This window comes from Rhamphochromis longiceps, linkage group LG15 (genome assembly GCF_057381845.1).
Source record: "Rhamphochromis longiceps isolate RC_006_pf linkage group LG15, R_longiceps_female_GT1.1, whole genome shotgun sequence".
Classification (NCBI taxonomy): Eukaryota; Metazoa; Chordata; class Actinopteri; order Cichliformes; family Cichlidae; genus Rhamphochromis; species Rhamphochromis longiceps.
In genome coordinates, this window is record NC_140571.1 from 15,466,243 (window position 1) to 15,610,421 (window position 144,179).

Genomic DNA, 144,179 nt, shown 5'->3' on the forward strand with positions numbered 1-144,179 from the left:
TCACCTGTTATCTCCTGCAGCCTCAGCCAGACGCTAATGGTCATCACAGCAGGCTATACCCCGCAGGCAGCAGCAGGGGGAGGCGGGGCGGGGACCGTGAGATTTGGGCTCTTCTCTCCACTGCTGCTGCAGGATGCTTCATGTGGACACACAATGTGATAGTGGCTTTTTTTTTTCTTTTTTATCCCCCTATGGAACATTATTCTTTCTGCTGTACAGCAGACGTCCCACTGACACACTGCCCATTAGTTTACTGTCAGATGTAACATCACTATCCAAGAAGAAATATAGCATAAAAGATTACTTTTTAAAATTGAATACGGTGCAGATTTAGCATCACTTCGATTGGTTTTGATAACACCGTAGCCCCTTGCACTGTAGTCAGCGATACTTCAAGTCCAAAAATGGCAAGAATTCAAGCTGAACTTACAAGCTGTGAACAAGCCAAGAGATTGACCAGTCTAATCCAGGCACAGCGGCCATGGCAGTTAATTACAGAGTGTGTTATTACTGAAAGATAAAGGATCTTTCATTAGGCTGTTTTTTGTGTTCACATGCATCGCTTTAGTAAGTTTTAGTTCAGGGCCGATCTCTCTCTATTTATCCTCCTCTCAGATAAGAAAGCAAGCGCTGACACGGAGTTCAAATGCTAAAGAATGAGAGAAAAGGAAGAGCAAAAGATCGGAATAAAAATTAAAGAAAACCTAAAGCAGAGCCTTGTTTTTCCTATTCCACATCTGTTAGTTAGTAAAAAACAAACAAACAAACATTTTAATGAAAAATGAAAAAGGTGGTGCTGCTAGATTACCTTGATGGCCCTGTGATTAAACATGTACAAGTTGCTGTTGGATGTGTAACAGGGAGCAATGAGGAAAAGTGCAGCACAGACGTTCTACTAATTTAAGTTGCTGCAAACAATTTGATTCCGAAGCAACAGGTCAATTAAAATTCTCATCATAGTGTTTTCTTGTATCACATTCTCTGTGGTTTTATGTAGGCCTAAGTTTTTTTGGGGTTTTTTTTTTTTTAATCTAAACATTAACGAAAGCATTACATTTTTTCTAACACTGCTGAACTGTCCTGTGATGACCTGTCTGGGAGTACCCTGCCTCTTGCCCTATGACAGCTGGGATGGGCTTCACACTGCAAAGTGGATCATGTCCTTCTTTTGGCTGCTCCCTTTAGGTGTTGTCTCAAAGGATAGTGTGCCTGCACCTCACTCTATCCTCTGCATCCTTCTCTTTCACACCACTTCCCTGCACGTCCTCCTTAAATGCATCCTTCTTTGGCTTCTGCATATGCAACATGATCCTTTGCCCAAGATATTCAATCTCCCTCCTCTGAATAGGATAAGCAGATGATTGATGGATGGATGGTTAACATTTCATGTTAACAGCTGTTTGTAGGCAGTTAAGCACATTTGGAGCAGAGAATTTAGTTTCACTCTTTGCTTTAAAGTAGACTTGCTATGCTCAACACCAGCCCCGTATTTTTCTTGTTGACCTGCTAGGGTAGCAATGCATGATTCCTCTCATATGAAATCACCCTCTACATGAAATCCGTTATGTTAGCTACAGCTACCCCTCTCTTCCCTAACCCTACTTTTTTCAGATTGATTGCCCTTCATAAAGTCAAAGGGCCAGATTTACAAAATGGGGCACAATAGCATCCGTGGGCAATCTCAAAACAGCACTAACAGGCATGATTAGTTTTACGGGTAATTTACAAAAGTGGGAGTGTTTTTGAAACGCAGGTGCAGTCAGTTCATTTCAATGGCAAGCACAAAAAATAAGACTTTTTTTTAGATTTTTTAAAAATCATGTTTTAATCCAGCACCACAAATAAATTGACACAAGTGGAGAAACATTTCACTCTTCTAGCATGTGCTCTTAAATCTCTGCAGCTACCACTGTATCAAACGCACTGGACTTCTTTTGTTTCGTGAAGACGTGTCACCTCTCATCTTCTGTTCTAAAAATCAAATGATGGAGAGTCTCAGGTATTTAAACCCTAGTGAGGGTTGCCCCCTAAGAGGGTCGTTGACCCACTATTAATCATGTGCCTCATCATATGAGCCAAGGTGTTTCTGGTGAAACCATTGTGACACATTACCTCAGCATATTATGTAACCTATTTTAAGTAATCGAAGAACTGAAGAAGCCTCTCGGATGAAACAAAAGAAGTCCATCTGCTTTCTTTGACTGATTTAAATACCTATATTTTACACCTTGAGAAAGGAACTCCCAGAAATGCATATGCAACAGGGTCAGTTACAGTTACAGTTTTCCCTCCACGCAATCTTGTCACTGCGCTCTATTTGAAAATACAGGCAGTACTTTTTGTACCCCCAAACCAGTTTTGGTCAAGTTACTTGAAAAAAGTAATCAGTACCAAATTACTGATTACTTCCACCAGAGAGTAATCCCGTTACTTTACTGATTGCTTATTTTCAAAAGTAATTAGTTACTTAGTTACTTTTTAAAAACACCATTTACAATCTGAATAGGTGATAAAGTGATAGATCTTTCAGCCCAATTCTACTTTTTCTGCATCATACAAAATGTAATCAAATGGAAAAGTCTCTTTTTAAAACTTGTTTTATTAGTTTTAATCTTTTAACTTTATGCATCAAGCAAAAATTAAATTATATGCAACATTCTCTGACTGGAAGAAATTAGTTTAACATTTAAACTTATTTTCTGCACATTCCAGCACATAAAATAAAATATTCTTTGTGTTTACACTCACTCTTTCAAATAGATGCAAGTAAAACACAGCAGAAAATAAATAAAATCAAAGACTAGCAGTCCTGTTGAAGAATCCGCGAGTTTCTCTGTGAGTTTCCCATTACGTCGTTGCGCACTCGGTGCTTGCTTGGAAGTTTAGGGTTTTTTTCCCCTGTAAAAAGTTTTCTTCCCACGCACAACGGACGCTAATGTTTTTGTCACTTCTTATGGTCAGTACTTCCACGCTTTAAACGCTGCACGCTCATACTCTCTCCCGCACTCCATATATGATCCATTGTTGATCTGCACACAGCTGTTGTCACGAACGTCGCACTCGCTTACGTCACTGTCATGAGACATTCTCGCAAAAAAAAAAAAAAAAAAAAAAAAAAATCACGGTTTTAGTAACGCAGTAACGCAGCGTTCCTACGGGAAAGTAACGGTAATCTAATTACCGTTTTTGCAATAGTAATCCCTTACTTTACTCGTTACTTGAAAAAAGTAATCTGATTACAGCAACGCATTACAAGTAACGCGTTACTGCCCATCTCTGCCCAAAACCCAGTTTGCCCTGGAGGGGTGTGTTAGTAAATCTGGCCCAAAGTTTGAGCACAAGGGAGGTGTGGCTGATGGAGAGAGCTATGGCTGAAAAGACCACATTAAGGATAACTATTCTCACTAATACCAGAGCCAAGAGTGGTAAAAAAAAAAAACAGCCTTAAACAAAGCATTTTGAAGGCTGAGCTCTGTAATGATAGGGTTTACTTGTGTTTTACTATCAGAGGGAGTTTCACACATTCCCAGCTAAACCTACAACAATCCGCCGATGAAGTTAACGATCAAAACTAATAAACTATCGTAAGACCGAAGCTGAAGCAAACCACAATTATCCTTTAAAACACCATTGTACACAATAATAACAATATTAGATCCACAGCCATCATTATTCTGCATTATTATGACATCATTGCTAATAACACACTCTGTCTTCATGTGGCTGGTATAACAAAGAGCTTTGATTGGTTTACAACAAAGGAAGAAACAGAGAGTCGAGCGACTGCAGCTCAATTACCTGTGGCATAACCCAGCTCTCAGACCAGCTGTGCTCTTTGTGAAACAACTTGCTGTGAACAGTGTTCTGCTTTTATTTTCAACTAAAAATCAGCACACCGCTCTCAATACGAAATGGAGGTTTACAGGTATAGTACTTTAAATCTAGTATCACCAAATTTAGTGCACCATATGTAAAGTTGAAGATTGTCAGCAACAGGAAAATGTCATATATATCAATATATATATATATATATTTGTCCTTGCACAATGCATCACAATCAGGAATCCTGATGCTCACATTATGGATTTACACCTGCTTCCAAGTCATCTCCTGAAAAGCCCGAACACATTGTTTCTTTCAGTTAAACCAAATGGATTTTGCCACTGCCTTTGTCTCTGAGCCATTTATTTTAATAATAGTAACAATAACGTTTATTCATATAGTACCTTTGAATTCAGGGTTATGCAGCGCTTTATACCCCTCAGAGCAAACAAGCACAGCGATACAGGGAGGAAAAATAAAAAATAAAAAATATTAAAATGTCACTCATAAGAAAAGGGATAAAAATGAGTTTTAAAAGATAACTTAAAAGAACAGCGCTTTGATGAGCCCGAGCTCCTCTGTCAGATCAGTCAAAGACCTGGCTCACTTTAGTCTTAAAGCCAGACAGGGAAACAGCCAGCAGGTTCCTGTGGGAGGACTTCAGGCTGTGCACAGTTTGGTGGTGGTGGTAATGGTGGGGAAGCCCGGCCAAGAAGAGACTTAAGAGTAATCAATCAAATCTTTAAAAGACTATTCCTTTCTCTGCTGCTGTCAGCTATCATTTCAGTGTCAGATTGATGAAACTCTTCTCTGCCTCATTCATCTTTAGTTTTCCTCAGAACCGGCATCCGGTGAGCTCATCAGCTCACATCGCATCCATCCAACTCAACGACAACAACTGCTGTTAATTTCTTTCTCCACCAACGCTAGAGTGGATTCAGGCAATATTCCTGATCAGTTAATGTCAAAACAGCCTCACTTAACAACACGTAAAACAAATAAATATGTCTAACTTTTGAGACTGTCCTGGTCTAAGGATAGTGTTTCTCACAACTAAAGCAGTGAAGCAAAGTAATAAATCCTTTCAAATTTCTTTCTTACTATCCTAACATCAGCCTCAGAAGGAGAGCGAACCTGCTAAACTGATCTTATAAGAACAATTTCAAAAATAACAAAACCTATAATTTGTGCTGTATATAAATATAAATAAGATGCCAGGGTTTGCGGTGGTTTTTATTTTCCAAATAATATAGTCTCCGGTGAGTCAGCACTCCATTAAAACTACTGATTTAGTGCATTCACAGCAGGGATCATAGCGAAGTGCAGCACATGTGCCAAATAAAATGCCTTTGTGCCTCTGAGCCATGATGTGTTTCTTAACCACTTTAGCTGAGCCCGCTCCGTGCCAAAAAACAGCTTTATAGGATGAGCTTCATAGTGACGTGAGATAACAGCTGGGTTAAAAAACAAATAAAAAAACAGAGCTAATAAAATCCAAACCCATGCTAATTGCTGAGTTGATTTAAAGTGATGATGGGAAAGATTGTCACCTACAGTCTTCGCCCTGTAAAAACCTGACCATTTCTAGTTGGAGTTCCTTCCCTCAGCTTTGATGTGGGCCAGCTACCGTGGGGCAGACTTCACTTGTTACTGCTGTGCCAACAGAGTACTGATTGGAGCCAGCCTGGACTACAATAATCATTTCCATTCCCTCTCCCTTTTTTCATGAGTCAGTCAGAATTAATTCAGCTGCCCTTTACAAGATTAGAATTCCACAAGGCGACGGGGAAACCACTTATCTATAATATGAATTCCATCAGTTACACGGCCACATTGAAATCCCAGTCTGTTCCCACAAACTTAAAAGGTAGGCTCACATTTTTGAAACAACAATCACAAGAGTTATCAGTCACCAGATTGGCTCTGAAGTAATCGTCACCTTCAGGTCATTTAACTGTAAGAAAGAGGGCAATGCGAAGTCCTTGAGATCAGATCAGCAAGAGCCAAAATGAAGCTTTCCCAGTCCGAGCTTGTCTGATTTAAATGCTCGACACACTAGCCTCTTGATTTTATGCATGGCAAGGATCATGCTTGTCTATTCTCTGAAGTCTATTCTCTTTATAGTCTTTTCTTCTTCTTCTGTCATCTTGTTCCTCTCGCCAGCCCAACAAGTTGCGGCAGATGGTTTCCCCTTCCTGAGCCTCGTTCTGTTGATGGTCTCTTCCTCTTGTGCTAAAGTCACACAAGAGAAAATGATGACTGGAGACCGAGGCAAGGATGAAATTCTTGAAACCGTGTGCAATGAACTTGCAATGGTTGCTTCAAAGACAGAATGATTTTGGTGCGTCAAGAAGACATAAAAATGGAAAAAAGCACCAAGGCCGACTGCTATCAGTCTGCGGTTGAATCAGGTCAAGTTGGCAATTATAAAACCTGCTGTTGTAACACAATAATTTCCTCGTGGGGTTGATAAACCATCCAATTAATAAACCTGTAGCTGCTGCAGACCAGCAATTTAACTGTAAAATGACATCGGTGCTTGGCAATAATAATGGCAATATAATACATACATGAATTAGATGGTAATTATTTGCAAACCTTTGTCAGTTTGTCTAAGAGAGATTGGAGTCAGTTTTAAGGTTTAAAGACGGGTCGCCTCACACCAGGTGAACTGTGCAATTGCCTTGCAACCAGTAGCGGAGCGTGTAACAACCTCAACCTCTGGGCAACCAACTTGAATGAGCAGGCAATTACCAGTTATTCCTAAAGAAGCCTGACAACCTATTTTTACACTAGTGTAACTGAACAGTTTAGAGGCTTCGGTTTTATCGCTCTATAAATATAATTAAATAATGTTGGACTGATTTATCAATTATCAATCAGACAGAAATATACAGAAAGAAAATGTTATTCCATTTGCAGGTATTGACCTCCACCAACTTAGGTGCTCACTTTTTCATGCTGAAAGTGAAATATCCAGGTATGGTTGAATTGTTATGAACTTTAGATATTTAAGTTGTTCTTTTAAACAACTGCCATTACCATGAGCTGTACCTTAACATCATGAACTCTTTCTATGGTGAACTGTACATGCAGTCACCTACAAACTTACATATTAGGACGCTCTGGTTAGCGTTTTGTTCATAACTCAGAATTGCTGTCAGTGAGGACAGTTTTCTATGCTTCTGGTTTTTATCTGTTGCAGTGTAATCACATTGATAGGGGGTCTCTTTACGACTGGCAGGAAGTTTGTCTTTTAACTCTATGTTTGTGTGAATATTGCTCTATTAGTCTAAGGGAGAGAAAAAAAAGCTGGAACTGTGGAGAAAACGCATGCATTTGGAACTGAGTGAGGTAATCAGTTGCGAAAATTTCCCTTTTAACACACAACTGCATGTGGGGGGTACACAAATGGCCTTGCAGTGTTTTCAAAGAGCCGTGCAACAATTACACCAGAAGTGCAGAGAAAGAAAGCTGCCTGCTGCAAAATCTGAACGCTTTCTATCAGGAGCGGTGGCCAATTAACAAAATAATTAACTGAACTAACGTCTCTCTTAAACAACTGTTACAGGCCACTGTGACAGCAACGAGTGTATTTTAATTAAAGTGCCCTCCAGTTAGCTGCGTTTATATAAAGCCCACGAGGGACTCTTTTTCCAGGGAAAAGATGCTCAATGAACTGCTGCACACTGCATGTGCATTGTGACTTTGTCAACGTGGGCTAAATTGGTTGTGGATTGTTGTCAAGTGTTGGAGGGGGAGGGGGGGGGAAAAAAAAAAGCAATAAAACTATTATTCTCCCTCAATCGTACCAAAAAGCTCATCATCTCTACCAGCACCACGGCTTTCCTTATGGGTGTCCAATGAAGCATGCAGATCAGCGTCGAAATTAAAGAGGGATCTGTAATGAAACTCCCAGAGCCCCCTGAGTAAGAAAGTAACAAGACAGCCCATAAATAAGACACAGAGAACAAGATCATAAACGATTTAGACACGCAGGAAGTAGGAAATAGGACAGCAGACAAGAGCAGGAAGTTTATGAATGCCTCGCTGACGTACCTACATTGTGAGCCCACAGGGAAACCTGTTTGGCATTTGGGGCAGAAATGTCATGTAGCTGTCACAAGCTATATTTAAATGAAGGATGGCAATGTCTCAGTTGTGAAGGTAGTGATCTTGGTGTTCAGTTTGAAATGTAAATCAAAAGACAAATTTAAAGAGTTCTTGCTTTGAAATGACTCAAATAAATTCACTCTCTTGCTGAATGATTTATAAAACAAACTACTGCTGCTTTTGAAGTTAGGAGTTGGCTCTAATCTGAGGGTTCCAAAACGATATCACTTTGGGCAACGGCCCCAACCTTTTTTGCACCACGGACCGGTTTATGCACGACAATATTTTCACGGACCGGCCTTTAAGGTGTCGCGGATAAATACAACAAAATAAAACTAGTACCAGTATCGAAAAAAAAAAAGATTTATTCATAAGACACGTGAAAAGACCCAAGATAACCGAGTGAACGATAAAAACGATAACAAAATAGCGCTGAAAACCGATAAAAACCCTGAAAACCATACATTTCACACCTGAGCCTCAACTCTCACGGACCGGTACCGGTCCGAGGCCCGGGGGTTGGAGACCGCTGACTTTGAGAGTTGGCAGGGGCGTAACTTCCAGGGGGGTTAGGGGGGTTATGACCCCCCCAATAATCAGACCCAACCAATATAACCCCCTCAATAAAATTATGAATCATCTTGCATAAATAGGCTGTTGATTTTCTTCACTAATTTGAGGTATTACCAGCAAAATAGTTGCATGTTTAATCATCTGGGAATTTACCCAGATTTTATTTATTTACTTAGACAGCGATCTTGACCCCCCCCCAATGTTCAGCACAAGTTGCGCCGATAAGAGTCAAGGTTCTCCTGTTTTTTAAAAAAACATTTTAACGGAGATACTGAAAGATCAACTTCGGGCGATGAGTTATGCTCTCGATGGATGGATGCCCTTCAGAATATGAAGCCTCGATTCTCAGCTTGTAATGAGTGCAGTGTAGCTGAAGCATGTTTAGCCTGATTGAGTGAAGCGCTTGTTGAGAGTTAAGAGACGGAGGAGCAGATGGTGAACAGAACCAGACCAGAGGGGGAAAAAATGCAGTGTTGGTTTCTCAAGTTTATTCGATCTGTGGTTATCAAAGACAATGCCCAAGAACATAAGTTATGAAAAACAAAAAAGCCTTCATGATGGGGAATTTTGATATGACATATCATTATTATTTTCAACATAGGCATATTTTCCTCATTTATTTTAAAATAGCAATGTTAAAATTTTAAAAAACAAACGACAAACAAAAAGAAAAACAGATGGACAGAAGAAACAGCAAAGATGCCGAGAAGGACATTATCTCAGTGGAGTGCTTCGTTTGGTGAGCCCCGGGACGGCTCTTGTGTCTGCGTGGGTGTCTGTGCGCGTGCACTGTGAGTTCACCACACTCCACATAATCTTACCATTGTTCGTTACCGGCGGAGTGACTGGCGTTCCCAGTTGTTCTGAGGGGATGAGGACAGTCCCCACTGTCGCTGCCAGTCTCAACTGCACAAACATTCATTCGGGGAAGGAAGAAATAAAAAACAACAACAAAAAAAACCAAAAACTGCTCACCAGTAACCAGGCACCTGGTCATGACATGGCCCCTTAGATTTAAACAGCACACACAGGCACACTTTGATCGCACCCATTCATCCTCTCTTTCAACACACACACGGACACAGTACAGTATACAATGCACAAGCCCCATACATACAAAATTAAGATCTTAAAAAGACACTTGATAAAAGCACAACATGGTATTGTAAAATTAATTGCACGTGAAGAGACGAGATGGAGGAAGCACAGTAAGAGGGGTAAAGGAGGAAGGGGATCGAGAGGGGTGTAGGTGCGGTGAGCGTGGCGAGAAGAGGGTCCAGTACATTCAGTAAACAAAAACAAGAGAAAACGAACAACAAAAAAAGGCAAGATTAGAATCAAAACCACTGAAAATAATTAAATTAAAAAAAAAATAAAAAATCAAAACACTTCTTTTCCAGTTTGTCATTTTTTTCCTCCTCAGTCATTGATTCGAAGCTCACTCTACAGTAGTCCCGGCGCCGTCTCGGGAGAGAGACAGCTCGGTCGGTTGTGTAGATTTTTAATTGTTTTCTTGCTTTATTTAAAATCAATGTTCACGTCTAAATGTCTACGGACCCGATATCAGAACGTCAGGCGGGGGAGTAGTGGTAGGGTGCAAGTCTTCCATGACCTGACATATGCACAGGCATTTACACAAGTGCGCACACGCGTTCTCTCCCACATACACACACATTCACGCTCACGCATTAACACACAGAGTGCATTCGCATTCCTATCACCCCTGGGTACAGGCTTCCTCTTTTCTTCTCAGATAGCGCACTAAGTACGCCTCTCTCTTCTGTACAAAAGCAGCCTCCTTCTCTGGAATCGGAGACTACATGTTTTTTTTCCTCACTCCTTCTCTTAATTTTTTTTTCGATCATTTCTTCTTTTACTTATTTTGAGAGTTGAGCAGTTTGTCTGCCTCGGGGTACGTCGGGTACTTCACGGTCTCGATTTTCTCTCTGACCTTGTAGGAAGGGTAGAGGCCGGTGCGGCCCAGTTTGCGGTTGATGCCTTTGGAGTAGCCGTCCCAGTGGTTCCCGGCCACGCCGATCACGTCGCCGGGCTCCAGGGGAATGTCCTCGCTATTGCGGGGCTGGTGGGGGTAGACGGCAATCTGATTGTGGGCGTTTTGACCTCCGAAGTAGTAGATGTCATCCAGAGAGTAGAAGAAGGAGGAGGCGTCTGGATGCAGTGTCTGCATAATCTCATAAGCCACACGGCAGACCTGAAACAGAAGCACAGCCAGGTGTTATTTTTATAGAAACATCCATACATGCTCAAGATCTCAAGCCGTCTTGGTGATAATCGTGTTGAAAGACAAAGAGGGACTTCGACATATACATTTTCAGTCCTAGCCAAAGAGACATAGAACATGGTAAGTGACTTATGGATGGGAACTGTGTGTTTGTTGGTGACCACATGACTGATTATCAAAGCGTTTCACACTGATAAATTCGACAGCTTCCTCACATTTTTGACTTTTGACTTTTTATTCCTACAGCACATTTATGAACGTGTACCGACTCTCTCAGGTGCCTCTCACAGACTTTGGACTGATCTCAGTGTAAGGAGCATTAATTTGTGGATAAGCAAAGAACAGGAATTTAATGCTTGCTCCAGAGTGCCGTGGCGCTTCAGCTCTGCAATAGTGTCAATAGTGAGCAATGCTAGCTAACGACAGCTTGTTGATGTGGAGTCCATTAATCACTATAGACTCCCGGACCACGAACATCCTTCTATTACTGTCACTACATGACAGAAAATGTGAATTCCCAGTCTGGTTTGCAAGTATTATGCTAGGAAATCACCTGGTAAAGCCTCTATTACACAGACCTAGAGACCAGTCAGCAACTCCCTAGAAACCACTGGTTGCTATGGAAAAATGTGTATTCCCTGACATGTTGGCACAAACCTCCTCGTGATTGCTTTGCTTGCTAGCAGATTTGCACGCTCGCCTGTAGTTTGAATGAAAAAAAGCAGACTTCTCTACAAACACACCAGTGAAATTGTGATAAGCATGATCCAAACCAGAGATGGAGAAAAATTCCCCTTCAAAATAAAAGTTTTGCCTTTTAAAATGTGCTGGCTACATTTCTGGTTTGTGTTACATTGTTTAAAGTCAAAAGGCTGGTAGTTAGCAAGTGTTTGCAAATAAGTCAGTGGCTTCCACGAAAACTAAACAACCATAATATGACCGGCTTCACCGAGTGACAGCCAAGAACCTCGAGGATACATTTGTCAGTTAGTCTGGAAATACATGATCTTCCCTAGTGACTGGTGGGTTCATATTGAGGTGCTCAATCCCCAATATGGTAGAAAACGTCATGCAATCCAAGCATGAAGTCATGTGTATTTGTTAATGTTTTTGATTAAAAAAAAAAAAAAAAAATCCAGTCAGAGGGTAAATGCTACATGGGGAAAGCTAACGCTATCATCATAATATGGTATGTAGTATGCTAAATGCTAAATCCCACATGCTAAATGCAAGGCCTGTGGTCCTTTAAGTTATATAAAGTGCCAGCTATAATGCGTCTCTCATGCACAAGCACACCAGTTGGACTACACCCAGGCTGTATTGCGATAGCTGGTATGTTGGCATGTTAATTATGGCCTCCTGACTCTTGATTGACATACGCAGAGTCCTGTGATTGTCCAGTCGTTTTGAGTTAAAGAAATGAACGAACAAAAGCCGGACTTTAAATACAGGTGGGAGGAAGAGCATCTGCTCAATAACATAAGACAAACAGGTTTATCCTTTATGTGTGGAGCTCATGTGGAAAAATGAAAGAAAATACCATCAGACGACATGAGCAAACGAAGCACCAAAACAAGCACTGGGATGTGCACATACAGCAGAAACTCCAGAAGGTAGAAGAGTTAAAAACAAAAAAAAGAAAAAGAAATAAATAGTCTGGTGTCACAGCAGACAAAAACCTAATCTCAAAGTAAAGCTGCTGTAACAGATTTACTGTGGTGGAAGAAATAACTACATCGCAGCATTTACTGAAGTTGAGTTTTTGAACCAAAATATGGTTAAAGTGCGCAATGTCATGTGTCAAAGTCAAAAAGCAAGCAGTTTTTGAGGTGAAGCTTAAGCAGACAGGAGTGCCCGCTATGTGCAGAGAGAAGAGCAGCCGTGTGAGCATGCTGAAAGAAAAACTGCACGCTGCGTCACACACCAGGAAGGTTTGTGTGGTAAAACTCTTAAAAACTAAACATGTAATGAGCACAGCAACACCCACAGTTTACTTTACATGAGCCAAAGGTTTGAATCGTCGCTAATTTCCATCACCTCTGGAGGAGGTGAGCTCCCAACGTGAAGCCCCGTCACACTGAGGTGCGATGGCTAAGCCGATGGAAAGTGCTGAACAGATGTTTCGAGTTGTCTGAGGAAATTTGTCAGTACATGGAAAGCAAGGGGAGAGACGCCACAGAGCTCTGACATGAAAAGTGGCATTGTGAGTTGGGGTTTCTGTGCAACATAATGAAACATCTCAAAGCGCTAAACCTCCGGCTTCAGGAGCGGGATGGTGTGAGTATAGACATGTACGCTGCAGTCGGAGCTCTTAAAATGTGGGAAAAGCGGGAAACGCTGGTCTCTTCCTGCGTGCTGCCAATCAATGACAAAACAGGTCTCTATTGCAACATTTGCTACAAGTGGACGTTTTGCTGAAAAAAACTGAGCATGCATAGTACATGAAGATTTGCACGTGGAGATTTGCCCAGAAAAGTAAGTTTCACTTTCTCAGCAAGTCATTCTGGAAAGAGCACCTACAAACATTTAAATCAAACTGATCAAACTCCAGTTTAGTGAAACACTCAAGACAAAGTATGGCTACGTGGGCGCGGCGCAGTTCCCACGTTTTATCGCCAAAACGATGCCCCAGCTCCGCCTACAAGCTGTGAGAAAATGATTTCGTTAGAAATGACTCAGACTTTAAAGAAAGTAAGACACAAAAACTAATGTCACTTATGTATCTTTTATTTTTAATGTGATCTCATCTGTTTGTTTGCTCTCTCAGAGCCGTTTAGATCTTAAATCTGAATTCTAAGAAGTCTTGGTAGAAGAACAGCTGAAAAAACACAATAAATTCAAGTATGTTTTTCAATAAATATCAACACAGTGTGGCTGTTTGAGTTGGATCCAGGTATTAATTTTCTGTGACTGAGTTTGACACCCCTGTGCTAAGTGGTGCTGATTTTATATATTTCACTATTCCAGCACTAGCCAAGAACAAAGTAAGGCGCTGGCTATAAGCCAGCCAAATCAAATTCACTATCAATATACTTCTACTTGGGTATATAGTATAAACACTTTTTTAGTTAGTGTACAAAACAAATCGCAGGCAACATAATAGTGCGGGGAAAGTGTCGTCCATGCCTCGTTATTGTTTTGGCCAAAGCTAAACTACACCTCAGAGTGTGCGAGCATACTACAAAGGCGAAATATAAGATGCTGACAACAGAAAGGCTGCAGGTCTTATCAATAAAGCAGCTTTTACGCAGGTTATGAAAAGAACCTTTATGCGTGAGCTTGAGAATACTTGAAATATAGTTAACAGCACATCCTGACAGATTACAAGGTTTATTTTTACTCCACATCAACCGTATTTGCTTTCTCGCCTCCGTGTCTGAAAGCATCAACATTCCAGTCAGCTCTCCGAGTTACTCCGAGCTGCTTTCATCCCAACATCAAATCCATCCTGACCTTCAGTTTCATGTGAAAACATATCAAAGACACCGTTTCGTGCTCTCTCCAAAAATGAACTGGAAAGCGTGAACTGACCTGCGAAGAGAAAGTGCAGACCAAGAAGTCGGTTTGGGAGAGGAAGTGGATGTCAAGAATGACTCCTCTAAGAGAGTTCTCGGTGTAGCGGTTGTGGAGGCCGGCCGACCACGAGATGGAGTTATCGCTAATGAACTCATAGTCTGGGTACCTGAAAGTGATATGCACACGGAAACACAAATAAATACTTCAAATACACACTAAGGAAACAAAATGAACACGGGCAGATACAAAAACACGCTGTCACGTACGCATCAGTCAGACATAAACACTCTTACAGATTACACACACACACACTCCTAGACACTGACTTGGTCTTAGCTTCTTGCAGCAAAGATGGGTCATCGGTAGCTAGGTAAACCCGTTTCTTGTCGACATGAACACGCCTGGCCAGATGTTGGAACTGCTCCTCCACATGCAGCATGTACTCCTCTATGGGGTGGAAGGCTGCCTCAGTCCCCACTTTATCTGTCCTCCTCACATGGACTCTGGAGACAGAGAGACAAAGATAGGGCAACAAATTAGTCATCTATGTTAAACTTACACCATTAAGTTACGACTAATCAAAAGGTTTTTCATTGCATTAAACTGGTTATTTGCTTGGCTTTCTGATATCTTGAATGAAGTCTGTGTTGAAACGTTCGACATTTTCTCTCCAGGCCATAAAACAGTCGTAACACAGTTATGATGGTGCAACTCATAATTGCGTTACACGGTGCCTAGTTCTTGTGCTTACATTGCCGGAGGAACATATTTTGTTTCAATACTGGTTACTGGTTGACTAAGCTAAAAATGTAATCTACAATAACTGGAACATGTGCAACTGCTGAAGTATTTTGAAGATCCCGGCGATTGATCACAATATTTTTACTGCGCCTTACAAAAACCCCCCAAAACTAAATAAATAAATAAAGAAAAAACACGTCTATATTCAAACACATTCAGGGAACCTAAACTCTTATGACTCCGAAAGGAATTACAAGTGCAAGTAGCAACCAAGTGTGATAATCAGATGAACCTGGTTTATTGATCATCACCACATGCGGCTGCCTCTATAAAGAGCACAGGTTGTGGCATTTTGCTAGTGTGGAGCTGTCACCACAATATGAGAAAAAGACAAGTATGGCTCATCTTGAAGGGTTTCTAGGAAAACGCCTTATCTCTCTAAAAAAAGAGCATGACGCACAGATTAGATTTGCAAAGTTTCATCTGAACAAACCACAAGACTGGAAAAATGTCCTTTAGACAAATAAAAGTGGAGATGTTGGGCCATAAAACACGGCGCCATGTCAAGTGAAAGACATATAGCACATTAGCACAAACGATGCATGGTGGTGGAAGGATGAGGATTTGGGTTTGTTCTGGAGCCACAGGAGCGGAGCACCTTGAACTGACCATGAACTCCTACCAAAGTATTTAAGAGTGAAAGAGGCCACATGTATGACACCAAAAGCTTGGCCGATCCCGAGTCATGCAACAGGACAATGATCACAAGCACAGGAGTAAATCTACAACAGAGTGGCTGAAAAAGACTGCATAGAGTCCAGTGAAAACTTTCACAGGACTGCAATGCTGATGGATGTTCAATAGATATGACCAAAGTTCCTAAAAATGAGGAATGGAAAACATTCAGATTAACTGAGGTGACAAAGTTAAGGGATTTATTTTCAAAACGGTTAGAAGCCAATAACAGTCGGGGGAAAAGAAGCACACGGTCGTGACGAGAAAAGAAAATACACTTTTTTTTGTGTTACCGTCATTGACGAAACCTAGTTTTAAATCCACACCGATCTCAAAATAACAGTAAATTCATGTTTTGTTCACAACTGCATTTATTCTGCTGCAAACGTAAAAAGGAAACAGCACTTTTACTTTAACGGCATGTTTGGGGAATCTTTCCATTGTTAGTGTAAATGCACACCCACAAAAAAAATGCTAGGATAGAGACAAAGTAAACAAGAAAGGCCAACAGTGACAAGAGAGGAGTTTAAAGGATGTAGCGAGACAGAAAAATGGACAGAAAGAGCAATGACCAACCCAGCTGTTTTTATTCCTTTCTTTCTTTTTTTTTAAGTATCCTTGTCCTCGCTTCCAGTAAGAAAGGACAAAGAGAGAGTGCTGTCACTGCTGTACATCTGACAAAAAGAGCACAGCTTGAAAACGGAACAAACGATGAGAACTCCTCCTCGGACACAAAACCATCTGTCAACCTGATGGGTGCAGAAACACAATTTTATTCCAACCATAACTATTCACTTACGCAGCTACCCAGCTATATCTACATTGTGACTTCTGCCCTCAGGGAGAAAATGAAATTTATAAATATGAGACTGGAGAAAAAGACATTTTAAGTGTTCACTTCTTTTTTTGGGGGGTGGGGCAAACATGTGTGCCTTTTCCACATTAATATAATTCCACTATGGGAGCTGGCCAGTACAACCAGCTGTCTGCTGCTGGACAAGAAGCAGTTCCACTGGAAAATCTACAGTCAGAGGCACCTAGGTGAAACCTATTAGTCTTTTACTTCCACTTATTCGGGATCTCTCAGCTGCTTTGGGAGTTGAAAAAGTTCTGTGACCTCACGGTTGCCTTGATCTCTTTTGTGAGAATGAAGCAGAAGTAGAAAAAGTTAGACGTTGAGAGAATAAACACTTTGTCTCTAATTTCTACCGCTGGCCACAGATCAATCAGTAACTATTGAGTTTGCTCGCCTTTATTTACGTGGCAATGAAACCCACAGAATGGAGGTGAGAACAGCAGGTGAATGGGCGCCGTGAGTCTTTCATTCAGCGTCGATGTCTCTGATCGGACAGAGGTCTCGACATCAGGCTTTCCCATCCTTTGTTACGGTGCCTCTCTCCTGCTCCTGCTCTTCTTTCATGTCTCCCGTTTTTTTGTTCCCACAAACCCTCGTTTTATCTCGTTCTTTTCTCTCTCTGTCAGAGTGGCAGAGGCCGCTGTGAGGTACTGCTTTGCTCTTAGCCCCCCCAATCCCACCAGCGCTCTCCCACACAACTGCCACAATAATTCAATTCACTCCTCCCTATTCATACAATATTGCCAAGGCAGACTAATTCTCACGGTGGGTGTAAAAACATACATTATAGACATCAAACACCCGCACCCTAGACGCAGCAAGCGCTGATCCTGGCAGACTACGACAATAGCATACAGACAAAATGAATTACCGTATTTCCCGGACTACAAAGCGCACCTGAATATTAGCCGCACAAGCTAAAATCAGGGGAAAATCCTGTTTTGTACATACATTAGCCGCACCTGACCAAAAGCCGCAGGTGTTTCAATATTGACTTATCATATGTAAGAGAATATGCACAAAGCGAATTGTCAGGAAAGAGATGGCTGTTTGGAGACACACCCCTTTTATTAATATTTTGAAAATCAAGTTATGGGTACATATTTGCACATGTAGTACATAACAGTAACCTACAGCACACCAGAAAAATAGATTCGGACTACCTTTTAGGCTCAGGTGCAGTGACACGGCTTTAACAAGAAGAAAAGTCAGTCATTCACCACCATCTTCCTGCGCACTAAAACCACCAAAGTCCTCTTCTCCAGTGTCGGAAACGAACAGGCTCAGGATGGCTTCGTCATCCACTCTCAGCTTCTTTCCTTCGTTGTCACTTTCAAAACCAAAGATAATCCTCATTGTCATTGTCAGTGTCAGAGTCAGAGTCGAACACCCTCTGAAGGGCCGTGGCGGTGTCCTCCTCTTCATCATGCAGCAGTCCAGCCCTTCGAAATCCGTTGGTGATCGTGGATGTTTGCACACTTTTCCACGCTGTCAGAATCCACCGGTAGAGTTGAGCACAACTTGCTTTTCGCAAGTTTATCGCCGCTCGTCATCCACGACTCCCGCTGAACGCGTAGCGCTACTTTGAAGTTTGTTTTTCGCGCTACTTGTACGGCACTATGTTGCCTGGCGGACGGACATGTGACCAACATACCACTCTTGAACCCCGATCCTTCCGCCAGGCAACGTAGTGCCGTACAACAGCGGAACAAACAAAACAAATCGTCTTACGATATCACAAGAATCATGGAAAATCCATAGAAAAGCCGCACCTGACTAAAAGCCGCAGGGTTCAAAGCTTGTGCAAAAAGTAGCGGCTTATAGCCCGACAATTACGGTATTTGTTTGAGTATGACCTCAGTACTCTGCCCACCGGAGCTCTGGGCTGCTGGGCTTTGGAACTGTAGCTGCTATTAACATTTGAATCTTTAGAAAACAGCTCATATGATAATTACATACACAAAAGCTGTAGAATCACCGCTGATGCAACTTGTACTTTGACACCAAAACATGTCAAAGTTGTTATTAAGATTTATCTCCAGTGCTCATAATTATAGATTATGACAAATTAAATATAATGCCATCATCAAGTATCCTAATGAGCTGTCAGGGCTACAGTAAGCCTCTATGAAAGACTAAATTATATTCTCTGTTGGCAATTTGGTGATGGGTAGTGTGGGTAGTGCTATTATATCACCCCTAAATGACTTTAATGGATGAATATTTGGTGACTGTGATGGTCATATCATGATCCAGATCACGCTCGGTGAGCACTCATGAAACAAAAAAGGTTATACCTTTCCTTTAGTGTACACCAGACCTTATATAGAAAATAGATCAACTCAGATATGTATAATATATATGAAAGGCCCGGGAAACTACAGTTTTGCTTTTCATATCAGCACATTTTAAAACTTGTTAGCATGTCATCTATTATGAGATTACCGCCAACACAAAAAAGGGAAAAAAGATGCTACTTCACGAGTAATAGATGATAGATTAAAAACAATCCAGGTAATTTTCAAAGGAACCAAAAAGCTTTAAAAAAGTTGAATAAAAAGAAAATATGCTGCTGTTTATACACTAGAGTCTCTTTAAGGACAGAAAAAATGTCAGTGAAAAATATCTGAAGCAGCTTTTTTTCATGTAGATTTTTGTATTATTGATTTTTTTTTTTATGTTTGTTCCAAAAGATATATTTTAGCCTGAGTTTACAATGAGCTGAGAGGTTTTAAATGTGCGCAGTCTAATAGAAGCTGTTACAAAAAAAAGAAAAGGAAAAACAGAATACACATGACACAAGGCTTCATGGTAAATTCACCACTTGGGAACCCCTCTGTATCTGCAGTAGTGGCAGTGTTCCCACTTGCTTTTTTCCCCTCTCTGTACCTCTAATATTAAATCGCAGCAGGCCGGACCTGCTGCTTTTAGTCCGTGGCTTCCAGCTTTTCTGCAGCTCGCATCCAAAGGGAGCAGCGGGGCATGAGTGGTGGTGTGGTGGCTGAGGCACGTGAGGTCGGCTGGCAGTTGCTGGTTGCTCTGGGGACAAGCTGCCTTTCTATCCCCTCTTGGTACTCTCTCCATCAACCCTAGCCTTTCCCACCAGTGCCGCCCTCTTGCCTTTTCCTTTCAGTCCAACTTTCACATCTTACATCCACCAACCCCCCACTCTACAGACACACTTATAATGCCTTCCCCCACAGTGCTGATAGAAGCACACAGGCACTTTGTTGTAACATCACTACACAGTGGAGTGGCTATATCAAGAGCTGAGAAGGGAAGAGGGGGGAAAAGGAATAAAAACTTTGTTCTACCCAGCGCCTCATTTCAATAACCCTTTTCCCCAGCGATATGTAGGGAGAAAAGGGTGGGATATACGTGTGTAGGGAGGGGGGAACACAAAGAACTGTGATAGAGATGTGTGGAAAATGATGAGAGAATTGTGGGTATAGATCTATGCCTTGGGAACATGAGGAAGAAGTGAGGGAGAAGCATAAAAACGGGAAAACTCCTGGAGCAGAATGAACAAATGAAGACAGAAGAACAATCATAAATGAGCGGATGTGAGAAGATGGTAGAGATTTATGGGCTCAAAATGTGGTCATAAATATTTTGTACTTGTTAATCAGTTTTGTATGTGTAAACAGAATTTGTGTGTGCGTAAAAAAAGGTTTGTATGTGTAAAAAGATTTGTGTGTGCGTAAAAAAGATTTGTGTGTGGACTTTTGAAACTATTTTTCTTCCTTTCATCTGATTGGTCAATGTCATGTCAATCACAAATGTAACAATCCAATCAGAGAACAGATGGGTTTGGCTGTCGGAGGGGCACTTTTTTGAACTGCAGGTCCTTGAAGGGTAATACAGTTACATTTGTGATTGACATGACATTGACCAATCAGATGAAAGGAAGAAAAATAGGGTCAGAATTCGTACTTGTAACTTGCAGGTGATTTTTTTGGCTAAGTCCACGCACAAATCTTTTTTACGCACACACAAATCTTTTTTACACATACAAATCCTGAATTACAAGTACAAAATATTTATGACCACATTTTGAGCCCATAGAGATTGACTACGCTGGGATGAGTCACTGAATTTGAAAAAGAAAAGTGAAAAAGGAAGGGGCGGGGGGCTAAAAGAGGACGGGGAGAATGAGACACAGTGGCAGGGGTGATGAAAGGCAGAGAAGTTAAAAAAAAGCCCACAAAGAATAAGGACAGAGAGTCGGAGGAAGAAAGAGAGTGAGTGGAACAAGCCGGAGTGAGAACTAAAGCAGGACAGGAAAAGTGAGGAGACCTGGGAAGCTCGCTTGCAGCAAAATGTAAAGAAGAAAAAAAGAGAAGTTATGAAGGCCGAGAAGCTGGCACAAAAGACTAGGAACATATGGATGTGAGAGTTATGAAGAGGATGACAGAACTAATGCAGGCTGACTTAAAAAAATATTAGAAGATATCTCTTAGCTTTTTTTTTTTAAATTTAATTTTATTTTGAACTACTTCCTTCACCAGGCGGAGTCAGTCAGTCTCGTGGGATGGAGCAGAATTTCAAGATGATCTCAGCAAAGTGCCTGGCACTCATTTCACATACTTTCAGATGACTGACAGCTTACTAGTGATTATGTGTCTTGTCCTAATATATAAAAATCCTCCTCCCTACTTCTAGACCAAGAGGGTTAAAACAACTGCCGAGATATATTCGCAAAGTCTCATTTGATCCAGGTTTGAAGTGGTGCAGGAAGGAATTATTTATGAGCCAAGAGGGGCTGGCAGACAGCACATGGATGTTGGTTGACTGAGTGCCTGACAGGGATACAGAGAAAAGTAAACAAGTAAATAAACAGCTACATGTCTAACCCATTTCTTAGAAGGCTGCTATCAAAAGTGGCTTACAGTACTGTGAGCGTTCCCACAAAGGAGTGGCCCTCGTGGGAACGGATCTCGTCATACTTGTGAATGCTTTTCAACAATGCTGCGCTGGACAATAAGGAGTATCAAATCACTTTCAAGCATTGCGAGCCAAATCTCTGGAGGTGGCACAACACTAAGCATTAAGAATAAAAGCGAACACATTATCGATGACTGAAATCAGACCTGCTGATGACATATTTGGCAAAGATGCTCTCATCTCATCTGCACAGCTGATGCCAAGTTTCCTAAAAAGTAATATTTAAATATTTGTAACCTCGTAAATGTCAAATTTTAAGAGGACCGATAATTTTTCTGTTGTATATGTACTGTGACAGTGGCGGATGTTCATATTAAACAGGTTTTAACTAATGAGGTCATTGGATGTAAAAGTAATCCCTGTGAGATAAAAGTCAGGCTTCCGACTGCCCCAAATACTCAGTACTTTTATTCTTCTCCCGGGTTCGAATGATGCCAGTGATAGAGGATATCCTCAATAAGGTCACATGACTGTTTCCATGGGGCGACCGTGGCTCAGGGGGTTGGGAAGCGTATCTGTAACCGGAAGGTCGCCGGTTAGATCCCCGGGCTCTCTGTCCTGGTCGTTGTGTCCTTGGGCAAGACACTTTACCCTACCGTCTACTGGTGTTGGCCAGAGGGGCCGATGGCGCGATATGGCAGCCTCGCTTCTGTCAGTCTGCCCCAGGGCAGCTGTGGCTACAACCGTAGCTTGCCTCCACCAGTGAGTGAATGAATAGTGGCATTGTAAAGCGCTTTGGGTGCCTTGAAAAGCGCTATATAAATCCAATCCATTATTATTATTATTATTAAGCCCCACTCACTTGACGTTCAAACCTTCTGTTTGCAGTGGACAGCCAATCAAAAGAAAGGAGTCTTAACGGTAGGGAGAGGAGCTGAAATGGCTGCACCAAAGTCTAGTAAAAGATAACTAATGACCATTTTGAAATATGAACCATACAATGCTCTCCAATGCTCCGGGAGATGCCAAGAAGAAACTGTGGAATATCATAATGCTTCTGAAAAACATTTTCCCAAATTTTGTTTGTAAGCTCCCCTGAATGTTACATATGCTACTATAGTTTATAGTAAACAGGTAGTTGTAATGTATTCAGTATTATGAATTAGGGTTGGGCGATATGTACAAATTTTTCAACCGACAATCATCAGTCCAATAATCGACGATGGGCGATATGTTCGCGCACGCGCAGACTTTTTGATGGGCGGTGCAATGTAATCACGCACGGACTGATTTGCGCGTTTACAACACAAATGTCCAAACATGGACGAACTAATTTACCCCAAAAAACATTAGGGCTGTCAGACAACAGCTGTTAGAAGTTCTCTTTTTGGTTTGCTAACATTTCATGACAAGCAGGTAGCCACAGAAGGCCTTCGTCTACATGTGCCAAATCCAAAACGCAAAGATTTTTCACTCAAATGATCATACAGTAAACTTTGAAATGCAGCATCTTAAATAGCTAAAAGAATAATAACAATAATAAAAAAGGATGCTTGAGCATAATTTCTCAACTTCATTGTGGAAAGCTACATACAACACATGCTAGTGGAATAGATTCATTTTTCTTTATGACTTCCTTCAGCATAACAACAAATAAAAATAGCCAGGCTTAACCTTTAGGTAACAAGGACTGATGAAGGTAAAAGAAAAGCTGCCAGGCCACTCGTTTTTAATACCGTTGTAAAGGTACCGCTTTCTTGTCAGGTTTGACTGATTCTGAAATCACACACACCTTTAGCATTTATTTATATTTATAAGTCAAAATATCAAATCAGTATTCTCCATGGATTTAGTAATAGGGCCATTACAATAAAAATGAGACACTCCGGTATAGCATGCGACTGCTATTAGAAAAACACTCAGTGATGGGTACTGAGTGATGACATTTCTTTAAATAGGCTGATTTGCATGAATATAAGATGTCTGAGTATTGACGGTGTGGTAATGGAAAAAGCGAAAGCATTCTAAGGGTGAAGGTAAGAGAAAATAAATAAATAAAAATAAGCAAACAAAACACGATTATCAAATTAAGTTAATTTTAATACTATTCTATTAACCTCATATTAACCTCACCCAAAGCAGTGTTTGTATTCCACCACAGCTCTCACAGCTATGTCTTTGTTTTCTCTCATTTCGTTTACTGTAGAGCAATGCTATAGAGAAAAAAAGCCATTATTACTTAGCGGCAAAGTAACGTGCACATACAGACAAGAAAGCTGGACATATTTACCCAATTATGGGGTGTTTGAAGCCCAGCTTGGCAGTGGTCTGCTGGATCTCCTTCTCAAGCCACGCCTGAGGACGCACCAGGTACTTGACAAACTGGGACACCCACCATACGGACGGGTCGCCGTGCAGACGCTGCAAGCGTGGGGCCAGGTCCTCGGGGATCGCAAGGGGCAGGTATGGAGGGCGAGGGTGGAGACTGTCCACTATGGGCAGCTCCACAACTTGGACGTCCTTATCATGGGCCTCACCTACATGGATCAGAGCAGAGGAGGTAGCTTTAAAACTTCAAGGGCTTTGTCACAGTTTCTCAAAGGCAAAAAACCCCCCAGCATGTTGCCTGAATACCAACTGAAAACCAAAAGATATTCCCTTTACACTGGAAGAAAGAAGAAGAGCATTAAATGAATACTTGAGTTTTTCCCTCACTATTCAAACTCTTACAGGCGAGTTCTTCCCCCAATTATTCTAATCAGGGGTTAAAGCATAGAAGAAATGCGGAATAATTTGCAAAGCCCTCTGTGGAAAATTTGTGACATTGGGCTATGCAAATACAAATTAATTAATTTCCCTTGAAAGGCTTTGGATCAAACAGAGGTTAGATTGAGAAACTGACCAATTAAGGTAAGAAAACAGTATATGAAATCTGGAGGAAAACCATATGGCCTAAAATAAAAACAGGCAGTCAATTAAAAACTAGGTCTCACATGACACTTATTTCATTCCAACAAGTCACGTCAGAATGTGCACTCTGTTCACTTTCTTGTTAAAAGTTTGGACAGGCTTTTACTAGCCAGGGTTTACGTGTAGGACTAGGTCAGAGTGCAGACTACCACAATAACCAAAGCTAATGCTCAAGGTCACAACTGCAAATGTCTCTGCTGCATCTTAGGAGATTCACATCATGGATGTGCAGCAGTGTGATGCTATCATGTCAGTATGGATCAATCTCCTCTAAATGTTTCCACAAAGAATTAAGCTAGTTCTAAAGGTAAACTGTGGTCAACCTGTTACTACCCACTACCATCACTTTTAACAGACTGATCAAGCAGCAATGCTAAGATTTCAATACCTGAAACAAAAAACAGGTGAGAGGGGTACAGATGCATATGATATGCCTGGAAAAAATATTTCACAATAAAAATGTTTCTACTGACACACAATAGTATTCCATCTGAAATCGTTACAGGAACTGTTGAGTTTGCAGTGTAGCGCCTGGCGTGGACGTGTCAGGTAAGCTCTAAGAGTGCAGTTGTAATGCTTACAGATGTCAGCATGTTCTGCTATAATTAGTTGTCCTGCAATGGTTCCATCGCTCATTATATATTCCATGTTAAATTAGTGAGGCTGACAGTGAAAGCACTGGGTAGTTGGTTTAAAGACCATTCCTACCCATATGTTAACACAGAAAAGTGTGTGCAGGTGATCCTCTGGCTGTTACTTAAACAAAGAGTTATGGCAGAGAAACTCAATCTTGCTGATCTGTCTAAAGCGCCAAACGCTGCTCACTGCAGAATAACGAGTGAAACAAAGCAACTTGAAATAGCAAACAGCAGTAGAGACTGAAGGAAGTCTCTGTGCACATGAGATGACTATAACCAGCTTTTCTAAAAACTCTTGGAAATAAAAGCTTTTCAAGCCAAATGAAAGATGTAAATGATGCAGATACAAAACAATCAGCATTCCTTTCAGACTTTTTTTTGTCAACTTAAATGCTCACTCTATATACAGTATGATAGAGTGTCATAGTTTCTATATTAATTCCTATCCTGGTTCCACTATCAGTCCAAATCCTCAACCGTAGTGTGTCCAGCTTTGATGACTGACAGCTATTGTTCACCTCTCCTTGCTGAAAGGCCAAGTCAAGCTCCTTTCTGTCAAGGTTGTAGAGGGCCAGAGGGCTGAGGCAAAGATTTGGATTTGAGGGTTTGGGGAGAGAGGTTGAAGGGGTGGCTGGTGGTGTGGCACCCTTAGGCTAAGTCCTTCTTGGAAGAAGCCCTGAGCAGAAGGGTTGAGCACGGCTGATTATGAAGGTCACCTCTTTGGGAAATAAAGAGCCCCTGAGCACTGCCAGACCTCCCCTAGCCTTCAAGGCCAACTGCCTCTACACAAAGACACTTGCAGGTGCATGACACACACCTGCATGTGTGAACAAAAGTTGGAAATGCACACAAGCATGCAAACATGGATGCACCCAGTCACAAAAATGCCAGTGGGAACATGGACACATGAGCGTGCACGTGTACAGAAGCTTCTGAACAGTGGAACAAGGTTTGGTTTGACAATGATAACTAATGGAGACCCAAATAAAAAGGGGAATATGTATTCACACCCAAAAACACAGACAAAGAGCTCCAGCTAATCTCATCTCACCAGAAGGGATATGGCTGGCAGACACAACCTCCACTCTCTTTCAGTCTTAAAGCCTGAGCAGAGTTTGCGCGTAAACCCCGGATTTAGGTAAAAACAAGTTTGAGGCCTGTGTTCTGTCAAACTTAAGTGGCTTTTGTAACTGCCACAGACAGCCCCTAGTACAGCTGCAAACGCTGCTTCCATAGCACACTTCAAGATAAATGGCATAATGAGTCATTAAAAATGGCCTTTCACAGAAAGGGTACATAAAAAACATGTTAAAAACAAGGGCAGCAACAGAGGCTTCAATTTGTGTGTGTGTGCGCATGCAGGAGCATGAACTGAATATAAATTGGTTGCAAGCATTAAATATTGAAAAGAAAAAATATTCCCAAGTCTGTCTTTGCTTATATAACAGAATTGGCACGATTCACATAAGGGGGAATGAGCATATTTCGAGGCCTTCACTTCTTGGCACAAATGTACAGATATGCAGTATGTCTTCCTCCCACAGCTACTTAATTAGACCACAAAGCTACTCTAAATTGTATCTCAACTCCAAAACCCCTACATTCATTTCCTGTATACATCATCACTTAGAGCACATGGGCCTGCACTGACACAGAATTCCTAAACTTAAGTCGCTGATGTATACAGAGCCTAATGAATATTTTATGAGATTAACATGGCTAAGAAACTGTTGAGCTGTGAGTGACACCATCCAGACTCAAAATATGGAGCCTCTCCATTCATAATACATTTGAGACTTAGTTTATGAACTTGGAGATCTCTTGTTCCAGTCTATCCATGGCAGGGAACATTATGTTTCTCCTGCTGCTCTCAGACTTGCACATAAGGCAGTGATATCTCTACAAAGAACCTCAAAGGAATATTCTCTCTTTGGCAAATTAGCTCTTTGATCAACGAAGCATTGTTCCAAAAGAAGCCTGGTTTCCTCTCTATGCGTCGAGACTTTAGTCTGTTATACCAGATGAGTGACGGTGTTAAGCTCTCCAGCTGTCCACTGAAAACAAAAGTTGTGGCAGAAGAGCAACACGAACGAGTGGAATAAACAGTCAGCAGGGGTAGATATGGAAATGCATTATTTTTTGCCATTTCTTGCAAAGTTTAAGTGTTTAAGAACGGCAGCAACTCAGTCACAAAGTAGCACACCACGTAAAGCTACAGAGCGGTGGTTGCCTGGTGTATCATAGTTGTTAACACTCTGTTGACTCAAAAAGCGCAGTGTTTTCCAAACCTCCTCTGGCATTAACATCAGCACAACAACTGTGTGCCAGAAGCTTCACTGAATGGGTTTATGGTTCTATCCATATAGTCTTTTTCTGTAGTTAAAGGTCCTATCTGGTGTAAATTATGTTTATATTAACTGTCCAAAAGTTGATTCTGTTCATCGGGATGTAGCATTTTCAGTGGGAGAAACGTTTCGTCACTTGGATGAGTCCAAAACCAACAGAGAAAAGAGACTAGAAAATACTAATACTGTATATTGATCACTACCCCAATCCTTAAAAATTGTTATATTTTATATTAGGGCTGTTCGATATAATGAGATATATAGTTAGCACACACACACACACACACACACACACACACTTTTTCATCGTTTTGATGGTCACTGTAGTGGCTATATTAATTTCTTAAAGTTCTCTCTTTCTCAAATATTTAATATAACCACACTACGGACAGACAAGAGCCTGTTTTTTATACGTTGTCGTTAGCAACAACGACGGTAAAACCATCGCGTGTCCGCTTGTTTAATTTCTACATAAACCTTTCAGAATAAAGCTCAAGATCCTGTTGAGACCTTTCAAAATAAACTGAATCACGTGAAAGAGTATGCAGAGTGTTTACGGATGAGAAGCAAAAAAAGAGCCTATCCTTCTTTTTTTTCAACTGTAGAACAAACCATAGAAGGCAACCCTGTATGTCCTGATTATTTCAGGGTGGATCGTCTTGTAATGTTTTGTTTTTTGTTTCCCATTTGCGGAAAGAAAATCAGCGGGTCCCATAATGACTTCGTTGCTATCTTTGATGTTTCCCGCAAGCATTATGTTTTCCTGATAGAAACACCCTGTCACATACGCATAAACCATAGATCCTCTCTAGGTCTATAAATGTCTCACGTCCTGGGGGAAAACACTTAACAGAAAGTGGGAGAACCATGTATAGATATATAAGGAAATTGGAATCGTGAAGGGCTGCTACACAATATACCAGAAAAGTCAATTTTACCACATAAACAGAAACAATACAAAGGCATAACTCAGTACAGGACAACCCAAAGCATGTTTCTACATGAATGTAAACACAAACAAGTGGTGACATTCACAACCAAATGATAAAGAACATTTTGAAGAGGAGAATTTGAGAGAAACAAAAGTAGAAAATAAAGTGTCCTCAAAAGGGAGCGCTCACTACCATCTGGGAATTCAGCTTGTATTGGCACTACTACAAGTTCTGAAGAGATCAGTATTCACTACATTAAACACTGTAATTGCACTGGCATGGGCAAACACTCCACTTAATTAGCGAGATATTCAATGTATATCTACTTATTAATCCAAGGCTTTAGCATCCCTTTGTGGTCTAGTGCCCCAAGGAAAGTACTTGCTTGCACTGTTAACAAAACAGGCATGACCACAGGCGTAGCCAAGTACCCAACAGGATTACATTAGCTATGCCCAGCTAGTTAGCTGGCTTGATTATCAGAAACTACTGCCTCTGCAAATTGCAGGCTTTTATAAGGACAACAATTCAGAATGCTAAAAGGCCTAAGGAGGGTAGTGACATTTGGAGGGAGCTGCCTGCTGATGTGCGCTGCCAGATGGCATATATGGATCTATAGGAGACTGTTTGCAAGACAAACTCCTACGAAATACATTAAAAAGTGGAAAAGGACACATGAAAGGCAGGAGAATAAGAGAGGGAAGGCAGAGGGAGAGCAGGAGATAAGAAGGGAGAGCCCAGGAGAGCACAAGTAAAATAATGCGATAGGAGAAAAATGAAGAGCTGAAAGGACATGGCGACGAGAACGAGGAGGCAGTGGAAGATAACGTGATAAAGAGGGAGGCAGGTACAGTCTCATAGTAACACTTCTAAGTCATAACTGAGCTCCTTTTACATATGCTCCGGTAATGTCAGCTTAGAAGTGGAAAAACAAACATATACTGTGGGACTCAGTCATATTAAAATTGCACTTTATAAAACGGTTGAATTCATTTATAAATGATTCTGCTGCCTGTGCATTAGTAGGGAGATCTTTTTCCTCCCAACAGCCCCATCAATCTTTGGCCTAAGGTATTCTGGTATCAGCTGTACATACGAACTAACTTTTGCTTCAACTGTGTTCACAATGAACTGGAAGTGTGCAGAATTCTAATGTCACGCAAAAATAACAACACCATGAATCAACAGCCATACTAGCATTGTCTGTATGTAAATCTGAAGGTGATGAGTACGACACTGGTTTTGCTGCCAGACTATTCCTTTGGCAAATGCCTAAAGCTGTGCTGGTATGGGCATTTCTACTGTTGCGAAAAATACAAATGTGAAATATGAAATAAGAGACTCGGGTTTAAAGCTATGCCCCAAACCTGCATGAATATTTATATTCCCTTTAAGTGTCCCCTGGCATATACGTAAAATGTCTTCAAAATATAAAAAAAAAATCAAGCATAGAATTAGTTCAGGCAAGATGAGCCAACTATGGCAGTCAGCCAATATCCTTCCACATGTACTATGGACAGAGCTCACCTGGAATATGTGCTATTTCAGGTCCCCCAGGCACACAGCCCTAGCACCAGTCAGCACATATCCGCCACTGGTCGCTAAGGGAATATATATATTTCCTAAATGGTCGGCAAGTGGTTTCTGGAGGTTGAAGAGGGCGCTGCACCAAAAACCCTCTTGAGACCGCTTTGGTTGCTTAGCATATTGTCATGGTTTCTTGTTGTTTGCATGGAAGATGCCAACTTCTCTGGAAATGGCTGCTAAGGCTTAATGTGAAAGCAAATTTTCTATTGAATTTATTTATTTATTTAAAAGGGACAGTGCAGTTTAACATAGTTCAAGTGCAAGACATGAAACTGATGTACCGCACACAGGTTTATAGCTACTGCTAATTTTCGACAATTTTCTGGTTTGTTTGCACATTTCAGCTTTACTATTAATAAAAAAACAAAAACAAAAACAGGCGGTAAGGGTTTGCAGACAAGTCAATTTGCATCTTCCATGCAAACTACGGTCAACTAATTCATTTTGCAAAAATAATCACAAAGGGGATTTTTGTGCAGCACCCCTTACTGACTATCAGCCATCTGCACCCACTTGCCAGTCAGCTGGATAATACAGTTTTTTCCATAGCAACTTGTGGTTATGGGTGAGTCATTGACTGATTAACTTCCAGCAACCACCTGCAAGCCAAACAAGGAATACACATTTTTCTTGTGTGACCGGAGGTCGCCAGTTTCTAGGTTGATGTATCTGGAAGATGCTTTGCAACTGACCTCTACCCTTGTTCCTCCATTTCACGCTGTTTCTAACTTAATCATTAATCATGTCATTGTCTTTCCATGTTTGTGCACTGAAGGGCAGGGTGTACCAGAACAGAGCAATGGTGCTAAATGTAAAGTACTGCAGATGGAATAACAATCCTACTTTGATGAAAAATGGTCCATGGACTGTTTATAAATGAAAGAGATCCTGTTTATTTTCACTAACATACGTGTAAAAAAGCATTTTTACATTCAGCTGAAAATTTACTTGGTGTCAAAATAGATTTTTGACAGGAAAATGATGCAATAGTGAAGCTGTATGGGAATATAAGACCCTTCAGTCAGTCTCTGCCACAGCCTGGGGCTACAACAGAAAAATGACAAGTCCTCTTAACCTAGGATTCCATAAATTAGCTCTAATTGATGCAGTTTATTTATGCTCGGTCTGTGATGAAACCTACAGGATGTGCAGGAAATTGTGAATCAGAATTTTCCCTTCAATATCAGCCTCTAGGCTCTATCAGAGACTTTTGCACATATAAAATTACTGTAGGTCAGAGGAGTAAGGTGCATACAGAAAATGATTTTTTTCCTTTTTGGCTATAAAATCTATGAACATTAACGTGCTGCTACACCGGCTGCCAAAACGTTTTAACAAGAATTGCATAGTAATGCTTAGCCAGGCAATTCACACTTTGCTTTCGCTGTAACAGCATGAAAGAAAAGGTCTGGCAAAGCCTGTTTTAGGTGGGATCGTCCAGAAATCAGCGCGTAACTAGTCACAACTGGCATCTCTGAGGCTTTCACTGTCTGTAATTCATTGTTGTGCTGTTAATTTTGTGTGTACTCACCTGACCAGTGTCCAGTGGTGGCCCCAGAGCGGTCAGTGCAGGTGTTACTGACGGGCAGAAAGACTGTTTCCCAGCCGCCGGGAGCATAGCGCCAGTTGTGAGACTCCAGAATGAGCGTGCGCTGGGTGCCATAAGCGATCATGAAGCAGTAGACGACATGGTGGAGCTGGCAGCCGTAACCACAGCCCTTATTGATGTTACACACCAGCTTTCTCGCCTTACTGCAGTCTGGGGGGTTCTGGGAGAAGGAAAGAGTGGTTCAACATTTTTTATTGCTTGACCTCCACCTTGTATCTCTCAAAGACCTACTCTGTGACTTTTAATATCAAATAGCTGATATTGTTTTGTGTCCTTTTCTTATCTAATACACCACTCTAATTTCACGATGCCTGCTTACTCCCAGGTTGCCTTTCCTGCTGTACATGCTATTTTTCTCTACTCTTTAAATTAATTTTGCCTCCTCCCCCTCTCCTTTTTAGTCTCATACCTTCTATTGTTAAAGGATATACATTCTATACTTCTACAGTGTTACAGTGCTTAAGAATTATAGTGATTTTTCAAATTTAAATTCAAATTCAAATTTTGTTTGTCACATACACAGTACGACATGCAGTGAAATGCTTAGACAACTGTTTGTGTTCGTCTTGTAATCAGAAGGTTGCCGGTTCGGACAGCCTCGGTCGTTGTGTCCTTGGGCAAGACACTTCACCTACCGCCTACTGGTGTTGGCCAGAGGGGCCGATGGCGCGATATGGCAGCCTCGCCTCTGTCAGTCTGCCCCAGGGCAGCTGTGACTAACTGTGGCTTGCCTTCACCAGTGTATGAATGTGAGAGTGAATGAATAATGGTATTGTAAAGCACTTTGAGGGTCCCGAAAAGCGCTATATAAATGCAATCCATTATTATTATTATTAAATTAATAGGATTATTTCCCGAAGAACAGTTTCTTTACTACTGTATCTGTCAGACATGAGGGAGGCAGTGTTATGGAATAGGCATGTGTGGTTGGCAGTGGATCTGGGTCACTGCCGTTTTATTTATGATATGAATGCTGGTAGAAACACTGGGATGAATTGTGAAATGTACAGATCTATACTCTCTGCTCAGTTTTAACTAAAATTTAAATATTCTTTAATGGCCAAGTCTCATGCATGATCTCAACCCAGCATAGCATCCTTTCAGTCATTAGTTACAAAAACGAATGTAGAGAGGCCTACAGAAATAGCAACTAAAGGTGGCTTTGATAAAGGCCCGGAAGAGCATTTCAAGGGAGAAAAAAAAGAGCATTTGAAGAGGTCTATGAATTCTAGACTACAAGCAGCCACTGATGGGAAAGACTTTCATCTTAGTAATTAAAAACAATCCTTATATTTTAGATGATAATAGTCTGTTCAACTAATTTTGAGCATCTGACAATAGAGGACTGTGCACAAAAATGGCTGTAATTCCCCCCAAAGTGCATCCAAATCCTTTTCGTTAAATCTCTTTAAGTATATCTACTTCAATCACATATTGATTACTACCAAAACCTTAATCCAACAAATTATGGCCCTAAAAATGTGTGAAACTGTTGTCTTCATTATTGTAAAAATAGAGACTGTAGAACATTTTCAGTTTCATACATATTTACTAGTGCATATCAACATTAAGCAAAGTATAGCTCCCAGTATTATATACCATGTATAAATATATAACACTTGATGACAATTAAACTGCAGTTTACCACCTGTTTCAAGAAATTATTGAGCCTATAAAGATGACAATCTGTCAGATGAGCTCTTTTCCTGTGATTTGTTGACAGTAAGTAAAAATGTAGACTGTTGAAAGCCTCATCATTTACTTTCGCTCATGCCTTCACGGTTCACAGCCCCTTTCTTTTGCTGCATTCTCAATGTTTCACCTTTACAATCACTCCTTTTACCACTCTATAGCGCTTTATTTCTTGCAACTTCCCTCCTGCTTGTTCCCCTTTCCACTCCCTCTAATCCCCCATCTTCCCCACTACTTCAGTCTCATTCCTCTTCTTGAACATTAGCTTCAATATCATACAAAGTCTGAGGGGGAGAATACCAAATGAGAGGCGCTGGGGAAAGAAACAAGGATTTCTCTCTTTTTTTTTAACATAAAAATAAATAAATAAAAAAATTGGAAACCAGAAGAGAGTGACACATGCTGTGCTGTCGATGAGTTGCCGGGCGGGTAGCGATTCGCTCAGCAGCCGGTCTGAGCGACTCCACAACGCTCATGCCAACCAGCTTCCTAAACAGCAATTACCGGCTGATGGGAGTGTTTTCCTCATTAGGCTGCTGCAGCTGTGGATGGTTCACAGTAATCAGGCCGCCCGGCACCCACCGGCTAACGCTGCCTATCATACACTAGCAGGAGAGGAAAAGGAAGAGAGGGTGGAGGAGGAGGGAAGGAGAGGGAAGCGGCGAGGAAAAGGGATGAAAGCATTGAAAAAAAATGTGGTGATGAATGTAAAAAGAGGACAAGAGGCAATAAAAAAAGGAAAAGGAAAAAAAGGAAAGAAGAGAGGATCCTTTATGTGAAGAAAACTGATTACCACCGCTGCTGCTCAATAACATGAACAGGCTACAGCAGCCATAGAGGTGACAGAACAAGCCACACAGGTATTTCCCTTCGAGTTACAGGCTGCCGCTACTACCCCCATAGGTGTAGGCTAACTTACTGAACTAATAATCTACAGTGGCATCCTGAGCTTGTTTTCAGTGTCAAACCTGGCCCCCGAGTCACAGTACGTGCATGAGATCATTCTGTAGAATGAATCTCGCGGCGTGGAGGCCACCGTTGGATGCCAGGGCGGTAATGGTGTAGCAGGAATGACTGCAGCGCTTAAGAGACGTGGTTCAAAGATAATGACGGCCGATGCATGCACAAAGGCAGCCTTCGAGTAGCGCTTTGTACTGTAGGTTAAGTGGCTCTTTAAATTGTTCTTTTTTTGAGTGTGAAACACAGCATCAGCTGCAGAGCGATTTGCACTAGAGAGACCACGGAGATATTGTTTATTTAGGGACTATGGCTGAGGACCACTGAATTTGAGACAGAAGTATGCCGAGCTTAGGTAATTATCCACTGTGATGCTGAAATCGTGACAAGTTGTTCAAAGGGCTCCTTTTGTGTTTTCCTATTTTTGTCATACGCATTTATCTTACCACACTGGATGATTATATTAGATGTAAAAAAAAAACATGAGATCAGTGCACGTATGAATAAAAACCAAGACTTAAGACTGTTCTAAATGTTTGATTTCAAGCAATTTTTCTCCTCTTGGATCTGAGTGATGTCATAGAGAGGGGGCATGCTTAATACTGTCATCTCAGGCTCTGGCTGTGAATGTTCTGTTTACAACAGGCAACCAATGAGAGGCCTACACTACAAAGCAGGATTTTGGCTTATCCAGGCAAGATCTCTAAATCACCATGGTAACTTATGCTGTGAACCTAACCTGTGCTGGAGCAGGTTAAGATCCAGTTTAGAGATCAACAGGTATAAAATCACTACCTACTGATAAATCAGTTCTCCAGAAAATAGCGTCACAACTCCTGGAAGATCCCTCAGACGTCTGTGCCTGAACAGTAGGAGCAGGTTATGTTCTGAGATTCAGTTTCACACCGGCTGGGACAAAATTAATTTCTCTTGGATCCGAATCAAATTGAAGCGATTTCAACTTCTTGTTTATTAGTTAGTAAACTTTAATGTTTAAATGGATCCTGTTTAAAGTTTCAGAGTTTTAAGGTGCAGCTGTCACCTTAGAAAATAAATAGCAGCACTTAGAACACAATCTGTGATAAAACAATCAACTGGAATTAAAATGTTTATTTTACCTGTTTAATGCGCTAAAATTAATCATTAACGATCAATATGTGTCCTTTTTTCAACAGTGTTTCATTTTAAAGTTGCATTTTCTAAGTTCTCTATACATTTGATAATGTTTCTGTTGTAGGGGCTCATAGTGATCATTTTCGTGGAAGAAGAGTCATGTGATCTGTGAAACGCCACTTTAGGATTCGTCAGATGCTGCCAACACCAGCCCTTTTGTGTGAATGCAGGTTAACTTAGTAGATAACAACCTTTGTGTGATCATTTAAACAGATCGACAATGTTAGAGTAAACGAATGCAGATAATGGAAAGATATCCTTGAACAAGCATCGTAGAGTAAGGACCAGAACTTAAAGGGAAAGACAAAAGAGTGAAAACAGCTCATTTCAAACAGAGCACTGTAAGATGAGCAGTTATATATCAGTATTAGTTTGAACTGTGAATCGTGTGAAGTTACTGTAGTATAGTCCAAAAGTAGAATATACGACGCTGTAAATGAGCATAATAGACCCCCTCTAAAGTAAGACTCCGGCACGTTTGAAGTAAAATCGCTGTTGCTGCGCTTTGCTGGCAGGAGACTTACAATAATATGTTGATGTTTCAGCAATAAACTGCATAATATATTCAGCTCATTAAAGCTTCTGCATTTTCCTCACGGATGCCTTTTTAGGAAAAACACCTCTTGCTGACAGGCTGTGACATATTTTACACATGAAGGTGCAATCGCGTGTCATTTAGAGGGACTGGTTAATTAGCATGAACATCTACAATGGCTGCACGAGCTTCACCTTCAGAAAAAAACTAAATCTAATATCATTATTAGAAAATCCGATGCAGGAAGAACTTTTTAAAAGGTTTTAGCATGTGTCGTTTCCTTTATTCATTCATGGATCATTTTATGAAATTATTTCACATTTTGTTTTTCCTGATAAGAGTTTCTTTGTTGGAAGCAACGGCAAAACGTTTTGCATTCTGCAATTGGTTTTCTATTGAATTGTTTTTCCAGTTACACGAGAAGTCTCCTTTTTGTTAATGGGATTTAAACTCTATACCTACGCACAAGGGTACATGTAAGCACAACAGACAAAAGCTAACACCATAGAAAACACCATTCAATCATAGATCAAGACTGTCTTTTGATTCTTCAGCGTTAACAGTTTGCTGGGATGAATGCTCGCACTCTTCATGTCTCTAGATGTGTTACTAACAGGTACACGATCTGCTTTCCTTCTTTGGCATTGACATGAGCACTTGATTTATGCCTTACTCCAAGTGATTAGTAAACATTACTCTGATTGGATCTCTGGCACTGAGGGGCATAGGTGATCAAATCTATCTGGACAACTATCTTAAAGCTGTAACAGGTGAACACAACCACAGAGCTGCCAAAGCTCCAGTTTTTACTCAGCTTGTACAGAGCTCTTTGAATCAAAACAGCTGCCTGCTGGGGCCAAAATTGCACAAATAAAAGCAAAACAAATCAGCTGAAAGATGCAATAAAGCTTTGTAGAGCTGGCTAGGGTGATTGTGATTATAAGCACACAAGCACGCCATGCCAAGCACTGGACAGATTTATAGTGATAAGTGCTCTCTGGGAAATGGTGTGCAAAAGCACCAAAGATCAAAAACATGATTTTGTTCATTAGCTTTTAACACCACTACGCAAAGGCTCATAGTGCAAAAATAGATGAAAGGCTTGTCCAACAGAGCGCCATCTGAAGAAGTGAGCCTCGATGTTGCGAGTGGACAGATGGAGCAGACGGAGAAATGGAGTTAGTTAAACCGGGAATGAAAGGAGAGGCTGGTGCGAGTGGCAGAGACAGGAGGACAGGAGGGAGGAGTCCGTCTGTGTGAGTATGTATATATGTGTGAGTATGCATAAGGGATGTTGAAAGAGACACACGCACAAACTCACGTGCACACACTCTTCGGGTATGAGCGTGTGCATATGTAAAGCTGAGGTTGTGTGAATGTGCGCCAGTTGCCCGCATAGGTGCGGATGAATCCATCTGTACACGAATGTGTGTATGCGTGTGTGATGAATTAGTGATGGCAGCTGGTAGAGCGGTGTGATCCCTCAGCGGTGGTGACAGCAGCTGTTAGTGGTGCTGTCTCCACCCAGCCAGACTGACTGGGTCCTCTTCGTCAAACACACCGGCTCATTAATGCTGCAGGGCATGGTGCCGCACCACAACGCCCCGCCCGGGAACCCTGCAGCACCAGAGCTGGAGAAGGGGAGCAGGGCAGCTGAAGCGAGTGAATGCATCCCGGGTCTTGAGTTGTGCATGCACTGGCCTGTAAGTGTATGTGCATCTCTGTGACTCTTGGTGAGTGTGTGCATTTGTGTCTGTTACTGTAGTGCATTGAGATTTCTTTACATTTTCGCATATCCACATGTGCTGATCTGTCACTTTGCGTTTCTGTGCTTTGCCGCATGTGCGTAGGTGACACTAAACTGCTGACAAACAACAAGCTTGTCAAATGTAACTGCTGAAACCGTCTGCTATGGTACCACTCACCTTCTAGTTGTGCAAACTGATGTTGACAGATATGGACGGTGCAAATCAGACGAGCAAGTGTGAAAGATATTTCTGGTTTATGCATATGTGCATTTATTTGTGTGAAGAAAATATTTGCATCGATGCTCACAGCATAGTTATGTCTCCGACACCTTTGTGTATGTTTGTGTGTGAAATGGTACAGTCCAGTTGGCTCAGCAGCTGCTGTGTCTGTGGATACCTGTAGATAGGTGATTCTGTTTTGGACCAGATCCGACAGGTCTTTAGCCTCCTTCATTCTCCATTCACCAATTCCATCTGCCTGGCTGAGGTAGTACAAGTCTGTCATGATGGACCTGCAGACACACAAATTTCAAAAATTTATCGCTCGAGAAGTCTGCCAGGCATGTGTAATTTGTTAGGTCTGTACACACACCCCCCCAGAAAAAAAACACCTTTTCTAGATGCGAGCATTGCCAGTAACATCAGATTAAAAGCAGTGCATCTGCAAATCACTGCACTTCACATCTATGAGCATTGCTTTTAGTGCCAAACGCCCACAGTTCCTACCCAAAAAGCAAAAGTACATCTCTGAGAGGCTTGTACTTAATAATCTGACTGCAGTTGAACCCCCCCCCGTATTTAGAACAGACACTCTTTTGCTCTCATTAACAGTGTCAACATCTGGCACAGAGCTTTTAAATGCAATTAGCGCACTTATATTAGGTACTCCTTGGTAATATGTGTACATTCTCAAAGATAATAAAACACACAACCTTATGTCCTTAACAGGTCAACAAGTTAATCATCTTTCGCTGTGCAAAGCATGAGCCTTTCAGGGTGTGTGAAACGTATCCAGTCACAGGCTAATATTAATTAAGGACATAAAAAGTCAATTTGTTGGTAATATGAACATTGCTTAATATGAATTGTACTGGAAATAGAGATTACAATGTAAAATAATTAGAACCTTAATGACTAGTGGCTCATCTGGCCCACGATCAATCAGGATTCACAGGTTATAGTTCTGTGTGAAATACAGAAACAAAGCTATAGGCTTTGTTACCGCTGGTTGGCTGTAATTCACAAATTAATAGAATTTATTGCCACTGATATCAAGATATAAGAATATCAAAAAAATTACATATTTAGTCCATAACCATATTGCCCACTTCTATTTTTGATATGTGGGCAGTATTAAATGTGCAACATCCATCTGCACTCATATGGAGAAGGGCTGTGGGGGTAGCAGTGTAAACAGAAAAGCTCAGACCTCCCTCACCCCAGCCACCTCCTCCAGCTCATCCAAGGGAACGCCGAGGCCAGCTGAGAGATATAAACTCTCCAGCATTTCCTGGGTCTGCCCCAGGGCCTCCTCTTAGTAGGACATCCCAGCAACACCATGCCCAGGAGGCGCCTAGAAGGTATCCCCATCAGATCCTCGAACCACCTCGGCCGGCTCCTTTTATCTTTCATCTACATGATGAAATGATTCGAAAGGAGTTCTTACATAATATGTAATCAATTTTTATTCTAATCTCTATCTGCACTTTCCTGGACATAAACTGTCCTCAATAAAAGGAAATGTTTCCTCTCCCTGTAGCATAACAGTTTCCCCAATGTTATAATGGTATACACCTTACCTGTGAAACACTTGGATAAGAAAATCAACCAGACAAGAGTATATTGTGCGAGTAAAGCATTACAAAGTCTGAATAGTCTTTTATATTAACAGGAAATAAATTCTAATGCTGACTGACAACAGTGTCTTTCTGGTTGTTTAGCTGCTTTTTGGATTAAGCTGGCTATCTGCATGCTGCTGGCAGCAAATTTGTGTATGTGTCACATGCCGCTTAATATCGTGACCATCCACTTCCAAAGTTACACGAGAACTGAGATATATGCAGCTAAGGGCAAATGCAAAAGCATCTCTCTCACACACACAAACACACAAACGCACACGCGCAGACACACATAATTTATTAGTCATTTGTTTGACCCAAATCAGTCGCATCCTGTGTGACTGAGAGTTCTTTAACGTATAATCAGCAGTGCATACAAGGACACGCAGGGAAGATGAAAGTAACGCAGTGTTTCTTCAACATAAACTTCAGTTAGGTGTAGGTAGACCACCCGGGTATTTTAACTCACCATTTTCTTATCTTTTTTTTTTTTCTTTTTTAAACAAAAGCATCTCCATTTACTAGTAAATAATCTGCTCACTCCAGTTTACCCCACCCGTTCCCATCTTGTATTTTTCCTATTGGGTGGCTTCCTGTCCAGGTTGCTATAGAGTTTTTTTTTTCCAGGAAACTTTTTAAAGTGTTACAGCAGGGGACGTACATGTCAAATTATCAACAGATCAGTTCCGTTAAGAGACCCAAATGAGCTGCAACAGTGAATCAGCATGCAGAATTTCATCCTGCCACTGGGTGTGTGCCACATCCACTGTATAGACATGGGCCTTGCGACAGTAGCACTTCTTCTGTTTTGGGGGTCTGTTGCGAGCAGGAGCGCCTCTTTAAGAATTCTGCTGCAGAAAAGAGGTTCACATGCAGCTAAGGAAGTTGAGTTGGTGTTAAGCCAAAGGACGAGAAACTGACTAGAGAGGCAGCTGAATATGCTGAAAAGTTAATAATACGTCTACTTGACAATCCAAAACCCTGCAGAGGAGAAACCTGAAAAGTATTATTTCATAATTAATCTGAGAAAGCTTACGTGTCTCCTTTCCACAACATATGTGTCTGAAAATGCATTCTAAATGTGTGCGACACAAAACCGTACCATGGCCCCTTTTTAACAGTGCGGCACAGCGAATGGCGTCTTACTTAAAGCTAACGAAGACAGCATCATTAGTCACTGTCCCATTTTGAAGCTGGAACCACAGCGTGTAAATGGATGTCTCCTCCTGTAGTGCACAGGGGAGCCATAACCAACCCTCTGTGCAAAGGAAACGCAAACTGGCCCGTTGCAAAAACCTAACAAGAAGGAATCCACAGACAAGCCCTGAGGGATTTGGCAGCAAGGCAGGAGAACACCGCGCTGATATGAAACCTAGCATATGCACTGCATTGTGTGTGGCTAAGCGTGTGGGGTCTTATGGATATCTGAAGCTCGTGAGCTTTGCCACAGCCTTTGATTGGCCGAAAGTGAAGCGCCAAAGGCTGCAGCTGCACAACTTTTCTCAGCACCGACTGCAGAGCAATTACAGGTTTCAGATTAAAGCATAAATATCACCGAGTCAGTTGAGACAGATTATGTGCAAAAGGGAGGAAAGACAAGAGGTTCTTTTTTATCATCTAAATATTTTTTTAATTGCTGTGCTCTACTCTGTGAATTTATTCTGGTTTCAGTTACAGGCTTTCAGTGAGGCTTTCATTCTCTAGAAGCGCAGTTATATGAGTTTAGGCTACCCAGCGGATATGTTTGTAGCACTGTTGAATATAACTTACAAATCCCTCCATCTTTCAGACATGTAGTAATTATCTCAACAGAAGTCATAAAAATTGCCAGATGTTCTGTAGCCCAAATTACACATTTCCTTCTCTGGGTGCTTTCTACAGTATGCAAATCAGTCTGATCAACTAGATTATTGGTGTTAGAAAAATAGAGTCTTTTTTCTGGAGATTTGGTCAATATCACATGATCGCCTTTAACTTCCTAGGACCTACCGTCCACATATGTGGACATCACATTTTGGGTTATTTAGACCAAAATACTCAATTTTGCTCAACAATAGCCTGATATCCACTTACGAGGACATTATACTGCTAAGGTTCTATTGAAATTTTAAATGAATATCCTCATATGTGACTCTCATTTTTCTTAGAAACAAAAATCAGGTAACAAAAAATAAAATAAAATAAAATTTGGTAATTCTTTGTTTTTACATTCATCAGGTCCCACCCAATATGCCCAGATGTCAAAGAGAAATTAAAAATGCATGCCGTGGAAGAGTTTGGGTCTTAGGAGGTTAACATGGCGTGCTTTTTAACTGTGATTTTAAACCGTTATCTCAGCTAGATTATTTTAGGCTTAAGGTTAAGTTTACACTGAGCTTACAGTGCTATTATAGCATATTACCGAGAAACCATAACACACACAAACACACACACAGAGGCACCACTACTGTGACACATTTTTGATTGCTTAATTTCCTGCTGCAGACATTCAAACTTTGACCTGTTGTTTTATGACAGTTCTTTATGAGCTACCTGTAAAACTTAGTCAAATTAAAAGCCCTCTATAATGCAGTGATCATTTTCAGCACTTTCAGCGCTTTTTTTTAAGCGTGCTGCATTTTTTGCCTTGGAAATTTTTAAGGCAATGACCTTTCAACCTTGCTGAGCAGAATTTAAACAAGGATTTATTTAAGTCAAACATTTCCCTGCTCTTTCCACCTCTGCTCCATCTTTGCAGCGAGAAGGGGAGGAGGGAGGGACGTTAGATAGAAAGCGAATGCGTGTGAAAGTCTGTGACCGTGTGCTCATGTCTGCCTGTGTATTAGGCGGTGGAATCAGTCTGTGGAAAGCTTCTTAGGCAGCAATGACTAAGACAATGGGTTTTATAAGCCACTTCATTGGGATTACAATGGAGCCACTTGGCAAAGTGACACCCGGCTTTTCTCTGCAAAGCTGCAATCCAAATGACAGAAAGTGTGTCCATGACCTTTGCCCTTTATTACTCAGCAGCTATCGTAGCACTGCTTTCAAGACTATCAGGATTTTATCCCATTTATTACAGATGGCATTAGCACTAGTCACATCTATAATCCAAGTTCCTACAGTGTCTCTTTAAAAACCTGTTTGCCTAAATAACTAACTGGTACCTTAATAATTATTTAGTCCTAAAGGTGACAAAAAAGTTAGAATTGATCAAAAGTAGCCATGACTGACAGTTGTGCAAGCCCTTTTCTTTACACTTGGACACACGTATGATAAGCTGTGCGTGGGTGTTACTTACTGTTACTTTAAAATCCTAACCAAAAGAACGGAGAGGCTCTGAAAAACACCTTACATATTAATAGGGCTCAGAGCCGTTTTTAATTTTTCAATACTGCTTTCGATGCGATACCCTAGTTTTTAAACTTATAAACTACTTTGTGAAATATGAAACACTTCTGATTAATTTAGCAACAAACAGATAAACTTATTTAACCAAGCATTGGATGTCGAGTTGGGATTTTTAACAGCTCCATTCTCTGTGGCATAATGAACTTATAGATTTCATCACTTGTCCTTACTGGCCTGGAGCACTAACCACAGGGACCATGAAACTAATTCCCCCGCAGATTGTCATTAACGTCCCAAACGGCAGCATTATTGACCCTTCTGCTGCAAAAATACATATAATTGTCAGCACATTTATATGCTTTTATCCCGGGGGCGGTGTAAGGGTGGAATTACATGCGCTTTCGCAGGGACTTTTTTTTTTTCGAGTGGGATACTGCGCCAACTCCTGTATGTTAACTGCAAATGTTGAACATTTACAGGTGGTTTATGTATTTTTGTTTCCTGATTTGAAAGGCGTTTTAAATGGAAAATTACCAGGCTTGTGCTGTAGTTCTGTGGACTGTCCAGTGTTGGGGCCTCTTACATGACTAAAAAGTCTGAGTAGCTAATAGTTTGATAGGTGAGGGATTTTTAAATGCTTTTAGACCCTACAAAACAAAGTATATTATTTTCAGGATGTAGAATGCTTTTCCTCGACCGAACCTGCTGCAATTTTGCTCCGAAAAACAGAGAAAGCAAACCAACAGATAGCATTTATGTGCATATATTAATATTTCCAAACCACATAAGCAACCACAATCACCCAGATTTTAACACAAGATGAAATCTTTGCAGACTTCATAAAGCCTTCCACACAGAAAGGAGCCATTAGCCAGGCCTGCACCTTATTAAGATGGTGACACTAAATCAAAGACATAAAAACAAAACATGATTTTTTTTTTTAATTTATCACTGGTTTCACTGCGAGTGTTTCCCATTTTTTCCAAGCAGCCCACCTCTCCTGGTGTCCCAGGTCCTGCAGGAGTGTGTCAGCGTACTTCTGCCTCTCGCTGGGCTCAACATTGGCCAGTTTCTTCACCTCGCTGCGGACAAAGTACCAGAACTCCTTAACCCCATTCTCCACCCTCCGCCGCAGCTCCTCCTGAGTGGGCCCGGGACCTACAAGGACCAACAAAGACACTCAGCTTCTGTGACATTTTAGGCACAGGCGTAGAACTATTGAGTTACTCAGCTAGAAGAAACAAGGTGCCAGGAGGACTTTCAGAATATCTGAGCATTATATTATGAGAGCGTAAATAACCTACAAGCTAGGGCTGGGCGATATATCGAGTTTTTAAAAAATATCGATATATTTTCATACGAGATATAAGATGTGACAATATCGTTTATATCGATATAGTCTATGTTACGTTATAATTATACTTGTGGAGCCGCAGGTTTGCCTCTCTTTCGTCCACTTTTGTCTCTACGCAACGTTACTCGGCCTCGCCTCTCCTGCACTGAACACAACTCCCCCATAGCTTCACCTGCAGGCAATGACAAGATGAAAGCGGAAAATCTCCGTTAGCGAGTTACCGTGCGTGGGGCTGGATGGCGTCAACGTGTTAGCGAGCTAACCGCGCTAACGACATGCAGCCCAGAGGGGCTGCACGGCCTAAAATCCTTTCCTTTTCTCAAAAATCGACAGTGCGCCTTATGTATGAATTCTGGTTGTGCTTACTGACCGCGAACCGATTTTATGTGGTACACAGCGCTCAGCAATCTGTCAAAAAATGTTTTAATATGACTTTGCTAAGCTACGGAGCTGCACCGCTTGATGGATTGTCGGAGAATTACGGCTACAGAGGAGGAGCCTCGCGGAGTGATACGTACTGTGTGTGTGTATAAGGACCACAAATGGCACCTGTTCAGAGACGTGGTGCAGCTGTGAAATCTGTCTCTTTGTTATTATGCTCAGCGTCTATAAGGCTACGTTCACACTGCAGGCGAAAGCGCATCAAATCCGATTTTTTTGACCCTATGCGACCCATATCCGATCATGCTATGACAGTGTGAACGGCGCAAATCCGATATTTTCAAATCCGATCTGGGTCACTTTCGTATGTGGTACTGAATCCGATACATATCCGATGTTTTAGAAAGCGACTGCTGTTTGAACGGTCAAGTCGCATTAAATCCGCCTTTTACGTCACCGACACAAGACTGAAGCCAATTATCAGCGCCCGAGAAGACATCGCGAACGCTTCCTAGCCATCCAGTGTAGATGTCAGTGAAACTGTTGGGAAGACAACGTAAACATTTTATTTGTACTGTATAATCTGCAGATTCTGACAGAAATCTGCAGCTATCCTTTGAAGCACCGCTCCTCTCTTAAACAGCAATAAGGATCATTATTAGGTTATTTACATTATTATGTAAATAACAAAATAACTTAAAGCAAAAATTGGGAAACGTAAAGTCCGAAGTCTTTATATTAACGGCCATCAGTCAAACTGTTTGTTCTTGGTCTAAACAGAGCGCGTTGTGTGTGACATCTTCTTTTGCGCATGCGGGCCGCTTTGAGCGTTCACACTAGAGCGCGTTTGCTGTCGCATTTTATTTGTAGTGTGAACGAGGAGACAAAAAAATCGGATTTGATCAAAAAATCGGAATTGAGCATTAAGACCTGCAGTGTGAACGTAGCCTTAGTTTACATTTTGACTGCACAATTGTGAGCTTTTTGTTATGCACAAAAACAACATTGTTTTCTTTTATTTATGGACCATGATTATTTAATATATGCTGATAATTTATTTTTGAGTAATATCTACGCTGTATGTAAATAAAAGTGCCCGTGTGACATCTGGGACACAGTGTGACTAAGAACTCTCTTTTTGTTCTTAACTTATGGCTTAAAAAAAAAAAAAAAAATCGAGATATATATCTTATATCGCCATCCAGCTAAAAAATATCGAGATATGAATTTTGGGTCATATCGCCCAGCCCTACTACAAGCACAAAGCAAGGTCTGGGAACATAACCATTAGAGTCTTCTTCTTTCATACTCTGTCTCTGGGTGTTTTTTTGACCTCATTATTAACAACTTGATCCCTCCTGCTTGCGATGGCGCTCTTGTGTTTTTCGAACACAGGGAGGATCTCTATACCCCTCCCGAGCCAAACAATGTGGAGTAACCTACATGGATAACACAGCTGCCTGCTCTCATTTTTGTGGAGAAAAACAGAAGAAAAAAAATCGAGGGAAGGAAAGAACAGCCTCAAGCAGGGGAAGGAGTTGGTGAAGAGGGAAAAGCTCTTATTTTTTTCCCTTGTTTCTCACATATTCTCTTTTCTCTTTAGTGCCTCCCTTGTGGAAAAAAGCTGAAGGGTATTTTTAGCTTTTTCCTCCCCCTGCGGCAAGATGGAGAGACTGACCCTGCTCTGCCCTCCAAGCTCGCATGTCTTTCCCCCCCCCCTTTTCTCTTTTTTCCCCTCACCTTTCACTCTTGCCAATGGTACATCCACACTGCTTCCACTTCATTCACACATTTCTTTGCTCACCTGACAGCTTACCTGCCCCTCTGACCATGCTTAGGGTGGCAAATACACACATAGCCCTGTCCATCTCATCATGTGGCTTTGCCATTATTGCTCCAGAGCTAGAGCAGGCTTAACGCCAGACTAGACTCAGATTCTCGCTGCAGGAAAAAGCTCATAGGAGTCATAGACTCAAAGCTCATAGACAGCCCACACCTTGAAAATCAATTTTTTTTTCCTCATATTTGTAAGCTCTGTGCCAAATTCTTCCCTGCAACCTTTTAGGTAACTCTACTCTGCTTACCATCTCCAGTAAGTTTCTGGAAGCTGTGGATCTTCTGTTTGGCTCTGGTTAGTTGGTCCTCCAGGGAGCGCAGCCTTCCTGCTGCCAAGGACCCGGCATCGGCTTGACCCTCTGGTATCCTGACGGACACAATAGGAGATATAACAGATGAATTTGGGAACATGCACATCACTAGTAAGAGAAAAGAGCAAAAACATCCATCTCTGCAGATAAGCTGTGCTGCAAATGTAAAATTAAATAGGTAAATAAAGGAGACACTGCAATAAATTCATTTTTCTCATCTCAATAATGAAGGGTCACACGATGTATATGTTGTGCACTTGTAAGTCTTTAAATTGCTTATTTAGAATAGACAAAATAAAGCCATGAGTTTTAAATTTACAGTGATTTTAATGGGCTAACAGCCAATATATGACTTTTGATTCTTTGTTGGGTTTTAAAAAAAATGTTTATTACAAATTTAGTTTGAGGGAAACAAATGGAACATTTTCCTAATTCTAAAATTGCAAATATATTTTCCAAATCATAACAAGGAAGAAAAAAAATTCTCCAACATCTTTAAAACTGACATATGCAGCAGGCAGGAGAACCTCAAAATCAAACTCTAATCCAAACAACCTCTAATTTGGTGTTTTACCCATTTATATCTTAAGCAGTAATCAGTTGGAGGCAAACCGTAAAAGTGTTGTGGTGACAAGCAGATGCACATACAGAAATACTTTAATATATTAGAGAGTCTCTGAGCTCTTTGTCACACAATGCTTGAACATTTAGCCAGAGCAAAACTGACGTTTGACGACAGATAAAAATCCTTTGCACACATCAATGTCATGTTGTTTTCCCCACCCAAGTCAAAAATCTATCAAAATGTCAGATTTTTGCAGATATGTCTTTGCATCTTTATTGAAAACAGGTAAATCACATGTAGTGCAAGGCTAACTTGATGTAAAAGTCGCTGGAACACAAACTCGATTACCACCAAACTGACTTTTTAACAGTCTAACAATGTAGCTGAGTATTCTGATGAATTAGTGAAAATGTTTATCTTCCATCATGCACTGGTTAGTGAACCATATCTCTTCTGACTTAAAAGCTGCTTTCAAAACTAAGCCACGAAAGCTGGCATCTCGCAGTGTTCGCCACTGAAAATTCCATTTCATTTACTAAAAACACCACAGCGCAGCGTTCCAGAGCCCTGTCCTGATTTATTTATTCAGAGCTCAAGATTATGCACAGGGCACTGAATCACTCTCCGTGTTTGTTAAGGCCGACCTGTCTCCTACTCTACAGTTTTACAAAAATATCCCAAGAATCCACTGAGCAGTCTCTGAAGTGAAAGGCAAATGATGGTGAAATGCCATGTGTTACATTTAATCAAATAATGTAGAAGACAGAAACAAATAAAAGCAACTCTTAAGCTAGAACACGGTTCTCCTTTTACTACAAGAATGGCAAATGCATTGAGTTTGTAATGCAATACCTCCATAGGCTAACGTTTTAACTCCTTAATGGATACAAATTTGATTTAGTGGCAGGATCATAGCATACAAAGATGACACTAAGTTACCATTTCAGAAAAACCACAGCTACATAAAAGCTATACTAGAGCACTAAATTGATTATTTACAATTAGTTACTGTACTTTGACTGTTTATCGGCAGACGCAGTGGGAATTCCCTCTGATTACAGCATCTATCATGTGCTACATTAGTGCTCCGGAGACTATGGCGGCCCTTTTGTTACCAGGCACGACTGTGATGCTGGTACTGTTTTCGAAATCTGCGTTGGCGTCATGGCAAGATGCCGCCCCGGCGACACTCAGAGTAGTTGGATCTACTTAAAAGACAGGCATTAGTCCTTTGGCATGTATTTATACAACCGACAAACACAAATAATACAAAACTTTGACTTTCTATATGAATATGAATTACATGCATGTAATAAAAATACAAATGAGCACTCTGACAACAGAGTTCAAATTAGCCAAAGGAAAAAAAAATGCCACTGACATTATACAAAATCAATTTCTCTACATAAACTCATTAAAAACTGAATATGTCCAAATGCACAGGGGCATTAGTGAAGTGCTGCAAAGGCCATGTTAATGAGTCATCAAGGCATGCAAACTCAATTTGCTCCATAAATAAGGAACATCAGTCGCTGGCAGGCATAAAGATGAGACTTTTAAAGTTGCAGTAGCCTTTCTTGCCACACAACTTCCCCCTCATTCCCCAGAAGCCCTGGCCTCCCACTTCACTGAGCACTAACTGAGCATTGTGCTTCAAAGCCATGGAAACTGAAGAGAAAAGAGAGGTTATTTGACATCTACATTACGTAACTGCATCATGGAATGCTAAACCTCTGCATAACATTGTGGCACCACGGATATTTATATGCATTCCTTAAATCAGGGCTTCTTTTCTCCGTGAAATCTATGATGTGTCCCGTTACAGCTTCCTGACACAGATCTTTTTTTAAAAAGGACCCAGGTGCATTTTCAAACCAAATATCAGCTGTAGTATCTTTTTTCACAGCTAACTCTGTTCAGAAAAGCCGTCCCTAAAGGCCTTAATCCAGTAGTTACTCCATTGTACAGGAAGTAGGACAATTACAAAGTGACATCATTTCCTTTGTTCTTTGACAAAGCACACGGACACAAAAAACAGAAGACGAGGCGATCTATGTAACCTGAAAAGTTTTTGGCATCTGCAGGGGATGAAAAGAGGCAGGGTTACATTGCAGTAGTGCAGTCAGTGGGGTTTTTATGTCCCATTACAAATATAGATGTCTTTTTATGCAAGTATTTCTTTTGCAACTTATTTATTATCAAAAGTTCATTCTGCTGCCCTTTATGTAGAATTCAACAAAATGCTCCCAACATATCAAATCTTTAGCTATTTCTCTTTCACAGAGCTCAAAATCTACGATAAATATTGAGCCAATCTAGACTAAAAACTATTAACTTCCATTATTAAAAAAAAACATAAAAACAACAGCCAGACATCTGTTGAGATCAAAAATGTAAAATCCCCCCCCCAAAAAATCTCAAAGTGCATTTGAATTCCCACCACCGATCTAAGCTTGAAGTGGAAGACTTTGTCTTTACTGCCTACACATGTAGTAAAGACAGTCGACCTATATGTGACAAATTAAAGGGGAAAAAATACGATAAAATGTATTAGACCACCATTTGCCACCAATTCGGGTTTGAGAATAGTTCAATCCCCTTAATTAAATTAATGAAGTAATTTAAAAGTGTTTACTAACTTATAAACCTTACATAATTAATCAAATCACATTAAACAAATAAACTTCTACAGGTCAAGCAGAATTGATGCACTTGGACCCAAAGGAATTGAGGTTTCTCACATGATATCATGTGCACATTGGAGTTGTCCCCCATACTACATTACCAGTTGCTAGGGAAGAAAATGTACTTCCTGACTGGTTGGCAGTGGTTCCTGGAGATTGTCGGATCTCACTGGGTAAAATTTATTACAAAAAGGTGCTGCACCAAAAACCTCCTAGTGTTTGTTTTATTTGCTGGAAGACTTCCACTGTTGCCTGTATTTAACCATGTTTTCTGCATATACATACTAACTGCTAACCCAGCAGTAGTAAGACTTGAAAAAAAAAAAGTGCAATACAAACTGCCTTTAATGAAAATTTACCACCTTTTGAAACATGTTTTCGGTCTGTGCCCCACTTGGTCAACTGGTCTGTAGAAAGCTTCCATCACTCTCCAGCAACCACTCACAACAACTCGGGTAATCCTCATTTTTGTGTCCTAACCAGTGATTGCCTGGTCTCTAGGCCTATGTGACTCGGGTTTTATTCACTTGATCCCACATTGTTATCATAATCGTGGGCGATTATGGCTCAAGATTTGGGAGTTCGCCTTGTAATTGGAAGGTTGCCGGTTCGAGCCCCGGCTTGGACAGTCTCGGTCGTTGTGTCGTTGGGCAAGACACTTCACCCGTTGCCTACTGGTGGTGGTCAGAGGGCCTGGTGGCGACAGTGTCCGGCAGCCTCGCGTCTGTCAGTGCGCCCCAGTGTGGCTGTGGCTACAATGTAGCTGCCATCACCAGTGTGTGAATGTGTGTGTGAATGGGTGGATGACTGCATGTGTAAAGCGCTTTGGGGTCCTTAGGGACTAGTAAAGCGTTATACAAATACAGGCCATTTACCATTTAATTGTCACATGTCCAAACTGATGAACAAATTAACGTCATATATTCTGCAAAACCTTAATTCATGCTTGCTTATATACATCTCAATTATCACAAGCTTTTAAGGCTCGACTGACATGTTCCAGCCTTTCCTGGGAATTCAAACATCTTAAGTCACTTGACTCTAATAAGTCAAGCTAATAAACGACAACAATACAAGCGTAGTGCATACTACAAATTGGTGGAAAAGCCTGTTCTTACCATGAAAACTGCGACCAGTGTTCAACATTTGTTTTTAAAAACAGATAAATGCCATCACCATTTACAGTATTATTTGCTGACGTTATATGCGTAGATGTTTTGCAATTTTGCATAATATATTTCAACCCCGTGGCATATTAGTTACATTTCCTGCCTCCTTCCTTTGCTGCATCCACTGAGTCACTGTTCATCCAAGTAAACTGATTCTGAATGGTGCATTTTTGCCTCGCATGCTTCAACGCCTCAGCATATCCAGGGCGAGCCAGCTCTGCTCTGAGTCCTACTTGACAGAGATGTCCAGACCCCAGACAGCTTCAACAATGGAGCTAGTGTCTATGGTAGTAGACCATCTCTCGCTGGGCCTGAGCGACGGCCGGGTCGATGGGAGTTCAGGTCTGTAAACGGCAGCAGCGTCTGCTCGGTGCGCTTGCACTCTTAAACTCTTAAATCACAGCATAGGTAGATCTTCTTACTGTCCCTTTTCACACGAGAGAACAGTAGCCTCACAGAAAAGATAGCTGTTCTAGAGATCAAATTTCTATTTAACATAAAAGGTAGCGACATATGAGGCAAATGTATGCAAAAAAGCACTGTGTAGATTTTACAACCTAATGTAGCCAGAAGCTAAACAACAAACAAGGACACGCAGAAGGTCTAATTGAGGTCTAATGGCCAATGGCCTATACCATTAAAAGACAATTTTACCAAACCCTGTAAAGACAATTTGTCTAAATCGTGCCCTTTTCTGTCCTAGATCAGGGCCACATGTTGTTGTGTATGCAAATAATTTCTTGTATCTGCTTTGAATCATGGACACTACATGCACTGGGTCACCTGAAACACTGAACTGTTTATCGAAGATAAATTTAGAGAACTGCCCGTTTTAGCGTCTAGTATTTGATTGTATATCTCAGCCTGTTAGCACTGGGGTAGGCTGAAATAACATTTAAAGCAGATTAAGGCAATGACTGTGGTCTCGGCAACCCTTCTCATCCCCTCTGTCCTCATTTTTCCATTTCTTCCTTGCTGCTCTTTACTTAGCGCAGTCCTCACGCCATCCATCATGGTTCCATCCTCTTCTCCTTCTCTGCATTGTCCCCTCCCTCCCTCTGCTGGCATGCCTGGGGGAATTGATCAGGTCCTCATCGCTCAGCCCAGCTGTCACTCTCGCTCCTCGTTCTCTCCGATGTCAGACCATCGGGCTGGCGCGTGTCACCGTCTCCAGAGGAGCACTGGCTTCACGCCTGAGGTGACAAGCAGCTGCAGAGAGGGTGGAGCCAGACAGACCGAGCAACTTGACCTCGTGCTCACCTCTCATTAATGCTACTGGGTGATTGGTAGGCTGGCACGCTGCCTGTCACTCAAATTGCACAGGAGTGGCCTGAATAACCGAATTGCTGTACTCGATCGGTAGGCCAGCCAGGTGATACTAATTTGAACCTAAGTGCTGATTGATTAATTTTATATGACAATTCCATTTCAGAAATGAAGAGTTCAGCAAAACTTTGTAAAAAGCGTGCAGAGAAAAGGTTGTAGAACTGAGCATTTTTTGTCATCTCAGCGACTTTCCTAATTTTTGATCAAGAAAATCAATATCCCGTGCAAACTGCTGCCGCTTCACTCTCTATTACAAAGAGAATGAGACAATGTAAACAAGATCCCTTCAGGTATATAATTAATGCACCACAATGCCTGATAATACATAACACATCTATCAAGTTCTGCTGCGGTGCGATGACAGTAACCGAGTTAAATTCTACTCTGAACTATACATCAGTGTCAGTGCAGTGGGTTTCTATTCAGCAAAATGTGCAATAACGCCGGTTTTATGGGTTTGAGGCCACTCGTGAAAAATGAGCGCACTAATGTGATAGTTAGGTACTTTAAAAGGATTGGCTCAGGTTCTTGTACAAGATTCAGAGATTCATGTTCTCGGACCAAATCTGCAGAACGTGTAAAACTGCGAATTGGGTTAGGCACGCGTTCCGCTAGTCGATCAGTGAGCTAGTGACTTGTTACATAGTCAGTCATTCTGTGACAACCTGCGGGATAGAGTCTGGCTCCGTGCCATACCCCTGTCAGCAGTTTGGTAGGAGAATGAGGCAGAGGAGAAGGAGGACGAGGAGGGAGGGTTGTAGGTGAAGGAGGAGTGAAACGAGGAACAAGAGGAGGCAATGAACAGAGAAGTAAGAGGCTGTGGCAGGGATGACGGGCAGCTCACTAACAGCCTTTTTGCGTCTATTAGAGCTCTCATATAGGGATAAGAGAGAGACGGCGGGGTGAGGTGCTGGAGTTCTCTCTTGGACCTGTATCTGACTATTACGCAGACGCACACAAGCACACGCATGCACAAAGAGACAACGACGTGAACAAGACAAACCAACCGCTGTTACTGTCGATAGCTCATAAAGCTTGACCTCAGAAAGCCCGTTGCCCGCTTTTGGCTTGCTGTGCTGGATACTTAGCAGAAGCTTAGAGGGACTTGTGAAGGCCCTGTAGCAGTGCCCCAGTAAACAACTGCGGAGGCCTCAGTCCCAGATCAACAACCGAACTCAATAACAAGCAACAAGCGTGCAGTGTGCCGGGGACCCATCTGGACACTGGCCGACTGAAAGCTGCACTTGTTTTTTATGCCATGAATTCCACCTTTGTTTTAAAGCCAATTTTGAATAATTACAAAAGCAAGGGATTTAATCAGGGACCAGCTGTCTGAAGCAATGTGCACGCGTGTGTTTGTGTACACCGATGAGGGCCCCGCATCAAAGTGAATCGGAATATCACAGAGGAGCAGCAATGGCAACATCTGAAGTTCCCTATTAATATGGCACACACTGGATCGCGCTACCACTTCCCGCCCACATGCATGCGCAGTCACAGGCACCCATGCACAGGCGTAGACTTTATGTGTGCATAGAAACATCGGCGGCATGCGGCGATAAGAGCAGAACCATCTGTCTCTCTATTACACATAGAGTGAATGTGCGAAAGACGCTGTGTGGTTAATGGGCTCGTACAATGTGCTATTGTCTTCCAAAATGACACAACAAAATCTGCTGAGGTGTGCGACAGACCATCCATCTGTCTGTCACAGGCAGCATCTGCAACACCCGTGATGAGCTTTGAAACTGAACACTGATCAGCTGATAAAACCCAACTCAAGCATTTTAACTTTAAGCCAGACGCAAGATGCCGATTTAGACAGATGCTGCTTAAAGTTCCATAAATTGTTAAGAAACAATCATTTCATTGCCACATTCATTCATTTGGAAAACTACTGATTGGGCCACCAGGAATCTAGACTGTGTGCTCATTGCTGGACAGGAGGAAGGAAGCATTGCACAACAGAACTTTTATCAACTCAAAAGTTTACGTAAGAGGCAAAGCAAGAGATGCAATACATCTGATCTCTAGATTTAGTAGTAACAAAACTCTGGGAATAGATCGATATTAATAAAAACTTTAAAAAAACCCTACAAATACAGATCAAAATGACAAACTCTACCCTAGCTTTGCTTTGATACTACAGAACATCTTCAGAAAAGGAAAAAGAAGACGGTGGATAATAATTCAATCAAGAAAGACACAACCAGTACTCATGTGCAAGTAAAGGGACTTAAACTGAAAAGAAATATTAACGGTTAATTGTAGCATGCGAGTAAGTAAACATGCAGTTTACCTGAGCGATTCGGCCATGCGCCGCAGGTCCTCGTTCTGCTGCTTGAGTCGCTCCAACTTGGCCAAGATCTTGGAGAGCTCCCGGCTGGACCGCTCCGGATGCTCGCTGTCCCTCACCAAGTGACCACCAATGTAGAAGAGGAGTGTTCCCCAGGCCAAAAGCACCAGGGTAATCCAACGCCATGAACCCGCCCAGGGCCGCATGTTTCAGCAACGCGACCCAAAAATGCCTCTAGGTGTGCCTGTACACCCACCGACCCGCCGGCCTCCCAGCCGGATGCGCACACGCACTTTGTGCTCTGTCACCACAAATGCCACAGTGGCATTGACATCTCGGCAGGTATGGGAAATGACAGATGGGAAATGTGTCTGTTTATGACCAAGGAGTGTTTGGTAAAAATACAGTGGGTGCTTCTCCGCCAATAAACCAGCCTCTCCTCTGTGCTAAAGCATGATTGGCTAATATGCTCAAAAGTCTGAGTTTTCACAGCCTGATTGGTATCTTCTCTCCTCCACCCAGATCCCTGTTGACAAGGTCGTCCAACACCACCTTTCTGTGTCCTTCCACTCCCACAGGATATGTTTTATTCAAGTTGCATCCTGTAGAATAAAAGAAAGACACTGGACTTAGTTAAACTTGTTGCACAAAGTTTTGATTTGCAAATACATTCTGTGCTTAATAGGGAAACAGAAGCAAATTACAGCCACTGAATAGTTTGCCAAGTAGGTCAACTTGGCAGAAGTATTCCTGAAGAGGAGAAGCGGAGAGCAAAGCATCCAACAGAAGAGTGCAATACAGAAACAGTGTGGAACAGGTCAGACAAACAGACTGGCAGACAGACAGCCAAGATGCTGCTGACTAGTCCTGACATAACCCTGTCTCAGCAGCCTACAGGATTGATCAGTGTGACACTGCAATTTGCATATACGTAGCGATGTGCAATCCCTGAGCTATGCTGCACTGCTGTCGAGGCAGGACAGGGACGCACACATATTCCAGTCTGTCAACAGTCACTTCCTCAACATGCACGAAGTCGACACACAGAAGCCTCTATGCGAAGACATTTTTATTTCACGAACCGGACACAACCACTAATTCACCTACAACCGCCCTTCAAACACGCTCTTCCTCGATCTTAGTTAAAGCACAACTAAATCCGACATTTAACTATTTATTTTTGTGTGGAAGACTATTATTTTTTATTTTTTTGCGGAAGACTGACCATTCTTCTTCCCAAGTGTCCCCCTGCCATCCTGGTAGCCTTGGTGACAGAATACAACACTGCCAAGGTGATACAGTGAGTTAATAGGGCAGAGAAAAAAAAAAAAAAAATCCCTGGATCATCACTTCCCTTCATTCTCAAAGCAGCGGGGGAGATTTTGATGGACGCGCGCCGGGTTTATGAAGCAACCTTCGCTGTCAACTCCCCAACAAAGCCCTGCCACGCAACAGAGACTAGTCCTGTGATGGGATGAAGACTGGCAGATACGCGTGCGTGTACAGTTCATCCAAGTGAATGTGTGTGTACGCTAACATCTCTGACTGTACTGAGTGTGCTGGAGTAATGCCAAGCATCTTAGTCTTTATGTGAGCGGAGCTGGTGGGATGGGGTTGATTGACAACGTCACGATGTCTCTGGTGTTTCTTGTTCTGAGCTTTTCAAGATAGAAGAAAACGTTCCTGCTGGAGTTCGCCTGGCAGCATGGAAGTAGGTTAAGAGTAACTAACCATGTATGCCATTAGCAGCATAGCTGATATGTAGGCCACTAATGGTGCCATGTTGCAGTGCTATAGAAGCTGTTCATGCTTCAGTGGCGCAAACTGCCCAGAATGCAACAGCTGAGATCTCTGAAACAACGAGCTGCAAACAATTCATCTTCATTCCTCACCAAATGATGTGGGATTATTAAAATCTGAGCAGACATTCCTTCTTTGCCGGTGCTCCTTTTGTGACTAACCTGGGCTGACACAAGGGTGGCTCTCCTTTATGCATGCGGCACACAGATTTGCTGAGCTGTGTTTTATTATGGAAAATAAGAGGTGCGAGAGGATAGCACTCCACCAGCTAATGCACGACTGGGACTTTACTAAAAGCCAGGCTGCATAAACCCTTGTCACTGTGTTTGAGGGAATATAATGAGGTTCGTGTGCAGCAGACTAAAACTGATAAATGCGAAACTGCCGGATGAGACAGGCAACTGCTGCCAAATCGGATATGAGAAAATTCTGAGATAAAATTTCTAGCTATTGGTTCTACTTATACAAAAAAAAAAAAAAAAAAAGAGTTAAGCTGCGCTAGTAATATTTTAACCGGTATAATAAGAGAACTTTGGGGAAATTAACATAAGGAAATGGGCTTACTGGGACACCAACTAGTGAACTGGTATCAGTCAAGATAATGAAACGCTAAAAAAGGACAAAATACACATATACACACACAATAAATAAAAAAAAAATGATTAAATTCATCTTCATGACAATCACTAACAGCACTTCAAAAAACAGCTGTATAAGCTATTCTGTGGCTCTGGATGAAGCCCTCTGAAGTCTGAGAGGTCACCAGTACTGGCTTGAGCCAGGCATCAAAAATATTTGACAGAGAAAGTGTGATATAAAGTGGAGACTTCACAGAAAAGGTTATTCATCAGCAGGGACTGGCAAATGAAGAGAATACCGCGTTGAATTATGGGGAACAGACCTATCCCTAAATCGTCACTCGTACTAGACAAACTAAGTCTGAAAACGTTATGCTGTGCAAGTCCTCTTTATCACTTTAAGCTACTTTCGGCTGCCCCCTTATTCAGAAGGGGGTTGTCACATGATTTGGTGGATTTCCACACTGGATGCCTTTCTTGATGCAGCTCCAAAAGGGATTTCTGTCTCCTCTTGGGATCAAATAGGGAATCTTGTCCTTGTTCTCTCATAGGATGACAGACAAGGAGCACCTTTGATGGGTCACCAGTCTACTGCACGGCCGTGTAGTGTACACGGTATATCATATATGAAAACCAAGCACAATAATCTTCTGCACTAATGACTAAAGTTAGTAATGGAAAGCCACAAAGTCAAGCTCAGCCACTTTACTGGCAGATCAGCCCATGGCTCATTTATTCTTCTTGGCAATCTCAGATATGCTGCATGATTTAACAGCTTGTCTCTCACTCCATATCTGCAAGCTGCTTTGCAACCCACCTCAGTGTGAGCTCCACTTTTTCGTGAGCTAATATCCATTCACTTATGGGCTAGATCTCAGTATGTCAATGAGGTTATTAAGCTCTCTAAATGCTGAAAGTGAGAAAAATCAGCCATGTCACTGAGAACACAAGGTGTCTAGATGTTAAATAACACAACCTTGGATCAACCACTTGCAGTTAAACCAAAAAAACAAAACAAACAACATAAAATAGAAATACTCATTAAGAGGTTTAAAACCTAAAGGATTATTGGTTAATTCTATCTCCTTATATTAAATCCATCTTTACATTATGACAATTATCAAATCCTGTCAATGTCTCCATAAAATGAATGAGGAAGGTTTAACAAATCCTTTTCATTGTGCCTTACAGCTTAGCCTTGGCTGTGATGAAATGTCAAAGGAAAAGAGAATCACATACAATGACTCTTCTAATTAAATGAATGAGGAGACATCTATTCAATATGCAGAATGTGGCCTGATTAAAGAGAAAATGTTTTCTACTATGATACTTTTGATATAATTTATTCCACTGATGAAGATCTGTCAGTGAAATATGTTACTAGAAATATAGCTGATTCGAGCCAAGCACTGAAGATTTTTGCATTTTTGCAAACCTCTCACATCTGCCCTTGAGTCAAATGGGGGGTACATAAATAATGGAAATTATAATAGTCAGTTAAATAAATGAAAGTTCCCCACAGTGGCACAATCATTTTTAAGCTGGACTGGTTGACAGACATGCTGACAATGAGATTTTAGAGAAGTTGGCCATTTCGTGCCTCTTCTTTGTTCCGCTTCCTTCCCCCAAACCCCTCCTCCTTATCCCACCAAGTACAGTAGAACCCCCCCCGAGTTGTCAGGTTTTAGCAACTACAGACAAAATGAAATACGTGACTGCTTCGGCCTGAATGTGAAGTCCTACAATTTTATGAGTGGAAGGAATAAGTGCTGCTCATAAACAGAACCTTGGTCTGCGCCACCTACACGCTCCAAATCTTCCTTGTGACCTTGGGTTTCAAACATCATCATTCTCTCACTATGCCCTTCACGGTCAAGGCTGGTGTGGTACATGTGGCACTGCAGGGTGGACTGTCAGACCTGTCACAAAATGTCACTGTGCTGTGGCAACATAAAGAAGCCCGAGGGGTCAGCAGAGTTGACCCGTTTTCACTCCTGCTGGTGATTCTTCCGAGTGACTAAGGCTGCAGCAGAGGTTATCTCTTATCAACGGCCTCCGGTCTCCAGACAATAAGCGCCGGGATGAGGTCCACTACTGAATTATGCATGCGGCTCTGCTAAGGACGGCTTCTATTACGCCAACACAACCACTCTACTTCGAGGACAACTCTAAGAGAGTCACCTATACGGCTATAGATAGTAACTTATCGTTTTGTTGGCGGAGGAGATGCATTGGTGTGTGTTGCTAGGGCAACCCTGAGGAGGACATATAGCAGATTGTGTTTGTGCCGTGGTTTATAGCGCGGTGGCAGGGAGATATGATGCATGTGTCTAGAAAACAGACAGGTAGAAGAGGATAAGGAACAAATGCAGAGCAGCAGTGAAAGAATGCCGATGGGGGGAAAAAAATGAAAGTGGAAAAGCCATTTACACATTCATAGCTCTGATGCAGAAATATCTCTTTGACAGATGAATCTAAATGTGACCTATGATTGAAAAGAAGATGTATTTTCTGCTGATACTGTCAACGTATTCAACAGAACTGTGAATTTTCCATCCCAGCATATCGCCGGTTGGAGACACGCGATTCTCCATATCAGCTTACGAGCACAAAGCAGGGGGCATTCTTGCTGGTGTTTGGACGGCACAGATGTAGCAGCACTGGCGTCAATTTTTAACCATTATTTATCCTCCAGCAAGTGAACAAGCTGTTGTTGGAGAAGCAGCCTTTTAAAAAATAAATAAAGAAAAGCACAAAGCTGCACTGGTTTCTTATGGTTTCCTTCCAAACGCTGTAGAGCAGCCTTTCTGATTATTTTGTCAGCTGGTGTTGAGGTGTAGTCCAGCGACCTTTGATTCCTTAGGCTTCCTGTTTACATGGGAAGGACGATATATGTAGTGGAGTCGTAGGGTTGACACATTTTAAGTATTGTATAAATACATCAAATGTAAAATGAGTAAAAGAATCAGGGAATGGTATTTATCAGACTACCATTAATGTCTGCTAATATCACAGTGCCAAACAATGACATTTATCTTTGGCTGGTGCTTATCCAGGAATTATTCAGTGTGCTCACAACCCTGCTCTGTCATTAGAACAGACTGTGTCCCTTGTTCTTCATTCTCAAAGTGGGAGATAAAACCCTTGGTGTCTCAATGTCAGACTTGAGAGAGTAACAAGAGCTTCACCCACCATTCCATTCAACATGCAAACTTATTTAAAAGGAACTCTAACTACCAGCCAAACTGTTATTTAAAAAACATTATCGGGCCAGAATTTTAAAAACTGGTGCCTTCCTACTTAAAAAAGGATCCAAAATGAAACAGCAACAGTTGAAATAGCATGGTTCAGGATTATGAATAACATACAATCCAGTCGTTAAGTCTGACGTCACTAGCCGCGTCTGCGCCTAAACTCCGCTGCAGGTCCATATATCAAACGATCACTATGGCATTACTGAGAGTTGAAAAACTGTCTAAAGTCTTTCATCTTTAATAAAATGATCAGCGTTCTGCTCTACCAGGTGTAACAATTGAGTTTAACATCCAGGCATCCATGAAAACGGAATTTATGACATTTAACGGAGTTAGAAGTTAGCAGGGAGTTAGCTCGCTAGCTTCTATCTAAATACAATATAGCGTGTCCTGACTGCGGGGTTTTGGAAACAAATTAAAAGGTACAGCTCTGTTATCACTTCCAGCATAAATGAAGACAGAAAACTAAACAGCAGTGACGTTTGTAGGGTTACTGAAGTTGGGCTAGCTGGTATATAATGATGTGCTACGTGACCGCTAGCGACACAGCTATGTTAGCATAATATAAACAAGCTAACATTTTTTCCACTCGATAAAAGTTAACGTGAGTGTTCTTGGTGGTCAGGAACAAATGTAATCGCATGGCAGGATGCTGTAAAAGGACCAAACTTCAGCCAGGAGAACAACTGAGATAATCCATCCACAATACGAGGTTAGTCATTTATATACTGCTGCATGGGCTGGGCTGTAGTTACATCCTAAGGTTTTAAAAACTGAGCTTAAATAAATGATTAGCGGTAATAAAAGCCGAGGGAGGTCAACAGTGATCACTGACTGTTTTAGGAGCTTTTTGAGATTAAATAGAAGAAAAACATTAAACATGTTAACAACACAAAAGCCATATTAAACGCAGACTACTTTAGGCCCAGAAGTAGGATTCGTCACGTGATCACTTAACGACTGGATAGAGTATCCTAACCTGAAATGTTTGTCCTCCTGTTTTCAGCCATTTGCAACTAAATATTGAGATTGAATTTTGAGTGTGACTTTTTTCCCCCCGCCAGTATGAATATCAGCAAATGTATGAGTCATTCAACGCCATAGTGCTCCCACTCGTTTCTCTGCTGGCTCAGAGCCAGGATACGGAGACACCCTTAGCTTTTTGGGGTGCCCCTTGTGTTTCATATGCATGCGTGTGACTCTGAGTGGGTGTGTGGGAGTCGCACGGCTTAGTACAGCCGACTGCACACGCAGACACACACCTCCACACAGAGGAGAGCAGTGAATATTTCATGAGCTGCTGTTTACTTTACAACATTTCTAAGCAGAATGTGCAGGAGTAGAGCAGGGCGATATGGCCAAAAATATTTATCACGATATACATTTGAAAATTTGCGATAACGATATAACTGACGATATAATTGATGCGAGACAAAATACAACTCCACAACATTACTAGCGCAAAAAGACAACCTTCCATTAATTTTCACTTAAACAAGAAGCTGGTTTTTATGTACATTAAAGCTTTATAAAAATGTAACAGTGCAAATGCAAATTCCTTGCTGAAAGTTTAACCAAAAGGCATTTCCAGTAGAAATGGGCTGACATATCCTGAGCATAACCATGTATAATATCCACTGAAGTTAAAAAGAGGTGCTTTGCAACATTAAACTGTAGTGTGCAGTACGTATTTTTTGGACCATAAGGCACATTGAGCTAAACAAAGCAGTTAGATAAATCAAACTTTATTAAACTCATTCTTCTTGCTTCCTCCACTTCTGTACCATTGATTCATTGATGTTGAATTCTCTGGCAGCTGCTCTATTCCCATGTTGTTGCAGTATATTAATGACTAGCCTTGTATTGTGGATGGATTATCTCAGTTGTTCTCCTGACTGACGTTTGGTCCGTTTACAGCATCCTGCCATGCGATTGCATTTGTCTCTAACCATGAGGAACCTTAGTGTTCATCCTCCAGCTTCACTGTTTATGTTATGCTAACATAGCTGTGTCGCTAGCGATCACGTAGCACATCATTATATACCAGCTAGCCCAACTTCAGTAACCCTACAAACGTCACTGCTGTTTAGTTTCCTGCCTTCATTTATGTTGGAAGTGATAGCAGAGCTGTACGTTTGAATTTTTTCAGAAATCTCTCAGTCAGAACATGCTATATCATGCTTAGGTAACTAGCGAAACTAGCGAGCTAACTTCCGCTAGCTTCCTGCTAACTTCTAACTCCGTTAAATGTAATAAATTTTGTTTTCATGGATGCCTGGAAGTTAAACTGAATTGTTACACCTGGTAAAGCAGCAATGCTGATCGTTTTATTAAAGATGAAAGAATTTAGACAGTTAACTCTCAGTGATGCTGCAGTGTTTGTTTGACCTGAAGCGTACTGAGTTTAGGACCCAGATTACTCCCAGATTTAAGAGCATCTTAGTCCGACAAATACAACAATAACGACGGCCGCTTGCATGTTCTGCAAAAAAATGTGCTTTGTTGTGTATCTGACGGACAAACACCAAACCAGTTCCACATCACTGAAGTTGCACCATTTTTACAAACCAATTCTGGTTCATCTGTTTCACTCAACAATCGGCCATGTGCGTATGAAAACAAAGGCACTGCGCATGCGCGTTTTACTCATATTCTATCGCGATATTTCATTTTCCTATCGTTGCCTAACATTATACCGGTATTACCGTGAACGGTATAATATGGCCCAGCCCTATGCAGGAGTCCATTAACTTAAGCTAAAAGGCAGGGTGAAAGCTTGGCGTGGGGAAAGAGGAGAATAACGGCTAGATGGTGAACTGGCAAGATGAAAGGGCATGATGTGCAAATGAATGTAATGCATTTTATATACATGAAAAGCCCATAGCTAATGCATTATACACTGAGATCATTTCAACACAGAGTTTAATTTCTGCAGTTGCATGCAGGAAACACGGTAGCTTTAAAAAAGAAAAAGAAAAAAAAGGGGGGGGGGTGCTGGCAGCAAACCAATGCATTTATGCACGTAGATCTGGTCAAGAAAACCTGCTTAAGTTCAAACAAAGTATTGGAATGGGAAGAAAGGTGATTTATATGATTTTCAGCGTGGCAGACAGGTGGTCTGAGTATTTCAAACCATTTTTTTGCTCTATAGAAATAGAAAATGGTTAGAAAACGACATGATATCCAATGAGCGGCAGTTCTCTGGATGATGTCAGTAGTCAGGAAATGGCCACGATTTTTCTAATTGATAGGAAGGTGACAGTAACTCATACAGCCACTTATTACAACAAAAAGCTAAAAGCACAACGACAAAATAAAGTCTTTGCAGGAATAATCTATGGTGGACCTGAAGTCATAAAACATTGCGCAAGTAAAGCCGTAATGGATGAGATATACAAGTGCGGCTCTTGCTGCACCACTTATTACAACAATGGTGTGGAGAAGATCATTTCTGAATTTGAACCCCGAAACAGATGGGCTCCAACAGCAGAAGACCACACCACCCAGTGTGGTACTCCTTTCAGTTAAGAATTGGAAACTGACGGGTACCACTAACAACAGAAAATTGCAAAAACAAAAAAACCCAAAAAACATTGTGCGGTCTGATAAATCTTGATATCTACTGTGAAGTTCAGGCCAAAAATTGGTGTAAAAACATGAAAACATTGCCCCGTCTGCCTTGTATCAACAGTTCAGGTGATGGTGTATTGGTGTCCTTGGCACACTTTGGACCCTCTGGTACCAACTGAGCATTGTTTACACACCGCAGCCTATCTGAATATTGTTGTTGACAATGCCTATCCCCTTATGACCACAGTGTACCCATCTTGCGATGACTGCTTTAAGCAAGACGGCACACCATGTCACAAAGCTCGGATCATCTAAAAGTGGTTTCCTGAACATGACAGTGTGTTCCCTGTACTCAAATGGCATCCACAGTCACCAGATCTCCGTGCAAACGTGCACTTTAGGTATGTGGTGGGACAGATGATTTGTATCATGGATATGAAGCCAACAAATCTAAGGCAACTATGTGATGCTATCACGGGAATATGTATCAAAATCTCTGAGGAATGTTTCCAACAGCTTGTTGAATCTGTGCCATGAAGAATTAATGCAGTTCTGAAGGCAAATAGGGGGATCCAACCCAGTATCACCAAGGTGGACTGAATAAAGCAGCTGGTAAGTGTGCTTGGGAGATTATCAAGATATACTGAAATATCTGAACAAGAAGTATTTCATATAATTTAATATTTTAGTTTTATAAAATTTTATAATACAATATAACATCTACTATCCAGCCACCTATCATATGACAGGTTTGATTTATGATCTCTGATGTCTTAGAGATAACAGTACAGTAACATCATAGAACCAAGGGTCACCAAATACAATGACTCCATACAAAATCTGGGTGAAAAAAAGAAAATAAAAAATTGTCTTCTGCCATTTACCACTCTCCAGTTTGTTATTTTGCTGGCCAAGATGCTGATTATCAAGGCTTAAATTCAAACTGGGCATAGCAAGCAACTGCGCTACAGGGTGGATATTATTTACTTTATTGTTGCCAAGTATTTTTGCTGGAACATATGTTAATGTCTAGTTTGAGGAGCTTTATACTTTTAGTTTATAGTGACGCATAGTGTATCATCTTCTTAAACAGGTCTCACGGGAGCAAAGATTCGGTCTAAACTTTGTGAACACAAAGCAAATAACAAGCATTACTAAAACCAGACCAACTTAATTTGTTTAATCAAAAAGGCTGAAAGCACAAAGACGAAATAATAAAGTCTTCACAGGAATAATGTATGGTGGACCTGAAGCCATAAAACATTGCCTAAGTGGCTGAGATATATAAGTACAGCTCTTGCTACACCTGTTGGTGATTATAGTTCCCCACTGCCAGCATCCAAAAAACACCACCTCACCGTTAAACTCATTCATTACAGTTACAGCATGCTAATAGCATAGAATGGAAACCCTAATGGTTGATGCGTATGCGTAAAAACATTCTAGTTTTTTTACATTTCCAGGTTACTGGAAAGAGCCCAATTCTTGAGAGTGTTGTAAATGTGACTGCATACATTCACACTTGAGCCACATTGACAGTAATTTGCAAATTTGTATGGGATATTAGGTCCAGGGTGCTTATTCAGGCAGTTGACTCCAAGTCTAAACTACTAAGTCCACGGGTTTAAAACAGGTCTTTACAAACCAAACCAAACCAAACCATATATCCTTTAGATATAAACACTATATGACACAAAACCAACATGGAACACAGCATATGTCTGAAAGGGGCTTTGATGATAACTTGGAGGCAGCAAGACCACTTCTGGCAGCCCACTTCATTGCAAGTTTGGGATTAAATCTCAGAGAAGTGGCTAAATGTCTCAGAGAAGTTCTAGCCACACAACCACTGAGCCCACTGCAGCTTGGCATTCAGTATCAGAGCTCAGCACACAGCCTCTCCTTCAAGGTTATCTCTATGGAGAATTCGCTGACAGCAGGATACACGAGCACACGCATTCACACATGCACAGGTGCTCACATAGTGACAAAAGATAGGTACCCACAAACATGACTTCTCAAACACCCACACCCCATGCCCTCATGGGGTGTGGGTGGGCTAAGGCTTGTTTATGCCAGAGGTTTATACAAACAGGCTTTTAATTGGGACACAGGGACATATGATTAGCCGTAAAAATCCACCAATCAGTCCTGTGTTTTATGACGTTTTATGCCCAAATGAAACTGGGCGGGTGCTCTGCCTGCCAACCCAATCTGTCTCCTGACGACTGAAGGTGGATCTCGGGGTCCAGACGTGGTCAAGGACATGATTGTAAATTCAACATTTCAGTGAGGGTGATGAACTGGCTTTGCAGCATTGCATTTGTGAATATGTCTGAGAGAAGGCGGGGATAGAGCAAGTATCAATGCCACTCATGCAGCTATATACATCATGGTTGGTGCATAAAGGGCATTAAGTTTCAGTCTGTGTGTTTATTAGGGGAAACTACAAATGGATTGTTTACTTTATGAATACCACAATTAAGTGGTTTGCATAATGACCATCATTATTTATGAGCAGCAAAAAAAGCACAAGCTCAAGGTCTGTGCTTTACCTCCACCATGATCTATACTGCTGCCGGTACCCACACACACAGCTACTGTCCGTTCTAGTTTCTGTTACTCATAATGAGTCCCAATGACGGCTGACCTTTCACAGCCTGGGGTGCCGGGGACGAGCTAAAGTGATGGGGGCAGTGAGGGAGGGTGGCTGAGCCTGCAGTGACCCCATATAGAGGGTGCCAACCTTCATTCGGTCACTTCAAAGTGGTCTAATGAGTGGCAGAATACACAGGAGAAAGGCGAGTGGAGGGGGGAAAAAAAACCAAAAAACTGGGGATAATAGAAGAAAATCTTTGGCCAGAGAGGAAAGGTGAGAAGGAGGAATAAAGAGGACACAGAGAGCGACAGTGAGTGCATAGCTACAGTTACACTGTCCTCAACTGCCTGATTTTTATCATCGGAATATGCAGCGATGCATAATATGATATGTCCGTATCTACCAGATATGGATTTTTTTCCCAGAATACAATCATACCTTTGGAATGAGACAGGGTGGACAGGCTCGCACTCTGGGCCATTTCTTATAACTTGCCATCAAGTCACAATTAAATTGATAGTTGAAAAAAAGGTGTTTTAAAAGTGCTCTAAAAGGAGGACTTCAGTTATACACTCTTAACAGTCTTTCTGATCTGCTACCAGAAGAAAAAAAGAAAAGAAAGACAAAATCATGATGAAATGACCTTATGTGTGACCAGCCCACGTAACAAGACCTGGAAGAAAGTAAAGGGAGAAAATAAGAAATGTCACTGCAGCGAGAACAGACAGAGGAAGAAGGTGTTTGAGGTTGGAAATCAGTGGTTAAGGGACACCAGCCACAGGGGGGAGAGGGAGAGAAAAATTGTTCTGGTCTTCTATTGCAATCTTCCAATAAAAACCTAGATTGACGAGAACAGGGTCCTCGGCGGTCTCTTGTGCGATAAGTTACATTTTCAACACAATAAGCAGCGCGCCCAACCGCTGCACATTTCCTACCTCACTCATCCTCTGCAACAGAATTTACGGTCAGTGGTTAACTCCCATTATATATATGGCTCAGGGCAAATGTGGTTCCCCCTTCCACAAGCCAAAGTGCCCTTTTCTGAAGCCAAGGCTTGAATGATAAAGCAAGAAAACGAAGAGCTTTGGCTAAAAAAAATAAAAAATAAATTTAAAAAAAGACAGCGAGATCTAGGCAACAACAGATGAGGAATACTGAGAATAAAGAAGAGGGAAAGTAAACAGCACAAGAATGCCCAGACAGCAAGAACACCAAGATTTAAAGAAAAAAAAAATAGTTGTATTGAAAGACAAAGAGGGAAAATAAAAATGAGTGTGGTACGAAAAGAGGAATCCATGGAGGTGGTAATCAGAAGAAAGATGGCGGTGGTAGACTCAAGACAGAGGGAGAGATGAAAAATGTTCCCCGAGGGGCCCGAGTCCTGACTAATACAGAGAAGAAGTTCTATAAACAGCAGTAACACATAGCTCCCACAGATTCATCGCTCTCCGCTACATTACCTCCATCCTCTCGTCTTCACCTCTTAGCTACTTTGCTCTTTGACCTTAAATCCTCTACAATGCAAAAAAGACATATCACCAGTAACATGTGACATGCTTATATAGCAAAGTTTACCTTTTAAATTCAGGCATTTAGCCTAGAAAAAAAAAAGAATAACTTTATAGCTTATTATAGTCTCCTGTCTTCCCTTTAAAACAAAAGACTTTATTATGAAGTCTGGACTGGAATCCACTTTAAATAGTCCTGCATTAGAGATTTATGGATTTTAATAAAGGATGGGTCACGCAACTATTTCTCGTCTTAAAATATTCTTCTTTCTGTTGTTTTTACCAGTGCCTGGTGGTACAACTGCCCGAAGGTGGCAACAATGTAAATAGATGATACCAACCACTTTCAAATAAAAAAAATATATACAGACCCCCAAAAATAACGAGGTGGTTCTATAAATTGGTGTCCTGGGTGTTCTGTGTGAAGTTAGGTTAATTAGGAAATTAGGTGCTAACCACCTTGATCCAGGACACACTCTCGATTCTAAAGTTCTGTTTCTGAGTTTAAAAAAGTTCGAATTATTTCTGATACGTTGCTAAACACCATGCTATTAAAGAAGAAAAACAAAACAAAACAAAAAGCACTGAACATGAACAGGTCTCTCTGCTTGCGGGTGTGTTTGTGTGGAAGGGACAGGATTGAAACGCCCTTCCCTAAATTTATTACACCGTATCTGTCAGATATTCAAACTGAATAGTCAGGACTTCACCCTCCGTGTTCGCTTTCCGAGTTTCTCACAGCTTCGATGGTTGCCTGCTGCTCTCCAAAGACACGCATGTGAGATGAAATGAAAATTCAAATTTGCCAACAACTGCATGAATCGGCCTGTCTGGATCGGCCCTGTGATGGACTGGAAGCCAGCATGAATAAATGCTAAAGCAGACTCCAAAATTAATAATTGACAAGCTGAGATTGGGTGTTTTTGTGACTTACCCCTGCCTGACTGCTTCTTTGCAGGTGTGCTACTGTCCCCCTTTCAACTGCCCGCTTCACTCCCTTTTGCTTTATTCTGTTCGCTGGTTTCCTTTTAACTCCATTTCCTCTTCCTCATCTTTACAGATTTTTGTTAGAGCTTGACATTTAAACCCAAACCAAGCGGGACCTGCCTGGAGCAGACTTGGGTAAGCTTACACTGAGTTTTCCCATTTAATTGCTTGGCTTTGGGTGAGGGTTGTTTGAAAATGTTAAAGTACTCTTACCCTCTTTTAATGACGAGAAAATACTTAGCAGTGTTTGGATTGAGAGGTTTTGGATATTAACGAGTTCGGCTGTTGATTAGGCAGGAATTTGTAGAATCTGTGACACGCGGAGAACAATTTTTTAAGTGAATATCTGATTTTTGCACGTTGCAGCCTATGTTTAACATCACTCTGTCCTTCTGCTTCCATGTTTTTTTTAAGCTTCTTGCCTTTTTTGTGTCCTTTCACCGCAGTGGCACGCATGTGTCACCACACAAGCCATATTGACAGAGCTCCTCGTCTCCGTCAGGTTGCGTTTTCTGCTTCGGGTCCGCACTCGTTCGTCCGCCTCACTTCTCCTCTGTCTCTTCCACTCGGGCTCTACGTCTGGCACTGTGTTTGTCTGCTTTGCCCATCAGCTTCCGCTCGGATGCTCCTTCTACTTGATGTGAGTTGTTTGTAGGTCTTTTGTACTTAAATGTATAGACTGTGTAACAGTTTCCATGTGTGGACCATAAGTGGAAGGTCTGTGCGATTTATAGGTAGCACGGCTGGCATGATTTCCTTCGCTTGGTTCGACAGGAGTTTATTCTGGTATTGTAGTAAAACAATCCTATCATCACACAGAAGTGTTTCTGCTTTAGTGGAGACACTAATCACATTCACTACATTCAGCCTTGACTTGCCTGAATTGGTTGTTAGTGTAATGAAACTGACAATTACAGGCTACAGAGCAAACATTCCCTCTGTGGTCTTTCATAACCAGAGGCCTTTTCAGTGTATTTATTCATGCTTGGCCCTAAATGGTTCAACTCTACGTTCCTCCAGAGGACAATAAAAAAAAGTTACATGAGTCCATTTGAAAAAAAAAGAAAAAAAAAAAGCAGCTCTAGGGAATGCTGTTTGCTAAATACTAAAAGGAAACACTGGCATGCAGTCTACCTTGACCCATATTAACAAGTCCTGAGAAAACAGTCACTACTTTTCTCCTCTCTACTAAGCAGAACCTGTTGCTCAGATTACATTAACAGCAGGTGAAAACAACTCGACGTGCCAAGCAGTGCTAACGCTGCACTGTTCAACTCAACTCTTACTACCGTCTCTTCCACAGGAAAATAAAGAAATTAATGAATGCGTTCCTGCAAAAACCGAAGTATGCGTTTTCTATCCAGGGAAGGCACCACTGAGACCTTATTAGTACTCCGTAAAGCCAGAGCAGGAGTTTACACAACGTGACTTTGTAAAATCTGGAAGTGAAGGGAGAGACTAAACAGTTCTTCCACTGCTGGCGGAACACTGTGATCCAACTGGGAGCAGCTGCATCCCTTGTTTCAATAACACGGCAACAACATACCGCACCCTTTACAGTTGCGAGGATCAGTCGGGGAGAACCCGCAGGGAAAATGTCACGTTCTCCTTGGTGACGTTCTGGGATTCTACAAGACGGCCATGTTGCACATCAGACATGATGGCAACATTACACAGAATATGTAATCTTTCCTGCGCATCGAGTCAGCTGTCTTAAACATCAATGCTGAATCGAGTCTAGACAACAGGAAAGTCCATCAATCGTCCTCTGGGGAGGATAATATTTTGTTGCTTATTTAGTTCCCTTGGGGAATGATTGAGCTTTTACCCCACTACTTGCTTGCAGCGCCTATTTCCTGAGTGTGTAACAAGCTACTGTGCACAGCTGTCATGTGTCTAGGCAAAGCAGTGTGACTGACAGTCATTGTTCAAGACTGAATATGCATTTCTCCCTCCAGGACTGACGCATGCCAAATGAAGGACATTCCCCTGATTGATGACATCTATTTATAACAGAGCTCTCCCGTTTTGCTCTTGTACAGGCTTTCTCTACATTTCTCCCCGTCTGCCATGCTGACCTCTGACAGGCCCAGAGCTAGATTCCACCAGTGGGTAAACAGAAGGAGATGCACTTAAATGCCGAATCAAGAGTTATTGGAAATCTCTTATAGTTCACCCAAGTTTTCATTAGAGTGGGGGGGAGGGAAAAAATTCTGTTTTGCTGCAGAAATTATGCATAGGTAGGGAGGAGTAGGAGGGAAAGGGGGAGGTGGGGGTACTCCCAAGCACCGAGGTTAGATCACAAACACAATCAATAATGCACTGCCTATTGTGTTTCAGCACTGCAGTCAGCTCAGCTCAGTTCCATTCAAGTGAATCCACGGTGCAGGACTGGCCGAGCCCGTGCTAAGTCAACAGTTCACATGAAAGATGGGTCTTCCCGAAGGCACTGACAGAAAACAGCAAGGAAGGGAGAGAAAGGGATGATGGCCTGAGCAGATGAGAGGGAACAAAGGCGGTCTTGGCAGGAAAACGAGGCACTGAGGGAGTGCACGGTTGCCACTGCTGCAGATGTTGTTTGTGAGTCTTTACACAATGTTGCATTCGATCTGCAGTTCACATAAAGAGATGGAGACGAAGCTGAGGCACATACTGGTGAAATGCCATCTTCTGTGGTAAAACGCATCTTGCTGGTGTACGTCTTTAAGATCTCCTGCCCCGGCTTTTCACTACTTCCCCGCCGCAAACTATCGACGCCGAGCATCAAAATCCTTCCTAAACAGCTAATCCACCCCTCAGGCAGCATCAGCGGTTTCATCTTCAGCTCTGCGAACCAAAATACTGGTAATCGAATTGAATTTAAATCCTTCAGCTTCTGTCCCTCATTGTTAATAGGTCCTTGGAGTGCATTAAAATATATATTGTCTCCACATATTTATTGCTACATGACATACATGTGGATTATTCACATTGATTTTCCGGGTAACCTTCAGCGGCCATGGTGACAAACAGTCTTTTCCGTGTTACTGCCACTATATTGCCTTGTAATCCAGATGACTCGCCCTCTGGATTATTGATCCGGTCTTACGTGATATCCATCTTCGACGGCACGCTGCGATGCGACTGCGTATAGATCATTTATAAATAAAAATGTGGAAACTGCTACATGTAAGATCACAGAAATAACTCAACTGTGAAATGTATTTTCAAATTGCTTTCATGTGCTAAAACACCACAGGCACACTTTGTTTTTATTGTATTTTGTATCTGAGATAAAAGCAAATCTTATTTGATTGTGCTGGAAAACCCTGAGCAAAGATGTTGCCTATTACAAAGTTCTCCAATTCAAACAACCACACGGCTTAGAAATTCTAATCATATCTCTGTGAATACACGATCCTGGAGAATCACATAAACCTACGAGGCACATTCTGTACAAAGTGCACATTGATCTTGCACAGCTAGCACAGATATAATCCCAGGTCTATGAACTGGCAGTGTGATAGTTAGATCCCGCGTACTTGTGTGTGTGTCGGTAATGGTCTAGTTTGGTCTCGGTCTGTCCGGAGGTAGAACTCTCCTCCCCTCTACACTCCTCCTTTCCTCCTCAGTCTGTCGGATCTGATCCTCCCAGTGTGTCCTCTGTGGTGTCTGCTTCTGTTCCCCTTCCTGTCGGTGAGCTGAGGGCCAGCAGAGGGGAACGGGCTGCCAGCGTCTTGGCCTGGTTGCCTGGCTCCCCACAGCCTAGTCATTACTGCTGGCTAACAAGCAGAGAGCGGGGGACGTCTGCGGCTGCTCTTTCCCTTAACTAACAAAGAAAAAGACCTCATGGGTAACTGTGGTAGTAGCAGCGGCACAGAGGCACGGGCTCCTGCTGGACCCATAATGGTGCCTTCTCATTATAGGCTGTCTCCTGGGGGAGAAAGAAAAAAGTTGTACACGCTGGGTTACAGGTCCTTTCAACTAGGCACTGTGGGACTACCGGGGGAGTGAGGAAGGAACATTATGTACACAACCTGTGACATGCCATTGCTTTGAATTATCTTTATGTAGCGATGCTTGCGTTCGAGTCTGTGCATGTGCTCTGCGTAACTCTCACGTGCGCTCAGCTGGATGTTTACACACTTTCATATTTACGCTGGTGCCAGAGACATGGGGAGTTCCTCAAAAGGGGTGGGGGCGTTTGAAATGCGTTTGACTTCATTTGATTTGATTCCAGCGACTCTTTTAGAGACAGAGGTGTGTGTCATTGGGAAAAGCAGGACTTTGAGAGAAATTATACCAACCATGCACACAAGCAAATTAGGCTTCATTAAATGCAAAAAAACTTGTGGTATAAGCAGCATTTTCTAATAGTTGGCAGTCAGTTTTAGTAATGGGCGATGGAGGCGTGGAATATGCTTATTAATGGCTTGTAAAATACATCTAAATCCGCAGCCCACTGCTTGTTTGACACCTGTTTTTATTAATTTTCAGCTTTGTGTCCAAACTGATGTAGGCTGTACTTTGGCTGCATTTCTGTTGACATTTCATCGACTCAGCTCAATATCTTATTTTCACTCAGCCAAGAAAGTCCCTCGCCGTTTCAAATTAATACGACTAATGTTACCTAACTTAGTCATGCAAATTTGCCATACTAATCCTTGAAACACTGTCACTGTACTGAATATGTTCTATGTTCTTTGGAAGGTGCTTGTCTCCAAACGAGAAAAAATATATACCATGAGATCTGCAAATTCTAATGAAATCCCATGCAACAGTTCTGGAATACAAATTGTACTTTTGTGAAGCCTTTAAGGCACTTTTTGTTAACCGTGTTACAGTTTATTATTATAATTTCACAGGCTGTAATTTGTGATAGGGTTATACTGGAATATGCAGTATTGGAAGTGTTTTAATCTTTTTTTAAAACAACAAGAATATACTTTTAGATTTTTTTAACTTATTTTTTGGCCAATGCAAAAGGGGCTTCACAAAATGTGCATCATATTCAAGGCTATTTTATTAAAAAGCATTACAACTTACAAGTTGATGTAATTATGTGCACCCACACCAATTTACATACAAGTACAATTCATTATGCTAACTGTAGTTCAATAATTCACATATACTTCAATCTGGCTTTGAATCTGTAGCTTTTCATTTAAAATTGCAATAGAGAGAACTGCCTGGAGTCAGAAAAGAAACAAGAATAATTAGATCCAATTTCCTCCACCTGTGATACATTGAAGTTTGGCTATGCAACATTTTAATGAAGGACTTGCTATTATATTTAAAGTTAAACTCTTGTAAAAGATACTGTTACTACATCGTAGTGAGTTCCAGCTTTACTGAGGCATAAGATCACTCAGAAAATAAATGAATGTCTTTAACACTTTTATCTTGATTAGCCATCAAGACAAAGGCAGCTGGTAAGAATGACTTTGTTTATATATCATTTTAATTACCAGGGTTGGAATCAACCTTTGAAAGTCTTGGTTTTCTATTTTTATAGATGTAGCCTTCATATCCAGCTTGATCTGGGTGGAGCCGCTAATATTCACATTCACTGTTGCTGAACGTGCTTAATGTTGTAAAACTGTCAGTAGAGCAATCATATAAAATATCCAAGATCTTACAAGCTCATGTTGTGGTTGTTGGAACCACGTAAGCTGAACTTAATTGACAAATTAGCCTATTGTTTATGAACAAAATGCAGTGTTCTGTGACAATGACACGGCATGAATTAGTTTGCGCCAGCTCTGCGTAAACGTATAGTAAACGTTGATTGGGAAAAACAGTTTGATTCTATTAAGGTTCTTGTAGAAGTTTCTAGTAATTGTCAGAACAAGGACATTTGGGGCAGTGCAGGCCATACTGACCAATCAATTGACCAGATGACCTGGACAATATAGGTCTATACTCCAAATTGTATCTCTTTTTGATTACAATGACCATCATTAATGGCAAACAGGCTTTTTATTCACATTCACCTGTTATGGCAGTGAATGTTCGGTAGATGGCATATGGTAGCCCGCTGCCATGTGAGCTATCATCTGCCATCTACTCAAGAGAAACTTTGTGGAGTGAATGAGTTTCCTAAATAAAGCCTTCTGAAATCTTTCATTTAAAAAAAAATAACACACCTAATTAGCATATATAAAGTCTAAAACGCCTTGCAGAGTTGTTAATTTCCCTAGACTTCCCAGTTTAAGTCAGTATGCACAGAAAAGCTAGTCATCCTCATTCCTTTTAGTGGCTTAACCACAGATGTTCCATATCAGCCACTAGTTACTTCCTCAAAATCCAGATGTGCCATATGCACCCAGATCACATGGGTGATCTTTGGCAGGCTGCACACTGTGGCCTGCGCAGCACAGCTGCCTGGAGACCAGAACTCTGACCCCTGGGAATGCTTCTCGGTGGGGGGTGGGGGTGGGGTGGGGACAAACCTATATTTCTGAATACAGATGTAAACTGCTGGGACCTCCACATGCTACCACCTCCCATCACCTACCCTTTCTCCTCCACAGAGATCATTACAATGTAATAATGTGACACTGTTGCCAAGGTTACGTGGAGATGGGAAGGTCTGGGGGTGGGGCAGTATGCATATGGCTACATTGGTGATATGAGACAAAACATTACGATGAGCTGTCGAATATGAACGCTGTACGTGAATGTTTACTGGAATTGTTTTTGTTAGCAGATACTGTGAAATGTAACTAGGGACTGCAGCACTCCTGCCTGGCCTCAGTCAGAAGCCCCAGCAGGAACCTGCAGCCCCCCGCCAACACCTTGCTTTCCAGCTGCCACTGTGATTTGCTCACCTCGTCTCTATTGCACGCGGAGATAAGTTGAGGTCGAGCAAAAAGAAGCAGTCGCTCAGAATGCGTTATCATTTCCCAGGTATTTGATACATGCACAACCGCAGCTATCTACTAAGATTATTGCTCAAGGGAAGGTTCAATGCTTTAATCTAATCTATGACAAATTAAACGATTAGCGTGGGGACTGATTAACCTCTTCTGTGTTCTGTTCACCCATAGCCAAGCAAGTCTCATTTTATCTTTCCCCCGCTCAGTGGATGCGGCTCTGCAAAGGTCAGAGTTAGCTGCAAGTGTCACTGGCTTGATGTATCGCGTTGTTCTGTATGTGCAAGGGTGGCTCTGCTGCACCCATGGCTCACCAGCCATCTGCAGCCCGCTGAGGGACACATGATGATGATGGCTGAGTCACCCATTAGCCCAAATTAGAGCCATCCTTCCACCATTCAAGACACGGCCGCTGGCAATGCCACGCAGTCAAAGCCATTACAGAAAACACGCGCTAAACTGATTTCACTCTGCAAATACCATTAGCTGGTGCCCCAAGATTATAAATATCCGAACTCCCGATTTGACGAAGAAAATGAGCTTGGATGGGGAACCATGTTAAGAAAATCCTGCATCAATGTCATGGACTTCTTCACTGGTTGCCCGAGGGCAGAGAGAGACACATAATGGCTACAACAAGTCAAAGAAGATGAAAGAGCAACAACGGTGGCCAGAGTAGATGAATATGGACAGTTATGCTTGCTGCAGGAGTTTAGTGAAGTGCGTTAAAGGTTCCTGAAATAAAAATAAAAACATTCTTTTTTTTAATTAGGAAAAAAACAAACAAAAAAACACACACACAGAAGCTTTACAATACCCCCCACCCCAAAAAAGAAAGAAAAAAATCACTGTTTAAAATTATATAGATATGAGTAAGTGCTGTCTAAAGTAGCTGCAAAAAAATGGTGGGACATGCTGTTCAAATGGCCTTGGTTTGGTAAACAACTGTCCTACATGTGGGCCAATTTGTCAAAACAACACAGCCACTTCAAGCCTGGGGAAATTGCCATTTTGTTCATACAACCTATTTTGATCCACTCATGTTTCTGTTTTGCCACAAACGCACCCCAACCCGCCTGCCTCTTTCACCATCTCCTTTACTTGAGGATTCCTGTTGAATGCCAAAAACCGTTGCCTAGCACCCTGCAGAAATCTGCTAGATTATTATTTCTTTCCAAGTTCCACATTTCTGAGAGGAAAGAAAAAGAGAGAGAGCGAGATATCTTTGTGATGTGAAGTTTACAAATCCCAGTTGTGCACAAGCAGTGGTACGCTCTTCAAAAGAAATGTACAACCCTCCGTCACATCTACAGAGCTAAAAACAGCTCCAGACACACCACGGGTGTTTCAGGGAAGAATTAGAAAAGTGTTAAAAAAGAAATCACTAATACCAACTTAACGTGCTCGGTGTAAACATGCCATCACTGATGATGAGTTAACCTCCATTCTAACAACCGCTTTAAAGGCTGCTCTTGGAGTCAGCTGTTTCAATTAAGATGATGAAATTGGAACTTTTCATACAAAGTCTGATTACTGATGAGATGTGTGCTCCTCCCAACAAAACACTGGTCTTGCTGAAACCAGAAAACTCTGTATTCTGCAACTGGTTGGTGAGTTGGTGGTTGCAGTCACAAGTGTGAAATTGGATGCAAAGACACTGACTTGACTACAAACATTTGCAATCTACTTCTAAATTGTGAGAAATGAAACCTAAACTATTGAACGCGAATATTCCACACTGCACGTTTCTGGTTTCCATTGAATTATTTTTCTAGTTTCAACTTTCACTTTAGCTCAGAGAGGAAATGGTAAGTGTTTGCAGACAAGTCGATATCTTCCATGCAAACCAAGGGCGGCTACAGCAATGTGCTAAAAGGTTTTCAATGCACTGGTTGAAGCTAATTTCACCTAGCGACAGCCAACAAACTCCAGCAATCAATCGTCAAATACAGGTTTTCCTTTAGCAACTGGATGTTGCCAACCAGTCTCCAGGCCTGCGTGACTGAGATCTTGCTGACTTTAACCAAAATGCTATGTTATACATCCCAGAAATATTAATGTATGGTTTTCTATAGGGAGAAATGTTTATAAGTGGGTATAAGAGAGTTTCTAAAAGTCACTATGTTGAAAGCTTTCAATTTTTCCATCTTGCATTGTCAATGAGTACTCAATATGACCAATAAAAATGTGAACAATACCACTTTGTGTTTTACTTCACTTAGTCAGATTAAGTGTATCTATAACTGTGACAATGTGTCAGGTCATACTTATGAGTAACATGTATGCACGATTTTACCAAACTGCCACACACTTCCTTCTCCTAACCTCACGAGATTTAACTTCTAGATTTTCTTTTGTTCATGCAGGCATTCCAAGAAATAGTTTGTCAAGTCTTTATTTCTATAGCGCTGATGATCTTTTCTAAATTGTTAGAATCTTTCCTAAATATAGACCATTAAAGGTAAAAAATAGCCAACAAATGAACTTGTTTTTCCCCTTGAAGACTGAGCGTGTGCCTGTGGCTAACCAGCAGTGTGGGCTGCACTCTGGACTCACAGTAATATGTCTATTTATTCAAGACAACAAAGGCTCACTGTGAAAAATACCACTGGGTGGAGACTTGATGCACACAGCAAACATTGTAGTAATGTATCATTTCCAGTCCATATCTGAGTCTGATTGTAGAAGCGATGTGCCTCATGCTGTTGGCAGCAATTTAAAAAAAACCTTCCTGTGAATACATTTCACACTAATTACTAACTTAGATGTTTTACTTTTGTGAACAAGTTTTTCCCCCTTTTTTGGCAGTACTGCATCTGTTAACAGCTGGAGAGACATTATTTGCTTTAATCTTGCGCACAAAAGTAATGCGACTTCAAGTGAAGACAACATATATTATTGTAATCATAATGAACCTTTATGGATAACGCTGGGGAAAAACTATCAAACATTTTGGCAAAGCCCTCTGGGATCTGTCTGTGAAGGTTCTCAAGTCATCCAGGTCATCGTAGTTTAAGGATCTTGGAAAGAAAAGCGTCTGGACTTCTTTAAGTTGCTTGAAGACATTTTACTTCCCATAAGGCTTAAATCTGGGACTCTCCACCATTTGACCTTAGAACTGAAGAAGCTTCTCGGATGAGAGGTGCAACGTCTTCAAGCCGGACGCTTTTCTTTCCAAGCTCCTTAGACCCCTCTGGGGTCTGCAAAATTGTTGAAGTAAAAATGTACAAAAATGTACTGATGAGGGCTAAAACACATGCAACTGTCAATGTTGCACATTTGGTAAGAGAAAGTAAATCACTGACATTTTAGAAAAATCAATCTGTCTCTACTGGGATGTGCTTGAATCTGTCTTTTCACTAACATTGATTGGACGTCCTCCGTAAAAATATTTAATGAAGCACGGGAGACTTCTGAGGTTTGAAATAAATGCATTTGCACATCCACCGTCATGACTACGTACTCAAGGAAATAAGAGAATAAGTGTCGCACACAAACAACTAAAGGAAGCTGTTATTCTGACACCTAAACAAGTCTTCTTATCTGATCTAGCTTGTATGCTTTGTTGCTTGTTAAGATAATGCAGAAATATGAAAACAAAAAATGATGGCGAGAAAGCAGGTTTGAAGCCGGCAAATAGGTTAGTATTAATGCTCTGTTGATGGTCCCATCAAGAGATTCTGAACCTCGATAGAGATCCTTTTCACTCCCTAAAGTTTTAGATGTGTCAGAAGAATCGCCACCACTGAAATCACGCTTATGCAAATATTTATCTAAATTCACACTTGCCCTAATTCGACACGAGCGAGCCAATGTTGAATGGCTTTGGATGCAAAATGCTAATTACCCCTAAACGAAGCAGGAATAATGAACTCGTTAGCATGCTCAGCCTACTGGAATTCATTACACCACCCGACTCCTGATGGAGCAAAACCTGATCTGTTTTCATTCCCAACCGCTCCAAGCTATGTAGGCTGTTATGTGTCCAGCAGACACTTAAAACTACTTGTACACACAGAGCAAACCCAGAAGTATGAGTTCCGCTAATGAGAATGATTGCTCTCGTGTCTGCTTCCCACTGCCTCATGTGATTACACAGGACTTTTCACAGTAAAGCAGGATATGCACGCTCAGGTTAGAGTCATACAGCAGAACGCTTACTGTGGAAAAATGTGAGCAAATCAAAGTTAAACCAAGTTATATAACACATAGCATTAGTTAACGAACCGAGATTAATGAAGGATACTAACAACGTAACAATCAGACTGATTTAAAAAACGCATCGTTTTCTGGGACACAAGCTACTTGATAAGTTAAATAATTGTGAAACAGACAAGTGCTCTCTGGAGAGTGTAAGACTTTCCTAAAAAATGTTTCAAAAAATTCAATTTAAAACGCTTCTCCATGCGTGCATCATTACTGAGGCAATTACACATTGGCTTTTACAAAGTTACAATTTCTGTTAAATTACAGCTGAGGAAAGCTCGAGACTTTTGATTATTACTCATTACTTTTGTCAATTTGTAATCTTCCACATATATTTCAGTGGTAATCTTCTGCTTCATATTAAATACGGTTGTTGGTAAGAATTGCAAAAACTCTATTCCACATGAGGAAGTTGTTTTCTTCCTCATATCGTTTCTATTGTTCAGAGGAAACTTGCTCTGGTTGCCTATAGATCCAATCTATTTGAGCAGACCAACAAAAAACAAGACATGCTTTCATTAATTATGGTTTAAAAAAGGTTCTTTTTCACAGCAATGGCATCACACTGATGTTTAAGCAGAATCTGACACTTTCAAATTAAACTAAAAATTGACTTATCTCTATAAAGCAACCCATTCACAAAACACCCCTAGCATACTTACTCACATACTAGCATAATTACTTTACACTCCTGTGCTTAGGTAGGTCAAGGACAGATCACAGAGAGGCAAACCCATTCAGCATTTGTCCTTTTTATCTACGGAAAATGCTTGCAGGCAATCTGGCTGTTTGTCCAGCGTTTGAGTCAATCACACCCCCAAACAGGCTTACAATCAATACACACATTGCTGATTACATTTCAGATGGGTATTTGGGAGGTAAACATTTGAATGACAGTACAAACACACGCGGTGCTGTGACAGACACTGCTCTGATCCTTGCCAAGTCTGTCACACTGCAGCAACTGTAGTTTCACGATCACATTCTGCCACAACGCAGCTATGCTAGCTATTTACGCAATATTGGCACCCTGTACCGCTGGCAATTTATGACCATAAACTAATTCCATTGTTGCCGTCCTTGTGACTCACTCTGGATACAAGCATTGGCTAAATGACTAACAGCTTTTGACTAGTATAATTCAGCACCTAGCAGTGAGGCAGCTTTATTAGAGTTGTAGGGTACCTGGTGACACCCAAAGAGCGTTTCAGGGCTAAAGCAGTTATTAGAAACAGCTGGGCAGCATATGGGTTAATGTAATGGTTTTGCATGTTGAGCAGAAGTGGCGTTAATCTCAGGCTATCAGAGAGTCATCGACAGAGCAGACCCGCCACTTCATCTCTCTCATGCTCAGTGTTCCTGGCCCTGCATCTCCTGCTCTCCTTTTTCCACTCCCCTCTAAGCACCCATCAATTGAGGCAGTGAAGCCATCAGTGCCTACGCTTACCCCGCCTGTCTCATTGCTTGGATGGTCATGTGTATGTGAGAGAGGTTTAGTCTTTGAGAGTGCTTGTGTGTGGAGACCTCTGATTGGACTCTACAGCAAAAGCTGGAACATTAATGAACACTGTCTGTCACAGCCGCAGTCCTCACCCATCACTCTGGATGGATCAGCATGGCCAGATCTAAATGGGCTCTCCTTTCCTTTCCTTTTTCTCATTCCTATGACGTGCTGCGCTGGCTAGAGATCGCCAAGATCAGTGGGGGTATCAAATCCTGACACCCAGCAGCTTCTCTGCCCATCTCCCAGAAGTGTTTGTTACAGCTATCCTGGCAGCGCTTAAATCAAATCAAGAGACAGAAGTGACGTCTAATACTGCAGGAGGCTGTCAGATTTTGATAAATGAACTATATTACAGATATTGCAGTAATACTTTAAAATGGTCCACAAAATAAGTGGGCTTTACAAGATTTTTGCTTTATGCCTGCAAAGGAAAAAAAACATAAAATCAGCATTTAGTTGTACATCAATACCTTTAAATACCGAAGAATTCAAATTCTAAAATGAATAAAAACTGAAAATGCTGCATGAGAGACTGCTTCAGTTCATTGAGGTTTGTGGGCATTTGTTTATTCACAGGTTTCTTTAAGGTCCCACCACAGGTTGAGGTCTAGATTCGGACTTGGCCATTGCGACACTTCCATTGCAAGTCTTTTCTTTTTTAGCCATTCGGTTGCAGATGTGCTGCTGTGCTTGGGATCATTGTCATGTTGCATGATCTATTTTTAGCCTAGCTTTAGCTGTCAGACTGCTGGCCTTTGACAGACATTTGTATCTAGAATACTTTGGTGTACAGAGGAGTTGACGGTTGACTGTGGTGCCCAGATCCTGTGGCTACAAAAGACCAAATCATCACCCCTCCAACCACTGTGCATGACAGTTGGTAGAAAGTGTGTGTGTGTGTGTGTGTGTTGTTTTTTTTTTCTTAAGCTGTTCCTTATGGTCAAATATCTCCAAATATCTCAGATTCACCTGTCCAAAAGATACTGCTCCTAAACTTGTGGTTGGTTCAGATTTAACTTTATAAACCTAAGCTGTGTTGCCTTGTTCTGTTTAGAAGAAAAAAAAAAACGAATTTCTCTTGGCAACCCCTCTAAACAAGTCATTCTTGTTCAGCTTCCTGAACCGTCATGAACTTTAACATGCTAACCGAAGCCTGAGATATAGCTGTTGAGGGTTTTCTTTTCTTTCTTTTTTTTAAAACTATCTGCACTGCACGGCCTGACCTTGGATTTCATTTTCTGGGACATCAGCTCTTGTGTTAACACACACCCGAATGCTTCATTTCATTAGCAGCACCTGGGTGCTACTTCCAATTAATCCATTAATTCCAATGGAAGTCAAAAAGGTGTACTTTTTCAGAAAACTGCAGAGTCCTGTGTAAACGTTCTTTTTCACATGACCAAGTGGTACAGCCAAAACACAACGTGGTATTTAAATAACAAAAACACATAAACAAAAGAGAAATGGAGTTTGCTTGAACACAAGGAGAATACTAGCCTTCATTAGCTCTGGCAACAGTTACTAAGATTCACACTGCTCAGTCAAACTTCATGCCACTCAGGTGTTGATTAGTGCCACTGAATTTTAATTTGAGAAATATTTTTAAGGGGATGGAAATGAATTTAACACATTTGCTACACATACTAGGTTTTAGTCAGTAATCCTAAATGCAACTTTTGTGTGGTTACAAGAAAGTGCCAAAGGCCATCTTTTGAACTGTAAAATCTAGTGTTTTATTCAGTAACGGCCCATCAAGTGATTTTCAGTGCTAGCAGTTTCTGCTGGTATCCCTTGTTTTCTGCATTTGCAAGATAACATCAGCAATTTAATACCGTGCAAGGAATAAAAAGGTTAGATTGCTGCATCCTCCGTAATTACTGAAACAATAACAATTTGAATGCTTTTGCTGACAAATAACTCCCAGCCAGTAGTAGAGGAGCAATCTCAACCAAGTTTTTATCTTTAAATTTATGAAATATCTAAAATAATGGCCTAATATTTAAGAGCCCTTAAATAAGTCAAATTACATTTTTTTGGTGCATTTTATGGTTTATTTTGCTCCATGCTTTATTACGTATTTCTGTTTTTTTAACTAAAAAGAAATTATCTGTTGCAGTATTATCTCACTGCAACAGATTTTAGGATGCAGATAAATTTGGTGGCACAGTCTACAAAAGGAAAGTATGTACCAGATCAAAACGCGTCTTGCAGAAGCCAAATCTGAACAATGACCTCATACTACAGGACCCTGCAGAACAGCAGGACATAGTTAAGAAGCACACAGCCACATGATGTCAACCTGCATAACATCTATCCACTTCACATTAGGGAGGAGCACTTATTATGAATGTGCAAGGTTACAGTACGAGGAGGAACTTGTCCCTACCCCCATGTTTTATTTAATGAGCCTGGGGTTGGCTTGATTTGATTTGCATGTGCTTATTACAGAATCACGCAGAAACATTGCTCATGCCCACACACTCCCCAATATAGTGACATTTTGATTCCATTTTTTGCTTGGCTTGCCTGTCAGTGTATGCGAGCAGAAGGACCGTGACTCAATTTTCCACTGAGGAGTCTGCCGCTGCTGCCATTTGTATGCACTTTCACATCAAGGGCGGAAGTTCTGCTGCTCAAAGTGCATGTGAGCATATGCGCGCGTGTGATCTGAGGTGTGTCGTTTGAAGCCGAGTGTGCGTGGAAGAGTTAGCTCTCTTGTGAGGGACAGCTCTGAAGAGAATAGTGCTGATGTGGTCCCTCTAACCGACAACAACCAAAGAATACCAAGTGAGGAGACGGCGGGATACGAACTACATGAAAAGGCCTAAAAATCTGCAGCCAGTTAGTGCAGGTCTTTGATAAAAGAAAAAGAAAGGGGGAGGAAAAAAAAAAAAAGGACGAAGACATAAAAATTCTCATGTCTCTTTCGTCTTTTAATCTGAAAATGACATGGATGCTCATACCATACTTGGCAATTAACAACCCCGGGGCAGAAACGTGTCTCAATTTTGATGATGTCAGTGCTTTGCAGTGAGGGACAGGTCAGCGCCAGCGCCACGGACATCAGAAGCCTGTAGCTCTGCGGCGAGATGTCAGCCCAGCTAGAGCCATCGCCGTGTGATGAGGCCTGGACAGCCGCGCACGGGGGCCAAATGTGACAAGGCAAGCAGAAACGGGGATGATTCAACCCTGCAGTAAGGACGGAGACAGGGAGGGAGAGCGAAATGCAAGGAGAGGGGGAGACGGTTGTGGGAGGATGGGTACACAGAGCACATGGCGAGGAAGACTAAAAGGGGATGAAAAAGAACAGGGGGAATGGGCGGCAGGAGAGATGATCATGATGGGGATTTTTAAAAAAAATTGGGAGTTTATAATACACAGCACAAAAGAATTCACTTGGGGGGTGAAAGGAGGAATGTATTAACAGAACAGTGTTGAGTGAATGAAGCACGTTAATGAAAAGGGGTGCTGCTGAGCATGGAGAGCAAATGGGAATACATCTTTTGAATAGCTGAGGCTTGTAGCAATAATGAGAGAAAGGTGTGATGATGGGAACCAAATTAAAGGATTAACACGTGGCTTGAATCAAGGTTGATAAATGGAGACCAGGAACAAGTCAAACACATGGCAGTATGACCAGAAGTTCCCCCAATGATGCTAAATGACCCTCCCCCCCACTCCCACATGTACCCACTGGTAAAGTACACACTATCCAACCTGCTCGGGCATAGCTGTGGCATACTGTAAGAAACAAACATGTGGTTCTCCTGCAGGACTCCCCCAGTGAATCTGAGCTGCTGTATGAATGTGAAACAGGGCATTGCAAAACAAGTGCGCACATCCTCTGCAGACTTTCACTGAATAATTTAATGATCTGTGTTTAAAAAAAAAAAGAAGAAAGAAAGAAAAAAATTCAAGTCAGTTTTTCCTGTTTTTGTGTTGCTGACATATCCAGCAAATTCAATCTTTGGACCATTTATAAAAGCTGTTTCATTTTCGCCTACAAGATAAATATAGTGAGTGCCTGGTGGGTCTTTCCCATGACTAAAGCTTCTGCACCAGGAACCTGCTAGTCATTCTTCCCATTTTTGCTGTGCAAATTTACATGATTCTCTATCTCTGTTTGTTTTTTGTTTTTTTTACTTCCTTATTGCGAAAATGCAAATCTAGAATTTGACTGAAAAAAGGAAGAGTTAGCTTGAAATGCTGGTTGTTTACTACGCTTTTGTTTACAGAACACCAGGAAACAAGCAATTTTTAAAACCCTAAAGTTTTCGATTTGACCAGTCTAACTGCCAGATGCTGAATTGCATGATGGTCCTTATCCTGCCAGGTCCCTAGTGTGATGTCCAACTTTAGACAACGTCCCAGCTTGATTCTCCAGAGACTTTTCCCAGACTTCATGTGCTAAAAAGGCCAAAAAGACACCACACCTGTTTCAAGTAATTCAAGATGAGACTAAGTAATTATAACTATAAAAAATAAATAGAAAAGAGACTGACAAAATGACTGGTGAGGCATCAGTGGTGATAGGGATGCTACACCTGTCTGCTGTGATGATGAGATAGCTAAGAGCTAAAGCAAAGCCATTAATTTACTGGTCGATCTACGTTCCAACCCTCACCTATGACCACATTAGATTGTAGACCAGCAGAAATGAGCTTCTTCCAAAAGCTCTCCCTACGAGAAAGGAAGAAAAGCTCAATCAGGATAACGAAACATCAAGTTGAAGTTGAAGTGGTTTAGCCATCTGACCAGGAAACCTCCGGCTAAGTTACGCGTTTCTGGGCTTGCCCCACCACAAGGTTGTGTAATGACATAATGATGCTCTTGTATTGTCTTGTGTTTTGAATCCAGCACATCTCTCTACTTTACAGCAGTGTTTTCACCCAAACTGCTTAAGCAAAATAATGGAGAGTCATAACAAAGTTTATGTATCCTTCCTCATGTGGAAATATCTTTAATGGTAAGCAGCAGCAGCAGCAATTTTTTTTTACTTTGGTGGAGGCTGCAGCCAACAGGGACTGCCAGTGGCTTTTGTGAGATGGGGTCAAAAACACCCTCTAGTGTGGGTCTAACTCTAGCAGATGGCGCAAGCCCCACCCACACCCACCCCATTTATTTATCTATTTGGTTTTCAGTTGGATTAAAATTAAACACACAAAGGAAATGGCCCTAAGTAAATAGTGGCCACAGTAATCAAAGTTATCAAATCAAAATGACATTATCCCTATCCACAGTCATTCGTTTACATATATAAACTTTAAAGGTTTTCTGGCTCGTGGCTTTCTCAGAATTAAGCTTTTCAACAGAAACAAAGTGTTTTGTAGCTTTGACCTTTTCAGTATATTTCACTTTGCAATTCACTTTGGAAGTAAGTGCCAGAAATCCCTAAACTGTAATTGCTACAAGATTGTGTGCAAAACATTTTTCTCTTCATTTGCAATTTTGTACTTTGCTAAAGGGAGCAGGGGCTGGAAGGACACGGGGAGTGTCATGTGAGCAGAAGGCGTGGAGCCGACTCCAATGGCCATCTGGAAAGTTGGTGGGAGCTCAGGATCTGACAGGGAGCGCAGACTGTCACCTCATATCCACACCTGAGCTCATGCCAGTGTCTGCCTTCATGTGTGCGGAAAGAGAGAAAGAGACGGATCGAGTACAAGCAACGTTACAGTTATCAGGAGGCCATGATGAGTTTGTGTGACTCTACATATCTGTCAGCAACCCGTGTTTATATAACGGGCCGTGAGAAATAAAGGAAGCGCAGGGGGACAGATGGAGAGAAAATGAGATATTGTAAGTGTGTCAGAGCATATTGACAGGGGCATCCCTTAACAGAACTGCTGGTCCTTTGATATTAATCACATGACCTGAGCCTTTTGCATTCACATGCCACAGAAAATTATGAAGAGGCTGACAAATATGATGAAAGACATGAAATGAAAATATTAATGTAGCAGGAGACAGAAAAATCCACAGCGAGAAACAAACAAACCAAAAAAAAGCAACGTTTTTAAACTCATGGCCACGGAATTAAATGAAATCAATGCTTTACGGAAAAAGGGAAGTGAACAGAAAACCAGCTACAATCCTTCACCACCTTTATTCTAGGGCAGTGGCCCCTCTCAGGCAGAGCTAACTGCCTCTAAAGCCAGTGGCAAACCTACTGTAAAATTAATTTCAGTGCTTTCTCAAAGACACAAAGAGACATTTTAAGGCTAGAGAAAGAAAACAAAGCTCCGTGGTGGCACTGGAGTTCAGTGTGGACGGGCAGGAAGACTGCCTGGAGCAAGTCCTTTGCAAACAAGTCTTCACTAAACGACTGCTGACTGTGTAATCCTGATGGGGCATCTCAGATTTACTCAAATTTCACATTAGCAGTTATTTATTAACTTATTTGCATTTATCCTTTATTTGACTGACTTAGAAACATTAATTACACCTTCATTTAACTGGTTGTCTCTAAGGTTAAGATGCAGCTCTATAAAAAGAGGAGCTGTTATGCTTTTTCTTTATTTATTTGTTTACAACTCTTGGCTTTATACGATGTGCATGAGCAGAGACTGAACGTACAGGAGCACCACCTACCCATTACTTAAATCTTCTGGTTGCAAAGGAAAGCCAATCAGCCTTAATGGGAGCAGGAAGGAAGCTGAAACAGCTTTGTCCAGGAAGTGGATTAACTGAGGGGCTGCACAAAGACCCTGCATGAGGTAAATAAGGATTACCGGTACTTTTAAACCGCAAAGCTACTCTTACAGGGCCCAGGAATAAAGTTATGAACATAATAGGTCCAGTTTGCAGAGAGGCTTACAGCTCCAGCGTTTTCATCGTCTTTCCAGCATCCAGTAGTCAGCTTTTTCAAAGCGTATCATTTACGGCATTAGCTTGATAAAAGGGTATCCTCACCTTTTCAGCATCCCCTCATATAGTGATTCATTCCGCTGTTCTTTTACCCAACTGTGTTTTAACTGTGTGCCTGACTTGACCTGTTTCCATTAGTGTAGTAGAGCTGGAAAAAGATGTTCCTAAACAATGAAATATCTCATAGCTCCAGTTTAGAGCCTTTAGTTTATTTGTTCTTTTTTTATTTGGACAGACTTACATTCCAAAACTCAAAGATTTAAACTGAAAGCTTACAAAACTGTTATTTTAATTCTTATTCAGCTTAATCAGTTGACGATTTAAACCTCTCTTTTTCCAGTTTCCCAGAGTTATGTTGACCAATGCTTTAGACCGCACATGAACAAGCAATGCAAAGCTGCATGCTGTGAGTGTACACAAATTTGCCCGCTGTGCACTGGTCCCCTGCTTCTCCTTCTGGCAAGTTTGACTGATGCCATTACACCACTGCCTTAAGCCTGGTTAGAGCAAGTCTGACACAGTCTGGGTCTAGTGCTTCTTGCAGTGTAGCCACCATAGTAGGTCAATGCACAAACTAACACAATCATGGACGAAAAAAAAAAAAAAAAAAAAAAACCACACTAGTATGCATACAAAACATCCACACTGTGGCCCCCTTGGCTATATACGTCCTCTTTCTCTGCCTCCAATATAATATATGTTGTTTGTTTGCTGGATCTGTGCTAGCCAGCAGCATTACCCTGATGCAGCCAAGCGTAGACTGCACTGGACACACACTATGTCAACGGCAGTAAGCAAACAGAGCACTGCACTGCCAGAGATGTGGAGCAACAAATCTATACCTTTCACAGAATGGGAGGCTGCGGATGGAAGGGGGTGGGGGTAGAGGGTATCCAGCTACAGTATATGACAGAATTTGATAAACAGCAAGGGTCGGGAGGTAGGTCAGCACACCATTTAGTTATTCTGACAATTTTGATCCATTGTGCGCTGGGATGAAGCACTGGGTGTCGCCTGAGATGAGAAGGCTTTAAAAAAAAAAAAAAAAAAGTAAAAAGAAAGAGCTGGCAGGAAGTATAAAACAAACAGAGACAGTCTTTTACTGCAGGAGATGAGAGGAGATAAAGCACATCAGAGGGAGTGTTTGTTTTATCAGAATGCAAAAAGAAACCAGGAGGAGAAACACACTCCCTCTAGAGAGTTTGGAAGACGGAAAGGGCAACACGGAGGTGTAGAGCTGTGTTTAAAAAAGAAAATTAAAGAATAACACTTTTGACTTATTCTGAGATTTCAGCATTAGTAATGACAAGTGTGTGTGTGTGTGTGTGTGTGTGTGTGTATGTGTGGCTTATGTGGACTTTACTGTATGCAATAGTCTTCATCTCAGCGAGGGAGGTTTGGGACTCAGTAGGGGGGAACTAAGGCCTTTTCTTTAATTAACAGTTCAATTATCAGGCAGCTAATGGCTTTGTAAATATAATGGGTTAATAACTCCGCAAGCACGATCAATCATCTGATTTTCACTTTTTGAAGCAAGAGAAAGTTCTAAATTTGGAATGCACATGTGCAGTACATTTTGTGTGTGTGTGTGTGTGTGTGTGTGTGTGTGTGTGTGTGTGTCTCTGCTGTTATAATAATGAAGAAAGTGGAGCAGCAGTCATTCCTCAGATGGGTTTTCCATTTGAGTTTAGGAAAAACTGAGCTAGTATCAGCTCTGCAAAGTTACTGCCGGCAGCTCGTTGACTGTAGGTTAACAGTCTCAAATGAAGAAGAAAATCTATACAGTGTAACGGGCAAAATGATTGTGTATGGGGGAAATATTTTAAACAGTCTTTATATCCTAAAGGTAAGTTGAATCAATTTCACTTCACAGTAACTGAATGTACAGTGGCTTCATTCTGATGTATTTAAAAATGTGGTGTGTGTGTTTGTGGGCATGAGCCCAATGAGGCAGAAAGGATGCCAGTAGCCTTTGAGGAAGGAGCATGTGTCCAGCATCCACCACTGTTGTTCTGGGTCACAGATGTCACCTCCTCCAGCAGCCTACCTCATACCACTCGCCCTCCCCCACTGCTCAGCTCTATGTTGCAGGTGAACACAACGAGCCAGGAGTGTTAATCATTATTTAGGAAAAAAATGGGTCAAAGAATGGTCGCAAAACTTCATCAGATTTAATATGAGAAATGTTATGCAGAGCTACTGGCTATGTTATGTTGCCATGGTCTTGCCAAGTGAAAGTTAAACTGAATTAAACACTGTTGGCTCCTGGGTTTAAGAACCAGCTAATCAGAATGGGGGAAAGCTTGGCAAAGGGATAACACACTTAGATCGTTTCAGCCGCAGGAAACGTGTGAAACCAGCATCCCACAAAATAAAAAGGACAAAGAAGGGTGTGTGTGTGTGTGTGGCAAAAGCATATAGAGTCCTGCTAATCGTAAAAAGGAGCTTCCTTTTAATGGTGTGGTCATCTTTTTGAGAGGGCCTGAAATTATTTTTGCACGGCTCACCATTTGTTTGCTTGAGACGCTGAGAATGGTTTACCACAGGAATCCTCCATGGGGATTGTTGCGTGTACATCATTCTCTCCATCTCTCTCGCTCTCACTCATACGCACACATTAAATGTGTCCACCCACACATCGCTGACATTTCTTTTCGGAGTGTCTTTAAATTACCACGCGTATTAGTGAAGCACTGCAAAGACCTCTTTTTATTATTCTTCCTAATCTCGTGCGCTTACGAGGTCAGCGGCTGCCCCCGCTCCCCCATATGTCTTTCCTCTCCCCTTCACTCCTCCACCTCTCTCCCAGCTCCCCTCTGCCAGCAGGCACAGACAAGTGGTTACACCCAATCTCCCATGGGAGCCCCTTCTGCAGTGCACCGGCAGATTAGGAAAGGACATCATAGCGTGCTCCTGTTACATGCCTGCCTCCTCTCCCTACACTTGCCACCAGCCGCCCACTTTCTCCCAGCTGTGACTCACTTCTCACAAATCCAGCCAGGAATTTCTGCATGCCATTTTGAATGTTATTTTAATGTTACATGGGTGTAATTTGAATTAGTTTGAATATTTTTTCACATTTGCAGGTTAGACTTTGGTGTCTGCTAGGTTACGACTTCCAACAAAGATTAAAACTGTCAGCGTGCTCGAGCAGGAATTGAAACAGCCATCGCCTCCAACAATTTTTGTAACATTCTGAAACAAACTGAGCATTTGAATAGCACGCTCCCTTCATGTAGACAGGCATTTAAAAAAAAAACAAAAAAACAAAAAAAACACTCTGGTGAGGTATCCAAAGATTTTAAAAGTACAAAGAGTTTTAAATTTAGTCTCTGTACCAACTTTTTTCGCACCTCTGAAAGGTCTAAACACTTTTAAATTGTTGGCAGGGCAAATATTAACTAGTTCGTTTGAAGCATATTGAACCACGTGCTTTCACACACAATTTATTTCTGGAGCGAGCAGAAGGAGGTGCATTTTAAGAATAATTGGTTAAGGAAACAATCGGTAGATAAGAGTTTTGGTTTTTTTTGAAAAATGGGTCAAAGGAAGACAGAGCATCAACTTGAGCAATGAGTTATTTGTGAGTGAGTTGGAGGTGCAGAGCAAGTGTAGGGGCAGGGCTGCCTGAAAGTTACAAGCATTGACACATCAGAAAAGAGATTAGGAAACTTTATTTAATGTGATATCAAATTGTATACAGTACTGTGCAAAAATCTTGCACTGGCCCTCATTTCTTAATACTTCTAATGAGGAGGATGACATGGGCCGTTTTTTCACTCATTTTCAATTCAGTCCATATACGTGACCATGTTCAAAAGAATGTTGCCCCCCCCTTTTGTTCAGCCACTTAACACTAACTTAATAAACACTAAAGCACAGCAGCAAGGCGCCCAACTCAGGGGATATAAAAAAATATAAAAAAAATGACAGGAGGCTCAATATTTTTGCACGTACTGTAGCTATAAACTGCATTGTTTCATCCTTTATCTTATCTGAAAACATATCGATTTATCTTCAAAACCTAAGACCCAAGAACAGCATTAAATCCATTTTGGACAAACAATACTCTACAAGCTGCTTGGACAAAGCTAGCGGTTAGGGGTGGGTTTTTATAATCGATTCATCGATTAAAATCGATTCTGGCTTGGATAACGTAAAATCGATTCATTAAAATCCTGAATCGATTTTTTAATATAAATTTATTTTGTCCGAAATGCCAGAATCTCTGGTGACATCTCACAAAATTTCAAGAACCACCAAACAGTAAATGAGAGCAGGTACAGGGATTCTGCACATAGACTTAAACACACATCACGACCCGCGGATCAGAATCAGTTAGATGTCGCCTTTCTCACAGTCGGGGCTGAAAGCCGACAGCTCGCTGATCCGGGTCCGCGCTTTGTGTTCACGCCCTTTATGCGCTGATTCTAAAGCTGTTAGTTTGATCTCTCTCCAAACAATATTGACCGAACCAGCAGCTAAAGAAGATCCAAACGCTTCACATAAACATCGTCATGAATTCACTCTTTTACTGTTTTGCTTCCATTGCGATGCGCAGCTCTCTCTCTCTCTCTCTCCCTCTCCCTCTCTCCCTCCCACCCTCTCTCTCTCTCGAACAGTTTCGCTTTCTTCATTATTCGCTTGCTTGTTATGCACAAGTCTACTGTTGTTTACAGCGCTGTCGGCCGCTGTTTTTTTCCCTTTTACATTCTTCCGAAAAGAAAACCTCATTTCTGCTGTTCAATACTGAACAAATTTAAACTTTTTAATATTATTCAAAATGCAAAATGCTTAGCAGTGTGTCTAATAAAACCGCTGTAACGTCAGAGGTAATGTTCATTAATTAATGGTTTTCTTTCGTTTTTGATGTACTGCAGAATATTTTTATAAAATCCCAGGCCAGGAAAATCACCTTCATGTTTTTCTGTGTTTTATCTTCAGCTACTTTGACACAAAGGCATCTGCTGTGATGCTCACACCTTGGATAAAGTCTTGCGAGTGTCAGCTTCCTTTTTATAGATACAAAAATATGTAAATGTTCTGATCTGAATTATACTTCTGACTGTCAAAATTTCCCAGATTTAAATCGAATCGAATCGAATTAAATCGAATCGTGGATCGAATCGATTTGGGACCTTGTGAATCGGAATTGAATCGATTCTAGAAATCAGTGACGATACCCAGCCCTACTAGCGGTTGTGTTTTCCTTTCTCTTGCTATAAATAGATAATCTTAATAACTCACATCCTAGGAGAGCAGGGCAGGATGAAGCCTAGTTAATGGACCCGAGTACTTGAATAGATGATGGAGATTCACATTTTTCCTCCCAACTTTGAAATGGTCAAAAATGATTAGGTAAAAATCATTTCTGTAAGAAACATCCAAAGGCGCTGAGAGAGTTCAAATAACTATGAGCGCAATGTGAGGGCCTATGATTCTAATCCCAGTTAAGACAAGCCTGGCAGGCGAGCCGACACAAAGGAGCTTGGTCCAGTGTTAGAGGAATTAAAGCAAAAGCCTCTTCTCTGTTGTTATGCTAATCCACAAGACAATGATTATCTGCAGGGCAACGTTGCCACGGTGATAAACATGGCTCAAGAGTGCCTCAATTAGGGCGCCAATTGCCAGAGGAGAGCAAAAAGTGAGTAAGGCGGATGATGCTGCCATGAAGGAACAAGAGACAGAGTGCATGAGGTCTTTTGTTATTTCAGTCGAGTGGATGGGTCAGCTTTCGATTGATGGGGTAGCTTACAGATGAACTTTGACCTTTACAGCTTGACCTTCGTCGGGCTTGTCCCTGTTCACGCTGTAAAGACCTGCTCGTTCACTAGGACAAGTAGTTCAAGAGGGGATATGTAAATCACCTCTCGAATCAAGGACACAGCTATAGGGTAACACTATGACTCTCGAGTACACGCTCTGTGCAGTGCAAGTGGAGTGGCGAAAAATAAAAGGGCGTCCGGGGTTGCGGCTCTCTTCATTCATCCGCCGTTCGGGTGGCTGCAACTGTTTTCAGTTTTATTTAAACATCAAAAGTTGGAGGACAACCATAACACTTGATTCATCTATGAAAATCCTTCATTTACTCCACAAATCAAAGTGAGGAGGCAAAGCCCTTGCTAGGTGTTGAAAAGCTCCTCACTGAGTTGATGTGCCAACTTCAATTCTTTGCTGTTGTAACAAGATCAAAGTAAAGTTTAAAAAAAAGACAGAAAGAAAATCAGGCTGGGAGAGGCTGTTTTCTGTTTCTGGAGCAGCTCGTCACTCAGCTTTTTCACAGATGCATATTTGAAAATCTGGTCATGTGGTTGGCATCACACGAGTGTCTCCTCGATCCTCGTCAAAACTAGCTCTGGGCCACCGACGTAGACAAACAGAATGCATCCCCACTGCTTCAGAATACCTCCATCCTGTCTATTTGGTCTTGTGCTCCACTTTCCTGCCGTTTCTATGAGGAATGTTTCAAGTTTTGCCTTTTTTGATCCAGTCGGTCACTTGCTCTCTTTTGTCTTCTCTCCCCATCTGTCCTATACAGATCCAACTGCATAATAGGCCTTGGACTGCTGTGTCATCTCACTGAGTCCCCATTAGGGGCTCTTATATCTGACTGGCACGTTGTTATTACTCTCCCAGACCACAGCTAAAACTGAGAAATGGGTCTGCCAAGCAGGCCCTTTAAAGTCCACTGCACTGATAGCTCTGGCACTGAGGAGCAGTGGGGTTGTGGTGGGGATGGTACAGCGACAGCACATAAAGATGGGAAGAGTAGGAGGTGAGGCTATATGATGCAACACCTCTAGGGCAACATGACAAGAATGTCAGATGCAAATGGTCTCATGCTGGTTTACTAAGGGGCTTTGCCATAGGTGAATGCCAGTGCTGCCACTCTCACAAACACAGAGGAGAACTCAGTGGCATCAACGATCTTGCAGAGACAGCAAGATACAAAATTTAAAAGAAAAGTGCTGATGTGGGAAAGCAAAGGTGGCCTATGAACCTGACTCAGAGCTAAAGCACAGGTGCTGGATCTGGAGAATAGGTCCCGCAGGATTCACAGTCTTTCCCGGGTAAACAAACAGAGCAAGATGTTACAGCTGCAGTGTTTTTTTGTTGGGAGTTTTTTCTTTCTTTCTTTCTTTTTTTGAGAAATAACATCCTCCTCTCCAACAAGAACTAAAAAAATAAATAAATCAGAAATTAAAGCAAGTAGGAACCAAAGCTGGGACAAAGATACATGATGAGAGAGAAAATGAAAATGTTTGCTTTGTTCCTCTTTTCTTTCCGGCTATCAGAAATAAAATGAGCTTCCAACACACTTCTCCACATCAAAACCTTTAGTCTCAGGCTGGTTTCTTCCTCCAAGCAAACTGCTAATATATAGAAGTCTGGTTGATGTTACAGAAACACCAGAGAACACTTAACCTTGCACTGTAGCAGCCACTAGTTCAAGTTGTACCCGAGTAACAGAAAAGAAAGTGCGCTCTGCTGCAGCAGACTTCTACACTACGCTCAACAACAAATAACACAGGAAGATGTTTGTTCCTAAAACATTATTTTGTGAAGCAACTGTGAAGGCGTAACCTTACAGGAAAGATGTCAGTACATGCAAAAAAAAGACGCATGTAAACCCCTCAGACACTGCTTTGTACCAAAAGTACAGCTTGATTCATTTGTACAGTTGCGGTTACCGTTTGCAAAAGAACATCTTTTTCACTTCTCCAATTATATATTTTAAGAGTGATGTGGAACTGAGAAAAAGAAAAAAAATCAATTTGCTCCTATTTGATGGATGGACAACTTGATGTAAATGATGTCTTGGGAATAAACACACACACACTCATTTTTTGTACTGCAACCAACAAACAACTGGCATCTGCACTATACTTGGACTGGAAATTCATCCTGACACTGCTCTAAGGCAAAGCCTGCAACATGAGCATTACAAATTAATTTTATAACTCAATCAATAAATGAAAGATTGGAAGTGAGACTTCTCTGGCACACAGTACTCCTTAATACCCAGAAATACCATTAACCAGCATGAGACTGGACATCAAGGAGGTCCCATGAGACACATTTCAACTATATACCAAAAGCAAAAGTTCCTGGAAATGTTTCAAGTTACATCTATTAAGCTAACTAATAAAACCTTGAATCCATTCTGCAAATGCATCGCAACTGCAGTATGCGTCAAACGCGCTGTTGTCCCCATTTTGCAGTGTTGCTCTCTTTTGTCTTTGGGCGAGCACGCTGCACAGGTATAATCATCGTGAGGAACACGCTGTAATCTCTTCTGAGAGACCCCAGTTTGCGGAATGAGCAAACATTTCTCTTTATCTGGAAAATTAACCCAAAAAAAACTTCTGTCCACCACAATCAATACTGAGTTACTGTCTTTGAGGAACACCAGGACTGCAGTGCTTTAGGATAATTTGCTGACATCTTGCAGTCCTTCCAAAGATCAGATTTATGAGAGTAGCAGACAGACAAAATTAAAGAGAAAAAAAACGGACAGCACACCGATCTGGGCTGTGTTTGTTGATGTGATGTTATCTACCAGATACATAGTTGTGGAGGATGAGCAGACAGTGTTTGAATTCCAACAAATTCAATCTAGCTGTGTTTAAAATTTTAATAAAATTTGCACTTTGTACAAGTTTAAATCCAAGGAAACAACAATGCCGCTCGTTTGAACGTAAAAGCAGAAAGACGCTTCCAAGATGGGCTTTATACATAGAAACTGAACTAGGAGACGGCTGCTTATATCCACTTCAATTTGAATCTGTTAGACAGACCTTAATATGTTAGGTTTAAGGACTTAATTGGTTAAAGTATGTTAATGATTACAGATGAACGCACCTTTTGCTGTTCTCTAGTTAAGATTCAAGTCCTTCTTTGTTTAAAAAAAGAAAAATGCCATCTGACTTTTGGCTGGTGTCTTCAATTAAATCCACTAAAGGAAAGCACTAAAAGAGAGCTTTGAGAAAACAACAAAAAAATATATTTTATAAGATGCTCTCACAGCACTGAAAACCATCAATATGTGATGAACAATGCATTCCAGGAGTTATTCTGTGATTTTTATAATTACTATTTTGTTGTGCCCACTTTCCTTCAGCTTTCCACATCTAATTCTACTTCAGTTAGCGATTTCCTATATTTCCCAGAGTGCTTTTCAACAACCCCCAGTAAAAAGGCTCGACAAGCTCAATGGAGCAAGCTGTTTTATTCAGCTTAGGGAAACAGACAGTTCATATTTAGGAGGGAAACAGAGTGGGCATATCTGAGCTTTTAGGATCTTTTTTGGTGTATCGGTTCGTCAGTATGGGATGACTATATCATCACTAGTTTGAAAAATACAGACTAACGATCGTAATATAGAAATGCCCCATCGTTTTAGCCTTTTCAATTTAACTTTAACATACCGAGTGCATACTTGGTGTACTGAATACTACCTAAAAATTACAATCAGCTCTAAACTAACCAATATTACTCAGAAAACACCAAATATCTTTTAACTGCATTGTATGCAGGTCTCTTGAAGCTGGTTAAAATAAATAAATAAATCTGTGAGTCATCATTTACGGTACAGAGAAAGTGCAATCTAATATTTTCTTTTTTACGGTGAATGCTTGGGTCCGCAATGCCTGAATGCAAATTTTGCTGTATATTCACAGTGTGACTGCTGTCTGATTGCTACCCTGCTGTCTTCCAGAGCGCCATGCTGTGCCAGGTGACAAGCCTCCTACAACGGAAATCCAATCAGGCCAATCCTCTACGATCCCACTCAATCCTCTCAGCCGCCGCCCTACACCGACAACCATCAGTAACACACGCAGCAAATGTCACACACACTCATAGTGAACTCTGTGACAAATATAGAGATGGACAGATTCACATTAACCACCTCTTGTGAACTTGGCACACACATTGGGGGGCTTGGTGCTAAACACGGCATCTCTTCAAGCTACAATGGCCACACAGTGTGGCTGACCCTGCATTCTGACCTCTCAATGGAGGTTACAGAGATGAATCTCTCCCTTAAGGATCAATAGTGCGACTGCAAAAATCCCCAAACACTCTCCCCATCAAGGCAAATAAACCCTTCAGGAAGCAGAACTGGCAACAGTGACACAAATAGGCCCCCTGCCTGGGAGAACGATAATGCACGCCTTTCATCACAGTCCAGGTCCCACTTTCACAGGAGCCTGGGGTTGAACCCTCTCCGGACCTGCATAGAGGTCACATGCAGGCCATCCAATACTGGCTAGTACCATTGGATACCACTGGCTAAATGGAGGACATTCAGCAGTCCTTGTGTGCTGCTGGGAATTTTCGTTTGATGCTGAAAACAGAATAATATCCACAACCCCCGTGCACGCCTGTCACACAACCTTTTTACCCAAGTGTGGGAAATGCACCCATTCTGTCAGATGAGCTCATAGTCGTGTTCTTTTCTACCCTGTGTGTGTGTGTGTGCGCGCGCGTGTGTGTGTGTGTGTTGTGGAGGGCCTGTGCATTCTGTGTTCGAATGAATGCGAATTATTGTCACTGTGATCCTAATGTCCAGCATCTGGCTCTCTGACTCTGTTTGTTTTTTTTAAAGCAGGGGTGAGGTGGGCAATCTGAGCATTTGTGCTTCAAGCTACACAGCTGCCCCAGTTACTGAGACTCTCTTCCCTCCTAATTTTCCATCCATACCCATCTGCCTCTTCTTTACTCCAAAATATCTGTCCCGTTCAGCCTTGGATGACACTAGTGACGACTTGTACTTTCTGGAATCTCCTGTGCTCAAAACATTCCTTAGAGTCTGTTAATTTTAGATCTTGTTTTAACTTAGACAGTGTAGGGTCCATAAAAACAACACAGCACAGTAAACTTGTCAGATGGCAAAGAATTTTTAGCATCTCTGAATCCCTCCAGCCCTCCATGCCTGTGCTGATCCTGGCCTGAGCTGTGGACTCAGAGGGGTTAACAAGGCTGTTTGATGGGCCATGGGCACTGAGCATCAGGGGTTTTGTGGGTAGATGGGTGGTTTCAGCTGTCTGTGTCCCACAGTGAATCCCTGAGCAACTTGTGATGAGCTAAAAATTCCCACTGTGTCTCATACCCATATGAATTCAGTTCCACAAGCAGAAAAGGCACCGCTTGCATTCTACTTGTCTTCGTGTGATGCTTACACAAAGATACAAAACTAGAATACATACATATATTACATAGAAAGACATAAATTAATGCAAAGGCACGTGGGAGAGTGTGCAGCAAGGGGGACTTAAGTGCCTCCTTCTGAAAAGCAGAAGAAACAGGGGAAGGAGGAAATTTAAAAGCTGCAAGTGGATGGGTACATGCCTATTTATGGATGGCTCCAATGAGCCGAGAAGAAATGTCGTAAGACCCACTTCCCACCTCAGACTGCTGCAGCAATAACTCCCCAAGAAAAAGCAAAAGCAAGCCTACACAAGGGAGTGTGCACGCACAAGTACACATTCTCAGTGATGCGGGTGAACTGCAGGCTGGGCAGCCTCCCTGCAGGGCCAAACAGAGAGGGGGCAGCATACTCTTCTAGGGGGAGCCCTGGTCCGAATGTCTGACTGGTCACAACAAAAGTAACAGGAACAGGGTACACTCAGAGCTATCCCTCAACCCCAGTGCATGTTCTAACATCCTCCAACCCCACCCGAGATAGATGTAGCAAAGACATGTGATCCATCTCCACTCCCTACACAAATCAAATCTGATGGCACATGGCTATCGGCTCAAGCTCCTATTGCGCCTGTCTGACTGAATTCCTATTCCAAACTTCTTCTTCTATCCTGTCCTTAGATATTCAAGCGAGTAAAGATGGGAAGACAAACAACAAGACATTTAGACAGGCAGACAGCAGGGCAGGCCTTCCAGGGCCCTTTTTCTTCTTCTGCTGGCGGAGAATGCTATCAGCCTGGATCAGGCTAGCCTACTCAAGCTGAGCTTCAGCAACCTCACGGGCCAGCCCGCTTTTCACCATGGAAACCTGCCCTATACTCGCCTTGTGATTGGCTCATGCAATCATTAGACAGTCACTCTGTCTTACAATACGGATAATAATGGCCCTCCAGCAGGATGACAGCAGGAGAAGAGTGATGCAGAAAGGTCTTTTTCCTACCGATTTTGCCCTTTAGAAATGCTGCATTCTGCAGGTGCACAAAAAGTACAATACCTGAATGCTGCTCAGCTCGTTTCTTCTACAGATCCTAGCCAAACCCACAAAACACAGTCCCAACAAACTCATTAACATCTTAATATGTTAGTGATTATTTTCTCATCTCCATAAGGACGTTTTCAAATCCTAGAGGGCAAAAGAGAGATAAAACAAACCCCAAACAACCCCTCTAATATGAAAAATGCCAGCCAAATGCCAGCACTGGTCATACAGCAATTGCTCACTGAACCGCATTCATGAACCAGCTATTCTTTATCTCTTCTATCTTTACAGACCGAGCTCCTGATAATACGGCTCAAAAATGGGTATGTGTCCATGTTTCCATACATAATCATTTCCGCCTTTTTCTTCCCAAAAGCAGGGACAACAAAAGCGTCTTTTCAATGGCCTCTGCTCTATTTACAGTACATTGTCTGGAATTCGAATACCCAGCACAGAGATTAACAATACCAACAAATCAATGCTTGCGGATGAGCCTCTTTTGGTAACATTGTTACTGCATCTCCCTACAAGCACTGCCATGTCTTGCATAGCCTCTTCACTTCAGTTGTTCTTTGTGTTTATAGCATTAAGCCCCAAAACTGGGAGCATGTCTTCAAAATGTGCTGTTTGTTTCCTCCACAGCACAATTCAGCCTTCTCATCCGTCTGACGTTTTTAGAGAGGGGAAAAAGAAAAAAAAAAGGATATATCTGGGACAACAGGGGGAGAAAGGGGATGTATACACAGCACCCCGAAGCCAACATCAAGCATTATACACACACAAACTGTACACTAAGCCAAAACACTGTGATGCTTGAAATTAGAATGGCTTTTCATGCAAACAGAGGCGCTTGCTGTGCAGGTGACAGGCTGGTGCTGCAGAAAGAATTGAAATGAAAAACAAATCCTATTTTAAATAAAAACACCACTTGGCAGGGACTCGCTGCGCTAAGCCAAACAGAGGAACGGTGCTCGCCACGTGACAAACGTGCACACGTTAAATACACCTATTAAATGAGTCGCCGCCCATTTTTGCTCATCGCCCCGCATCCAACCTCTTTGCCAGAGCAACAGTAATATGTTTAATGAAGTCATTAGTCAAAAAAAATGAAGACAGACAGCGGCATGAGGCACTGAAGGTGGAAGCGCAAAGGGCAGAGACAGAGGCAGGGAAACAAAAGGGGAATGGGGGGGGAATGGATCAGCTGAAGTGTACTTCTCTGGAAAGCACATTCTCCTGCATTATAGATGCAGTATCATGCGTGCCAGCAGCTACATAGCTGCAAATGTAATATGTGTCTATTCTAATAAACCCAACAAACAGAAGGAACACAATCAGGGGTGGCATTTTACAAAAAAAAAGTTCAAACATGCCAAGTAAATTTTCAGGGTAACTGCATGTGAGCGTTATCACTACTGCTTGATCTAAGCGCTTCACCCAAATAAGACACCCGCGAATGAACTACTCTAATGAAATTATTAATACTTGGCTGGTATAAATGGGTCCACCCATGGCTATGCCCATTCATTCCTCAAATGGCAAAGCCCAGATCAAAGCAAATTGTTGCCAAAGCGTGAGTCACAGTTGCTTTTATGTAAAATAATTGCCCCCTGACAGTTTAAAGCAACTCAAATATAACCACGCGTCTATCTGAAGCAGCACAGTGGCTGCCACTGGAATCCAAGACCGAGCTCCCCTGCCGTGGCATAGACTGCTGTCCCAGCAATATATACAGCTGTTTACTTATTCATGAATGGATTAGGGCTACTAACTCAATCAATCTGCTTCCAGTTACCAAGGCTGACTTTATTAGATAACATTAATGATGAATTAGTTGTCCATAGGTGTTGCATTTCTCCCTTGTCAGCAAATATAATTCAAATGGGAGCACAAGGGATATGGGCAGCAAATGGATCAACACTCTGGGGATGATTGTGGCACTATACAACATTACAGACTAATAAATTATAGTCGGGCCATATGCCATTGAAGAAAGAAAAATCACTTGTGTGCTTCATGGAGATGAGATATGTCTTGTAATATCTGCTCCAGACATTAAGTGATATGAAATAATAAAGTCAAGCAAAAAAAAAGAAAAAAAAGAAAGAGAGCCATCCTTTACAAATCGATTTTTATGAAAAAGAAATAAGATACCGCACTTATAATCTGTCTTATGGAACACAATTAAACAAGAGCCTTTCACTATGCTTCTTTCTGACATGCTTTGATTTTAGCTAGAGCTCTGACATCATCGCAGTATTACAGCCATTCATATACCAAGAGCTTTTGCTGCCTAAGTTGTACATTTATCACGAGCTATTTGGTGGTCCTCACATCACTATGAAGGAATACATCTTCTAATGGGTGCTCCTGCTGGGAGCTGAACCTCAGGCCTTACCAGCCCTGACGGTCCAGATTCTTATCAGTGGAACTACACCACACACAAAACACATACTTCCTCCGTGCGTGTGGGCGATGCCGTGCACAGCATCGCCAGCTTTATCGGAACGTGCACGCGTGCGAGTGGAGATGGGGAGCAGGGCTCACCCCCTCTGACCTACCTGACGCGATGCAGCATGAACTTAACTGAGCAGTTTTTATTTCTCAAAAACCCCATATCAGAGGCCTCAGCAAACACTACCCATACCTCCAGATATCGAAAACAAACGCACGCCTGGCTCTGGTGATACAAAGCGATTCCAGATACTAGCAGTTGTGCACTGAGGCTTACACACAGGCAGTTGCTTTGTCTGGCCGCCACGCATAAATACAACACAGCAAAGGAAGGGAGGCAGACACTTGTCAAACACACACGCCGGTGTCATGTGTCTTTATTAACACGTTGTGTGCGCGAGACTGGAGGTCAAAAGCATTGCATCCTTATTTAACGACACATAGAAAAGCGGCTAGCATATAGGCTACACATTTCTAGCACTGTTGATGTCAAAAATTAACCCGCTGCACGTTCATTCAGGTGATTATTGGGTCTTAAAAGGCGCTTTCACACTAACTACCCGGGTCCTGACGCGGTCACACTGTAAACCAATTTGTTCCGAGCACTTGCTCTTCTCAACGCGAACGAGCGGTAAAAAAAAAAACAAAACAAAAAAATAAACCGGGGGGGGGTCGCAAGGCAGTTTGTGGGTATGTAAAGCAGCCAGGTGTCAACAAGAGAGACCCCCTGATGGAGAGTAAAAAGCGCGGATGTAACGGGACCTGAAATCGCTTCCTACCGTGACCGCTGTTTGATCTAACCAGCGACGCAGTCAACAGGCCGGGATGTAACGGGCTGAGCACTGCCTCTGCTGCTTCAACATTTCCGCCATGCGAGCAGCGTGATCCGCTACCTACCTTGACTTGATACGCCGGCTTCCAGAGGCACCCGACCCGAGCTGCGGAGGCTGGGTCCTGAAGCAGCAGACAGCCGAGACGTGTTGCTCCACAAAACTGAGTAGGACGGCTGCGGCGGAAACAGGAACTGAGGGGAGCTGGGGTCTGTGAATCCGGCAGTCGAGGCTGCTCTGTGGGGATCTGCTGAATGGCCGGTGTCAACAGAGATCGGAGAATGGGGAGGGGGATGAGACTCCACATCCGGTGAGATAATTTCAAAGTAAAGAATGCGCGCGCTTCAGGTGCAGTAGCTTAAAGTGGAGCTGGAGTTATATATACTTTAGGGTTGGAACTAAATATATTATTTATTCTTATTATGTATTTTTACTTAAAAATACAACAAATACATCATAAAACAAACATGTAAACAGATGCAAATTCATTGCACATTTCCAAACACCACAGTGTGTTCAACTGTGTTGTTTTAACCTGTGTTCAGTGTATTGTCTGGCCTGGCAAATAAAACAAAAGAAAAGTTATTTATTATTTCTGTTTTGGAAAGGACTAAGACATCTCAAATACCCCTACGGTTGCTGATTTTCTCAGGTTAGTTAATCCGAGTTATTTCGTTTTATTGTGAAACAGAAGAACCTTGTCTTGATGTCTTGACGCATGCTCAACCATCCAGGTAAGTAAATGATCTAAGACAGAAGAAGTCACCTGGATGAGTGACGAAACGTTTCTCCCATTGAAAACGCTACGTCCAGATGAACAGAATCAACCTGCTGGGTACAGAAGAACCTCATTTTGTCTTGTTTCTTCCTTATTTTGAATTGTGTTTCCTCTTTTTATAGTATATCCGGCGGTGATACAGAAGCACTTTACTGCTCTGTGCCAGTGCGAAGTTCATTTGCAAACCATATTGTTTCATTTATTTTGAAGGCGCGTAGGTCTAATTTCCTGATTGCGCGTCGTTCTCAGTGATGCAGACTCTGATGGGAATCGTTGACTTGAAAGCGGCAGTGCGCACACCCGCGTTGGATTGGTGAATTGCATGGGAGCTCACAGACTGACAGACCCGGTGTCACCGGCCAATGGAGGGCACGACTCCCCCGTAAGCGTGGTACTCGACCTTGTGACTGGTACAGTGCAGAATAGAGACACTGTGCACAGTATTAGGTCATCAGCTCTCACTCGCCATCACTTATCTGTTACAGCCTCTTGCATTACTCTTGGCATATTCTCTGCCCTCATAATAACCGTATGTCTAAACTGAGCGATAAGACAAATAGCTTTAATATCCAACATTTCTGTCTTGCTTTACACAGTAAATGCAGTTGGGAGTATGTGTAGACAGAAGAAGGAAACTACCCCACATTTTTCCACCAGGTAAAGGGATGACAGGAATTCACATTAGAGTGAGTCATGTTTTTACGGTAGTTCGCTGACGCAGATTTTCCAAATTGTGTTATTAATATTTTACATCCATCTACCAAAATGAAAACTCGAAGAACTGCACAATACACAGGCAAGGACTTGCCTCTAAAGTATTTTACAGTCTGGGTAATGCTTTAAAAAAACATTTACGAAGTTTTAGCCACAACGTGTGTGTGTGTGTGTGTTGACCTTAAATACAAAAGATTGTGAGATATTAATAAACCCAAAGACGTTTTTATAAAGTGATTAGGACTGTCACCTCACAGCAAAAGAGACCTGAGTTTGAAACCACTGACCTGTGCCCACATGTGCTCTCTCTGGGTACCTGAGCTTCCTCCCACAGTCCAGAGATAAGACTGTTAGGATAATAGTTGATTCTAAATTGGTTATTTCTCTGTGTTAGAGCCCCGTGATGGAGTGGTGACTTGTATAGGTTGTACCCTGTCTCTTATTCCGCAACAGCTAAAATATTCCCACCTTGACTCTGGTTAGGAAACTGGATGTATGTAATTTGCTACGTGGCTATGACCTAAATTTCATAAATAAAACGCTTCTTAAGGTTAGATGGCCACTGAGCAGTCAGAACATCTGTTGTTTTTGGGGGCCTACAACAGTAAAGGTGTAGCAAAGTGTCATGCACAGGATTTTTATGTAATGCAGCTCTGTGATGTTGTTGCAAAGCTCATTCATTTTACATTCGGTAACAGCATTCTTGAGTGGACTCTGCTTCTGCACAAGTCATCAGTCACCCGGCTGTAAACCACTCCTGCGAAGGTTGTGCATGATCACCCTCAGCTGTCCGTGCCAAGACCTATTTATTTATTAATTCACAGTCATGGTCACAGTATATTCATTTTTAATTGCAGCTTGCTAACGTTATGCACAGAGGATCATCAACTTGGAGCTGATGCAACAAAAAAACATACTGTCTGTCATAAATGTAAGTACGCCTTTGCTGTATCTCTCTAAATTAACCTCGCTTGGCTTGAAATAGTGCCAAGCAATAGCTGAAAAAAAAGAAAAAGGAAGTGTATGGATGCCCCTTAAAGACGTATTCCATCTGTACTATTCTCTATGAACTACTACACAGATGTTTTTCTACCCACTGGTTTCAGTTTCACTTGAGAAATAAGCCAGGAAATCAAATTCTTAATGCCCAGAGGCTTTTTATTTTGTTGCTGCTTTTCCATCCATCTTTGAAAAATATCTGTCGTGCCTCTGAGAGGTCTCTCTCCTCCAGGAGCAAGCCCAGTCTTGCCCGTAAACCGTCACGTAGTGGCAGTCGAACGGGTTAAAGCACAAATACAACCCCCACCTACAAATTTGCTTGAGTGGTCTGAGTCATAAAGCTGATGCCACAGCGCCATCATGTGGTGCAAAGGCAACTTTTTAGTATTGTAGAGAAATGAGCAGATAAAGCAGGCATTTTCTTGCTACTGTAGGCAGTATTTTAATTAGAAAGGTGTGACTAAGAAGATGTTTCATTTTTGCTTCATCATCCAGGCTCAAAACTGGCACACAAACACACACACACACATGCACACTATATTTTTATGACTTCATAGGCTTCGGAATGACGACCAACCTAACCATAACTACATGACTAATCCTAATCATTATCCACCCCAACTGAAGTTTACTATCACCCTTAACAAAATCTTCATACCTATACTGATGGATTCATTTCAATGAAGGCTTTTATTTATATATTTATTTGTTGTTATTGAAAAAGAGGAGAATGGTCACCACAATGATAACATTTGAATGCCCCATAACATACTATGAGTATATCAAAAACACACACACACTCACCCTACCTCCAGCAACAGAGGGCTGTTGATGCCATATTCAGCACCGTTCTACAGGCCAAAGGCAGGTCGATCCCTCCTGACCTTTTTTTCTTCTTTCTTTCGGTGTGTGCTGACCTTTTCAGATTGAGATACAGAGTTCCTATAGTAAAACACATGAGCTCTGATCACCTAAAGGTAAAACCTGAGTTTGAAGGCAGCGGTGGGAAATAAAGCACAAGTGCTGCCTTATGTTTACAACACATGAAATTAAAAGTTATTGGATTAAAAAAAAAAAATCTTTATGCAGGCTTGGCACGCATCATTCTTCAGGCCATGAAATCCATCTGATACTACAAAACAGAAACAAAATGGAGCAGACTAATTAAAAGCTCATTAGAGTATCATTAGAATATCATTATCTTATGAATTTGTAACACTTTGGAAGAGAAGCACTGCCGTGACACTTTCCAAAATGTATTCGGTGCAACAAAACATTTTTATGAATGGGTGACATTTACAACATTTTAATGATGACATATTGGATATTTAATGGGTGTCCTGGTGGTGAACAGTCAAAGAGCTCATATTCATGACATGTAATAGAAAACACCTGCTTCACTTCTGTCTGGAGAGCTTTGTTTTTGATGAGGGCATTGGGGATGGTAACACCCTCTTTCCCCCAAGTGACATGATTAATGAAACAAGATATTGTGAGTGTAAACATCTACACAGTGCAATTCACGTGCAGAGAGTTGGGAATTGTTCCAATGCAGAACACTTGGAGTAATAGCATCAGATATAATATATTAGAAAATATATTATGACTTCCATTCCTTGGATTTAGAAAATGATCCCACCTGGGTTTATATCACATGGGAAACTTGGAAATAAAAGTTGTTTTTAATGTTATTAATTTCAATAGTGTTCCTAAAGGCACTGGTAAAGAGGCACGGGATAATTTGAAACCCTGCCCTATAGAGTTACAGAGTTACATTACAACTAATAGACACTTGTAGTGCCTATAGATGATGACACTTCTGTATGTTACCGGCATCGCTAAACAATTGCAAAAGTGAGAGACTTCCCTTGTTTGGCTTTACTTAAAATAGCAACTAAGCTACTGAGTAACCTGCTGGTAAGTGAGCACTTACCAAATGTAAACATAGTAGGAAATGTTTAAGCTGACTGAGGCCTCTAACACTGTACTGTATTTAAAACAAGAAGAATTTATTGTATAACAAAGGGTTGAGTTGCAGGAAATTACAAGTCAAAAGTTTTAATAATTGTAAATGGAGTGAAGTGAAAACTGATAAAACTCCTCCAGCATCAAATGTTGGCAGAGAATACATTTTCATCTCTAACAAAAACGTTATTATGACTTGTTTACCTGTGTGGAGTGTCTAGCCTGCTTTTAATGACGTCAACTTCATAGGAAGGTTTGCTGAAGATTGAGCTTAGGTGTCACGGAAATATCTGTGATATGTGTATTTATATTTAAAAATGGGGTAATCAGAGTACAGGAGCAACACATTTGAAATTTGAAAGAAGAAAAAGCACCTGTCCCAACTTAAAACAGAAGAAAATGAAAAAACGGACATCAGCATTAAAAAAAACCTAATAAAGATGTTGGGAATGGTGATCCTGGGCACACATAAAGAATACAGATATGGATCTGGAGCTGATATTGATGATAGCTGTAATGCTGATTCTGTTAGAGACAGCAGTTCTTAAGATTCAAATTGCTTGCTCATTAAGATTGCATAACTTTTGCTCCCCTGAGTATTTTTATTTGCTGGGACATTCAGCCGAAGGACATAATTAATTAATACTGAAATACCTACTCAGTGCCCTGGAATAGTAAAGGATGGTAGTGGGGGCAAGGGCCCAAAACTCCAGTGTTAAGGTTAAAGGGAGAACCCCTTATATATTTCATGGGTGAATGATGGTTTAATGAGCATAATAACATTTGTTTTTCATAGGTGGGGAACTGATTGATTTAGATGAAAAAAAAAGAAGAAGAAGCGTTTGTTTACATTTATGCAAACTGAGCAGATTCATACTGATTGATTCACTGATGTGTGCAGCGTGAGCCTCCGCCTGCTTTCATTTTCCACCGCTGCTAATTAGGCGCTGTATTGACACTCAGATGTTTATGAGTGCAGCTCTGCCTGCGTGTAACACACTAATGTTTTAACTCTTTTGGGACTGTATGAGGATGAAATGCTTATATTGTGTTTTGCTGGAACTTCTTGTCATTTGATTTATTGTAGAGAGAATGAAAATATTCCTTGTCTATTAAAAAAAGAAGAAGTCACATTTACGCTAAGAGCTTTGTCACAGCTTTCAGAGTGTTGTAATAGGAAATGGGTGAACAAAGGATAACATTAACGCACAATATGCTATAACTGCACTCATTAATCTACAGATAGCGCAGGTATTGATTCTTACAACTTGATGGTGACTTTTACAGGTTTAAGCAGTTTTTAAAATGATGATAACGGTGATTCAACTAGATTAAGACCATCGCTGGTTCGCCGTTACTTCCAGCACTTGTTCAGAAACGTCAGTGCAGAATCAGCCCAGTCGGGATATATCAGCTGATATCAATCTACACACCCAATTACCAAATCTCATACAGGACACTTAAACTTTAGCTTGACTCTTAACCCCAAAAGGTATTAGGAGCCAAATGTAACCCTATTTTCTCTTTATAGTGCTGTCAGACCTAACTACTACTGTCATATCTGTTGTCACTGATTGCTGCTTTTATGTGATGCAGACACATCTTGCTGCTCATTTCTATTAGGCTTTTAATTTATGTGCATGGATGGGCAGCGAGGTGTGCTCGTTCTTCATGTGTAGCAGAGCCACGGTACCAAAAATAAATTACTGCAGATGGAATAATTATTTTTATTGACTAACAGCAATTTGTGTGAGGTTTAGCCGATGTCATTATATACTGCATACATTCAACGAGGTCATAAATTTGACAAGCATTAGAGATGTTGCATTCTCTTTACACTGAACGTGTTGGGCATTGCTGCGATGTACAAGATTTACAGAACTGATGTTGGTCTGCTGGGCTTTTTAAAATATATGTAAAGTTTATTTTTATTAGTTTACATTATAAAGTCAGACACAAAGCCAAAGAGTTTATTTAATGAAATGGTTCTTTTTACTGCACACACACCGGACTCCCCGCTGTCACAAAGGGGCTTTTCTCTAAGCATCATTAATTACTCTGCTATTGATACACCTCTTACGCTGTATCACTTCATTTCACCTTATTTATTTTGTGCAGCACATTGCACCTGGGGCAGCAAGGTACATTTTGTGCTCGTCAAAAAATTTCATGGCACATTGCATGGTATAAATGCATTAAATGCAGCATGATCCTTGGGGGTCTACAGTTAAATGAGCTGTCTAATTTACTAGTTTGAGAATTTTCAAAGTGCAGTTTACAATAGGGAAACAAAGCAGGTTATTAGTAAAACAGATTCAACGGTAATGCAAAATTTCAACAGTTTCATTTGGCAGTTTGCTTACATTGATTTTTTTCCCCCTTCTTTGAGTTTAGGCTTCTCTTTGAAAGCAAATATTTTGCAATTTTTTGAGTTTTTGCTACAACAAAAGACAATTTTAGTTATTAATTCAAAAGGTAAGGTCATTTGAGATTGGTTGAGTGTTTTGTGCATAAAAATGAAATTCCAGCTCTTGAATACAAGGGTTACATAAGCCTGGGGGAAAATGAAAATAAATATATCTCAAATAATAAATGAACTACAGGACACATTTTTAAATTTTAATAAATTATATTATTGGTAGACTACTAAACTTGACATGAACAGGAAGTCCTCAGGAGGTCCTAGATTTAAGTCCTTCTAAGCTGCTTTAAATTCTTAATGCAGGTTGTATAATTTCTTGTAATTATATGGTAATAAATGATACTACCTTGAATGAAAAATAAAAATAAAGACACAGGTACTAACATGTTGCACAGGTTATAAATGTACAAGATACAAAACAAACATCATGCTCATAAAAGTAAATCTTCTGATTTTTATCTTGTATATTAGGTTAGGGAATTATGGGGAGTTTAATGAACAAACTACTTTAAAATGCAGCAAGTAACTGGTAAGAAAATAAATATTTTACCTTTAAATTATCATTTTAATTTAAACACTAGATGGCGATGTCTCATAATTTCTCATGTCTTATTTCTCATGAGTGTCAGTTCATTCATTGTCCTCTCAGTAAATCCAACATGTCTACATTATGAGCATTTGATTTTTGTCATTTTATTTAAATATTGTATTTAGCTCTGTGTCGGGATTATAAGCTGTGACATTCGTTGTTTATTCTTCGGTTCTCAGGCGTTTATGCTTCTGCTCAATGTCACCTCGCCAGTGCTTACTCCTGGGGTATGTAAATACAGCTGGTGATTAAACTCACAAAAGAAATAATGTGGCACTTTTCTGCTGGTCAAATTGAGAAAGCTCTGGAGCGCTCTTGTGGGATCTCTTGTGTCAGTACACCAGCAGGTGTCACTGAAGCCTCCTCACTTGAGAGGAAGCTGTGCTGTGATAAGGCAGCTCAGTTTCTACTGTCACCTCTGTCATTAATGTCATCATCTTTTTAAATCATGTTGGAATGATGGCATATCGATGGCAGCTTATAAATGAATGAAGATAGAAAGATAATGAAGATAGTTTTTAAAAAAAGATCAAACATGAAAAATCTGACTTAAACGAACAGATTTATATAATAAATACAGAAAAATGCTATCATGTGTTATTTATTATTATTATTATTGTTAAATTAGTTCATTTTTGTCTGTACAGCCAAACCAGGGAGAATAAAAAATGGGAACGACAAAACATTTTACGGTGGAGCCTACAGGTGGATGCTGGGTTGGTGGAAGAGAATCAGCAGATGGCAGCAGAAAGAAAAAGTAGCACTGACATGTCATGACCATAATTACTGTGACTGTGCGCAGTATGCTCTGTGATCTCATTGCTTTTGAAATGGTTGCTTCAAGAATGGGGAACAGGTCTGTGATCACTCACAGTCAGCTTCTGTCTTCAAACAGACTTTGTTGCAAGAGATGGCGATAAAATGGTGATCGAATGGGGTCAAGTTGCCACTTTCATCCAGTCCGCTTGTGATAATTCAGCAGTTAACTGATAGATCATGAAATCTATCAAAGCTTGTTGCAAATTTCTTGTAACATACATACACAGAAGTATGTATGAAACAGTCTAACTAGAAGCTCAGATTTGAGATGGAAATTCAGAAATTCCTTCACAATGAGTCATATAGTTGCTGCTGGATGGCAATTTAACTGCAAAGTGACATAGGTGCTTGGCATCCTCGCTGTTATATAGGCAAAAAACAACCAGCTGAGTCGAGTCTCTCATTGCGAATACATGGACTGCAGATCGGTACAGACTGGCTGTAGTGTGTTAGTAGTCTGTCCGTGCTTATAAATTAGGCGAAAATTTGCAACCTTCAGACTATTTTGCCATCTATGTGACCAGCCGGTTACTGCAATGACTTGTAGTTGGTGGCTGAATGTGCAAAAAATTCAATGTAACCACCCGTCTTTTGTTTTTTTCATTTTTCATAGTTGCAAAGAGATTGCCGTCCTATTTTTACTCTAGCGTGACTGAGACATAATATGAGGAGAAGACTGGATGTTTGCAGCTTAAACAGACTGCCAAACTGAGAGAATGTGTTATGACACGAGGAGAGTCAGACATGTTACGCGCAAATAACACAGTGTAAATTTAGCCTGAACTTGCCTGCAGATTTAATTTGCTCCTCTATATTAATATGCATAAAGCTCATATCTTACATACTGAGACTAGGGGATGTCTGGCATCTTTGCTTGGAAACTTACCAAACTGCTTAATGCATTGTTAAAATAATCACTTAATTAACCAGTCTTTTAACCATACACAATAAACAAGGAAATTATTTAACCATTGGAATTGACAGTGTTTGTTTGACAAGGTGTGGAGCTAGAACATAAAAGCACTGATGAAAATAGTGCCAAAACAATTAACTGATTAGGAATGAACAATACAACAACACAACAAGAGTTCTGATAACAGATTAATTTAAGAGCATCAAAAGCTGCTTCCAGCTTCTCAAATGTGTGGATTTGTTAATTGTCTGTTTTATATCACTTATATCTCCAGCTTTTGGGATGCATTGCTAGGAAAAAACAAGGTAATAAACAACATGTTTGTGTCGGGTAAATTTTGATGAGCAACTTTAAGGTTTTAAATGAAATAATAAAAACTACCATAAAAGTGTATTGTATCAAGTGGTAATGGCTAAAACCTCAACTGGAAACAAAGCATTTCTTTGCCCTCAAAGCAATAAGGTGCACAATATAATGTATATTTGAAGTTTAGCCTGTCAGTTATTTTACCACTCATTCCTAAAGGTTCATTAATTCTGCTGTCTGGCGAGTTCCCAGCATTTGTTCATATTCAATGCACCCTTCCCAGCATTTTTAATTCCATCTCTCTTGTGTGATTCATACCTTTATTTCCCATAAAAGCCATTGAGTCACATTTTTTTGCACCGCAGGGCAAAGACTGCTTCACAGCACGCTGAGGTCAAGAACTTTCAGTGTATTCGACTATGCTGAGAAGGTTCAAGGTTTATGATATGTGATTTTAAGAGCGCTGTACTGAAAGGGAGGCTGACATCTGCTCCCAAATTGTACCTGCACCGCTTCTTGGTTGATAGCAGTAGCTGTGTTTACTGTCACAAGCTAGGTTAAATGACTCCATCTGTGGCAGTGCCTGACATTTAGACTTAATGAGGGAGTAAAGCTGTGCAACTATGTAACTCATCAGTAGCTACACTCAGTTTGAAAATGCCACCCATTTGACTGCATTGTAAAACAAGCACGCAAGGTCAAGCTCTGCACATAAGGGCATTTCCAAATCATGCACCATAGTCAGCAGTGAAACTTGCCTCGGTGGAAAATCCTTGTCACCTCCGCAAGAAAGATTGTTCTAAAGCACCATCTCATACTCAGCATGTCAAGTGGAGAGTTAAATTGAATCCTGGTGGTGGAAACTGTCACAAATCTGCTGCGGTTAAGGAATGTGCTGAAGAGGAGCTGGCTGAGTGACTATTCTAATTTGTGAGATAGTGGGTTATCTGGAAGATCTCTTGCTGTAAATGGGAGATGCACAGGCAGTGAATGGTTGGAGAGATACAGTGTGTGTTGTGTGCATCGTGTGTGTGTGTGTGTATCAGGTATCAGCATTTAATGTATAATGCCTTTGCAGACCGTATGAATGAATTCCAAAGCACACAGAAGGAGAGAGCATGTATTTTATTTTCATGTCACGCTAAATGCTTTTTATAAAAAAGGTGGGAAATAATTAAGGAGAGTTATGAATAAAAAAAGACTTCTTTTGAGTGTCTGATAAACTTTCTAGATGGGCACTGTTAAGGTTCACAATTGAGGAGGGAGAGTACAAACCACCCTTGGTCCAGAAGCTCTTGGTCCAACAATGATTTTAATGAACACACGTGTGGGAAGACACTCTGTACGCAGACAGCCAGTAGTCCTCGACTTAATCAAAGCATGAACAGATATTTTATAGCATCAGGGTTTGATTTACTGACGCCCCTTCATGCGTCACAGATACATTTTATACATAGATCAGATCAACACCACAATGGCTTTTCACCCAGAAAATCATCTTCTATTTTCATGGCTGGTACTTTCCGTTCTTATCTTAAAGTGAATTGTTCCTCTTTCTTGTCGAGACATAACTAATCTCTCCTCTAAATAAATCTAACTAATGTGTGTGTATGTGTTGACCTCACATGCTCTTTGTGTCACCTCTTCACCTCCAACCTGCTGTGTCTCGTCCTCAAATGCTCTTTCTCAATTCACCTGTTGCACTTCTGACCTTTCACTAGACCAGAAGCTCACTGAGACTATGTGTATGTCTTCTACTAAATAAATGTTTTAACCAAGAACCTCTACTAAAACCTTAATATAAAATGATCTGATATATAAGTGTTTTGTAAGCATGTATTGCAATTCCTTCTATGGCTCCAAGTCACTTGCACAATAGATTGTCCGAACATCGCGCCGAACAAAGCTTCCAACCCCCAATTAATTGACCGAGCTCCAACTCTTTAATAAGCACAGATATGCATTGTGTATAAAATAGTCATAACTGCACCTGAAATACAAGGTCAACATAATAACTGTATGCATAACATCTTAAGGCCATCTTAAAGCTATCTGTTACATGGTTAAAGCAATGATCATACTGCAGATTATATTATGCTGGTCAAATACTTTTTGTTCATCCCCACAGCACAAACCCACCAAATGAAGTGGAGAGAGTGAAAGCACTACAAAAGAAGCACAACAGATAAATAAAAGACTGATGTAATTAGATCACAATGTGATAATATCTGTAAATTACAGAGAGAAAAATAGGGGAATTAATGACAGTTATTAACCAAACAACTTCCTTTTTTGGCTTATTTTGGTGATGTTTTATTCCCATTTATATTTGTGCATCAGTGCGTCTGCATTGCTCTGAAATCACAACCGAAACTGAGGTGATCATGTTGGACTTGGAGTTAATAGATCTTGAACAACAAGTCACTTTTTCTGAAATGCAGTGCGAGAAAGAGAAAAGACTCCAACAAATTGAGTTTGTACAGGGATCGTCACAGCTATGAAAATACGGAAATGACATACAGTAGTGAGTAAAAGTCTGAAGCCACCTTTATATTTTGCTAGGAAAATGGGAAATAGGTTACACAATTTATTGACACACAAGTATGATATATAAGGCGAGAAAAGATGTTGTACAGCATGAAAGTCAAGATTTTGTATTCCCACTTTTCTTTTTCAACTCAGCCTGAACAGTGTTAGCAAAACTTTTTTTAGTCTTTAGCAATAATTCTCCAGGCCCCTTGAAGTACAATCCAAGCTCTTCTTTGAATCTTGGCTGTCTTTCGTTCTGTTCTCTGTCGAGCTGAGTCCACAGTGCTTCAGCAATGTTTAGATCTGAACTCTAGGGAGACCAATCCATGCCTGTGTCATGATCCTGGGTTTTGGACCCAACGTTTTCACTTTTGGATTTCCAGTTTCTGTTATATTATATTCTCTGTTTGACTTGAACCGGTTTTGAGTTGATCTAAAATTACATTTGCTCGGGTTGTGTGTTTTTTCATATTCAGTATTGATAGTTATAGTTTGTAGTTATTCGAGATTTTTCTGTGTCTAGTCTGCGTTTGTGTTACGTCTCCCATGTCAGTCTTGTCTTTATGTTTGTCTACCTTTTGTCTATGTCAAGTTTGTGTGTTTTTGTCTCTGTCCCAGTGTTAATGCTTCCTGATTTATTATGGTGGCTTGTTTATGGTTTCTTGTGCATTATGTTCAGTTTTGTTTCCCATGCCTCATTACTCCTGATTTGCCCCTGCTGTGTGGGGTGTGTGGGCGTCTCCACTTTCCTATCGCCTCCTGTGTGTGTATATATTGTCTGCATCTCTTTCTATTCCTTGTTTTGTCTTCGTCATTTGTTGTGTACTTGTCCATCCATATGTTCCTTTCCTAGTCTTAATCTCCCAACCACCCAGTTTCTACTTGCCATGTTTGATCATTAATTAATTCAATCTGTTATCAGCAATAAAGCTGCGATTTAAATTCACCTTCTGTTTGCTGAGTCCAGGTTTGTGTCCCACCTGTCTGCTTCACAGCCAACATGTGACAGCCTGATGGTTTTCCATTTTGTGTTTTTCTGTCCAGGGACGCTTTTACTGTATTGGCAGTGTTTAGGATTATTGTCATGCTGAAAAATGAAGCCATTGTCAATTAAATGCTCTCCAGATGGTATTTAATGGATCAAAATCTGGTACTTTCCTATGCTTGTAATTCCATCAATTTTGAAAAGATGTTTATCTGCTGTCGATGGTTTTTGGTCCTGACACTTCTTTTGTTCTCTATTTCTCCAGTTTACATTAATTTTTATAAGGACACATGACATGGCATGCTGAAATGTGACATGTTTTTGGCAAGTATTGCTTTGGAAATCATCTTGTTTACTAACGGGTATAAAAAAATACTATTTTATACTTTATAAAACTAAAGAAATGTGGAAAAATACTGTGTTTTAGCAACAGGCTAACAAAGTGCCCTTAGATACAACCCAAAATATGTTCCTAACAAAATTGATTGGTATGTGTGGACACAACCACTGGTGCCTTAGGTTAAGTGCCTTTTTTATTCTTCATTCAATTCCGCTATAAGTCAGTATTTAATGTCTTAACCACCAAACAAGGAAAAGTGAAAAAGCAGCCAATGCCCAAAGAAACTTTGAAAGATCTTCAGAGAGCCTGGAGAACTATTGCTCACCACTTTAAAAACGTTTCACACAGTACTACATATTGGCAATATACTAGAAGGATATTGCCAATATTGTGACCAACATGATACAATGGCCTATTTCATTTTATTTAATTTAAGGATTATCCTGTTGCTAATCAATAAACTGTATTTTTTGGGCATATTAGTGGTGGATCTATCACAGTTGTGTAGTTACTTTCCTTGGAAGTTAAAAGCCAGTCTACATCACGGATCATGGTGTTGGTTTAACATAAATTTCATGCTATTTCTATAAATCAAACTTAACAAGAAGCTGCCTCTACATGTAGACAGGCTCATTTTATGGTATGCACTCAGGTTTTAAGTACCATTTTTGACTGTGGCCTCTTGTGGACCAATCTTGTTGATGAACATTGCTCAAAGCAGCTTGAGTTTGCTGTGCCTGCTACCAGGCGATCACGCCAAAGCAGGTGGCCACGTTGTTAGATAAAATTGCTTTTCCAGTGCTAGAAATTCAATATTTTCTTTGGAAATTAGACAAGGGTTCTAACATTACTATGCAGAGTAAAGCTTGTTCACCAGCAGTAAAAATATTGTTAACTTTGTCAATGCTATTGAAAAATCTACAATATATATAGCTTTTAAATTTTTTAAAGGGTAAATGATGATCTGTTGCTTAATACAGCTCAAATACAGGCAACGTTTCTAACAGTATTTACCACCTTTTGTAAAGAGAAATGTCACATTTAAAAAAACAAAACCAGCCTTTTTTTTTTGGCCTCACAGTATACCAATACCATGAAACCACAGGAAGCAAACTCTAAATAAGAAATGAAAAACACAGTGCCTGTTCTCATTCCCATGTTGGCCATATCTTCCATCTCACAGATAGCAAGAAGTTGTGCTTTGCATGAGTGCCATCATGCACAAGGTTACGGCAGCAGTGAGATGGGACTTTCGCTTCCAACTCATTACATATGCATGCTTGTAAAGAACCCCTTGGCGTCACATTTTAAAATTTACATAGTGTTTTTTTTTTATAAAGTTAATATTGTGAAGATGCATATTTAACCAAAATTAATTAACAACAGTTAATTATTTAGTGGAGAAAAAAAAAGTTACTGATGATGGGTGAAATAAACCACATTATGCTGGCTAACAAACATGTGATTTACTCCATCAGCACTCCAAATCTCCTAATGTGGACTTTGGCTTTTTCCATGCCTGATCTGATGTAGATATGTCACACATTCCTGTGCTTATGGTACACACACGCCACAAAAGATGAGACGGGTGAAGTGAGATAATAAAAATGATAGTAATATTGCATAAAAGGTGTTAAAGAAAACATTAAGGTGAGAGCAAGAGAGAAGCCGTAATTGTTGTTCGAGATTTTCAGGTTTGTCAACTCACTTGATCGCAGTTTGCAGTTAAATTAAAAACCAAGCTTCTGGTGTGGCTAAAGGGTATGTTGCTATGCTAACTTACGCTGCAGACCTAAGCTGATTTAAAGTAGGTTATGTTTGAGGTATGAAATCATCATCTACTGACCAATCAATTCTTTTTTTTTTTTTTTTTTTAAATGAAAATCTAATATTTATATACAGAATATTTATGTACAAATGCTGAAAAAGACATTTGAACAAGATGCACACCCAGTAAAATTTAAAAAAAAAAGAAAAGTCAGTTTTATCATGTGACTATCATGCTGTCATTTCTGCACAATGCACTTTACACCAGATCAAAATAAAACACTGTGAGGTCGTTCTAACCGGAAGCCCAGAGAGCTTCGACAATGCAGCACAATGCCCTGAAGCATCAGCATCAAAATATACTTCAAGTACCAAAAAGTACTCATTGTGCAGAATGCCCTATTTTTGAATAGCTGGACATTTAATTACTTTATCACCAGCTGTGACTACAGCTGATAATAAACCATGTTTCATAGGGATGTGACTACATTTAGAAATGTCATGCATTTTTAGGTATAAAGCAAAAGATGCAATGAAATAAATAAGCTATCACATATTAATCCAAATGAATTCACTGAAATACATCTGCACATTTCTGCAGCCTGACTTATTACACACGTGAACACAGTACACATTTGTTTACTGCAAGCTTGTTTCAGAGATGTGATGCAGTTAAATCTGTATGCGTCTGTTTCCTTGTAGTGTTAGTAGAGATGGTGAACCTGACACAATCCTGTGTTTGGTGTGAAGGAAACCAGTTAACAGCCGGTTTAGTAAAATTCTCTTGAACTCATGGAAAACTCATCGTCGTCTCGAAGTGAGCAGCTGAAGCGTCCCGTGTGATCAGAGGTCCTCGTCGTCCTCGCTCACCATGACGTCAAGCTCTTTGTCTTTCCGTACGACGCTCTCGGTGATGAACTCCTTGTGCTGCTCCTCCAGCTCACGCAGCTCCGCCTGCAGGCGCTCCAGGTGGAGCACTCGCCGGTTCCTCAGCAGCCGGCTGGGGAATGGGTTCATGTCGTTGAAGGCGATGCTGGTCAGCTTCCTGGCATTGGAGACGGTCTTTGTGAAGAAGCGTAGGTACTGGTAGATCTCCACGCTGTCGTGAATCTTCAGGATGTCGTCCTCTTTGTATTTGAACAGAGCCAGAGTGTATCTGAAGATCACCTGCAGCACAGACACGCATTTCATAACAGGACACTCACGCCACACAATTAATTGGAAACTTTGAGGAGGTGAGTCATAAAATTACTCTTTCAGTTGTGGTGCAGTTGGGCCCTTTACTCATTACAGCTCTGATCGATTTCCTTTTTTTTTTTTTTTTTTTTTGGCCTGTCCCGTTTGGCTCTTTTGCCATCAGAATTGTTGTCTAAAGGCAAAGAAAGATGCCCAACGGATTTACTTTACCAAACTGACCATCCCAGCCTTGCCGTAATGGTCCATTTGATTCACCTTTTATTGTTTATTTTATTTTCACTTACTGAATACGGGACAGACTTGACTGGGGGAAAGAAGGGGAGAAAGAAAGAGGGAAAGAGAAACAGCTGAGAAGAGGGACGGGGGAGAAGGGCAAAAGACAAAAACCAACAGAACGGGCAGAGAAAAAAAAATGCATATATCAATCACCTGGATCACCTGCTGAGAAAGAAAAAAGAAAGCAAGCAGAAGAGAACAAGAGTAATAGAATAAACAACATCACAATGATATATGGGAATATGACAGTAAATACTAAATGTTAAACATTATTGTGCAGCACATAAGATCAACAGAACACAGTGTGCTTTGAGGTAGGAGCCAAAAAGGGTGTAGTTTGTGGGTGTGATCACCCGTGTGTACACCTGTGAGCATGGACGCGCTTGTTTTTTGTTTTTTTAAAAGGTTCCTTCATGTAATGATCTGCTAGAGGGTGTGGGGGGGGCCACAGCCCCGTCCTCCAGGGCTTGAAGCAGGTGTGGAGGAGATCAAAACTCCAGACATCCAGAGGCCCCCAGAACACAAGAGACCAAGGAAGACCAACAGAGGGGCAGCTGCGCCACTGTCCCGGAAAGAGCTGAGGAGAGTCCCAGATGAGGGCTCACTCAGCAGCCGCGGAGCAGAAGCCAGGGGGAGTTGCAGTGACGCGCCCGTGAGCTCCGCCGGCAGCCAGCTGCGCCTGAGTGACCGAGCCCCAGGCCGAGAGGCCGGGGGCACCCCACCTCCGAAGTGGCCCGAGCGAGCCCCAGGCTCCAGGCCCCGATAAGCGGCCGCCAAGGAGTGAGCCGGTGTGTACCTGGACACAAAGAACCACCAACGCACCGATGTCTGAGGGGGTCCGCCACTGGCAGGGGAAGTGGTGGTAGGGGGAGATAGGCCTCCAAACCTTGGAGGGCCTGAGATGTCCCCAGAGAGGTGGCGCCTGACACCCAACCTGACATATAGACACAGACATACAGGCACACACAGATACAAACATCCATTCCCACCCTCATGCTCTCATATGCACTTACTCCACACTCAACCAACGTGGAGACAGACATAAAGAGACGTTGTACACACGATCACACTCCCCAAGCGTACTCTACAAACCGGGTCTAGGTGCCCCCGCCCCTGGAGGGGGGAACTGCACCCAGACCCAGGTGGTGTTTCCCTTTTCCCTGCGGTGGGGGGAGGCAGACCGCCCCGACTCCGCAGCAGCAGGATGGCTCCACACTCCAGACCGCAGTCGGACGGCCAGCTCCTCCTCCTAGCCCCCCTGCTCCAGCAGGTCGCAGAGAACGGGGGTGAGAGAAGACTCCAAACCTCCCTCCACCCGCTCATTGTAATGTTGATGCATGTGTGTTCTAAGGTGCATTTAAAACCCAGGAGGGCATGGAGCTACCTGCCAGAGAGCAGCAGGTAAGCGCATGGTCCCTCCTGCTAGCCCTCAATGTCTACGTGTATTTAAAATTGAGAGGTGGGCAACGATGCCAGGGGTGGGGTGTACACCCTGATGGTACTTTGGACTCCGTGTATCGTGCCCACCCCCAAGATCCTATATGTATGTGTAATGAGAGTGTGAGTAATGTGAATGTCTAAGTTGTGGGATAAAATTGAGGCAGAGGCAGCCAGAAGGGGACAGAGGGGGGGGGGGGGGGGTAGCCTCCTCTGCACCCTGGTGACATACCCCTACTCCAAGGCCCTGCATGTGTGGGTGGTTGTGGTGGAGCGGGAAGAGGGAGGCAGCTGGAGATGGGGAGGGAAGGAAGGGAGGGGCAAGTGACCTCTCCCTGGGGCCAGCTCCCCCGCTGACCCCAGTAGGCACCCCCATACTCCGCGACCCGCCAGGGAAAGGGGGCCCAGGCCCATCCAGACCGGGCCCAGTGCAGCAGCGCCGCCCGGCCCCACAGAGCCCGGGACAGTCCACCCAACCCCACCACAGAGAAAACTGCACCCACCCCACCATCCACTCATCTTCCAGACTACATAAGACAATAAACACCCAGGCTGAGATCTTCCTCCACCTCTCCTGTATCTCCCCCTCCTGCAGAGGAGCTCCTGAGGAGAGGAAAGCTCCTGCAAGATGTGACAATCTCCCCCACCAGTTGAAGAGCCCCCCAGGTGGCTCGACGCACCGGCGGCACCCTGCTCCAGGGCTGGGCCCCCATGCACCCACCCGCCCACAACCCCGGCAACACACCAACCAGGACCCAAGCCCCCGAGGCCCGGTCCGGGTCCCAGCCCAGAGACGGAGCGCCCCCAGAACCTCACGCCCATCCCGGACCCACCCAGGGGCAGCCAGGTTGCCAGGTCAGTAACCCACGTCCGTCAGCACAGACCCTCCCCTAGCCCCGCTGCACGCAGCCGCGAGGAAACAGTCACCGGAGAGCCAACAGAGCCCCTAACCGGACATGACCGCTACCCCGGGTTGAGCCCCCCAAGGAAGATGCCTCCGGGGAACCCCCCGACGCCCTAAGCCTGTCCCTACCCCCACACCAATCACAACAGTGAAGGCGGGACCAAACTATGACCCCCCACCCCCACTAGGTGATGGAGCTGATCAAAGGAGCCCAGAGCAATTGATCTGATGTGGTGGCAGAGGCTGTATCAAGACTAATGTAATCTAATAGATAATTTCTATATTGGTTAGAATTAAGATTATTTTTATTTTTCCAGTTCATGAGGACTGTTTTCTTGGCTATGCATAGGGCAGTGAAGATCATATGGGCTATATTCTTTTCTGAAGTGACATTATCTAAGCTGCCCAACAAACACACTAAGGGGGAAGTTGGAATGTTACATTTCAGACACTTCGATAAGTCTTCACATATCTCGCGCCAAAACTTCTGAACTGGTGGACAGAACCAAAGAGCGTGGATATAATTGTCCGGTGAATTGGTTTGGCAGTGTGAGCAGTTGTTGGTAGACGTAAAGCCCATCTTGAACATCCGATGACCTGTATAGTGTACTCTATGTAATATTTTGTATTGAATTAATTGAAGACTGGGATTTCTAATTAGATGAAAGGTTTTTAAGCAAATCTGAGACCAGAAGTTTAGGTCTAAGTTAACTGATAAATCCGCTTCCCATTTTGCAATAGGAAGTGATATTGATTCATCTGTTTTAGAAAGCATTCTGTATATTTTGGATAGTAATTTGGGGGGTTTAAGAGTAAGAAATTGAACCACACTTGGTGGTGTTTGTAGTTCAACTTGACCCGGTTTAAATTTCTTTTTTACTATGGATTTAATTTGTTGATATTCTAAAAATCTTTTCTTGTTGATCCCATATTGTGTAACTAGTCCGTCAAATGAAATAAATTCTGTTCCTTCTAGTATATGTTCTAAATATTTGATTCCTTTATCACTCCAATCTGAAAAGTTTATCATATTATTGTTTTGTAATATGTCAGGGTTGTTCCAGATAGGTGTACGTTTGCATGGGATTAATGAAGACGCTGTCAATTTTAGAAACTCCCACCATGCTGTCAGAGAAGAGCTGATGTTGATGCTTTTAAAGCATTCATGTCGTTGGATGTTTGAGCTGATAAATGGTAGGTCTGAGATCTCTAGATTATTGCAGAGTGCTTGTTCTACATCTAGCCAAGGTTCATCTAAGAGGGTGTGTTTTAGCCATCCTGAGATAAACTGAAGCCTGTTGGCTAAGAAGTAGTGCTGAAAGTTAGGCAGTTCTAGTCCTCCTTTATCCTTGGTCTTTTGTAGTGTTTTTAAGCTTATACGTGGGGGTTTATTTTTCCAAAGGAATTTGGACATACATGAATCTAGAGATCTGAACCAATCTTGTGGCGGTTTAGTTAGGATCATTGAGAATAAATAATTTATTTTTGGTAAGACCATCATTTTTATAGCGGCAACCCTTCCCATGAGTGATATGGGTAGACATTTCCATCTAGCCAGATCATCTTCTACCTTCTTTAAAAGTGGGATATGGTTTAATTTAGTTAGATCTGCAAGCTTGGGAGAAACATTAATACCTAAATATTTTATATTTCCCGATTGCAGTGGTGTAGAAGAGGAATTATGGAAGGAGCAATTAATCGGTAGGACTGTAGATTTTGACCAGTTAATTGAGTAATCTGATATTCTTGCAAAAGAGTTTATCAATTCAATCACCCCAGAGATATTGGTTTGTGAATTTTGGAGAAAGAGTAACACATCATCCGCATAAAGGCTGATTTTATGTTCCACGTTCTTGCATTTTATGCCCTTAATTACTGAATTCTGTCTAATTGCTGCTGCTAGTGGTTCAATAAAAATTGCTATTTCTATAAATCAAACTTAACAAGAAGCTGCCTCTACATGTAGACAGGCTCATTTTATGGTATGCACTCAGGTTTTAAGTACCATTTTTGACTGTGGCCTCTTGTGGACCAATCTTGTTGATGAACATTGCTCAAAGCAGCTTGAGTTTGCTGTGCCTGCTACCAGGCGATCACGCCAAAGCAGGTGGCCACGTTGTTAGATAAAATTGCTTTTCCAGTGCTAGAAATTCAATATTTTCTTTGGAAATTAGACAAGGGTTCTAACATTACTATGCAGAGTAAAGCTTGTTCACCAGCAGTAAAAATATTGTTAACTTTGTCAATGCTATTGAAAAATCTACAATATATATAGCTTTTAAATTTTTTAAAGGGTAAATGATGATCTGTTGCTTAATACAGCTCAAATACAGGCAACGTTTCTAACAGTATTTACCACCTTTTGTAAAGAGAAATGTCACATTTAAAAAAACAAAACCAGCCTTTTTTTTTGGCCTCACAGTATACCAATACCATGAAACCACAGGAAGCAAACTCTAAATAAGAAATGAAAAACACAGTGCCTGTTCTCATTCCCATGTTGGCCATATCTTCCATCTCACAGATAGCAAGAAGTTGTGCTTTGCATGAGTGCCATCATGCACAAGGTTACGGCAGCAGTGAGATGGGACTTTCGCTTCCAACTCATTACATATGCATGCTTGTAAAGAACCCCTTGGCGTCACATTTAAAAATTTACATAGTGTTTTTTTTTTATAAAGTTAATATTGTGAAGATGCATATTTAACCAAAATTAATTAACAACAGTTAATTATTTAGTGGAGAAAAAAAAAGTTACTGACGATGGGTGAAATAAACCACATTATGCTGGCTAACAAACATGTGATTTACTCCATCAGCACTCCAAATCTCCTAATGTGGACTTTGGCTTTTTCCATGCCTGATCTGATGTAGATATGTCACACATTCCTGTGCTTATGGTACACACACGCCACAAAAGATGAGACGGGTGAAGTGAGATAATAAAAATGATAGTAATATTGCATAAAAGGTGTTAAAGAAAACATTAAGGTGAGAGCAAGAGAGAAGCCGTAATTGTTGTTCGAGATTTTCAGGTTTGTCAACTCACTTGATCGCAGTTTGCAGTTAAATTAAAAACCAAGCTTCTGGTGTGGCTAAAGGGTATGTTGCTATGCTAACTTACGCTGCAGACCTAAGCTGATTTAAAGTAGGTTATGTTTGAGGTATGAAATCATCATCTACTGACCAATCAATTCTACCAAAAATGACGTCAGCTTTCCTGGAAGTTGCCTCGTAGCTCTGTGCACATGTACTGTTTCCCTGATAAGCATCATTAATAAATACTGATTCTTAGATGCAACTTTATTCCTTGATTCTTTCGAGTTCCAAAAATGTTATTTTTCTATAAGCATTCATATATGATCCTAAAATATAGCACCTATTTGTACCTGTGCACCTTAAAACAAAGGAGCTAAGTCTACATTTGAATTCAGTTTTTCCATTTCTTTATTCTCACTGTGTAAAACACCTCTGTGGCTGAAGCTGAAGGAATAAAACGGACATATAAACATTAACTTCACGGAATAGCAATCGTAAAATTCTCTAATTCTCATTAAATGAAACCACATCATCATCAAATCCTTCACTAGTCATGTTATGAGTTTTGTTAACCTACATAATCAGCTTTCTTTCCTGGCTTCAAATAGGTTAGACTTTATTAATATGGTAGCTCTTTTACAGTCTTTTTGACCACACACATTCATACAGTGCTTTAAATACTGTGAGCTCTCACACACTCAGCACTGATTTATCTACGCTCTGTGTTGCCGTTTCGTGTCGTTAACCTCTTAATATTTTTCAAATATCATCTTTTATCTTCCTTTTTAAGATCAGCTGCTCTGTTGCCTGTTGTCTTTGACTGGTCATATATATTGCCAACGCCACACCTTTCATGTGAATGTGCTCGTAGCTAGATTGATATTGCAAGTGGTAGGCCAGGGTATTTATTACTGGCCTAACCTGTAAGGTAAGGCATCGAGTCCATTTGTCTGCAGGACCACTGGCTTATTTGATGCCCTGCAATAAGAAAATACTTCACTTTACCAAGTGACAAAGTAAAAGCTTCATATTTACCTGGAAGTTTCTTTTTGCCATATAGGCAAGGAGTTGAATAACATCTTGAAATAGCTCCTGGACCTATTTCAGAGTCTAATTCTGAGTTAAACTCATGGATTTCACAATGGCTTTATGGAAAAACACCTTATTAGTAAGGCTTAAGCTGCATGTTCAGCCAATATCTCAAACAACATCACAATCAATATACTTGAAATTGAAAGTAAACACGTCCTCATTCCTCCACACCGATGGTCTAATGAACAACACGATGTGCCAGGAAACATACATTATCTACCAACCTAAAACAAACAAAAACAGCACGATGTATTGTGATGAGAAAAAACTGACTACATATAACTGTTTGTTTACAAGACACAAAAATCCACAGGCTAATTTAAAGATGCCATCTGCTCTCACAGTACGGAAAATATCATTAAAATGCCTTTACATCATTCCACACTCCAGACTAGACAGGCAGAAACCATTCCTACAAACCTGGCTACAAAATTCATTGTGATAAAAACTCCACACCTTATTTCCACAAGTTAACCAAATTTCCAGCTGAGCGTGAACACAGATTAAAAATAAATAAATAAGTAAAACCCCAATTGATTTTCTTCCTGTGGAGTACACAGACCCAAGATTAACCCACTCACCAGGAATTCATTCCCCCAGCTTATCAAACAGAACATTCAGCCCTCTTAAAACAAACCGAACCCTAAGATGCCGAAGAAAAACAGTCCTTTCGCTTTCAGACTGACAATGAGAGGGCAAAAGACGAAAAGAGAGAGACCTGCCACATCGATCGTCGAGTGGCCTCATGTTTCTTTCCTCTCTGCTATCTGTCTTCTGTTAATGATAACACACCCAGAGTGACAAGCATGGATGCAACAGTGACCATGCTGGCTTCAGTCTGCTAACCAGCAGGACTGGAGTTGGGGCTTCATTCCCACTGTTATGCTATGTAAAAGAGACTGCAAAATAATGACAAACCGCCCACAGAAATACACCAACACAGAGACAGGTGTGTGTTTTGAGTTTGATTTCGGTGCTTTCAGAGAAAGTTAGCAACAGTGATATAAAATAGGTCACATCGGTGGCAAAGAACAAAACCAAAACCTCACATTACAAATTGACATTTTGAGCAATCCCACACATTTACAAACATGCACACTGTTCTAACCTAACAGAGAAAAAAAACAAACCCCTTGTACCAAATCACTGTGACTCAGCACAATGTGAGAACATGTAGTGCAACCGTATGCAAAGTCAGTGAAAGATGAAGTTGTAAAGATGTTGACGGAGGACGTCATCACCCCAACTTTGTTTGGCAAGGGCGTCTCTTCCCTCTGACTTGGGAGAGACACCACTCAATAAAGCTGGATGGCAATCTGGAGCCTAAATTGAGCCACGTCTCGGCTTCTGACAAGATGAATTCACTTAATAATGAGAGCAGTTGGGATTTATGTATGACGTCGAGGTGAGCCCCATCTCTCGTTGGCCACGGGCTCTTAATTTCAGACAAATCCATTGACTCACGCCCTCTCTGTGGATGTAGCACCTTTTCACTCTTGTCTGCACTGCACTGCCAGGAAATGCAGTTTCTCCAATGAAGCCTGTCCTGCTCTATATTTGCAGATCAGGGTGAGAAGGCCGTGTTGCCAAGAAGACAAGACCGTGGAAGAAATATTTGGACAGCTGTGACAGAGAAATACCTCTGTTGTGTTTTCACTTACAAACTTTTCAGCTCTTTCCAAGTAGGGGAAAAGTGGAGCAATAGAATACACGTTTGCTTCTTTGCTAAATATATTCAAACGTTGATTATACCTTCAGGAAATACTTTTTGGCCTTGATAATACTGTGTTCTTGTCCCTAAAATGGATGCTTTTCCTCCCAAGGGAGTTGCTTCTGAATATAGCCAAATGCTTTTTATGCACATACCCGACACATTTGAGGCACAAAGCTGCTTCCTAACAGGTGGATGGGGCCCTGTAATGAATTGCAACATGAAAGTGACGGACCGCAAGATGAATGAAATCCTGAAAATACATCTGCTTTTTGGTCATCTAATACTCAATACCTTCACGTTTTTATATCTAAAAACATATATATATATATTGAAAATTCTTATGTTGACCAGGTCACAATCCATTGACATTTATAAATCACCTAAGGCGGTGTCCAAGGACACTGGCAGTGGACACTTGGATCCTATTGGTTGCAGGGTGAAGCCCATGTGGAGGCTTTTGCCAGTGTATGCTGCATAACCTTGGTTGGAATAGGAGTTTAAGGGTTTTGCTGTGTTCCTGAAGTCATTACTGAGCAGTTTTCAGAAACATACTTTCCATTAAACTGTTATGGTCTGGGGATTTTGCCTTTTCCCTGCTTTCACATGGAGATAGACAGGCTCTGCCCTGGACTCCACCTACTGGTTTCCCACTTGTTGGTGGAGACACCTGTTCCTCATTTGTTCATCACTCACCAGTACTTAAGGACCAGCTCAAGCTTGTTGTTGAAAGTGGTTGTGGTAATCAGCGTCTCTTATGATGGTTAAAAGCTCCTTGTGTTTCTCTCTGCCTCTCAGCAACCTGCTGCGTCACCTGAAGGACTCTTCCTGTGCAAATAGCTTCTCAAATTCTGAGCTGATTCTCTCCTGCAGAAAGAGCAGTTGTGAATTCACTTACCTCCAGACACTCACCGGTCTGCCCACCCTCTACTGTTTTCTTCTTGGAAAATTCCTGACCAGTCAGCCTTCTCGCTGCCTCAAAAGCAAAATAAATTCTCAACATAAGTCTTTCTCTTTGACAGAAACCTGCTCCTGTTTAGTGAACTAAACCTCACCTGTGGTCACCTCTGCTGCAGCTCACCCTTGGTTTATTCAAGTGACTTTGCAAAATAAATATTTCCGAGCCACACACTGAATGTGTTTTTTGGGTTTTGATTCAGAGTCCACAAAAAAACCTTTTCTCTCCTTTGGTTTTCACTTCGCAGTATTTTCCAGTGGATACTAAAAATTCACTTTACCTCTCGATGTTTCTAATGTTGTGGATCGACTTTGTATTTTAAAGATGTAAAGCTTAACAATTAATACCATATGACCCCGACAGAGCACTTTATTCTCAGACTGCAGGCTTATTCGTGGTTACTAGGATATTTAAAAGTAGAATGAGAAGTGGAGGCTTCAGCCTGTCATCTGTGAAAACAGCTCCCAGTTTAGATTTGGGAGGCAGACACCCTCTCTACTTTTAAGATTAGGCTGAAAACTTGTATTATTGTAGGGTTTTATATAACGATATAAAGAGCCTTGAGGTGATTGTTGTGATTTTGTGCTGTATAAAAACAACTGAATTTCATTGAACAATTCTGCTTTCTTTGAGCAATATTTTTTAATCAAGTGGTTAGAGCTTTCACATAACATGCCCACATGTGTTGACTCTAATGCTACACTGAAGGCTACATCACTGCTGATGTGCACGTATTTAAAAATGCTGCAACGTGTCAGGGCCATGGAGACCAGCTGTTTCTGGCTGCTTGCGTTTTTTTGTGTCCTGGTGCTAGCAGCCATTGTTCAGAGTGAAGACCCCATTAAAGAACTGGAATTAAACCACAGATGGTTAATACCTTTCAGGAATACATGAACGGCAGAACCACTTTCACAGCAAAGCCTCTGGGCGATGCTGCACCCAGTATAAAAGTCAACAAAAGAGTATAAAGTAATAGCATGACGATAGATAGTGATGCAGCAGTGACACAATGCAAAACAGAGCTGACCTGAATGTAATCCCCAGTGTTACAAGTTCTGATGGTTAAATCCAGTATGTTCATATTATAATGACTATATTAAAAACATGAAGTGGTATAATGATGTAGGATACTGTCACAATGCTGGGAGTGGACCCAAATGCAGGACTCTGGAGACTGATGATAAACTCAAAAAGGCGGCTTCACTGCTATACACAGAACACAAAGGGAGGATTGACAATGATGTGATAATTAACAAATGGAAACTGAAGACTTAAATACACTCATGAGATGAGGGGAGAGTGGAGATACCCGGGGAACACGGCTGAACAGAATCCAACTAATAAACCAAGGGAAGCAAAACTGAACAAAATGCACACAAGACGAGAGACTATCAAAGTAAAACAGGAAGCACAACACTTAGACAGAGACCCAGACTTAGGATGTACAAACTTGGCAGGACTAACTGACTAACTGGGGAGAACAAGGCTCACTCTGGTCTCTCAGGGAAACCAGACAACCACAGACAGGGAACACAAATGATAATTAAATATTACAAAATGTAGAAGATTAACTATAATATAAATTGGCTACAAATGTAATATAATAAATGCCTAAAGACCCTAGAAACAAAGACCGCATGCATTTTTTTACTTTTGTTTGTGCAGGCATATTGGTACCAAAACGAGCAATATCAAAGCAATGACAAAGCTTTGGGATGCTGAGCACAATAATTGCATCAGGACATTGTCTGCCAAAAAGTTGTTACAGCAAATTCCTTTGCTGAAACACAAAGTGTCCTTTTCACGATTCAATTTGTGCAGGGTAAAGATTTTAATTAATAAGCTTTAGAGGTGTTTGCAGTTGTTCATTTTCACTTTGATAAAATCATCTGTTCGTGAGCTCAACTCTTTCTGTTTAGCTGAAACAATTTACCAAAAAGAACTAAATACGTTTAGTCCTCCAAAAACCATTTCTTCGAGAGATGTTTGTGGGAACGACTTAAAAACAAGATTTCACCTTTTGTGTTCAACAACAAAAACATATTGCCAGATGTGTTTTGGGTTTTTTTTTGCCTGACTTTAAGAAAAGATATTAATATTGAAGGTGGAGAGGAGCAGGCTGTCAGGGCACAGCAGGGTTCTTCAGTCATTACTGCAGCCCGGCCAGACGGTGTTGGTGTTTACTGTGAGCAGAGCAGCTTCTTAGTCATATCATTGCCCAGCAGGCTCATTTCCTCCACAACTTCACCCCATGCTGGTTTAAAGCAAAGCTTTGTGCTGGATATAAGTCATGCAGTGGAAGGCAAAGGCACAGTGCAAAGTGTTCCTGCATTCATGTCTTAGGAACATGATTAACAAATGCTGTAACTATCTAGTGTTTCATTACAAACACATGATGGATCGGAGTTCTGTTGAAGACTGCAGATGAAAGCTGCAGTTCTTTTTGGCCTATCTAAGTGCAGCTCACCCTGCCTTAACCATTTGTAAATGAGTTCTCGCTCACAAAGGAAGGCTGCCCGGCTGCTCCTCCTCGCTCCACTGGCCCCTGGACTCGCCACTCAAAGCCTACTTTTTCCATTTTCCAATGCAGCCAGGAGCCAGCTGGCTTTATTGGAGTTTTTAAAAGCTATAGCCTCAAACATTCATCATCTGTCTCAACACATTCTAGACAGTTTCATTTTTTCTCTCTGCCTCACTTCATCTTCATCCCCCCCCCCCTCTCATTGCTGTAGACACTTTCTCTCGTTTTTGAAACTTCTTTCCCGTTGCCCCGGTCTTCCTTTCCCCCCCTTAATCCTTCAACTTATCCCCAGAGCTTATTCCAGTGGTTCAGTTTGGCCTGGCTTTTTTTTTTTAAACCACTCTCTCATACAATCAACACTGCCAACACAAATGCTAGTTTCAGCCATATTAAATTCTGCTCCTGCTTCCTTCTTTCACACAGAAACAAAGTCCTCAGAGGATTGGGGGCCTGCTCTCATCTACTTAGATTTAATTTAGGTTTCACAAAATGATACAAACACATTCTGCTGTCTGACTCATGTCGAATGAAAGACCTGAGACTGGAGAGAGTGGCCTCAATTTTCTTCTTGTGCTTTATTATTATTCTGCTGGCAGCGTGTCCCAGGGCAAGGTTGTGGTCAGCGGATCTCTGCGGTTCTCCTGCTAAATAATTACACAAGACAATTGGAGAAACCACAATCAGTGGCATATGGGTTGCACTGGGCACAGTTATTCTTCCAATTTGACGTGTTTTTTCTTGCCCACATTTTGCATATGCGCTTAAGACTTCATTCGGTGGATCACACAACACGCGGCCCTTTTTTTCAGTCTGCAGCCTAATTACCACTGTTACTTGAAAGTGACATAAGAGCACAGTTCTGAGTAGAGCTGCGTACATATAAACAAGACTCTTGCCCAAATGAGACAGGAACTGTCCTCAGCAGAATTGCTTAGCCAAGTATTTCTATATCATTAGTGGGAATATGTCCAAATTCTGCACAGAGGCATGTCATTTCCCTTTGCCCAGGGAAATGAGCGCATCTGTGGGGAGTTTGAGGCTCTCAGCAAAGCAAACAACACAGCATCTGTGTTCTTGGAGATGCATATCCGCAAGGGATAGGGCCTGCTTCAAAATCCCAATGAATCCCCTAAAAAGAGAGACAAATTGGGATGCCATTTTTGAGATAAAGGGGGATGATAATTCAGTGGGAAATTAGCTAAATGCAAGTATGAATTGAAGCTTTATAACTAATTTGGACCCTTATGCCATCAGTGATATTACATTGAGATAAATGGTTGCTATGGTTGCTTTCCAGCTCTCTTTATTGTTTGTTTCACGATGGGGAGCAGTTTTTCACTGCTGTTTCCCCTGATATGAAGACAGGCCTGAGCTTACTTGTTGGCTTAGTTGATGCAAACCTGCCACTAGCTTCTATTCCCTCTCATTTTGCCCTCATTAGTGCTGCTGTCTTTACTCTTTAGCATTTCATTTGTCATGTCATTCTCATCATTAGCACAATCATTATCATATTAGCCATTATATCATTTATATCCACTCACCAGTCTCTTCCTCAGCAGTAACTAATTTGTTATCATTATTATAAAGACAAAGCATGGACGTCTAATAATTATAGAATCAAGTCCCGCAATATTTTGGAGCTCAAATAAAAATGTGAAAATGTTTTGGGGTAGTTACCGAAAACAATAAAACACGTTGAGACAATTCAAAGTATTTTCACAGATAACAATGCTTAGAAGACTCTGCTTCAATCAAGTGGCGGTTAATTTCCCTAACAGCCCGCCTAAGTCTGTGCTCCAGTTTTGAAGATTGAAATTTTAGTCTTTTATTTACACGGGTTTTTTTGTTGTTGTTGTTTTTTTTGCAGCGAGGGCGGCATGAAGATCTTGGGTTAAGCCTGGCTGACGTCCCTCTGTGTGGTAAGCCTGTGTGCTTTCCAGGTACTCTGGCTTCCTCCCAAAGACATGCATGTTAGGTTAATTAGTGAATCTAAAACAGCCGTAGTTGCAAATATGAGCGTAAATGGTTCTGTCTCTCTTTGTTAACCCTGCAACAACTGATGAAGTGTCCAGGGTGTACTCTACTTCATGAACTGTGACAGCTGGCATTGACTGAGTTGGATAAGCAGGACAGGATGGATGGATTTATTAGCAGATACCATGGATTTGCTGGGATTTCCCCTCCTATAGTCTACATGCCTCTGTTGAATTATTTTTTGTATCTCAGATCCCATTCCACTTTAAATTTTCGTTATGCCACCAAGTAGTGCTTTTTTGCTGTGATAACTATATAAAATAAAAGAATACATGAAATGCATTCATAGCACTGGATCTGCATATTTTACCTGAGCCTCACAAAACATTACTGAGTCTCAAACACGTGCCGATTGCCTACATCAGAACTGCCGACAAAGGGGAGAAATCTGCAACTTTGCATTTGGACTGGGGCTGCTATCTGTGCAGTCGAGTTAAAAAGGCTTGATATGCTGGGCAGCTCTGAATAAATGTTATGTGCACGGCTTGTTGGTTTTGCAAGTGATGGTGCAGCCACTCTCCTACGTGAAAGATCAACCCTAACCTGAACGCCATTCGCTGCATCAATAACAAGTTAGAGCTCGCTTTCCATGATGCTGGAGCACACATTACAGAACCGAGTCATTTTCAGATATTTATTGACTCTCTGACTCCAGAGGTCTGCTGTTCATCTTAGCAAATAGAACAGCGTTGCTTCCTTCCCTAGCCAGACATTTGCAGAGTTTTAGGTAAAAGACGGGTTTCTTAGACTAACATGTTGGAATCTGTAGCAGAACATCTATATATTGCCTTTCTTTTATTGACATTTTAATTTAATTCTGAAATGTTGAAAAAGCATTTAATCCTTTGTATTGTGATGTTTGACTGGATCCACTGTATCTGCAAAAGGAAAAGATGAGGCTGACAATATTGTGCATATTAATTCATTTGACTTTGAACAAAGAGATTGAAATATTAAAATATTACTGAAGGTCATAACTATTATATAAATGTTAAATTGGCAACTGTAATAAATAATAAAGTCTTGGACAGGTTTAAGAGTGTATATAGGCATTTATGTGTTGTGAATCAAACAAACACATAAACAAAAAAGTTTCAAAAACACCCGTGTGGATTCACTCTGTGGATCCCTTGTGAACCAAGCTTGCTAGCTAGCTGATAATTCATGACTTCGGGGTTGTGCTGTTATCTGCTGGGTTTAATCTGATTGCACCACAAGAAATCACTGATTGAAGTTCAGTGGAGCTCTGTTGCTCCTATAATGTTGGTGTCACAAGAGGGCGCATCCCATAAATCAGCAAGGAGGTTTGTTTACAGCCTTACTGTCAGAAATATACACTGTTTTCCCCACTCAGAACAGTCTAATGAGGTTATAAATGTGTGCTCCATTGCATTATGTGTTATATGGGCAAGAAAACCCTCATGTATATGAAATATGTAGCGAACCCCCCCGAATGAAGGATGACACTTTACTGATGACGTTTTGAAGGTTTAATGGCAGTAAACCATCAATCTCACCGTAAGAGCTGGGGATGTATACACAGAAACAGCGTGTAAGCAAAATAATCCACACTCTTACAATCGTAAACCTTATAACATGAAGTTCGTTTCAACGTAACATTTAACAAATGTAGCGACTGTCACAAAAACATCTAAACGTCTCCTTATTTACATCATAACCATACCTTGTGCCTCTATCAAGGGGGCTGCTAATGACAAAAGAAATCACCATAGGCTCCGTTAAGCCATCACTTTTCTAAACTCCCGCGACTGCTGCTGAAAACTGCGCCAAAAACTGTTTTACAGGAAATCGCCCCATCAAAATAAAAGCTTCTACACACGGACAGGAAGTTGGTAGTAGAAAACAGGAATGAGTGCCAAAATAAGGTGCAAAGAAAGGCATTCAGGGTTATTTACACTCCCACCAAAATTACGAATAATTGGTTTACATAAAAACCAAAATCAATAATTTTCCCAAACAAAATAACCCATGTAGGAGTTACCTTAGGAACTTTCTAACAACAATACAAGTTTTTGTACTGGACGCTCAACAACTGATAGTTTAGTAGAGCGTTGACCTTTATTATTGAGTCTCTTTTCTCCAAGTGAGATCTTTACCCTTCGCACAAGTCCATCTTTTCCACTGACAGTCTCTACAACTCTTGCAAGTCTCCATTCCCCTCTGGGTGCCAGTTCATCCATTTCCAACACAACATCACCTACTTTTAGATTCCTCTTTGGTGAGTGCCACTTTTGCCTTGAAATGATGTTGTGAATGTATTCTCGTCTCCAGCGGCTCCAGAACTGCTCTGCAAGGAACTGCACGCGGCGCCACCTCTTCTTGCTGTACAGGTCCTCATTTGAAAAGGCACCAGGTGGGGGCAACGGTGCATTGGATTTCATGTGCAGCAGATGATTGGGCGTGAGCGGTTCTAGGCTGTTGGGGCTGTTCAAGTTATCTATAGTCAGAGGTCTGCTATTGACTATAGCCATGGCTTCATAGAATAACGTCCGTAATGAAGCATCATTGAGTCTGTCATGAGCCAGTGACAGAGTGGTATTCAGCACACTTCTGACAGTCTTTATCTGACGTTCCCACACTCCCCCTGTATGACTAGCATGGGGTGCGTTCATCACAAAGTCACATTGTTTTTCAGTCAAGTATGTATTTAGTCTCTGAGTGTCTAGCTCATTTAAAGCTGCTTTAAACTCATTCTGAGCACCAACAAAGTTCGTTCCCTGGTCACATTGGATGTGTCGAACTGCACCTCTGATTGAAATGAAACATCTTAATGCATTAATAAATGCATCAGTAGACAAGTCCTCTAAGAACTCAATGTGAATGGCACGAGAACAAAAGCAAGTAAGTAGGAGTCCATACCGTTTGTGTTGTTTTCTTCCCTCAGTTGTCACAAATGGACCAAAACAGTCCATGCCACAGTGTGTGAAGGGAGGAGAGGGCTCTAAGCGATGTGGAGGTAGGTCACTCATCCTCTGACCCTCTGGAGCTTTGCGGAGTCTGCGGCAGATCACACATTGTCGGATGAATGAGGCAACTGTTTTACTCATTCCAGGAATCCAGTAGCCACTGGATCTGATTTCATTTATGGTGAATCCCTTTCCTTGGTGTTTTACTTTGTCATGACAGTGAGATATTATGAGTTTGGCTGTACAATGTTCTTTTGGGATCACGATCGGGTGTTTGAAGGTGTCACTCGTTGCATGCTGGAGTCTCCCTCCCACCTTGAGGAGACCATCTGTATCCATGAAAATGTCCAGTTTAAACAGTTTGTTATGATGTGGGAGCTGTTCTCCTTTCTTCAGCTGTTTTATTTCCTGTTCATACGCTTGACTTTGTACACGTCGAATGATCACAAGTTCAGCATTTTTCTGCTCACTCACTGTAGCTGATGCATTTGACTTGATGTGTCTAGCCCTTCTTATGAGACGTGCTACAGCTTTAATTGCTTTGGACCAGGAGGAGAACTTACTTAGACATTCAGCAAGACTTACAGTGTCTGTGACTTTAGTTAACATTGTCTGTACTTTTCTGACTTCTGGATCTCCTATGGTCAGATCCAGCTCGACAGGTTGTGCTGTGGGCAGTTCATTTTTCCACAAAAAGGAGGGGCCAGTGAACCAGATAGACTTATTTAACTCATTGACAGTTACACCTCTCGAAGCACCGTCAGCTGGATTCAGTTCTGATGGCACGTAAAACCACTGCTGAGGGCTTGTACTTTCCCTGATCCTCTGAACCCTGTTAGCTACAAAGGTGTGGAAACGACGTGCATCATTGTTTATGTAGCCCAGCACCACCTTTGAATCAGTCCAGAAGTACTCCTTTGCACCATAACACAGTTCTTCCCGTAACATGTTGCTGACTGAGACTGAAACTACAGCTGCTGTTAGTTCAAGTCTGGGGATTGTGGTCAGTTTAGTTGGAGAAACTCGAGCCTTTGCTATTACCAGAGAGCAGTGAACTCCACCTTTAGCGTTCTTTGCCCTCAGATAGCTACATTGTCCATAACCACTTGAGCTTGCATCTGAAAAGTGGTGCAACTCTATTTCTTTAGTTTCACCAAAGTTAGCAGGCAGGTAACAGCGAGGTATGTTTAGCTTGTCTAGATTTACAAAGTCACTTTGCCAACTCACCCACCTTGGCTTGAGTGCATTAGGTATGGGGTCGTCCCACCCGACACCATGCTGACACATTTCTTGCAAGATTTTCTTTCCATTCAGCACATATGGCGCTAAAAATCCAAGTGGGTCGTAGATTGACGCGACAGTGGATAGAATACCTCTGCGTGTGGCTGGCTGGACTTTCAGTGTGTTGTCAAATTTGAAACAGTCCTTTTCAATGCTCCACTGGATGCCTAGTGCTCTTTCTTGTGGCATGTCTTTGAATGTCAAGTCTCTTATGTTAATATTTACAGCACACTCTGATGCAGGTATACTTTGCAAAACAGTGTGATTGTTAGAAACAAACTTGTGGAGACGCAGGTTACCTTTGCGGCAGATTTCTCTGGCTTCTTGTGCCAACTGCATTGCTTCTTTCACTGTGTTTGTGCTCGTAACTCCATCGTCGACATAAAAGTCTTTCTCAATGAACTGTGAACCTACTGGGTGCGAGTGGCAGTGCTCTTTGGCTAAGTACTTCAGTCCATAATTTGCACAGCCTGGAGATGATGACGCACCAAAAAGGTGTACCTTCATTCTGTATGTTTGAGGTTGTGTGCTTGTATCACCGTTTTTCCACCAGAGGAAACGTAGATAGTCCCGGTCCCTCTCACTGACGTGGAACTGGTGGAACATCTTTTCTATATCGCACATTAAGGCAATAGGATGTTGCCGGAATCTCAAGAGAATGCCAGTCAGATTGTTTATTAAGTCTGGCCCTTGGAGGAGATGATCATTGAGACTTGTTCCATTGTGTTTGGCTGAACAGTCAAATACGACACGCAGTTTTGTGGGCTTTTTGGGGTGGTAAATCCCATGATGGGGGATGTACCATTGTTCACCTTGTGTTCCTTCGTTGTGTACTTCTTCCACGTCTCCTCTTTCAATTATGTCATTCATGTATGCAACATAATCATTTTTGTAGTTCTCATCCTTGTTCAACCTTCTCCTTAAGTGTTCCAGTCTGATCTCTGCAAGCCTTTTGTTGTCTGGTAAGTTTGGCCTTTGCTTGAATGGAAGAGGCATCTCACAGTATCCTTGTTCATTTTTCTTTATCCCTTCCTTAAGTTTTTCCAGAAAAACGAGATCCTCTTGTGAGACCGTTTTGTCACATGCCTTTGTGTCCTTGAAATCTGATTCAAGAACATTGATCATGTCCATTGGTGTTACAGCAGGCATTTCCTTTACCATGACCCTATGGCACAGACTTGTTTCAGTTTCATTTGACTCTGATGAGCCGCCAACAATGCTCCACCCTAGGTCTGTCTGTATGGCAAATGGCTCATTGTCTTTTCCGAGTAGAACCTGTTTTGGAGCTAGAGTTCTGGGACAGTTAAATCCAATGAGTAGTCCAACATCACAACTCAGGAGAGGGGGTATCTGATCAGCGATCTCTGACAGATGGGGCCATTGCCTTGCAGTTTCATTTGTGGGTATGTTGTCATAGTTAAATGGGATGTAGTCCTTTGTGTAGGAGGGTGGAAGGTCGATGTGAACATCTGAATTATAACCTCTCACACGTAACCCTGCTACTCTCTGGCTTTTGACTGTCATGTGAACTCCCAGCATCGTGGTTAGTTTTAGCTTAACTGGATGGGATGCTGCTTGTAACTGGTTAGTTACCTCCTCACTGACAAATGTGTTGTCACTTTGTGTGTCTAATAAAGCGTACACAAGCTGCTCTTTAGATGGACTCTGAGTAGTGGAAACCCACACAGGAACAATCATGGAGGTACTACCTGATTGACCCACCTTAGTAACATTCAGAGCTGTGGCTGCCATGGTGTCATTTTCTGTGGTTGAAGCGACGTTTGTAGAGCTCTGAGGCCTTTCATTTGCCATGTGACTCTCATTGTGCAAACAGGTGGGGTGTCGTCCTTTGCAAGTGTCACATTTGTGGCGATGACGACAGTCTCTGGCATTGTGGCCCACCTTTAAGCACCCGTAGCACAGTTTATTTTCCTTCACAAATGTCCGTTTGTGGTCTAGTGACTTCTCTGAGAAGCTTGGGCACTTTGACAACTGATGACTTTCATCTTTGCAGAACATGCAGGCCACCTTTAACCTTGTGTCATTTGACTTAGTTTTTTCTCCTTGTACTGTGGCTTGTGTAGTGAAGACTTGAGTCACAGATCTGTTTGGTTTGGTCTCCCTTACGTATCTTTTCTCCAAGGATGAGCTGCTTGATTAGAGTGCATATGAAGAAGTCACAGGATTACATGCAATTTCTGCCTCGAGTGCTACAAACTCTGCAAAATCCTTGAAAGAGGGAAAATCTTTGCCTTTCATGAGAGCAACTGTGACTTGACGGTTCCAACGCGTTGCAAGCCATTCTGGAATCTTTTGCAATAACTTTTGGTTTTCCTCACAGTCACTTAGTATCTCTAAGCCCTTTACATGTGGTGTTGCTTGCAGACAAGTTGTGAGAAAATCAGAAAAGGCCCGTAGACCTTCTGCATCTTTTGAGTGGATTTTAGGCCACTTTGACAGTTTGTCTCTGAATGCCTTTTGAACAACAAATGGCTGACCATAGCGTTGGTCAAGTCTTTTCCATGCATCTTTGTATGCCTCTTCATCACTGCGGTAGAACGTGCCCTCAAGACACTTAAGAGCAGGACCAGTGATATACCTTTTTAACAAATGCAGTTTTTCAGCTGGAGATATACCTTTGTGGCCCACCAGTGAGATGAAGGAAGCCTTCCATTCGATGTAGGTGATGGGATCTCCGCTGAACACAATGGGCACAGGCACTGGAATTCTGCTTACTGCTATGCTGTCTTGAATAGCTTTAGCCAGCTGCAATACGTCTGTGGGAGGCGATGGAGTGACAATTTGTGAGTGCAGTTGTTGTAGAGGATTATTGACAGGGATGGATGCATATTGTTCCACATGTGGGTGATATGAACCTGTAGAGAGCTCTGAGGCTGGTTGTGCAAAGCTTTGGTTGATAACAGACATCCCATTGCTCTGTAACATTAGCTGACTGTCCATATCAACTTTTAACTCCTTGTCATAAATCTCTAATTTTGCACGTGCTGCTTGCCTTTCCTTTTCTGCTTGTAAACGTTCTAGTTCAGACCTTTGTGCATCCAATTCCCTCCTGTGTTTCTCTTCCATTTCTCTTATTTTTTGTTTTTGTTTTATTTCCTCTTGTGTGATTTTATACTGAGCTTCTTTTGCAGCTAATTCTGCAACAGCATCGATTCTTTTGGCTGCAATGCTTGCTTCAGATTGGTAACTTGACTGTGATGCAGTACCAAATATGGACTTAGCATGTTCATAAGCTAAGAGCTGATGGAGGCGCTGCCTTTCTCTATCTGCATCATACTCATCTATAGCTGCTAAACGCTCAGATATGATTTTCATAATGTCCTTTGTCACTGATTCACAAGAGTCCATTTTGCGCCTTATGACATGGGATGGTTCATTACGCTCTCTATATTCACTGTATGCTTTTGTCATATCATTTACTGTCCTTTCAATATCATCAGCCATTTCTGCTAACCGTGAATCTGATAAATCACTTTTCAGGTCTTCTCTGTATACTCTGACCTGGCCTTTCCAATGTTCATAAATGGTTAGCAGTTTCTTCTCTCCTTTATTCTGTTCATCTCTTTGATATAGGAGCATTTTCTCCGTGGGCACACTGGGCCGTTCTGATCGCCTTGGGAACGTTTCATTAGCTGTTTCATCAGCTTCGCATGTCAATTCCTTTCGTTGTTCCTTTTCGTTTAACTGACCTCCTTCTATATTTTCCATTTTGAGAGCAATTGCTTGTTACCGGACCGCTGCTGTAGCTTGCTGCTCCGTGCCGTGCCGTGCCGTTCCGATCGCAGGAAGCTCTCTCTCTCTCTCTCGCTGCTCCCGGAGGTAAGCTCTCTCGCTGCTCTCGGAGGTAAGCTCTTACTGCTCTCGGAGGTAAGCTCTTACTGTAGCGAACCCCCCCGAATGAAGGATGACACTTTACTGATGACGTTTTGAAGGTTTAATGGCAGTAAACCATCAATCTCACCGTAAGAGCTGGGGATGTATACACAGAAACAGCGTGTAAGCAAAATAATCCACACTCTTACAATCGTAAACCTTATAACATGAAGTTCGTTTCAACGTAACATTTAACAAATGTAGCGACTGTCACAAAAACATCTAAACGTCTCCTTATTTACATCATAACCATACCTTGTGCCTCTATCAAGGGGGCTGCTAATGACAAAAGAAATCACCATAGGCTCCGTTAAGCCATCACTTTTCTAAACTCCCGCGACTGCTGCTGAAAACTGCGCCAAAAACTGTTTTACAGGAAATCGCCCCATCAAAATAAAAGCTTCTACACACGGACAGGAAGTTGGTAGTAGAAAACAGGAATGAGTGCCAAAATAAGGTGCAAAGAAAGGCATTCAGGGTTATTTACAAAATATATAAAGGTAAAAATGGGCTAGCTAGACCATTAAGAGGGTTTCTGACTCAAATGGAGGTGCAGACAGGAACTGACAGTTTCAGGTCTGCTTTTATTTACATTAACTGGGATTTAAGGGGGGGGGGGACACTGGGAGCGGTTGTCACTGGAAACAGCTTTCTAGAAGAGAGGAGAGCAGCTAGTTAGAGGCTTTTAGAAGCTGGTGGTTACTGTCCAGAGTAACCACCACTTTGTTTGGAGATAATGCAAAAGTGAGTTTAATTAGAGAGGTGGGGGACAAGTTCCCAAGGGTGGGGTGGTCATGTGAGGGTCGCAGAGGCTTGTAGGTTCTGAGTTCCTTGCCCGTTCTGATATCCTTTCTGAGGTCTGGAAATGAGTGAGGCAGGGGAGGCACAATCCCAGAGGCTTTCGTGAGAAAAACGGGACTAGTGTTGGGAGGCCAGGTGAGTAACAAACAGTCATAAATTCTCGCTCAAGACCAAGAGGACCTGGCGACAGAGACACTGCGTGATTAATACACAAGGAAACAAGATACTGTAATCGAAACAGGTCCATGATTGCCGGCTAAAGAAGAGCAGGTGAGTTTAGTGGGATTCAAGGCCTGACCCTGCCTGGAGCAAGGAACCAAACCTGACCTGAACACAGAGAAGACAGTCCAACCAAGATCCTCATCCTGGACCATGACAGTCCACACTGTTCCCTACTGACATGCCTAAAAGCTTTAAAGACATCAAAGAAGGAGGCAGACTTTCTCTTTTCACCTTTCTGCAGTCACGCTTGAAACAAATCCCCAAAATACCAAGGTGAGAAATAAACCTGTATCAGTAAGACAAATATTTGACTCCTCGAAATAACTCCTATCTGAAGCAGTTATTTTTAAAAAGCGTATTACCTCTCTCATCATCACCTTATTTGTCATCGTTAATATCAGCCTCGTAATGATAATTCCTACCATCATTATCATCATCATAAAAGCTCGTACCTCTCCTATGACATCATCATTATTACACTGTCACCATTTTTTCCTCATGATCATCATCATTAAACTATTTGTTATTAATATTACTGACTTTATCACAGCCATTGTTCAGCCAAGGAAATGATTGAACAGTGGTTGACCTTTTATAGCAAATGATTCAACATTTAGATTTAAAGGAAAAGGCACCATTCTTAACAAATCTGTAATAGCAAAAAGAATTCAGGTGCGAGCAAACCGCCTCTCGATAAATGCATTAGATTTCCAACATAAACAGGAAACATGTGGAGGAGGGTGCAGGGGTGGAAGACCCGGAGCATTACCGTGAGCCTATTAGAAGAGCGGCGTTGAAAAGCGCTAAGA

General features: G+C 41.5%; 1 protein-coding gene and 1 pseudogene across 1 annotated transcript; both read right to left on the reverse strand.

Moving 5' to 3' along the window:
- Positions 1–8,980: 8,980 nt before the first annotated feature.
- fut8b (fucosyltransferase 8b (alpha (1,6) fucosyltransferase)) lies at positions 8,981–104,213 on the reverse strand. The gene is made up of 10 exons (XM_085382266.1): positions 104,018–104,213; positions 54,762–55,360; positions 46,656–46,774; positions 43,832–43,994; positions 38,066–38,180; positions 31,486–31,723; positions 23,773–24,019; positions 14,593–14,769; positions 14,282–14,432; positions 8,981–10,720 (listed from the first exon to the last, which is right to left on the reverse strand). Exons 2-10 carry the CDS (start codon positions 54,962–54,964, stop codon positions 10,382–10,384), a joined length of 1,752 nt encoding a protein of 583 aa, XP_085238392.1. The 5' UTR covers positions 54,965–55,360; positions 104,018–104,213; the 3' UTR covers positions 8,981–10,381.
- Positions 104,214–119,585: 15,372 nt separating this feature from the next.
- On the reverse strand, positions 119,586–120,345 carry LOC146652436 (TBC1 domain family member 2A pseudogene; annotated as a pseudogene).
- Between the last annotated feature and the right edge of the window lie 23,834 nt (positions 120,346–144,179).

Bases quoted from the DNA above. Each gene is read 5' to 3' on its own strand.
- fut8b (XM_085382266.1), bottom strand. From the start codon at position 54,964: ATGCGGCCCTGGGCGGGTTCATGGCGTTGGATTACCCTGGTGCTTTTG. The intron at 43,995-46,655 runs GTAAGCAGAGTA...TGGTCCTTGTAG, and splicing joins CCAGAAACTTACTGGAGATG to GTCCCGGGCCCACTCAGGAG. The intron at 14,770-23,772 runs GTAAATATGTCC...CTCTGTCTCCAG, and splicing joins TTCAAACACCCCATAATTGG to AGTCCATGTGAGGAGGACAG.